This window comes from Mesoplodon mirus (genome assembly GCF_964341445.2).
Source record: "Mesoplodon mirus genome assembly, chromosome: 15".
In the NCBI taxonomy this organism is placed as follows: domain Eukaryota; kingdom Metazoa; phylum Chordata; class Mammalia; order Artiodactyla; family Ziphiidae; genus Mesoplodon; species Mesoplodon mirus.
This window is the reverse complement of record NC_138991.1, coordinates 47,796,572-47,920,292: the sequence shown is the minus strand read 5'-3', so window position 1 is coordinate 47,920,292 and position 123,721 is coordinate 47,796,572. Positions and strand designations below refer to the sequence as shown.

Genomic DNA, 123,721 nt, shown 5'->3' with positions numbered 1-123,721 from the left:
CCCTTTCTGTTGGCTGGCGTCCCTGTCCCGGAGGCTTGTGCCACACGCCTGCTTTTGGTCCCTTGAAGCAGGCGTCTCCGTCCCCATCCTGGCCGCGTGGGGCTGCTCTCTGAGGCCCTTCCTGCCGGGTCTCCTCACTTGCCCCACTCGTGCGGCTGCCCGTGCCACCTGACGCCCTTCCCTCCCGGCGACAGCGTGTGTCCCGTCCGTCTCCCTGCTCCCCGAGGGCCAAACCGCCTCTCGCTCAGGCTGGTGTCATCTCAAGACAGGACCAAAGCCTGTGTGAGCCTTTTTATTTTAAGTAAAATGGTGCTTTTTTCCTTACTTGGAGATATATAAATAATGTAAATGACATCTTTTCATATGGACCTGTCTTGAGTGTTGCTTTACAGAGCTCACTAAATCTGCTGGAACCATCTTGGGCTCTGGCTCCCGACTCCGTGGAGACCTTGCTGGAAGCCCCGGAGAGCCGAGGGGGCGGCACCAGGAGCCGCTGGGAGGAGTGTTGGGTGTAGAGCCGTGCCTGGGTCCCAGCAGTACTCACTAGCTTGTCACTCGGCCCCGTGAGTGGTCGCTTCATCATCATCTTACGGGCCAGAATGTACTGACTAAACCTGTGTTAGCAAACTGAGACTCTTTGCCCTTCAGTAGCCTCACGGTGTTCATTTTTCCCTCAGGATGCTTTCTGGGCAGAGCCCTGGCTGTGATCCCCTTGCCGCGGCCCGGGGCGTGCGTGCAGGGCAGCGTGGCCGCTGCTTTCTCTCAGGGGGGTCATGCCGGCGGTCCCCCTGCAGGGCTCGCTCGCAGGCAGCCTGCCTTTCCTTCCCTCCCTGAGGCGACTTGGCAGGATAGTGACAAGCTGGTCCCTGCGCGGCCTGGCCCCTCAGCTGTTCCAGTCAGTCCGGTCAGAAAATGTAGAAAGACAGTCCCGACACGTGCTGGAACTCTTTGGTATTAAGTATTTTCATTGATGACGGACCTTTAGCAAGTAGCATTAGTTCTTTTTAAATGAAGTTGAACTGAACTAAGGATGCACTTTCTCCAGAGTTGCTGCTTTAGATTACAAGGGCCAAGGAAACTCACTTTGCCACGTCTCTGAAAAGTTGCCGTATTTCAGCCGGAAGGGGCTGCCTTTCTTCTTACTCTCACTCTAACCACGTGCCTGGAGGAGCGGTCCTGGGCTCCGCACTTGGCCTGCCCTCTTTGCCGGGGGCAGGGAAGGGTGTGGGATGGACCCTGGGTGCCAAGGGCCACGCAAGGGCGGCTTGCTTTCCACCGCATCCTCTGAGGGACGCCTCTTTCTCTCCTTGCCTCTGCTCATGCCTGTTGTCTTGGGAAAAGATGGTCCCTTTGTCTTACAGCTTTGTGAAAAAGTCATCTCCAGTTAGGACTGGCCCCTGTTCCCTTCTTAGAGGGGCCTGGTGGCCTTTCTGAAGTTACAGGCGGTCAGGAGCCCTCCAAAGCGCGCAACATCTGGCAAATTTACCTGCCAGGCTGGGTGGTTCTACTGCTTTCTGAATTTCTAAGAATCTCTTTCTTTCTTAACCAGTTCTGCAGAATTATTTGACAATATATATAAGTACCATGTTTTCCTTGTGGTGTACGCTCTGTTCTGGTTTTTGTTTTTAATCAAATGCCTGTTTGGGAGGAGATGAACGTATTTAGTCTTATTAGATTTGCGCTGCTGGATTTTTTTTTTTTAAGTGTAACCTTGACTAGCTGTCTTATTGTTTATCCTGTAAGATTAGTCTATCAATTAAAGTTTGATAATTAATTGCGTCTCCTTTTCCTTCCAATTCTTCATGCGCCTAATCTGTACTGGGGATTGACCAACATTTGGAACTGAGCCCCGAGCCATTTTTGGCCAGCTGTGGTGTACCATGTAACCGTCTTACTTATTTGGCATATAAATATATCCAAGTTTGTTCCTGCTGAAAATAGTTGATAAAGGGGTTTGATTTGCTTTACGCTGTGTTAGTCAAACTACCACCTCGGCAGCCAGCCACGTCCCCGTTAGGGCTGTTCTCCTTGGCCCGGCCCCCAGGTGTTGGAGGGGAAGCTGCCTCCCAGCCCTTACACCTCCCGCCTAGCGCCTCGTGTGACTTCACTCTTCGAGGACGTGTTTGGTGAAACACTGAGATGGAGCTGCAGCTCTAGTCTCAAGCTACAAAGACCCAGGAGGAGGGAGGGAGATCTGTTACCAAAAATGGGACAAAAGCAGAATCCTTGGCACAAAGAGTGACTGTAGTTTGTCAGAACTGGTTTTGACCCAGCACCACTCCCGCTGGAACCCTCTCTTCTCCCTGCGTTGTAAATGTTCCTGAAGGCTCTGGTCTCACTGCCCCTTCCTGGCTCTTTTCCACTTTTCCAATACCTCATAATCCTGACACAACACTGTTAGATTCTTAAGCCTCTGACTGTTATATGGGAGGGAGGGACGGGTGGGGCTGTGCTATATTCGGTTCGTTGCCTGCTGCCCACCTAGGGAATCTTCGGTCTGCACAGAGGGTGCTTCTGGACTCTATCCCAGTTCTGAACTGTTACTGCAGGCACCTTAAAACGAATAGGATAAAAAAAAAAAAAAAAAAAGAATAGGATGATTGACCCTCCTAAGACGGAGAATGAGATAAACTCCAGTCTGAACTTCTTACCATATTTGGGGGGGCAGATCTCTTGGCATTTTCTCAACTGTGGGTAGCTAACAGAACACTTTCTACAACAGGACCCCACAGAACAGACTCACTAGGGCAGGAGGCAAGGACTTCTTCCTGCTTCTGCCCGAGCGGTCTGTCTAGCTCATGCCAGTTGTAGGAAGTTGACGTGCTTTCCACCCTGGAGGCCTGTGCCAACACCACCCGGCTGCTTCCAGCTGGGATTAACCTCTGGCTTTTCCAGTTCATCAAGGCTATTTTTGTTCTGAAGCCTTGTTAGCCTGTCTTATTCTACTGATAGAACCTTTCCTACTCTTCACCGCATTTTATAACTCCTAGCTTTCAAGTTTCTTCTGTTTTTATCACTTTCCTCCATATCTAATTTCAATCCCTTGCTGTCTTCCCTTTTTTGTTTTGGAAATTTTCAAACCTACAGAAAGTTGAAAAATGCTAGTGACCACCTCATGCTTTCACCTGGGTTCATCAGTTGTTAAAATATTAACTCCATTTGCTTTCTCTCACATACTTTATTTTGCTGAAGCATTTGACAGGCATGCAGACATCATGACACGTCACCTGTGGATATTTAAGCAGCATCTCTGAAGAATAAGGCCATTGTTATACCTAAGTATGACACGGTTACCTCACCTAAGAAAACTAACATCAATTCAGCAATATCATCTAATATACAGATGATATGATATGAGTAATATCATCTAATATATCTTCTAGAACTGTCCTTTCCAATCAGTAATCCTTATGTTTTTGAGTCCTTCTCCCAAGTCTTGTATTTTTTTTAAAATACCCTTTTAACTTTTCTGTTGTTGCTAGTCCTGGCTTTTCTCTCTCACTTTAAAGTAATCTCCTCCCATATGTCTTTAATCTTAATTTCACAGTGACCCCTACTCTCTTTCTCTTCCCGTCGTGAGTCTTGTACTGTTTGTTACTGCAGCTTCTGGAGCTGGGGTTCAGGAGGAGGTTGCCAGGGAACTCGCGCCCCCGCTGGGTAGAGTCCCCTCGTCCTCTGATCACTCTAGCTTCCCTCCCACATCTAAGTATGAGATGTAAGGACTCCAGGGGTCCGTGACTGAGGACTCTTGGTTATTGGTGACAAACCCAATTCACATGAATTACGCAAGAGGATTTGGCTCATGTAACCAGAAAATCCGGAGTGTCAGACCTAGGCCTATGCAGGCGCTTCAGTCTCATCAGGCGCCAGACCCTCCACCTCCTGGCTCTGCTTTGTTCTCTCTTGACTTAGCTTCTACCAGACTTGCAACCCCAGGGGAAGGAGAATTCCAGAGTAGAAATACCACACAGGGCTCTTATTGGCTTGTTACTCTGCCCTCCACAAACACACAAACATAATAACCTTAGTGTCCGAGACGTGTTAGTTGACTTCCATTCATTGAGTCTGGGGCTTTCCGGTGAACACTGCAGACTGTAGAAAACAGCAGCTGTGGCAGACCACCCAGCAGGGATTGGACCTCTTGCTATGTGCCAGGTAAATCACTTGGAAAGGACCTTCTTTAGGGCTCCAGCCTTGGTGAAGAGTGGGTTCCTCTTCTGTACCCTCTCTCCACAGGGGACTTGCTCTTAAATACTCTGCCTGCAAGTCCCGTAACATCAGCTCCTTCACTGAGTCTGTCCGTTGGCAGGCAGTGGGTCAGATTACGCACACGCGTTACATCATCACCACTCCACCACGTCCCTCTTGTCAGCCCCACTTCACCCATCGGAGGAAACTTAGGCTTAGAGAAGTGACTTAGCCAAGGTCATATGCCTGTCAGTGACCAGGGCTGTGATTCAGAACCCAGATTTACCTGGTGCCGGAGTCTGTGCAGATGCTCGTGGTATTGTTGAGAACTTAGGAAAGATCTTGGCTACTTGTTTTGCTTTCATAGTTTTTCTTCTTTTCTCTCCCCAGTTTAACGTCTTAAGGTCACTAACTTGTGTTTGTGATTTGTTTTTTAAACTTTGACCCTTGACATTTATTGCTTGGCTACCATTTAAAAAACTAAGTAAGTAATACATGCACCTGATAGAGAAATTTCAAGGGGTAGGTCTCACACAGTTCTAGCTTCTCCAGCCCAGCTCTTCTGAAGGAAGTAGAATTCACTTTAGGCTTAAGCACTAAGAGGCCGTCTCATGAGCAGAGGGTCAGTCTTTCCCACGTAAATCCCTTATCAGAGGGAGAGGGGATCCGCAGCGGGAACTTCGCAGTAGGAGGGAGCAGGCCCAGGCGAAGCATCTCACAAACACTCTGACTCCAGCCCGGAGTTTTTCTTGAGATCTGACTCATTGTCTGTCACCTGCTTGGGTATCCCACAAATAAATCCATCGTCCCAAACTGAAATTATATCCCTCTTTTTTTTTTTTTTCAACTTTTTGGCTGTGCCACGTGGCATGCAGGATCTTAGTTCCCCGACCAGGGAATCAAACCCACTCCCCTGCAGTTTTGAAAGCATGGAGTCTTAACCACTGGACCACCAGGGAAGTCCCTGTCTTCCTCTTCAATCTGACCCTCCTCTGTTCCCTGTTTCAGACAGCAACTCACCCAGCACCAGCAGCCCAAGCCACAAGCTTGAGAGATACCCTAGACTTAACTTCCTCCATCATCTGACCAAGTACTGCTATTTTTATCCCCAGAATATTTTTGCAGTCCATCTCTCTTTATCCCATCCTCCAAATCTGCGTCTTTCTCTTCGGTTCTTCTAGTAACCAGTAAACTCATCCCCTTCAGTCCACCCTTGGCAGCCAACCGCTGAGCTCAAGTATAGCTGACTGTGTCTTCCCTGCGGAAAATCCTGCACCCACTGCCAACAAGCTCCTTACCAGACAGTAGGGCCCTCCCTCGTGACCTGATCCCGGCCACAGCCTGAACCACAGGTCACCCCACCCATGAGTTCACGCTCCAGCCATATCCCTGCCTGAACAAATGACATCTGTGCACACGGGGCGCTTCCATGTCTCCTGCCCTTGCCACGGGGCTGACCCTGGCAGAGCCTTAGAAACTCTGCTCGGGCTTCACTGCCCAGGAACGCCTTTCCCAAGCCTCACTCCGCAGCTTCTGCTGAACTACTCTCAGTTTTCACAGATTTTTAATACTTCTGTTTTTTGTTTATTACACAAAACATGGTATTTATAATTTAGAAAATACTGATTAGTGAAAATAAGCCAATGTTATTTCTACCACGTGGTGGTAATCTTTAACATTTTGGTATGTGTTTTATGGAAATGGAATCATGCTGTTTATAGTCTCTTTTCACTTAAAACACCGATCTTTCATTGTGTAAAATTACTTCTATTTAACCAATCCCATATCATTGGATATCCAGCTGTATGTCATCAGTATACTCTGTTACGCGTATCATGTTGACTTTTCTCTTTCTTTTGACAGATTTCAAACAGGATAGTTGACAGTAGTACAGTGGACGCCCATATACATGCATATACCTGTCAGCTAGTCACCATTTGTTAACAGTTTTGCTCCTGGTTTTGTTTTTTCCTGAGCCATTTGAAAGTCAGCTGCAGACATCATGATGCTTCAAGATGTATTCAGTATGCATCTCCTGAGAATGAGGTTAGTTTACTACATAATACTGATTATATCTAAGAAATTTAACACTTGTCTTATATCACCTATGTAGAGTCCAAGTGTCCTCAAAATGTCTTGTAAGTTTTTTTTCCCCAAACCTTTCAAGCTTCACATTTCCCATGAAGTTGATGTGTCTCTGGTCTCCTTTAATTTAGTTACCCTGTCCTTTTTGTCCCATATCGTTTTTTTTTTTTTAAAGTCCCACCTTCTGGATTTGTTTCCTCATGATCAGTTTTATCAGCACCAGAGGTGACATGTCCTCAGTTCATCACGTCAGGTATTGGTGATGCTGAATGTGAAGCATCATGTGGATTTTAACTGTCTCCCTTATTAGATGGTGAGCTACCTGAGAGCAGAGACGGTCTTTATCCTTGTGTACCGAGGCCCTGCCTCGGGGAGTGCGCTGCACACGGTGAGCACATCGTTGTTTCACTGGGTACGTGAGTGCACTGGCTGCTTGGGAGACACAGAAGAGCGACAGGGCCACACACAGGTCATGACAGGCCTCCCAGCCGCCCTCTCAGAAAGGGCCCTGCATACAGCAGACACACTGATCCTCGACAATTAAAAACTGCACACAATCCCATTTATTCTAATTCACGCACTTTGGAATGCTACATTTGGCCAGTTTGCTGCCTATGTATAGTGGCACACAGGTCTCTCAGAGAACTTTGCAGCAAGTTTTCAGACCAGAAAGGCCTCTGCTGTGGTTTGAACACCCAGATCTTTAATAGCATCATCAACGAGTAATGTGTGTGATTCAGTGAGCTTTTTTTCCTCATTCTGGCTCCTTCGGGACTTAGATCAGCTACAGAATGATGTGAATGGGCCGTTTCACTGCACGTGTATGGTTAAGAGGTTAGCAAGCAGTCACTTCAGTGGCAGTACTGCTAGACTTCATGATCTTAGGCAGCAATAAACACAGATGCAATTTTTGGTAAAATGTGCAGCTGCCATGGAGGTTAAAAAAATAGCGAGAAGGACATTTACCCCAGATGTTAAATTATGGTACATTCCCAGCAAGAGAGTCTCTTGCAGCCTGTTTGGTTGCCTGTTGGACCTCTAGTGCCTAATAAGCACTCAAACTATTTGTTGAATAAATGCGGTTGTGAAAAAGAATGAGGCAGTGCCTTACGCTTCAATTTGGCGGTTTTCCAAGAATACCTTGTTACATATCAATATTTTTTAAAAATGCAGTGTAACAATGAATGCTCCCTATTACTGAAAAAGGCCGGAAATATGGCTGCCTGACCTTGTCTATAGTAATTCTAGAGTGACACAGAAGGAGCTGGCAACATTGGGTACCTCCAGGAAGGAGAAGGTGGAAGTGTGGCCTGAACCCCAGACCAGACTGCAGAATCTTGCCACGTCATCCCTCAGCCATGAAGCCTCTCTGCCGGCTGAGGGTCACTCAGCCAGTCCCTCCACCTCTGTAACGCTACTTCCCACTTAACTACAAGACCTCAGTCTCCTCCCTCCTACAAACTAGAAGTTTGGGGAAAAGTAGAGAAGTATTTTATGATAGGTCTCTCAAGTTAAATCTCATCAACAGGGGGCTCCCTGGTGGCACAGTGGTTAAGAATCTGCCTGCTAATGCAGGGGACATGGGTTCGAGCCCTGGTCCGGGAAGATCCCACATGCCGTGGAGCAACTAAGCCCATGAGCCACAGCTGAAGCCCGCGCGCCTACAGCCCATGCTTCGCCACCAGAGAAGCCACTGCAGTGAGAAGCCTGTGCACCTCAACAAAGAGTAGCCCCCGCTCACCGCAACTAGAGAAAGCCCGTGCGCAGCAACGAAGACCCAATGCAGCCAAAAATAAATAAGATAAAAAATTTTAAAAAAAAATCTCATCAACAGCTAGGCAATTGCCTACATTAATGCCAAAGACCTAATGCAGTGCTAGGAATAAAAGGAGCACAAGTTAATACTTACTGATATATGACAAACAGACACAATGTCAAAGTAATCTTCTAGGAGGAACGAGAACCTTTTATCCTCCAAAATTACTAAATTCCATTAATTCAGAAATGGATCCTTAGGACAAGGATGAAAAAAAATTAGTCCCACACGCTGGTGTCAGCTGATACATGGAATAATCAGTAAACTAATGGAGGCACAAATATATTTGAGGCATTTCTGAGGCAAAATGTTTTTTATCACTAATTCATTCCTCATGCTGAAGGTGATGGGAGAGCAACTTGTTTCAAGTACCCTGCTGGAAAAGTCATATTTTTGACATGCATGAATACCAATGACAAATCAGACAAATCTCTAAAAATGCTAAGCAATGTCAATATAAAGAAAGCACTTTAGAGACGTAATTAAAAAACAAGACAGAAAAATGTTGGTTTTATAGATTTATTTTCAACAGGCAAAAACACTTAAGACAATTTAAGTACAAGTCTAAACAGAATTACTCTGTCAAAGTCAGCAATGATGCAGAGATGCGTTCTCACTTCCAGACACTCGCCAGCATCTTCTGAGTCTTCTCTCAGTGAAGAAAAGGGGTCTGGCAAAAGACAAGTTCAGTGTTTCTCTCTGGTGCTACTGACTTTAAGTGATAATCTCTGAGGTGCTAATTCCAGGATAACTAAAGTTATAGACTCTAATAAAATGTTTTATTTTAAAAGTGTGATCACTTGATTATTCTACAGCCTAAAGAACAATAGCCAGTATTTATCACGAGGCTTCTTTACATCAAGCATTGTATTAAGTGATTTACACACACTATTCAATTTTACCTTCACAGAAGCCCCAGGTAGGTCCTATCATTATCCCCATTTTACATATGAGGAAACTGAGGGCTTACAGAGGCTACACAGCCTGCCCAAGACCACAGGCTTACAGAATGTTGCAGAGCTGAGAATAAACTCGGGTGTCTGACGCTAGAGTCCATCTTCTTACCCACGAGGCCTCTCCTGCCTAATTAAGAGCCAGGCCATCTCAGCTTCCTGGACAGTTACCCTTGGGTGGGTAACTGAGGGAGGCAGAGGTCTCTGCTTCTGGGTTGCCTTGCTCAGTTTTTTGTACAAGGCTGCTTTTACGAGGAGGGCTGACAATCAGAGAGTCCTGTCCAGGAGTGAACTGCTGTCAACACCTCTGGAGGAGAAACATGATAACTAGGGCTGGCCTCCTTGGAGTGGCAGGTAACCAGAAGGTGCCTGCATTTTATAACCAGTGAAAATCTGTCAAGCACTTCCATTTTTCCATTTCTTCCCAAGTCTGTCTTTATTGAAGAACCACAGAGAGATTAATTCTATGGGAGAACATAATTCCATAAATCAAATTATTTACCTGATATTTTATTCATATACATCCTTCTTATCTGCAATGTAATCTACAATTTCTTGTGGGCACATTAACTTCTCCGCATCTATATCAGGAATTTCAAACCCTGAAAGTAAAATGTGCAACAATGCATGAGTGTAGGAAATGCCAGTCCTTTAGAACTGAAAGTATCTAACACTTCAGCAATACCCAGAAGTACATCAAAAATTTCCAGCAACCCTGAATCCCATTTAAGTTGTGAGCCTGTTATGTCTCCAGGCAACATATTTTTTAGATATAATTCACATATTAGAAAATTCCCCCATTTAAAGTGCAAAATTCAATGGTTTTTAGTATATGCACAAGGTTGTGCACCATCACCATCATCTAATCCTAGAACATTTTCATTACCCCCAAAAGAAACCCTGTAGCCCTAATCGATGCCATCCCTCTAGTTAGCATACTCTCTGAGGAACTGTAATTAAGTTCTGCTCTGTAGGAAGGCACAGAAGTCCCTTGGCTTCCACTCAGGCAATTCACCCCCAAAATGAGCCATGGAACCTTGTAAAGGTCTCATATGCACAACTAACCGTCCCAGACAAGGGTAAGCTGGAGTGTGCGTGGGAGGCACTGCGGGAAACCAAAGCGTGCGTGCGTGTATGAGTCTGTGCACGCACACGCCCTATCCTTGGCACACCCAGCACTTCTCTAGACATTTAGGCCTAGCTCATCGGGGAGGTGGGGAGGAGGGAGATGGTGCACCGAGGTGTCAGCAGCTTCTCCGCAGGTGAGGCTATGCCCTCATCTTGGAGACCCACCTCAAGAATCTCCGTGCCACACTCCCCCAGGCCTCTTCCGGTCGCTCAGCCCTTGGTATTACACCGGGCACTCTGCAGACCTGCAGTAAGTGCTCTCCAAGTAAGTGCACTGTCCCCAATAATCACTTCCCCCGACAGTAAGCAGGAGTGGGGGAGGGGTGGGCACGACTGTTGCAAACCCCAATCAATCAGGCTCCCAGCATTCCTCTGCATTTAATCCACCAAAATCAAGAGCCATGACAGGCAGGTCCAAGACAGCCCGTGTGTGTTACCAAATTCGTCTTCCATGGCCATGATAATCTCCACTTGGTCCAAACTGTCTAAGCCCAGGTCTTTCATAAAATGGGAATTTACTGAGAGCTGCAAGAAAAGAAACACCAAATGCAAAATTCAGTCTGTGAGAGCGTTTGTTTCTCAAGATAACTGAATGGTGAAATATCAGTCATTATACAGAAGATTTTTTAATATAAAGAGGCCATATTTTAAACATAAAGAGCCATAACTAACATTATACATTTAACGTGTGCCAACCCACACTTGGTGTGCTTTATATGTTAACTTACTCTACCTTATTTTGAAATGGTTAGCAATATATATAAAGCTAATGATGAATCCACTTTATATATTTTATGATGATCTCTGATCACTGTTCTGAATGACATCTGAAGACTCTGATTTTTCTTGCCTTACTGACCACTAAGACCCCGCACCTTAGAAGTGACATTCTGCTCCCTCAGGAATAGCACACAGTGTCTATCAGCACCCTGTCTTTAATTTAGACCTCAAGATCACCAGGAAGAATTCTTCAAAAACCACATCAAAAACAAACTACCCTACCCACACCACAGATTCTGTTGTTAAAGAAGGAATGTTTTAAGGTAGCACTGTGAGAAAAACTCCAAGAAGAGTTAAGTTAAAAAAGCAAGGTGGGCCTCCCTGGTGGCGCAGTGGTTGAGAGTCCGCCTGCCGATGCAGGGGATACGGGTTCGTGCCCCGGTCTGGGAGGATCCCATATGCCGCGGAGCGGCTGGGCCCGTGAGCCATGGCCGCTGGGCCTGCGCATCCGGAGCCTGTGCTCCGCAACGGGGGAGGCCACAACAGTGAGAGGCCCGCATACCGCAAAAAAAAAAAAAAAAAAAAAAAAAAAAAAAAAAAAAAAAAGCAAGGTGCACAACAGTATTTACAGTGTTGTGTTTTTTTTAAAAGGTTGGGAGATATAGATCACACAGTACATATAATATACATACATGTATTTGTGTGTGTGTGTATGTGTGTGTGTATATATATATATATATATATATATATAATTATATATGCCCTTCCATATGCACTGAGAATCTCTGGAAAAATACTCAAGAAGTCAGGTCAACAGGAGAACTGGGTGCCTGGGGTGACTTTTCACTGAATGTCCTTTAAACCCTTTGGATTTTGTACCATGTGACTAAATACTCATTTAAAGAAAAAACATTTAAACCACATCAATTACCTTTTCTGGGTCAATCTTGTCATAGAGTTTCAAGACGTAAAGAACACGGTCCTTGATGCCCTCTAATGTCAAAGGGGGTGCGTCACTATACTGGCGGCACAGCGATGTAACTCCACTTGGAACCTAGACCAAGGGAGGAGGGAAGCACTGCTGTTGAGCCTGAAATGCCTCTAAGTAAAGGCACTGGCCTACAGATGTCTTTCACAAAGCTTTCATGGGGTTAGCAAACCCACCTCATCTGATTGTAACTGTGGCCATTAGGACACACGGAGGTCTCATGCTGGGTAGTGTCAGAAGCCCTAGCAGTTCAAGAGCATAAAAATGGATCTCCTTTCCCCTCAGAGCCAGGACTGGCCCCCTTTTTTCCTCTGTTCAGCCGTCAGGCTTTGGACATTGGTTCCGCTCAGTAACATTGCCACTAAAATCATCTAGGGCCCGCAGAAGAGGCTAAGGCTTCCCATGGCATCTCAAGCAGCGCACTGCCGCTGTAAGGCACTACCACCTTTAATACCCAAGTCAAAATAACTCACGCCAAGAGCTGTTAGGGTGAACTGAAAGGCAGCTCACACTGAGAACCATACACTGGAAGGGTCTAATTTGGCCCCAGCAGTAATTACACTGACTTTGGCCAAGACAAATGAAGCCAGTACCAACCCAAAGAAGAGGATGATGGAGCCTGACAGGCATACACTCCAATCTATTTTCCTTCCAAGTGGGCTTGCCTTGTTGCCACCAACTAAATAATGAGCCATTCTGATCTTTGCCATGATGCAGTAGTATCTCACATCTCTCTGATATTAGGCTACTTGGTATTCAACTAGGTGTTAGGGTCCTGACTGGATCCCTTCACCAAATGTGGAAGGGCTCCAAGTCACAGATCAGTGGACTTAAGGCCGTGGGAGGTACAGTGCACAAGAGGAGAAAATGAGACAGCCATCTGGCAGTTCTCACTGCAGAAGTCCCTAATCTGAACTGGTTTGTACTCCTTCTAAAGTTGATTTTAAGTCTGCAGTTTGGAGTTCTTAGGGCATAGAAACCCACAGAAAGTGGGTTTGCCTGTTGGGGTTAAGGTCCTCCAGAGTCACAAAGGTCTATGAAAAATCATAATAAAAAACACTGCCAGGGGCTTCCCTGGTGGCGCAGTGGTTGAGAGTCTGCCTGCCGATGCAGGAGACACGGGTTCGTGCCCCGGTCCGGGAAGATCCCACATGCTGCGGAGCGGCTGGGCCCGTGAGCCATGGTCGCTGAGCCTGCGCGTCCGGAGCCTGTGCTCCGCAACGGGAGAGACCACAACAGTGAGAGGCCCGTGTACTGAAGGAAAAAAAAAAAAAACAAACCAATGACTAGAAGAGGCTTTCAAGCCACAAATAAAAGAAGCAGAAAGGACTAAAGAGAAAGGGGGAGAAGACATGAGTTAATATTCGTAATGACAGAAAAGAAATCTGAGGTGGAAAGATCTAACAGAGGCCTCGTCTGTGTGCATAGCAAGAAGTGGTATGAGGTGAAATTATTGCTGGGAGAGGGTGAGAGGCAGGGGAGGCTGATGTGCACAGCACCCAAGGGAAAGGAAGAAGCTGGTGAGGGCGTGCTTGTACGCAGCTACCCAAGCCGCCCACTAGGTGTCAGCAAGGACCCCAGAAGCACTGGCAAGTGCCTACAGGGGCCAGGTGGGTACCTTGTGATTAAATGAGATCAAAGGGGACTCCACCTGGAGACCACATGCCAGTCTAAAAGGGTGGCTGCAGTGGGCTCAGCAGGAGGCAGGAAGGTGTAGCGGATGCGAACTCAGACTCCAGAATGACAAAAGTACCCTGGCACTAGCTCTTTGTTACTAGCTGTTTGGCCTTGGGCAAGTTATTTAACGTTTCTATGCCTGTTTCCTTATCTGTAAAATGGGCATAAACAACAGTACCCAAGTTCACAGGACTGTTGTGAGGCATCAATGAGATCATGCAACATAAAGGGCTTAGAACACTGCCTGGCACATACCTAGGAAGTGCTATTTAGGGCTATCTAGTAGGATCAGGATGACAACGACCTGCCAGTTTGAGAGTCTGGCAGTAGTGTAGCCCCGAAGTACTCGATCTGACTCCTTCCCTCTTGATGCCCACTGCCCCGCTCTGGGCTCTTTATTGATGTCCTATCATTATGTCAGGCCATAGTACCACCCTAAGCACTTTACATATGTCATCTCCTTTAGAGCTAATAATAACCCCATTTTACAGATGAGGAAACTGAGAAAGAAAGGTTAGGTATCTTGCCCCAGGTTTCCCCGAATGGCCTCCTGGAGGGTCTTATTGCCTCCCTTCTACTGGATCTCAGCCATTAAAAAAAAAACAAAAACAAAAAAAAGATATAGAATGGACAAGCACTTCTGAAAAATGTCCCCAACAGCCAACATTGCTTCTGGTGTTAATTATTCTTCCCCAAGATCTACACTTAACAATCACATGCGACAAAATCACCTCCCACAGACATCAGAGAAGGCACTGTCTGCAGGGAAGAATGACTACCCTGTGGACTAGCAGAAGTAAACCCGACTGTTAACGTCCATCTTACCTCCAACGGGGTCCATCTCTAAGGGAAACTCAGAGGAACCTAGATGGCTTTAAAGACCATCTCTGCAAACTACCCCCTGGACAGCTCTACCCAGATAGCACAGACATCTCAATCTCAGTTTGGAAATAAATTCCTTACCTGTTGCCAAAACACCTGCTCGCAGACCTCTATTCCTTCTCTACCACCTGGGGCTCTAGCCAGAAACCTCAGAGGCAACCTCCACTCTTCCCATTCCTTCACCATCATGTTTACTGGGTCACCCAGCCCAGCTGATTGGGGGGAAAGCTCTCAAACATTCCTTCAACAAATTGCATTTAATCTTTACCCCCTGTGACCTAGACAGAGAACATCCACATTCTTCAGTGCGGTATACAGCGCCCTTCAATATACCTGTCTTCCAGCCTCAACTCGGGTCTCTCCCTTCCACAGGCACCTGAGGGTCAACCCTAAGTAAGTGCCAGGCTCTTCCTGGCCTCTGCACATGCCATCACATCCTGCCCCAACTGCTTGAGAAACTGCTGCCTTCAAGACCATGCTGACTGGGGGTTTTAATTAAGCCCCTCTTCTTGCTTCTGCACTGTACACACACCTGTCCTCACATGTGGCAATGTCTTGCCTTTACCTACTACCTGCTTGTCTCAGCAGCCTTTGAGCTTTACCTTATGTGCCAAGCACTTTGTGGTGCGCTGGATGCACAAAGATAAATAAGACATAACCTCTATGCTCAGAGAAGCCTATGGTCTAATGGAGAAGACCAATACAAACAGAACATATCAACTGTAATAAAAATGTGGTAAGGGTATTTGTAGGCTGCTTCAGTAACAAAAGTTGTCAGTCAGTCCTTGAGAGGCCAGGAAGGTAGAGACACCAGACTTGCATAGCAAGGAAAAGGATGGGGACAGATTTTTCAAAGAGGGAAGGACAGGCCAAGAAAAGGAAACGAGGCATGAAAGTGTAATGTGTAGGAAGAAATCAGTTCATGTTGCTGGAGATTAAAGGACAAGGTGGGACACCGATATGGGCTCTGAGGCTGAAGAGGCAGGGCCTGGGGCTGCAGAGCCTTGAGTAAGACAAAATAGGTTTGTCTTACTGGGGAATGCATGATGTGGGGAAAACGAATGCATGATCGCAGCCCCAAGTCCAACACCATCATGCATGTCAGTCTGGTTCCAGTACCAGCAACAGTTGAGCTTTCCCTGCACAAGTGCTTCGTCTTCATCTGGGTGCTGGGCCCCACAGAACTCTCTGGAAATTCTCTGTGCTCTGGCTGCCAGACACTTTAGATTTGGGGTTCTGGGTCAAGTATAAGACTTCAAGGCCCCATTTTAGGCCACTATCCTTTTTTTCGTACCTTCTATTTTATACTGTTATATTTCTAGACCCAGGAAAGCTGCCTTAGCTCCTTTTTGGGGGGAATCAGTTAGTATATAAATGAATAACTAGTTGCTCTGGGGTGAGCATAATGGATGGATTTGAGGAGGGAAAACCTGACAGAACGGAATAGGTAGAACGAGTGAAGGTTCCGATGAGATGAATAAGGGCTGGAGAGGGGGGTCTGGGGTGACTGGCATACAGGCAGTAACAGAACATGAAGAGTCAGGCCAGGGAGTGTGTGGTAAGAGATCTCTGGACCTCACCAACATTTAAGGATTTGGTAGAAAATTCCCAACTAGGTACAAAAAGAGATGAACCAAGAGAAAATAGTGTCAGAACGGCCTAGGGAAGACAGCACAGCAGGGAATAAGCTGGCATGGTTAACATATAGCTGCCAAGTGTCCAATGAAGACATGAACTGATGTCTTTCTTTTGTATCCATCTCTGTATCCCTCAACAATGAACCAAGTATTTACTCTCCACGTCAAGCCGCAAAGGATATAAGGTGGCTAAATGGGAGCACTCAGTCAAAACCACTTTGTAGGGCCTCCCTGGTGGCGCAGTGGTTGAGAGTCCGCCTGCCGTTGCAGGGGATACGGGTTCGTGCCCCGGTCTGGGAGGATCCCATATGCCGCGGAGCGGCTGGGCCCGTGAGCCATGGCCGCTGAGCCTGCGCATCGGGAGCCTGTGCTCCGCAACGGGAGAGGCCACAACAGTGAGAGGCCCGCGTACCGCAAAAAAAAAAAAAAAAAAAACACTTTGTAAATATAAAGAAAATGGTTTCTCTGCTGTAAATGTAAACCAAGCAGAGGCAGTGGAACATGAACATCTCTGCACCCTGCTATTCAAGGCATGGTCCAAGGACCAGCAGCAGCAGGATCTTCTGGTAGCCCTGTGGAAATGAAGACTCTCAGGCCTCTTTCCAGAATCTGTATTTTAACACAGGTGATCAGTATGCACAGTCAAGTTTGAACAGCAGTGCTCTAAGAATAAGGAACATCACTTTGCCTCTTAGCCTAACACCGAAGTCGGTCTCAGGAACAAAACAGCAACTATACACACTGCTCTTTTAACTCAACTTCAAGGTGACACTTTTAACCTTTTGATTCATCGATAAGACGATGGCCCCTGAATGAATCCACTACACTGTCAGTAAATCTTGACACTGGCTGCATAAAAGAATCACTGGCAACTTTCAAAAACCGATGACCAAGCCCCACCTCTAGAGATTCTAACTGATTTGGCCAGGGCATCCTTAGTTTTTATTCTCTTATCTTAGTCAAGACTGAAACCACAATTACATGAAGTCTTGGAGTTTGAAAAGGGAATTCTCAACTTAACCGTGGGAGTCTATCCTACTTTAATACAACAGTTCTTAATCTTGAGGCGCTTCAGAATCACCTGGGGAACTTAAAAAACATGTCAGTGCCTCATCCCAGAGGAGTAAATCAGATGGGGAGGTGGGGAGCCCACAAGGGATTTATTTTTCTTTTTCTCTTTCAAGCTACCCAGGTGACTTGAATGTGCAGCCAGGGTTGAGAATCACTGACCTAAGGAGAGTTTCAGTCTCAAAAAGGTTTCACCAGATAAAAAAAAAAACAAAACTAGATACTATTTGTTTCCTATCCTTCCAAGAGACCCAGAAACAGGCAAAAGGTGCCACAGGGAGAAATCCAGGGAGAGAACTGCTGTGAAGAAGGCTGTAGGCCAGGGTGTCTTCCTCTCTGTACCCTGTCATTATTTTTTTCCTAGAAAGCTATCACGGTATTTATCATTATCACTACGATTAACGGCAACCAGTATTGTGAGAGCTTACCAAGCACCGCCCTCGGTACTTTACCTGTATGATCTCCTCTAAACCTCGCTGAAACACAAGGTAGAAACTAGTATCCCATTTTTACGGTTCAGACTGAGGCTTAGCGAGGTTACAAGGCTTTTCCAAAGTTCCGGGGTCAGCTTTCGAACCCAAGGGTGTTTGACTGGAAGGTCTGTGCTGTTGCCCGTAATCACTAGGTCACCCGGGTCCCGGCAGGGATCAACCAAGCACCGTTAGGCAGTGGGACGGAGAGCAAGCAGGGGTCCCCGGGTCACCCCCGCCAACAGCAGCCACAGTAGCTGCGGCCCCGCTGCCTGGCCCGTCCCCACCACCCCGAGCGGGCCCGACGCCTGACCCCAGCCAAGCCCCCCCAAAGTCACCGCGAATCACCTGCGTGAGCACCGAGGCCAGATGCGGAGCCCCAGGCCTCGCCCTGGCCCCCGCGGGGAACAGAGGAGTGCAGAGTGACCGGGCCGCCGCCAGCGTGGGGAGCCGGGGCAGCGGCGCGAAGGCGGCGGGCAGTCGACGGACACAGGCGCAAAGGACACGAGCCGCCATGCCTACGCCGACCCAGGAGGCACTGCGCGGCGCCCTCCGGTCCGGTATCCTCTTGAGCTCCGCACAGGCGACGCATAGAGAGGCACTGTTGCGAACCGCCCGCGGTAGCGGCCCCTGGCGGCTCCTGACTGCACTGCGCCCTCAGGGCGCGCGCTGTCCCGCCCTCCAGGCCCGGAGGCGAATGGCTGGCTGCTAGAGCCAGAGCTGAAAGGGCGAAGATGTTGTCTTTCCCTAAACACTAATCACTGACGCAAGAAAGGAACTTATTTTTGTTTATTCTCTGAAAGTTCTGAAATACATTTATTTAAAAGCTTTGATGCTGGGAATTCCCTGGTGGTCCAGTGGTTAGGGTTCCGCGCTCTCACTGCCGAGGGCCCGGGTTCGATCCCTGGTCGGTAAATTAAATCCCATAAGCCGCGGGACACGGCCAAAAGAAAGGAAAGTTTTGATGCCTCGATTCTTCCATAGAAGAATTAAAATTAATTTAAATTAAAATTATTAAAAATTAAATTTAATAGGTCAAAACTATTAAAATTATTTTTTAAATTATTTAATAGGTCAAAACTCAGTATAAAATAAGAATGTGAAAATATGAGTTGATGTAAATATATAACTAAGACTAATAAATGTGGGAATTACAATAAAAGCAATATACATATTTTAAAACTTGACAATATAAATAATATAGCTCATAAAAATGGGTAAGTGGGAGAAAGTTTAAGCATGCTAATTCATTCATATTTCTCGGCAGTGAAATCCAAACATATAGAACAATGGCTCCAAACTCTGAATACTGCCTGGATGAACAATTCAACAATGCCTTCAGTTTTACTTCAGTTTCTTTTTACTTTTGTTAAATTCAAGTAAAATAAAAGGTAGTGCCTTTAATTTAAAATAGAATGCATACTATGATCCTACTGTTGTAATTTCTATTTATGTATTCATTAAAATACCCAGAATCTGTTATGTACTAGTTGTTGAGGCTACAGCAGTGAGCAAGCCAGACTGGCAGTCTATTTTCAGATTTTACAGTCTAGTGGGAAAATGTACAATAAACAAACAAACAAAAATACAACCCCTTACCCCCCCACGAAAAAAAAACCCTCCAGGAAGTAGTGATAAGTACAATGATGGACAATAAAACAGGGAAGGGGATAATGAGAGCTATGGGAGGCATGTCATTTTAGCTAGGGTGGTCTCTGAAGGCCTCTCTTTGGAGATGATACTTGAGCCAAGACTTTCATCAATCAGGGGGATGGAAAAGAAACCCCCTGGAATCGCCCTGCTGTTGGTGATGCCAACCAGAGTCTCTGTGGCCGTGCTAGCAGTCCACCCCAGGCTTCTGCTGCAGCCTGATTTAATCACCACCACTTCACTGCTTATTAAGCAACTGGAAGAGCAATTTTATCACCTCTTTGGAATGGTCAGTGAATAAATGGCCAAGCTCCACTTCAAGTAGCAGCCTTCCATTTCTGCAGAAAACTGGTGCCAAAAATCTGACTGGAGTCCAAGGATTAGGGCCGATAAGATCTGCTTAAGTCACCAGTGACACAACAGCCTCTGATTACACCTTCCCGGCCATGCTCTGTGGCAGACCCATGGGCCAGATCTATGATGATCTCAGAAGGAGCACTCGGGAAGAGCTTGATAGCCTACCAAGTCCATGTTTGGGACCCTCTCTTCTCATAACGTCTCTGTATTTCTGGATAACATTGAATTCTTTTGGTCAAACATAATAAATCACCTCTTTTTTTTTTTTTTTTTTTTTTTTTTTTTTTTTGCGGTATGCGGGCCTCTCACTGTTGTGGCCTCCCCCGTTGCGGAGCACAGGCTCCGGATGCGCAGGCCCAGCGGCCATGGCTCACGGGCCCAGCCGCTCCGCGGCATATGGGATCCTCCCAGACCGGGGCACGAACCCGTATCCCCTGCATCGGCAGGCGGACTCTCAACCACTGCGCCACCAGGGAGGCCCAAATCACCTCTTTTAAAATGACATATTTTGGGAGAGCTACTTTTCCCTTCAGCAAACACACAAAGAGAAAATGTCAGCCTAGATGGTCTGTAGGGGAAAAGGTTCATTATTAAGATTGAGATCAAGTCCTTAGCAGCTGGGGAAGATTTAAGAGAGAGCACTGGTGCTTTTCAGTAGCACTCCCATCAAAGGATGTGTAAGCATAAACTATGTCAGCTTCTTGCACACATCACCCCACCAGCCCACCAGTCATCCCTCCCTCCTCCCAGCGCATTTGCACTCCTGTCACATCCCTTCCTGTTCCCCCTGGGACCTTGTACCACCAGTTCTCTCTTCTCCCCTACATCTTCAACCTCTCCTTTGTTTCTGGCTCTTTCCCTTGAGCCCATAAACATGCCAAAGTTTCTCCTAGTCTAAAAACAAGGCCAGAGACCTCCTCCATTAGCCTTTGATGTATCTTTAATATCACCATTCCTCCTTCCTTTCATAGTCAACCTTCTTGAAGGAATAATCTACTCTTTCGGTCTTTAATTCCTCACTTCCTATTCACTTGTTTAAAATTAATTTTTATTGGAGTATAGTTGGTTTACAATGTTGTATTAGTTTCTGCTGTACAGCAAAGTGAATCAGTTATACATATACATATATCCACTCTTTTTTAGATTCTTTTCCAAAATAGGTCATTACAAGGTATTGAGTAGAGTTCCCTGTGCTATACAGTAGGTCCCCATTAGTTATCTATTTTGTATATAGCAGTGTGTATAGGTCAATCCTAATCTCCCAATTGATCCCTCCCCACATCCTTTCCCCCTTGGTAACCGTAAGTTTGTTTTCTACATCTATGACTCTATTTCTGTTTTGTAAGTAAGTTAATTTGTCCTATTCACCCTTTAATCCACTGAAATCTAGATTTACTTGACCTCCCACCCCCAGCACTAAAACTTTTCATAAACCTCACCACTGCATCTTAATTTAAGTCCAATAGACACAACTTCCCTGGCCATTCCTTTCCTGCCTTCTTCATGGCTCTATTTCCTCTGTTCATCATTTAAACATTGATTCTGGGGGTCTGTCCTTGACCCATTCTTGACTTTAAACATACAAGTCTTCAGAATTGATTCACTCCAGAGGTTTTAATTGCCACCTGCCTCCAGCCTGGCCTCTTCTCTGAGCTTCACAGTCCTAGATCCAATTGCCTATTGCCAGATGATCTATAAGCACTCAGATCAGTTCTTTCCCCCTTGTGTGTTCCTTATTTCAATTGCTGACACCATCACCCCAGTAAGACAGAAACTGAAGACTCCTTCACCTGTTGCCTAATCATGCATTCACTTAGTCCTCCTGCTTGTTTCTTTTCCCCCCTAAATCTCTCTCTGATTCAGCTATTTCATTCCCACTGCCCCTGCCACAGGTCAGGCCCTTCTGGGCGTCTCCCTGCCTCTACTCTTGGCCTCCATAAATCCATTATTCACTGTGGCTACAGTGGGACCTTATCGCCTCACTGCTCAAACCCTTCAACAGCCCCTTCACCTGCAGCATACAGTCCAGGTTTGTTAACACGCCTCACAAGCTCCCTGGCTACCTTTCTAGCTTCCTGAGTCCATTCCCCATGGCATAATCATCTGGTAACACTGAGTTGTTTGTAGTTCACACCATACTGTCCTTGCTGCCTGGAATATCCTTCGCTTCTGCTCTGACCTACTCACCTTGCAAGACTCAGCTAAGTTGTCATTCTTCATGAAGCTTTTCTTAAACCCCCTGTGTTGTGTTTGCCCATTTGAGCTTCCATAGATGAACTCTGAACACACCCTTTCACTTTAAAACACAGTATTTAAATTAAATCACTAACCTGTGCACTTCTGAGGGGTGGGAGCCTCACAGCAATCATTTTCACACCTACTATGTCAAGTACATACTCAGTGTTTGTTCTAGTGTTACTAACTTAGATCTACTCAGTTTTCTTACCTCTTAAAATCAAGATAACATGTTACCCAGGGTTCCTGCGTAAATTAAATCTTTGTGAAAATCCATCTGTTATCTATGATGTGCTTGCAAAGTATTAACTCATTTGAGGTTAGAGACAGTGAGAAAAGAATTAGTATAGGAGAGAAAATTAAATCTTTCATTCAAATGTATTAAAGGGTAGTAATGAAGTTAGCAAAACCCACTACAGTAATAGCATAAAAAGGTATCTTTAAAAGAGAAGTAATGGTGCAAATAGTTACCTTATATGGATCATGAATACATACTCTTAATATACTCAAGAAAGTTAGGCAAACAAATACTTGTAGATTGGGATGAAGTTTCCAATGATACCACCAGATTAGGACTTTAAAAATTGCCGTCTCTCAAACCACTTAGGCAAAGGTGAAGATGATGTACTCAGTACAGCTGTGTTGTTGACTCTAAGTGACTCTTGGGAAAATGCAGGCACTGGTATCAAGGGTGCACGTGAGAATGAAAAAGCACAACAGCATTTCTAAATTAGCGTTTAAATAGGTAGATATGTGAAAATAAAGTATTGTACGTAGCATAAAAAGTAATTGCGTATTAGTATACTGAGTTAACTGAAATTTACTTTTACTATGCAAGCATCATTGACTAAATATTCTAGTTGTAAAATAATTAGTTCTTGTTTCTGAAAATGACCTTTATAGGATAGGAAAAAATATGCTAAACAGGATGTATCAAAATAAATATTTATTAACATTTGAAGCTTTATGTAGATACACCTTTAAAAGCAAATGTGCAAATGTGAGGAATTACAAAAATCAACCTAAAATCCGTTTCCCCAAATAAGTATAAATGAACATTCAAGATTAGTAGGGCCCCTACCAACAGAGTAAAAAGTCTGTCTGAATGAATACAGGTAATTATTTTAAATGACTTTCAAATAGTCTCCTTTATAGTAACAATTCCAAAAAGTACTAAGAGGCTAAAAATATCCAGAACACGGTGTTTCAACCTTACCCTAACTTAGTAGTAGCGGTATACAAATATATTTCCATCTTTTTGTCCAGCCAGCAAATGAGAATCTGCACCTGACCATTTAACAAAAGACCAGTTCTGGTCAGAGATAGGTGGAAGGAGAGCAGTGCAATGACCTAGGAGTAAGTCCCAAGTGGCAATGGTTCCAGAAGTTAATACTGCTGCTGCAAAATGATCTTTCACGTCACCTTCCAGGAACCTAACAGCAAACAGAGAAAAGACAATTCAGATCACATATCAAAAAAACAGACAAACAGAAAAAACCATGAAAAAAAACAGGCCCAAACCATGCTCTCAGGAAGAACAAAATTACCTGGAAATAGGAATGCCTGTGTTTGCAATCCAGGACTGCTGGCTATAATCACTAGAGACCCTGCCTGTCTCTCTGATGCACCTCTGTATCCCCTGCACACCAGCTCACAGGGGCCTGCCGCCCACTCCTCAAACCAGCTGAGCTTCGTCTCACCTAATTGTCTCCGCTCTTGCTCTTCCCTCTTCTTGGCAGCTCTAACCTCAGAGCTTAGCCTGGCTGGGTTTTGGTCATCATTCAGGCCTGTCACCTCCGTAGAAAGGTCATACCTACTCAGAGATCTGAGAGCGCACACACACATACACTCTGCTCCCTCTCTATCGCAGCACCTCTGTTTATCTTCACAGCACTCCTCACTATGGGAGATTCGCCTATTTCCGTGTTTGGTCCCACAAAAATGTAAACATCATAAAACAAGTCTGGTTGTCTTTTTAAGACAGGGCTCTGCAGTCAGCTACTGGGGTTTGAATTCTAACAAAGAGATGTGCAACCCTGGCAAGTCATTTAACTTCATCAGTAAAACAGAGATATGATGATATGAGTACCTACTTCATAGGACTGTTGTGAAGTTTAATGAAACAGTTGATATAAAAAGCTTAGCACAGTACCTAACACATAGGAAGTGCTTAATAAAAATTAATGATTATTCCTTACTGCCACATCACCAGCACCTTGCACAGAGCCTGGTACACAGTCAGCCCTCAGTGAATATTGTGAGTGAAATTAATGATGTATTTTATCTCTGGCTCGCACCCAACTTTGTATAGCTGATTCCTAGCCCTTCTTTTGAAAATCCATCAAGTTTTCCTTGACAGTCTCTCCCCAACCCTCCACTGCCAATTAAGGTGCCTTTCCATCCTTTGTGCTCCCCAAAAGTGCAAGCCTCATGGCACTGTGTGCCCTGAAGAGCAGTCACTAGTTGTTTCTTTTTTGAATGGAAAAAGGTTTATTGCAAAGGCCAAGCAAGGAGAACAGGTGGCTTGTGCTCAAAAACTCGAGCTCACTAGGTTTCTCTTCTAACTCCCATGAGATTAGAAATAGTAGTGCTTCCTACAGGATTGGCACCAAATAGGCTTTCAAGATTTACTAAACAAATGGGTTTGAAAAGTGACAAAGGAAATGCTTGACCAGGTAGTTATCTGTATCCTCAATTTCTAGGCCAATGACTATGGTTCTCTCTTTATAGCCAAGAAAACAAGTGTTATGCAAGCATATATTGAAGATGAGAGTTCTGAGGTTCTTGTTGAGCTAAGAGTGTATGCAGAAATGCCACAGCTGGCTAAGTACATAGGGAGAGAGACTTTTAGACATGCCATCATCTTGCAAGCTTTGCACAAGATCCAAAGAAACATAGAAATATACATTGTAACTATCAAGGTTCCTTACCCTTGTGAGTTACTAAAGCTAAACTTTGTGATCCTGATTTACCAGGTCTATTTTCAAACATTAATAAAGGCAGTCTTTATAAATGATACCTTCAGATGTTGCTTGGTTCGCCTAATATAAGCACTACTTCAGAGCTTCACATAGCTCAGAAAACTGTTGGGATGACAATAACTGTGGCATTGGTAAATAGATCTTCTCATCAGTCAACAGATAAATATTAATCAAAAGATAAATATCAACTGCCTCCATGATGGAGGTTCAGTCAAGATTTCAAAGTAAAGATATCTTTGTACATTTAAAACTTCCTTAATTTAGGTTTCATGAAAAGAACATAAATTATAGTAAGTTTTTTGTAGAGAATATTAATTACTTTGTATTTGAAATGTTTTGGGTATGGGAAAAAACAGGGCTTGAAAACACATAAAATACCTATCCAGTGCCATACTAGTGGGGATCATAGGATGTAGGGAATCTGAGGTTTGACTCAGATCTACTCAACTTCATACTTCATCCCACTTCTTTTTTTTTTTTTTTTCCTTTGCGGTACGCAGGCCTCTCACTGTTGTGGCCTCTCCCGTTGCGGAGCACAGGCTCCAGATGCGCAGGCTCAGCGGCCATGGCTCACGGGCCTAGCCGCGCGGCATGTGGGATCTTCCCGGACCGGGGCACGAACCTGTGTCCCCTGCATCGGCAGGCGGACTCTCAACCACTGCGCCACCAGGGAAGTCCCCCCCATCCCCCTTCTTAACATTCTTTACCATGATCTGTAGTATTTCATGTTTCCATTCATGTCAGTGACACAAAAATATCTGGTTTCTGTATTTGCACAAATGCTTCTTAAAATGTCATACTCATTAAATGGCAATAACACACTTGCCTTCCAGCCTGCCCTTGAGGAAGGCAGTAGAGCATCACACCCACACTCAGGGTCGTCTTTGGGTTAATCACAATCAGCTGAAACACAGGGCTTCCCAACAACTTGCTCTCTTTGGCACAAGGGTGACTCAGAACAACAAACAGGAGCCCCTGATTTAGGAGAAAAATTAATAACCAAGTAAATCATCAAGAGTATGTGGGGAAAAAAGCACTGGCAGAGACAAAACTAAAGAATTACAGGAACGGTCAACAGGCTCTTAAATTTCCAGGATTTAATCCCTGGCTCACTCTTTTCCAGGCAGAACTGTTGAGGGTATCACTGAGCTGGACTTCTGGCTCCTCCAGCAGAGGGCTCCCCATGACTTTACAGCCAGTCTTTGCAGGCATGACTAGCTGACTTACCAGCTTCCTCCACTTTACAGCCTACTAACATCTCATGCCATCTCTTTGGGAAAATGCTGGCATAAGAAAAAAGGGCATATAAACACATGGAGGGAGTCCTCAGACTAGAAATGTTCATCTGTAAGTTGGTTTTTGAAAATTCAGAATACATTTTCTCATAAAAACAATCTTTTAAGTGGTGACTGCATTTTCAGGCCAGTTTGCAATAGCCTATTTATTTATAGAGTAAAAATGACCAAAAAAAGACACCATCACCTATAGTTGTTTCTGTGGGAAAATGTGTTACAGACCTCTCCTGGCTTTAAAATTACATATTCTAATAATAACATTATCGTGTGTGAAAATATATGTCACACATACATGTATATATACATATATATGTATGTTGTATGTTGAAAGTAGTTATTTTGGGGGGTAAAATAGGGAAAATTAATTATAGGGCCATCTTAAGATTAATAACATTCATTTCTAATTCATCCATTTCTATCAATAGAATGACTGAATTCTTATAATGAGAATGAATTACCTTTATAATTAAAAAACAACCAAGAGTCAAAAAATGTTACATGCTATACACTTAACTAGGGGTTGGCAAACCGCGGCCTATAGGTCAAATCTGGCTCAATGCCTATCTTTGCATGGCTCATGAGCTAAGAATGGTTTCTGCATTTTGAAATGGTTGGAAAAAAGAGGAAGAACATTTTGTGCCACATGAAGATTATATGAAATCCAAGTCTCAAAGTTTTATTGTCCAAAAAGTTTTATTGGAACATAGCCACACGATTTGTTTACGTATTACCTCTGCTGACTTGGGGCTGCAGTGGCAGAGCAGAGTAGCTGCAACAGAGACCATGTGGCCTGCCAAGCTGAAAATATTTACCATCTGGGCACTTTACAGAAAACGTTTGCTGATTCCTGTACTGAACTATTAACTATTATTTCTGGAGGTTGGCTTCATGGAGAAATTTTACTTCCTATCTTATACATTTCTGTGTTAAATGTTTTAATATCAAATAGGCATTAATGTTGTAATAACAAAAATGTAAAATTATTTAAATGCCTAGTAGGTACATTTAATCATTCTAGAAATAAATTCAACCCTCTTATTTTAAGATGAAAAAAGTTAGCCTCTGGGCTTCCCCGGTGGCACAGTGGTTGAGAGTCCACCTGCCGATGCAGGGGACATGGGTTTGTGCCCTGGTCTGGGAAGATCCCACATGCCGCGGAGCAGCTAGGCCTGTGAGCCGTGGCCGCTGAGCCTGCGTGTCCGGAGCCTGTGCTCCGCAACGGGAGAGGACACAACAGTGAGAGGCCCGCATACCGCAAAGAAAAAAAAGTTAGCCCCAAGATAATGTGATAGATTATCTAAGATCACACAGCATTTTCTTTGTGGCATATGGGATCTTAGTTCCCTGACCAGGGACTGAACTCATGCCCCCTGCAGTGGAAGCGTGGGTTGGTTGGTTGTAAGTTGGGGGCCTCTAGGGAAGTCCCTAAGATCACACAACTTTTGAGTTCATTTCCACAGATGCTGCTAGGCTAGGGAAAGATGCATCCTTTGTGTTCAGAGCTTCTGGGTGCTGATGCTCACAGAGCTGCCACTGCGACTGGGCCGGTCAGTCTCCACACAGCGCTGAGCTGGCTGCTTCTGCCTCTGCTCGTGGCTCAACAGTGGATACTCAGGCAGTTATCCCTGACTCCTGGACAAATACCTTCACCCTGTTCAGATGTTAACACTGGACTGTAAGCCAAGTCCATTAACGCAATGGCTAAGAAGCTGTGTTGGGTTCTATATGAGAATCCTAAAGCCTCAGAGAAAAACATGTCTAGGACCATTTAATCATCCTTCCTAAGGACATTCATTCACATCATAAATCATTTATGGCAATGTGGTTGGGAGCCGAGTCTGATAATAGGCATACTATTTCTAGGTACAAATTCACAGCTGGAAATCAAGGTTTGCCCTTAAGTCATACAGCCAGAAATTTTACCCAGTCATAGTGTGCCATCACTTATTTTCACTGATAAATTTTAAGAAAGAACAAACACTGCTATCCAATTTTGAAAAAAAATAGGCACCAGGAAGGGTCAGGTAATTACTACTTACTAAGTTATTGCTCTCACTTAGGGAGGCCAACAGTAACACACAAAGTGGTCCCAGGAGATCATTACTTACCATTTCAGAATAAGCTTTGTGACAGACTGAAGCTTGGTAGGAATCACCAATGTGCATCTTTTTCAGGAGTTGACCAGTTTTTAAATTCCTTGGACACCAAAAATAAATAAGTTGTAATATTCTTCCAGCAAATTGGTTTTCACATAATGTTCTCTTATTTATCACAGAATCCTTTAGGAGGTGCCCAAGGGAAAAACTAAGGGACACAGCACCTTAGTTTTGTTTAGCCACCAATTTAGCTAAAAATAAAACTATAGTTTAACTTTGCCAACAGTATAATTTAATAGTTTAGCTTTAGATCGAATCTGCTATGCCACGAGGGATAAATCTTTTCACATTCCATGAGAAAAGTTTTTCATTATCTCATTTTACTTGTATTGAAATTAGGCACATGGCATAGCTCTATTATTATGATTTTATCACTCTTCTTGTTATGCCTGTATTTTCCATGGAAGACAATGGTCAGGAAACCAAATTTGGTTAAGGGAGAGACTACACCTAAAATAGACTTATAATTATGTCTCTATAATATACGTTTATACTAGAGCTAGACCAAGATAGTGGAGAGAAAAGATAATGTGGCTAGTCCAAGATAATGGAGAGAAAATGGACTGAGATGGGATAAAAAATGGAAAAAGGAAGACAAGAGAGGGTGAATACAAAGAAGAAAATAGAGTTTGTTGGAACCACTCCTTAGCTTTATTGAGGATTTGTGACACTGATTAACTGTTACCATGTTACTCTACTGGTGAGAAACTTTCAATTGGCTCCCCATTAGCCACAAGATAAAGTCCGAATTCTTTTTCATGGTACTGATAACCCTCGTGAATCCAGTGCTGCAATACTATATTACTCAATGCTCCCTTACTTGAAAGCTTCTCATTGTCTGGACAAAATATTGTGCATATTCCTGGCTCTATATCCTTGTTCAAGCTATCCCTTCCAACGCGCTCCCCATTACTGACTAATTCTCATCCCTGTTATTGACAATGTCCATCTATTCCTTAAGGCCTAGATTATGTCCCATCCCCTCCCAGCTATATGAGTTCAATTTAGACTCCATCACTCCTCCCGGTCTGCCCCAGTCCACAGAAATCTCCTCTCCTCCAATTCCCTATAGTACTATCCATAGGCCTCATTTTTTATTTAATATATACTGTAATAGGGTATAATATATTCATTCAACAAATACTTCTGAAGTTTCTATGCACGAGGTACTGTGTATAAAAACTGAAGAAAGAAAACTAAATTATCATGTACTTATGCAAGGTTTTCCTCATATGAAGAACACCAGAATGGTTTATCCCTTACTGAGGTTAGTACAAGTTCTGTATTTAGTAATTGCGCTTTCCCCAAATCCCAAAGCACTTTGTTTAAATCTCTATCACTTTGACCTTATGTAAATTGTAAAGGAATTATATACTTTGAATTGCAAAGCAATCTTATTTCCCTACTAGATTTTAGGGGCCTTGGGACCAAAATTCGTATCTGATTCATATCTGCATCTCTCACAGAGAATGGTACATAAGTAGAGACTCAAATACCTAGTAAATAATTGAAAGATGGGTGCTTTGTTAATATAGCTTGATCAAGATTAAATATTTAGACCTTCAGCAATAGTTTCAAAAAGGACCACTGAACCTTGATTGTAACATGAATCACTTTAGACATCTAACAAATCAGGAGGTCAATAGGGAAGGTGAACAACTACTATATGTAAATGTGAAGTTATACAGAGCCCAAAAGGTAAATGATAGCTTTTGGTAGACATCTATGAGTAACTACTCTAAGCAAGGAGCTAAGACAGACACTGAGAATAGATATAAGATACAGTACCTATCTTCAAGGACTTTCATAATACAAGGTAGTACATGCTAAGTTAAAAATAAGGGCAATATGAACTCAGAGAGGAAAACATCAATGAGGGTTGAGGTGCTACAACAGAACTTAAGGCAACTTAAGGCAAACTTAAACTGATACTTACAGGTTAAGTATAGAGGTCCCTTCCTAGCCTCAAATTCCATTGTGATCCCTTATCTATGAAATGCCAAAGGCTGTTATTATTAGAAGGGGGGAACTGAAGGATGGAATGAAAAAAGGGAGTGAAGGAATAGGGAACAGGTGGAGAGGAATTTTTGTGAAGCATAAGGGAAATGAAAGCTGCAAAAAGCAAAATGGGCCCCCACTGAAGGTTTTATTTTTGGTGGCGGGAGGTAGGAGGACTGGGAGGATGAGTATTTATAAAGTAATAGTATAAAAGATGATCTGGGGACTCCCCTGGTGGCGCAGTGGTTGAGAGTCCGCCTGCCGATGCAGGGGACACAGGTTCGTGCCCCGGTCCGGGAAGATCCCACATGCCACGGAGCGGCTGGGCCCGTGAGCCTTGGCTGCTGAGCCTGTGTGTCCGGAGCCTGTGCTCCGCAACCAGAGAGGCCACAGCAGTGAGAGGCCCACGTACCTCAAAAAAAAAAAAAAAAAAGATGATCTGGAGGTTGAATGTTGATTGATGGCAAGGAGACCAATTACTAGATTATATTAATAGTATAGGAGCCAAACAATGAAAGTCCAGACTACAGAAATAGCAAAAAGAATAGAAAAGACAAGTTTTATTAAGAACACTGTTCTCAAACAAGACCTATGTGTGGAAACCCTGAGGAAAGTGCCTAAAGTGGAAACCTGCTCCTCGAAGACAGCAGGACATCTGAAAACAAAGTCTTCTGGCAGATTAGGTCATGGTCAAATTCCAGAGGCTCCCTGGTGGGAAGGGGACAAAGTTTCTCTCAGGGGTCACACTTTCCTAGTTTATTCCTAGAGGGTTAGGACTGGAAAATGCAGAACAGCAGGTAGCAGTGACACTAACATCTTAACTTTCTTTCACCAAGACCCATTCTGGCCCTAAGGGAATAGTTAATGGAGAAGCCTTCTGAGAAAAAAAAAAAAATCAACCTATTCTCCTACTACAAATTAACCTTACAAGCACCTGTGGCGGGGTGTGGTTCTCTCCCATGGTCAGGAAAGAGAGGTGGCTGGGGACTCTTCGACTTCAGTTTCCCTACCACAAATGTGTTAATTTGAATCCTGAAATCATGTTTTATACATCTAGTAATTTTGGATAGTATTCTAGACATTATGAATGACACATCACATAAACTGCATTCTGTTAGGTTCCTCTGAAGAATATCGACTTTTTTCCCCCTAGTAAAGTGAAATTGGCTAAACTCAAATTCCAAATGCCGAAAACTCGGTTCAGTTCTTTTTGCTTTACCTGGGCTGCTTCAAGTCTGTCCTGCATACATGCAGTTTAAAGGTCAGCCAGATATTTAGGTAGAGAATATAGCCAGAGTTTAGGGCTCCTTCTCTGGCTCTCTACTTTTTGGGATTTTTCTTCCTTGCTTTCTAGCTGCTGTAGTTACCTTGATCTCTATCCTTCGGTCCTTTAAGCCAGCAGGACAGAACATTTTCTATCAGGCTCTTAATAACTGAGTGTGCAGACTGGGGCCTGCCCGTTGAACAGGAAACTCGCCCAGTGACATTTCCTTCTTCTAAGTATTGAACTTCCTCCAGCATATTTCTTATTTTCTTGCTCTTTAGTGCTTTCAGATAGTTGATTTTTATATTTTGTGCAGAGCTCATTGGTATTTTAAGTAGGAGAATTAGTCTGAGAAAGCTACTCAGACATTAGCTGGAAGCAATACTTTTTTTTTTTTTTTTTTGTATTTTGGCCGTGCGGCGAGGCATGTGGGATAACTCCCCGACCAGGGATCAAACCCGGGTCTCTGCAGTGAAAGCGCCAAATCCTAATCACTAGGCCGCCAGGGAACTCCCAGCAGTAGATTTTTGTCAACAAAAAGAAATTTCATTTATTTTAAAATTGTCTGCTTGGACTGTCTGAATTAATCTTGTTAAGACAAGTATATAGCATTTGATAGTAAACAAACAAAAACACAATCATATTTACAGAGTTTCTTATTTAATCTTAATAACCCTGTGAAATTAGAGGTAAATCCTTATATTACAGATGAGGAAACTGAGGCCCTCGAGGGAAAGCTTACCAAATAACAATGTTGTTCATTATAGTGGTACCAAGCAGAGCTTCCTGCATCCCTTGAACCTCAGCAAAAGTTAGTATAGTCTCTTCAGGGTGCATCAAAAACTGTTTTTCTTTGCTTCTGCATTAAAAACAGTATTAAAAATCAGCACTTTCTACCAAAGCAGTTTCTAAGCAGCCCTTCTACATATTATTGAACTATGCATAATAAACACTAACCTAATGCCAGAAAAAAATTTCAGCCAGAAAACACATGTATTCTAAACTTTCTACAATGAACATTTATTACTTTCATATTACCTACCTGGATATATTGCAAGCACCTCAAATTCATCATATCCAAAATGAAGCTCACCAGCTCTCTCTTTAAACCTTGTGTTTCTTTCTGCACTGCTATCTCGACTAGCCGTTCCACCACCCACCCAAGTGAGCAACCCAGAAACATGGACTTTATCCTTGTGTCCTTCCTCTCTATTTACTCAATCACCAAGTCCTAATGACTTTATCATCTCATCTCTCTCAAATCCATCTGTTTCTCCCCATCTCCACTAATGCTTTCCTAATTTAAGCAAACAATTATTTATCTCTTGCTTATTTTACTGCAACAGGTCATGGATTAAATGAAACAAACAAGGTCCATGCCCTCCGTTATTAGGAAAGACAGATAAATAATCACAATAGGGCTTCCCTGGTGGCGCAGTGGTTAAGAATCCGCCTGCCAATGAAGGGGACACGGGTTCGAGCTCTGGTCCGGGAAGATTCCACATGCCTCGGAGCAACTAAACCCGTGTGCCACAACTACTGAGCCTGCGCTCTAGAGATTGCGAGCCACAACTACTGAGCCTGTGAGCCAATTACTGAAGCCCGTGCGCCTAGAGCCCATGCTCTGCAACAAGAGAAGCCACCGCAATGAGAAGCCCGCGCAACCGCAACGAAGGGTAGCCCCCGCTCGCCGCCACTACAGAAAGCCCACGCACAGCAAAGAAGACCCAACACAGCTAAAAATAAATAAATAAAATAAATAAATTTTGAAAAAATCACAAAGTGTAACGAGTGTATAACAGACATAGAGGATGATGCTGTGAGTTGCATTTTCAGCATGTTGAATTTGAGGTATCCATGAGATGTCTAATAAGTAGGCATGCAGGTCTAGAGGCTGAGAAAGAGCTCAGAGTTAGAAATATATGTTTGCAAGTAGCCAGCATCCAGATGGTACCTGAAGCAATGGAAACCGAGTTTGTGAAACCAGAAAAGGGTATAGGATCTTGAGGTATTTGTAATACTTAAAGGACACACAGAGATGTCAAGGGAGACTGAAGAACAAACTACACTTGCTGAGCCTCTCTGCTCCACTGCCTTCTTCCCTGCCATGTCTGGCTCCACCCCCCTGAACTGCTTCTATGTTATAGCCCAGTATTGAGGCAGAACCTGCTATACTACACATACAGCAGAGAAAACAAGATGCTACTGATTCAGCTCTCTCTGAAACCCTATGATATAATCATTCTTGATCTAATAGTTAAAATCAACCAATGCTTTTCTTACCCTCCATCTTCTGCAAACGTCATGATTTCTACTTGTTGATCACAAAGGGTCCCACTGCTACTGACTAGCCTCCTCTTTGTCAGGCCAAGCACAGCTTTTATATTTCCAGAACTCAGGAGCACTTGCTTTTCACTTTTACCATCAGGAGAACAAAGTAGTGCCCTAAACCAAATATAAGGAAAAATGCGGAGATGTCAGGAGTAAGTCTTTAATATTAAAGAACTAGGTTCAAACTTTAAAAGGAAACTTCAGTTAGGGATGTCATTGATGGTTTTGTTTGTTTGTTTTTTAACAAATCTCTCTTTAGACTAAATTTAGATTCTTTCAAGACTCAAGACTAGGTTATAACTTGTGCTCAAAACAGGCTGAGAAAGATCAAGGGAAAGAAAAAAATACTCCTTGAGAATTACATACCTGATTTCTCTGATTTCCAAATTTCCCAAAGCCACACACACAAGATTACAAACATCAGGCACTAGAACTATCTGTAATACTGGGACCTAAATAAAACAAAGCAGCCAAAAATTATATTTGGTTGTTTCATCTTTAATTAATCTAAATTTTCCAAAATTTGTCACATTCCTTTCTAGTGTCATTATATCAGGATAGTTTCCAACATTTGAACAAATGTGAAAACGTTCAGCAAACACCCTTTTTATAAGCTTAAATCCAAATAAGCTATGTGCATAATAGTGTTTACTGTGGCATTTATTTAATACAATCTATGCTCTAGCAATGGGAGAATAATTAAATAAATTCTGGCATGTGGATGAATGGAACAATATGTAGCCATTTAAAGTAAGTTTATTCACTGAACAAATATTTATTGAGCAACACTCTGCAGAGTACAGTGCTAGAAGCTGGGGGTACACTGGAGAACAAGAATGAAATGTGCCAAGACAGTGGTAAATCTTAAGCATTCTCACCGAGAAAAAAAAAGGAAACTGTGAGGTGATAGGTGTGTCGATTAACTTGATTATGGGAATGCTTTCACAGTGTGTATGTATATCAAATCATCACATGTCTACATCACAAATCTACACTTTAAATATATTACAATTTTATTTGTCAACTATACCTCAATAAAGCTGGAGAAATAAAATTCAAAATAAACAAATAAGTAAGTATGAAGAATATGTAGAAACCAGGAAACATGTTTATACGGTAAGAAAAGGCAGGCTTAAAAATTTTAGGCACACTAAGATTGCAACCATGTAAGATATGTACAAAAGTAGACAAGGACAGAAGAAAGTATATACAGAAAAAAAGCAGAAATAACATTTTGGTGAGAGGTAAGGAACAGAGGTATCAGCAAGTTTAGAAGTCAGAACAGATATGAAATTCCATGCTCCTCCAGCAGGTGTAGTGTAAAAATCCATCTCTGGATAAACATATGATAAAGCAAATAAAGCACAGTGTTAATTGTAGAGACTAGATGCTGGGTATATGGGTGCCCCCTGCACCACTTTTCTGTATGCTTGAATATTTTCATAATAAAATGTTGGGTAAAAACTGCATCTCTCTGCTCTGTCTTGCATAGTCATAGATCCCATATTTTTGGTAAGCTGCACATCTATATTACCATGCAAATGATTGGAAAGATCTCTTTCAGCTATAATATTCTGACTTACCTCTGCGAAGTGCCAGGAATAAATTTTTTCCCACTGCCAAGTATCCAGAGGTTTCCAAAGAGAAACTACGTATTCACAAGCAGTTATGATACACCGCTCTTTGAAACCAGCTATTTCCCACCACATGGCACTCACATCCACAGAACAGGAACCTGAAGGATTCTGACACAGAATGGCAACAACAGTTATGTTAAAGGGATCCTTGGGGGCTGTTTAATAAAAAGAATAAATATGAAAAGTAATGGATTACAAGGATTAGATGAAATACCAACTAAATGTAATTAAAATTTTATGCAGGTCAAAAGAAAGAGCTTTGTGGGTCTTACGTAACTACAACAGTTGTCCATACACACTTACAATGATAGATTTAAAAACATGTAGCTCCAGACTGGAAAAGATTCAGATTTAACCACAAAAAAATAGACCATAAGAACTAACTGGAACATTAGTTCCATAAGAACCTTTGGAAATTAAACATTCTGATGAAGCACCCATGGGTTGAAGAGGGAATAAAACTGAAAGAACATATTATTTCTAAATGAACATGCAGAATGTGGTGGCCAAAGCAGTATGCCCCAACCCCCCGAAACAAAAAACCCCCCAAAAACCTATAATTATAAAGGTATTTATATATATATATTTTTTTTTAATAAAGTAAGCAAGCAACTCAAGAAGTTAGTAGAACAGTGAAATAAGCACAATGATAAACAGAAGGAAGGAATTACTAAGGATAAAAACAGAAAAAAATAAAATAGGAAATCAAAAAACTCAATTAACAATCAACACAACCAAAAACCAGCTTTTTTGGAAGACCTATAGAATGGACAAACCTCTTAAGTCTGATATAGGAAAAAAAATACTTTTATATAGAAATGGGGAGTGAGAAGAGAGAGGCTTAACTGCATATACACAGACCAAAAAGCTATATGAATAATAAATAACTTTTTACCTACAAATTTGAAAATATGAATGAAATGGTTGATTCCTTTAAGAAACTAAGTTATTAAAACTGATTCATGAATAGCTTTGAAACAACATAGGTATCATTATGTGTCTTTTATAGAAAAGGAATCTGGGGCTCAGAGGCTAAATGATTTGTCCGTCACACAGCCAGTGATCCGCAGAAATAGTTTATGTGGATTTAAAGCTCTTTCTTCTACACCAGTTGTTCTCCACTAGAGGCAATTTTGCAACCCTCCCCTGGGGGACAGTTAGTAATATCTGGAGACACTGTTGGTCATCAGTACTGGGAAGGGGGTATTACTGGTAGAGACCAGGGTTGTTGCTAAATACCATACAATGCACAGGCCAGTCCCCTACAAGAAAGAATTATACAGCCCCAAATGTCAACAGTACTGAGATTGAAAAACCCCGCTCTACACCATCCTATTTCAAGTATAAAAAGTTAACCAGGACAGGGGTCTAATCCACTTCTCAGGATTTACCAAAATATCATTAACAGAATATTATAATTTATATTTCTCAGAACCATATATAACACATAGCATATGAAAATTAACCATTCACTATGTCATAACCTAGAACTGCTATCCATTTTCTTACAAATCACCATAAGTGATTCTTCTAGAAATACTACATCATTTGGGTAGGAGAGTCATAAATGACCCCCCTCTCTCTGTCAAAATACCTGATTTAAAATTTAGATACGGAGAGTTAAGTTGTTCTTGGCAATAGCTTGACATATAAACTTCTTCTTCAGATCTCAAAATATATTCACAGGTAAATATTGCAGAAAACAAAGAATTTAAATGTTTTTCTGAATCTATTCTATCAAGTTTTTCTAATGATCAAATTCTTCTGCATTTTCCTATCAATTCATCACATTTTTCACATGTAAGACACAAGACATATTATAAGTTAACAGTCTTCCAACCTTTAACTTTGAAACCAATTGTAGGGTGCCTGGGTTTAAGCTATCACAAGAAGGAACGTCTGCTATTTCAGTCTGTGGAAACAAAAGTCACATAATTAATTTATACTTTATGTAGGATATCTGCCTGCATCACTCACTCATCAAACTATTTCCTATGTTTTATTTTCTATGGTAACAGCGGCAAAGTTCCAAATGCAACAGCTTCATTGATAACAAAGAGAATAGGATCCCTTATATTTAAAAATATATATATTTTTAATGAATCCTAATTTCCCCAGATGAACTTAATGTTGATAGTGAAGCCATATCACAGAAACATGTTAAAACATTCTTAAACACTGAGGAACTGATGTGTAAGGTGGTCACGCTGTCCATATTCACTAAGATACTTCATTTCTTCGGAGAAAATTTCACAAAGGAAGCAGTCTGTACCTGTTCAGTGGAATGTTTCCGTGATTCCTGGCACGTGTTTCCACGGAGCTGATTTTCTTTGTAGGTTGATGACTCGATGGGTAGTGTTGCTTGGGGACCAGCGTCACAGTCACGGGAAGGCTGTCCTTCCCTTCCTGCCACATGCAGGCTGCTATCTAATTTTGGTGGGCTGCTCCAAAATTGTTTATGGTCACTAGCAAGGCTGACTGTGGCTTTTAAGTGAGAAAGCTGGGCTGTAGAGCAAGCTTGTCCAACAACCTCTGCAGACACCTTTTCTCCATGGGCTTGGGAGCCAAAAGCTGGAGTAGAGCCTAAGACGGGGAAAGCGGGTGAGCACAGGTCTGCTGTCGGTCTGTCATCATCATGAGATGCAACAGTATTTACAGGAGTGAAAAGTAAAATGGATGAAGAAAGGCCCTTCACCTGAGGCTGGCTTTTTTGGCTTGGCATTTTAGGATGTGCCTTTCCTGGCAGGATGATCAGCTCCTCTTTCCCATCCTCCTTTTCTATAGTGATTTGTTTAGGGGTCGGTTCCTCCACAGCAACACAATTTCCCCCTTTAAGATGTCCCTCTCCATATATTTTTGATCCAAAAGGCTCCATCAGCTTTTCTGAGCAAGACTTCAGTTTTTCAAGCTTAAGAGGCCCAAAGTCTTCATCAGGTAACTGAAAGTCTGTGATTTTGAGAAAAGGCGACAGATGCTTTAAATTTAGCATTTCACTCTTACGAACTGGAGAACTGAAAGCATCATCATCCAAAGGTAAATACACGTAATTACTGTAAGAAAGGGAGTCGTCTTTGTGACAATGACCTTCCTTCTCTAAAACAGAAAGCAACAGAACAAATACCCAACAAGAGATATTAATTCCCAATGAAGAGTGAGATTCTAAACTCCAATATAGGGCAGAGTTCATTACTTTTCCCACCCATGACTCTGAAATCTCAGTGACCAGTTCAAAAATCAGCCATAGGTTAGTGGTTCCCTAGCAGCTCCTCCTGCAGGAGCAAAATCAATGTGGTGCTGACAGCACTAGCTAGAAGGGAGACGGGGGTGGAGTCCCAGCTCTGCCACTGACTTTCTGTGTTACCTTGGGCAAGTCAATTCACTGCATTTTCTTTGTCCCTTCTACGGGAACTGGACTAAGAATCTCTGAAGTCCTTTCTGATCCAGAACTATGATTCCAACAGGCTACCAGAGTACAGTCTACAAAATGCTGGCCCTTCTCACTGAAGAAAACTTAGTCCCCTTTTCAAGCAAAGAGTAATTGACTAGACTTAGAGCGACCGGAATTCTGTATCACTCAGTGTAGCTGCATCCAACACCTAATAAACAGATAAGAAAGCTGTGGTTCATGTATACAATTGGATATTATCCAGCCATAAACTGATGCAAGCTACAATGTGGGTATATCTCAAAAACTAGCTAAGTAAAAGCAGCCAGACACAAAACGTCACATATTGTATAATTTCATTAATATCAGATACCCCAAATAAGTAAGTCCATAGAGATAGAATAGACTGGTGGTTGCCAGGGACTGACAAGAGGAAATGGGAAGACACTTAATGGGTATGGGGTTTCCCTTTAGGGTGATGAAAGTGTTTTGGAACTAGATAGGGGTCATGGTGACACAACACTGAGAATGTACTAAACGTCACTGAATTGTTCACTTTATTTAAAAAGGTTATTAACTTTATGTTATGTGACGGTCACCACAAGAAAAAATTTTTAATGTACCTGCAGGTTACTGAAATCACAGCAGATTATTTCAAAGTATACAAAAGAACATTTCAAGTTTATTATCAGATTGCCCTACATTCCCATTCCTTTGTTTTCTTTTTGGCCTAAAAAATGATGATAAAAAAGTCATGATTATTATTTTTAAATTAATGAATTGTAGCTCATACACCAAAGCCTGCATCCAGTGGTATAGAGCAGCTGGCTGCCTGTTGTGTAAATAAAATTTTATTGAGACGATCACATTTACATATTGTCTATTGTTACTTTCACACTATACTCATGTAGCTGTGATGGAGCACAAAGACTGTACTTCATATCTGGCCCTTTACAGAAAGTTGCTGAGCTCTCACACAGAACTGGAGTGAATGATCTAGATTTTGTGCTCAGCTTATCAGATATAACTCCTGAGTAAATGAATAAAGAAGTTTAAATTATAACATGTCACTTGATATCCTTCAAAATCTGTGTCCTACAAAACTCAGAGAGACTGTATTAGATATTTTACTCCCAAAAGTGGCTCAGAACAATTGCATTTTGCTAGACAAACATCCCTAAGAGTTCGTCAGTGGACTCTTACTCTGACACAGATTTAATTTTATTTCAAAAACATTTCCTATATTAGTTACTTCTCCCCATGGATAAAAGATTGTATGGTACCTGAATAAACACTAATTTTAGGTAAATATCCAATATATTTTCTAAGTGTCAACTTTTTCAACCATATTTGTGAACTCTGGCACCATCCAGCTAGGGTTTAATTCTGACTCTGTCATTTTAAAGATAGATACTTTCATCTCCTTGCCTTAGTTTCCTCATCTGTAAAGTGAGGATAAAAATAGATTCTACCTCATGTACAGTTGGTGTGATGATTCAGTGAGTATAACATTTAGAAAGTGCCAGGCACATAGTGTTAGCTACCACCACCATCAACCACAACTCAATTTACCTTTACTTCTCTTCTTACCATGAATAATTGCTTTTTCATTCTGATCTTTGTGCAAGGCAACTTCTTCCTTGGACCTATTAACACCTGATGTGCCAGAAGTTGGCAAAAGTAGTTCATGGTGATCTAACAGAGGGGTGCAGACTGACTTTCTTCTTCCTTTGCGTTTTCTACCAGATGGCTGGGTAACCGCCTTCCTAGGAAAGTCATCTTTAGTGGGGCCAGCAGGAGAGTTGACTTCAGTTAACGAGAGAAGTTTCTGAGGACTTTTTGAACTTGGTTGTTCTGCGTACGTGTCCGACATCTTAATTTCACTTTGGTTAGTTTCTTCATTGGAAACGTTTAACTTTTTAGCAGATTCCTTATTTTTATTTTTAAACCCCTTTTTTCCAACACCCAAATGACTTTGTATTACAGCCTCCAGTGCTACTTTCCTTTGGCAATTTGACATGCGTCGTGTTGTTCTAACATAATATTCTGCAGGAAATAGAAGGCCTTCAAGCACTGTGCAAGAATGTGTTTGATTTTCCGTAGAAACAGGAGAAATTACTTCTAGGCTAAGGCTCTTAGACTGACTTAGAACTTCTTTTTCCAGAAGACTTTCATTTCTACCACTAAGAGCATCATTGGGAGATTTAAAAGACATCTCTGTGTGATTTTGTTCTTTTAAGTTTTGGTTTTCATTTGCCACTAAGTTATCGTAGGTGAGTTCATTTATAAAACATGAATTATTTACCTTCAAGTTAGGACTTCTAGGAGGCTGGCCACGTGCACTTATACTTTTGTTTACCCCTGGGTTATCTGTAAAGACAGTCATTTTTTCGTTTTGTGTCTCTAAGTTTACAGGCGAAGAAGGGCTAATGTTTTTTAAACTGTGAGTAGTAAGTTCACAGTTACTTTTAGGAGGCTCATGCCCGAGGTGCTGACCACTACTGCTGACTGATGGAGCATGTAAAGGAAGAGTAGTCACCCTGGGGAAATTATTTCCTCTTAAGAGTGCATCAACATCTCTCTGGGGTTTGGCGTTTGACAGAATTAATACACTCCCTACGTTAGTTCCTGTAACTGGGGCTGGAGAATCGGGAATGCCAGACTCAGGACTTGACAGGTAAGTTCTTATCTCAGTTACAGGTGTCTTAGGATTTTCTCTATTGATTTCTTCCTGTTCCTTTAGTCTTTTTCCAGAGAGTATGAGCGAATCAATGTCAAAGAAAGACTCTCTCTCCTGTGAAATAAATGTTCTCTCCTGTTTCTTTCTTCTCCCTAGCAGCTTACTCTGCCTTTTCTTACCATCAGGGCCACTGACACTGTAGGGAAAATGTTCTTGGATGTCATTTGATCTTTGTACGCGTGATCCTTCTGCTGGGACTTGTCCAGGGCTAAAGGACTCAGGCTCAAGGTCAAGTGTGATAGGTGTCTTTTCTCCAGTTTCTTTATCGATGTGGGTGTTGATTTGTAATGTGTCACAAGGAGATACTTTATTTTTAGGTTCTGAGGAGAAAAAATTATATAGTTAATATTTTCCTTTTAAAATGACATAAAAACTATCCCATATTTATTTTTAAATATTACATATAAATACTACCAAACATTTATTTAAAAGAGAGTCAATGGTATTTCGTTCAGACAGATCAAAGTTCAAGTTTTTCATGATCTGATGAACTATAATAATATTAAGTAAATGTAACAAAAACGGAATTGTGCTGGAAAAATGATTTTTAAACTAAAAGATTATCTATTTTTTTTTTTTTTTTTTTTGCGGTACGCGGGCCTCTCACTGTTGTGGCCTCTCCCATCACGGAGCACGGGCTCCAGACGTGCAGGCTCAGTGGCCATGGCTCATGGGCCCAGCCGCTCCACGGCATGTGGGATCTTCCCGGACCGGGGCACGAACACGTGTCCCCTGCATCGGCAGGCAGACTCTCAACCACTGCGCCACCAGGGAAGCCCGAAAAGATGATCTATTCTTTATTGCAATCATCTTTTCTCTTAGTTTTGTCTTCCAGCTTCATTGAAGTACAACTGACAAATAAATATTGTACATACTTAATGTGATGTTTTGGTATATGTATATATTGTGAAATGTTGCTACAATCAAGCTAACATATCCATCATTTCACATAGTTACAATTTTTTGTGTGTCATGAGAACACTTAAGGTCAGCTCTCTTAGCAAATTTCAAGTATACAATACAGTATTATTCCTTTTTTCTTTTTTTTGGGCCGCACAGCACGCAGGATCCTAGTTCCCCAACCAGTGATCAAACCTGTACCCGCTGCAGTGGAAGCGTGGAGTCTTAACCACTGGACTGCCAGGGGAGTCCCTACAATACAGTATTATTAACTATTGTCACCATGCTGTATGTTAGATCTCCAGAACTTATTTATTCTGTATAACTGCAACTCTGTACCCTTTGACCTACATCTCCCCATTTCCCCCATATCTCACCTAATTTTTTACTTCGTGTCTTTTTTTTGGCTCAAGTAATGTTCATACCACTTTTCTTATTTTTTTTTGGCCGCACCACGCGGCATCTGGGATCTCAGTTCCCTGACCAGGGATTGAACCTGTGCCCCCTGCAGTGGAAGCGTGGAGTCTTAACCACTGGACTGCCAGCGAAGTCCCTACAATACAGTATTATTAACTATTGTCACCATGCTGTACAGAGAAGTCCCTCATACCACTTTTCTACTTCATTAGCCTCCAATTTTATGATTATAAATTACCTGACTTCTAACATAAGAAATGATTATTGTTTTTTATTAAAATATTCCCAGCCAGACTTTTTTCTTTGTGCATATATAATTTTAAAAAATCATCTTTCCGGGCTTCCCTGGTGGCGCAGTGGTTGAGAGTCTGCCTGCCAATGCAGGGGACACGGGTTCGTGCCCCGATCTGGGAAGATCCCATGTGTCGCGGAGCGGCTGGGCCCGTGGGCCATGGCCTCTGAGCCTGCGTGTCCGGAGCCTGTGCTCCGCAACGGGAGAGGCCACGGCAGTGAGAGGCCCGCGTACCGCAAAAAAAAAAAAAAAAAAAAAAAAATCACCTTTCCAATATTTAAGCAATAAATATAATTGCTAAAAGTTAAGAGAGGAAAAGAGCAACTAAATATGCAATCTAACTGAAATAGTTTATTGCTCACAGAATGGGAGAAAATATTTACAAATAATGTATCTGATAAGGGTCTAATAGCTAGAATATATGAAGAACGCTTACAACTCACCAATAAAAAGACAAATACCTAATTAAAATATCGGCAAGGACTTGAATAGATATTTCTCTGAAGAAGATATACAAATGGTCAACAAGCACACAAAAAGATGTTCAACATCATTAGTCATTAGGAAATGCAAATCAAAACCACAATTAGATACCACTTCATATCTACCAGAATGGTTATAATTTTAAAAATAGAAAATTACAAGTATTAGCAAGGATGTGGAGAGACTGGAGCCCTTGTGCATTGCGGTGGGAATGTAAAATGGTACAGCCACTGTAGAAAACAGTTTGGCAATTCCTCAAAAAAGTTAAACATAGAATTATTGTATGACCTAGAAATTCCACGCCTAGGTACATACCTGAAAGAACTGAAAATATATGTCCACATAAACACTTGTACATGAATGTTCATAGCAGCATAATGGCCAAAATTCATAATAGCCAAAAAGTAGCAATAACCCACATGTCCATTAACTGACAAATGGATATACAAATTATGGTACATCTATACTATGGAATATTATTCAGCTGCAAAAAGGAATGAAGTACTGATGCATGCTTAGATGAATGTATAGATGGATGGATGACAGTTGAAAACTTTATGATAAGTGAAAGATAGTCACAAAACGCCACATATTGTATGGTTCCATTTATATGCAGTGTCCAGGATAGGAAAATCCACAGGGACAAAAAGCAGGTTAATAGTTGCCCAGGGGTTAAGGGTAGGATGGGCACAGGGTTTCTTCTAGGGGTGGTGAAAATGTTCTGTAATTAGATAGTGACTAGATTATACAATTTTTTGAATATACAAAGAACCACTGAATTGTAGACTTTAAAGAGTCTACTGCCACTCCTTATCTTCTGACTGTGAGAAAAAGAACCACAGGCAAATTTACCTGGGAAATGAAAAATAAAGCAAGTATAAGTCAATGGGCTAGCTTTACCTGTGTGGGTTAGCTGCGTTGAAACTTCCTGCTGGAGCAAGGAATCTTGTCCTTCTACTGTTCTCTTAATGGAATTCTTAAGCTTCTCAGCTCTCTGGGCACGCTAGAGAAAACAAAAGCAGCTCACGAAGCAATTTTACAAAAAAGAAATAGGGGGCTTCCCTGGTGGCACAGTGGTTGAGAGTCCGCCTGCCGATGCAGGGGACACGGGTTCGTGCCCCGGGCCGGGAAGATCCCACATGCCGCGGAGCGGCTGGGCCCTGTGAGCCATGGCCGCTGAGCCTGCGCGTCTGGAGCCTGTGCTCCACAACAGGAGAGGCCACAACAGTGAGAGGCCCGCGTACCGCAAAAAAAAAAAAAAAAAAGAAAGAAATTTTGGTTAAAAGCTTTATTAACCGAAGAGCTGTTTTTATATTCTTTGTACCACAACACCAATTTGAGAGAATAAGATTCACTTACCTGAAGGCGGGCCAGCGTCTTGCTGTATTCCCTTTTCAAGAATGCTAATTTTTCCTTCAACTGGAAGAAGAAAAACATCAAACAAAACTGAGCAGGTGGAAAGGAGGCATCAGAGAGAAGGGATGCGGTGCCTATCAAACACAAGCATGCAGCGCCCAGCAGGCCCCTCATCTAGAGGCAGTGGAGGAAACAGCACTGACTCATTCTACTTTCAGTTCTCACACAACATCAAGCTCTATAATATCTCAGCATCTCTGCATAAGTTGTTCCTATCACCTGGAGCATTTCCTCCCCAACTCACTTTCCTAATTCCTACTGATTCTTCAAGCCTCAGCTTAGATTTTTATTTCCCTGGGGTAAACTTCTAGGCCCTTCTCCAAATCCAAGTTAGGCATTCCACCTCTCCTCTGTGCTTGCTTTATCACAGTACTTATTACACATACTGTCTGTTTATTTCTCTGTTTCCTCCCATCTCACTGTGAGATCCTTGAAGGTAGCAGGGGCTGTCATCCTCAGACAGTCATTCGACTAATGAATCAGTCATTGGTCCAGGTAGCTCCAGCACCTAGAACAATAACTGATACCCACCGTGTGTCAGTTATAGTTCCAGGGGCTAGGTATACAGAGTGGTCAAGACCCCTGCTCCCAGACAGCTTACACATAGTGAGGGGTACAGATAATAAACAAGGAAACAAATAAACAGGTAAGATGATTTCACATGGTAATCAATACCTAGACAAACAGGGTGATGTGAGAGTGTCTGGGCTACAGGAGAATGGACTACTTTAGAGACAGTGGTGAGGAAGGCATTTCTGAGGACTACCATTTGAGCCCAGACCTGAAGGAGGAAAGAGCTAGCTTTGGGAAGATCACAGGGAAAGCAATTTGTCCAAGGTCACACAATTCATAAACGGCATGATTCACACCCATGCAGTCTGTGCTCTTAACCTCCATGCTAGACTGCTTCTCACAGCTTCCTACTTATCACCATTCTTATCAACGTCTGGGAATTAGCTTGTTGACTTGTAAATGACCTCTGTCACCCCCCACTGCAAGGCAGAATGGGATAAGAGGACTGATGAGTTATTGTGAATGAAGAGTTTCAGCACGATGCTTGGAAGAGCCAGCCCAAGATGCATTCAAGTTAACATTCGCCGGCCCACGTATAAGGTGTCATGTATAAGGATATTCAGAGCAGCACTGTTGTAGAAAGAAAAGCTGCAAACAACCTAAAAGGCTCTCAACAGAGTAATATGTAAAGAAAAGGCGGCACTTCCACGCTGCAGGATACTATAAAAAACTTTAAAAAATAAGGTAGGTAAACATGGACTAATGTGAATGTTAAACACGGAGAAGGAAAACGGAAGTTGCAGAACCATCCGGATCATACCATTTACGAACATTCACCTTTCCAAAAAAACGTATTGCTTTTTGGTGGTTAAAGAACACAACCGCACCCCTCCATACCCCCACCGCCCGTTCAACACGCGCACGCGCGCGCACACACACACAGGTGCACAAAAAGGTGTGAAATCCAGATTGTTAAGAGATTTACTTAAGGGGGTGGGGTGGGAGAAGCCAAGATTGAGAGTGTGCAAGGTGGGCTGGGGAGGGTGTCAAAGCGGACTTTAGCTTTATCTACAGTTTTACACTTTGTACTTTTGCATTTCTGCTGTAAAGAAATTTCGTTCTTCAAACGCCACCACAGGAGCACAGGGCTCTCCCACACTTTCACTTCCTGTGCCCCCTCAGTCCAGGGAAGTGGGTGAGAAGTCACTGCCGCCCTCTGATAGTGGCGTAAATAAAGACAGGCCTCAAATCCTGGGAAAGGGGATCAAAGTTCTGAGTCAACCCTTCCCGCATCCCCGGCACCTTTTCCTTCTCCTCACAGCTGAGGGGCTTCCCAGGAGGCTCTTCCATCTGGCCGGCGGCCAACAAAAAGAGCATCCGTCGCTGGCCCCGGGCCTGCGGATACGAGAAGCCCGGCTGGCCCTAGGCCCCGAGGCTCCCGGAGAAGGTACGGGGTGCCCGGGATCCAGTCGGCCCACGGTCAGCCGGCCCACGCGGGCTGGGCGCGCCAATCACCCCTACCAATTACATCCGCCACTCGGCCTGCGCACGCGCAGCCAGAGACCGCAGAGCAATGGAGCGAGGCTACCTAGCGGAGAGCCGAGCTATGGATGAGACCGCAGACCGCCCAGAGCGGAAGTGGAGGAGCAGCCGGAAGTAGTCGGAGTCTCAGGCGGAGAGACAGGCGGACAGGCTTTGACAGGAGTCGGAGTTGTGCAGAGGCGTTGGTGGTCATGGAGTTGGGCGAGCTTCTCTACAACAAGTCCGAGTACATCGAGACGGTGCGCGTGTCCAGACATCTGCCCTCCCCTCTCCAAGCCTGCATCCCCTGAGGCCGCCGTCTCCATCCTATCCCTGCCCCACCCCAGTTCCCTTTGGCGTTTAGTCCGAGATTACACAGTGAGAGTTCATGTATGGTCTAGCTTTCTTATGTATTCCTTGCATGGCCAGTTTAGGCTTTTAAAAATTTATTCCTGATTTCCTCGTAGAGATAAAACGCCTTCCAGAAAGCAGGACAAGTCTCATCCATCCTGATAATTACAGCTCTGGGCTTCAGGCCTTAAAAAAATTTTTTTTAAACTAATGTGTCATAATTTATTACTACGTGCTAAAGACTGTTAGGTTCTTTTTGTTGTTGTTGTTAGGTTCTTTATAGTCAGTACAAACTGTATGTAGATGTGTGTAAATTGCTCGAAACTGGGTTAGTGCTCAGTCAGCATTACTCTTTATTTTTTCATTGAATTCTCACAACTCTATGCTATTGGTAAAGCCATTATCCTGTTTTTAGGGCTGTAAAACCGAAGTATAGAAATGAGAGACGAATTTGTGTCTCTGCTGCCGCTAGGCTATAGACGTACCACATCCAATTTCTGGGTCTGTTCCTTGAATCCCTAAGTTCCTAATTCATCCTTGCTTTTTTGATATCCTGACTCATTCCATTGCAGACGACACCCCATTGCAAGTCCTTTTCTCTCCAGTATGAGCTTTCTTGGTGGAAACCTGTAGCCCAGAACCCACTCAGTTTGCTCACCTCTGTTTTCTGCTGTTTCCTTTCAGGCATCTGGGAACAAAGTTAGTCGCCAATCTGTACTGTGTGGAAGTCAGAACATCGTTCTCAACGGCAAGGTAAGGGACACAGCCAGCTCCGGGATGCATATTTCTGCTTTCTTTCCACTGATTATCACATTAGCAGGGCAGATGAAATATCTCCCATTTATTGCTATATATGCTAAAATTCTCTCTCTTTTTTAATTTTCCAAATTGGATTTATTGAATACAAAAAAGATGCCGTAAAAAGAGGCAACAGAAAGCCTTTTTCCTGTTATTCCAGGCACAAAATACAATGACACCAAGCACTGAAATTATTAGACAGTATTGTAGTGTGTCCTGTATTACTGGACACAAAACATAAATAGACAGCACAGTATTTTAGTGTAGAAACTAAAGTGATACTGATATAATTATCTGTTTACTAATTAATGATTCATTATTAACTGAAACTTAAAATTAATTTGAGAATTGGGAAAGTAACTGAAGTCTGAAATGCATTTGAAAAATGGAATGTGAAAGGCTCAGAATCTTGTAGTCTGAAAAAACTGAAATAGCACAGAGATGAGCATAAACCTGGGATAATATTAGAACACTTCAGAACCAGAGAAAATTTCAAGATATATTTGAGCTTGACAAACACTGAAGTCCATAGTTTCTTCCTGCCATTAGGAACACTCAATTTTCCTTGAAATATTAAATCTGCAACTTCTAGAGGTAAAATAATCTCACCGTAATCCAAAGATCACAGATATTTTCAGTAGAGACACAATTACTGTGTCTGTTAACCCATCATACCATGAGATTTAATGGAAAAGAAATATAGTTTGGTAGTTAGATGTAATTAGTAATTATAGATACACTGTTTCAGTACAAAATTAGAAAATTCAGTTAACTCCATCTGACTCATTAGCAAATATGTGGAGTTTTTTTTGAAATCCTTCAGCTAATTCCAAAACATTTTCTGTGATTTTGTAGGGAAGATTTGTGTGTGTGTGTGTGTGTGTGTGTGTGTGTGTGTGTGTATTTATGACAAAATTCGCCATTTTAAGCACTTCTAAGTATACAGTTCATTGACATTAATTATATTCACAGTGTTGTTCAATCATCACCACTATATCTATTTCTAAAACATTTTCATCACTCAAACGGAAACTCTGAACCCATTAAGGAATAACTCTCATCCCCTTTCCTCCCAGACCCTGGTAACCTCAATCTACTTTCTGTCTCTATGAATGTGCCTATTCTAGATATGTCAGTTAAGCACAATCATTCAAGATTTGTCCTTTGGGCTGGCTTATTGCACTTAGCATAATGTTTTCAAGGCTCATCCACACGTATCAGAATTTTATTCCTTTTCATGACTGAATAATATTCCATTGTATATATGTACATTTTGTTTATTTATTCATCTGTTGATGGACACTTGGATTGCTTCTACCTTTCCACTATTGTGAGTATTGCTGCAATGAACATTGGCATACAAGGATATATTTGAGCTCTGTTTTCAGTTATTTATTACATACCTAGGGGCGGGGGTGTCTGGGTCATATGGCAGTTCTATTTTTTAGCTTTGCGGAGAACTGCCAAATTGCACCATTTTACGTTCCCACCACAATGCAAGAGAGTACCAATTTCTCATGAACACTTGTTATTTTCTGTTTTTTTGTTTTTTGGATGTGTATATGAAAGGTATTCAGTATTTCATTGTGTGGTTTTTTCTTAATTAGTTACTTTATTTATTTTATTTTTGGCTCTGTTGGGTCTTTGTTGCTGTGCGCGGGCTTTCTCCAGTTGTGGCGAGCGGGGGCTACTCTTCATTGCAGTGCACGGGCTTCTCACTGTGGTGGCCTCTCGTTGTGGAGCATGGGCTGTAGGTGTGTGGGCTTCAGTAGTTGTGGCACGTGGGCTCAGTAGTTGTGGCTCATGGGCTCTAGAGCTCAGGTTCAGTAGTTGTGGTGCACTGGCTTAGTTCCTCCGCAGCATGTGGGATCTTCCCAGACCAGGGCTCAAATCTGTGTCCCCTGCATTGGCAGGCGGATTCTTAACCACTGTGCCACCAGGGAAGCCCCTCATTTTGTTTTTTTTTTTAATTAATATTTTATTGGAGTATCGTTGATCTACAACGTTGTGTTAGTTTCTGCTGTACAGCAAAGTGAATCAGCCATCCATATACATATGTCCACTCTCTGCTAGACTCCATTCCCATATAGGTCATCACAGAGCACTGAATAGAGTTCCCTGTGCTATACAGTAGGTTCTTATTAGTTATCTTTTATATATAGTAGTGTTATTTGCATTTCCCTAATGTCTAATGATGATGAACATCTTTTATCTTATTGGCCATTTGCATATCTTTGGAGAAATATCTATTCAGTCCTTTGACCATTTTAAAATCTTGTTGTCTCTTTGTTGTTGAATTTTAGGAGTTCTTTATATTCTGGGTATTAAATCCTTATCAGATTTATGATTGCAAATATTTTCTACCATTCTGTAGATTGTCTTTTTACTTTCTTGATAATGTTCTTTGATACACAAGAGTTTTTATTTTATTTATTTTTTTTTTTGCGGTACGGGGGCCTCTCACTGTCGTGGACTCTCCCATTGCAGAGCACAGGCTCTGGACGTGCAGGCTCAGCGGCCATGGCTCACGGGCCCAGCCGCTCCGTGGCATGTGGGATCTTCCTGGACCGGGGCACGAACCCGTGCCCCCTGCATTGGCAGGCAGACTCTCAACCACTGCGCCACCAGGGAAGCCCAAGAATTTTTAATTTTGATGAAGTCCAGTTTATCTATTTTTTCTTTTGTTGCTTAAATTTTTGATGTCGTATATCTAAGAATCCTTGCCAAACCCAAGATCATGAAGATGTACTCCTATGTTTTCTTCTAAGAGTTTTATGGTTTTAGCACTTGTATTTAAATGGTCGTTGATCCATTTTGAGTTAATTTTTGCATATGATGTGAGGTTGGGGTCCTAATTAATTAATTTTGGGAGGGGTGGAAATCTACTTGTACCAGCACCACTTGTTGAAGAGATTGTTCTTTCCCCATTGAATGGTCTTGTCATCCTTATAGAAAATAATCTGGCCACAGATGTATGGGTTACTTTCTGGACTCTCAGTTCTATTCCATAGTTGATACATCTGTCCTTATGCTAGTTCTACACTATTTTGCTTACTGTGTAGACTTGTAGTAAATTTTATAATCAGGAAATATGAGTCTTCCAACTTCTTCTTTCTCAAGGTTGATTTGGTTATTCGGGGCCCTCTGTTTCTGTTTCTTTTTTTTTTTTTTTGTGGTACGCGGGCCTCTCACTGCTGTGGACTCCCCCGTTGCGGAGCACAGGCTCCGGACGCACAGGCTCAGCAGCCATGGCTCATGGGCCCAGGCGCTCCGCGGTATGTGGGATCCTCCCAGTCCGGGGCACAAACCCGTGTCCCCTGCATCGACAGGTGGACTCTCAACCACTGCGCCACCAGGGAAGCCCTCTGTTTCTTTTTTGAAAGGCGTTTTATTTGGCAATATTTGGTGCACACAGAAGACTGATATGCGATATATATGTTATGAAGCATAAAAATTAAATCAACACCATGAACCCACCACCCAACTGAAGAACTGGAACATAATCAATGCATAATAATACAGTACAGCCTGAAGTTCCTCTCCCATTTCTTTCTTCTACCTCCTTCTAAGAGGATACCACTATTCTGAACTTTCTGTCATAAATTCTTTATTTTTCATAACAAAATTTTTACCACATACGTGTGTATTTCTAAATAATATATATTGTTTAGCTTTACTTGGTTTTCTGTGACTTACTATTTTTACCCTCAGTTATTGTAATAATGACAATAGAAAACATATATTACATTTAGTAAGTAACATTGTTCTCAGCTTAGTTTTTAATATTCATTGTGGTTTATGCATTTTCACTGCTGTGTACAATTCGGTTTATTCCCTCTCTTATGGGTGGATAGTTATTTTGTTTCCAGCTTTTTGTTATTATGAACAATCCATTTTTGTTTCCAGTCCCTGTCCCTTTCAGAACTTTGACATTTCTGTTTTCCTGAGCTCTTCCATCGGGTGTCACAGTGCCTGCAGGAAGAGACAGGGATCAGATGAGCAAAGAGGACTGGGTGTAAACCAGAATGGTGGGGCCTAGTGAATTGGAGAATACAGGACCTAGCTAAGCTCGGGCTGATTGTTGCCATGTGGGAGTGCAGACCTGTACTTGCAGAGCTTCTGTTCTTCTCAAAAGAAACTGGAAATCTGGATTTTTTAAAAATGTAAAGTGTCCTAGTATTCACATAATAGCATCTAATTTAAATGATAAAAATGGCTGCAGAGGCCAGAGAAAACCATTTCTAGGTACAGCCCTCAGACCCCCAACTTGCCACCTCTGCCTTGTCCTTGTTGAGTTCGGTGAAGTCTGCTTTAATACTGTTTTTCTCCCTGAAAGGTCTTTTTAGGCACCTCCTTTCATTTTAACACCCTGTTGTCTCTATTTTTAATCTGACTTCTCTTCTTTAGCTCCATTCTTTATGAGATAGGAAACCAGGGTTTGAATACCGCTTGCTAAATTTCTTTGACCATCTGTGATATCGTTTCCTTCTTATGTTTTTTGTGTGTTTGCTTCCTCAGTGGGAATGTAATTTAGGCTGACTGAGGGACTTATATGGATTTTCTTTATTTCTAGATTAAGATTGTTATCTTTACTTAAAACACAATAAAACAATAACAGCCATTACCAAATACTCAGCACTCTTGGTATTCTGTTTCCTTCCAAAAGAAAAATAAGTCATTTTCTCTGATTGTAGATGGAAACACAAGCTGAAAAACAATGATTGAAGTAAATTAAGGATCTCAGATGAAAGAATTATGTACTAGAAATAGACATCTCTCTAAGCTTGAAGAAGATAGCTTTTAAAAACCAAGAGAGGAATTCCCTGGCATTCCAGTAGTTAGGACTCGGCACTTTCACTGCCGGGGCCTGGGTTCAATCCCTGGTCAGGGATCTAAGATCCCGCAAGCTGAATGGCACAGCCAAAAAAACAAAAACAAAACAAAACAAACCAAGAGGACCTGTAATACTTTACAATCAGCAGCAGATGTGAAAATTTCTCTTTACCGATAGAGGTTTTATAGACTGAACATATGTGGGTCAGATTGGTAAACTCTTCCAGGTGTGAGCCCATTTCTTTTTTAGTATCTTCTCAGAGCCTCATGTTCTGGCTAGTGATTTATCTAAATTCACCTATATTTGAGGTGTTCCCATCTACTTCTCTAGACTGACATTCTGTCTTGGGCCCCAGACCTTTATTTACAACTGCCTGTTGGTCATCCCACAGATTCCACAAACTCAGAATTTCAAAACTGAATTTATCATCTAATCCCCAGAGTTGCTCACCCTGTCCTAGATTCTTTTTCTCTTACCCAACATCTAAACAATGACCGAGTCATATAAAATCTCTTCTTTTTTTTTTTCTTTTTAAATACTTTATAATGGAACATTAAAAAAAAATCACTTTTAGGACTTCCCTGGTGGCGCAGTGGTTAAGAATCCACCTACCAGTGCAGGGGACACGGGTTCGAGCCCTGGTCCGGGAAGATCCCACAGGCTGTGGAGCAACTAAGCCCGTGTGCCACAACTACTGAGCCTGCACTTCTAGAGCCCGCGAGCCACAACTACTGAAGCCCATGTGCCTAGAGCCGAGCCCGTGCTCCGCAACAGGAGAAGCCACCGCAATGAGAAGCCCACGCACTGCAACGAAGAGTAGCCCCCGCTCACCACAACTAGAGAAAAGCCCACACACAGCAACAAAGACCCAACGCAGCCAAAAACAAAATAAATAAATTTATTTTTTTTAAATCATTTTTATTTAGGTATATTACATACAATAAAGTGTACCCATTTTAAATATGCAGTTTGAAAAGGTTTGGCTGATGTGGACATCTATGCAACTAGTACCACAGTCAAGATATAAAATATTTCCATCACCCTAGTTTCCTTGTGTCCCTCTGCAGTCAAGCCTTCTTCTAGCTTTGCCCAGGTAACCTATATAAAACTAATAGAGGTTAGTTTTGCATTTTCTCAAGTTTCCTGTAATTGGAATCATGTACTTTTTGGGGGGGGGGTCAGCTTTCCCTCAGCATAATGTTTTTGGATTTATCCATGTTGTTGGATATATTCATGGATTAGTAGTTCATTACTTTTTATAGATGAGCAGTGTTGTTATGGAACTCTTAGGACACATTTAAGAGTAGAGAGAACAGGGCTTCTCTGGTGGCACAGTGGTTGAGAGTCCGCCTGCCAATGCAGGGGACACGGGTTCGTGCCCCGGTCCGGGAAGATCCCACATGCCACGGAGCGGCTAGGCCCGTGAGCCATGGCTGCTGAACCTGTGCGTCCGGAGCCTGTGCTCTGCAACAGGAGAAGCCACGACAGTGAGAGGCCCACATACCGCAAAAAAAAAAAAGTAGAGAGAACATATAATGAGTCCCTATATACTTATTCACCAGCTTCTACAATTAGCAATATTCTGGCATTCTTGCTTCATCTCTATACTCACCTGCCAAGTTCAAACCAATTTTGGAGTGGAATATTTTAAAGCAAATTGCAAGCATAATATTATTTCACCCATAAATATTTCAATGTATATCACTAATATTTAAAGGCTTTAAAAAATGTATAGCGGACCGTTATTATAATATATTTTTTAAAAAACCAGTTATTCCCTAATATCATCTAATCTAATCCTCAGTCCATGTTCAGTCTTTCCATTATCTTTTTTTTTTTGGCTGCATTGGGTCTTCATTGCTGTGCCTGGGCTTTCTCTAGTTGCGGCGAGTGGGGGCTACTCTTCATTGTGGTGCGTGGGCTTCTCTTTGCGGTGGCTTCTCTTGTTGCGGAGCACAGACTCTAAGCGTGTGGGCTTCAGTGGTTGCAACACGCAGGCTCAGTAGTTGCAGCACACGAGCCCTGGAGTGCGCGGGCTTCAGTAGTTGCAGCATGCAGGCTCTAGGGCGTGCGGGCTTCAGTAGTTGTGGCACATGGGCTCATTAGTTGTGGCACACAGGCTCTAGAGTGCAGGCTCAGTAGTTGTGATGCACGGGCTTAGTTGCTCCACGGCATGTGGAATGTTCCTGGACCAGGGATTGAACCATGTCCTCTGCATTGGCAGACGGATTCTTACCACTGCATCACAAGGGAAGTCCCTCCATTATCTTAAGATGTCTTTTTACAGTTGGCTTGTTCAAATCAGGATCCAAACAAGGTCAGGTACACATTACTGTTTGGTTGATGTGTCTCTTAAGTCTCTTTGAATCTGTAACAGTTCTCATTCCCTGCCTCATTTTTCTCCGCATGCCATTTATATGTTGGGGAAACTGGCTCACTGTCCTGCAGTATTTTCAAATTTCTGAATTTAGCTGATTCTGTTTACACAGTGTTGCTTAATGTGATCTCTGTCCCCCTCTCCTTCCTCTAACTTGGTAGCTGGATCTAAAGGATTGCTCAGATTCCTCTGCCTCTGATTTATTTCTCTTTTCCTGATGTACCGCTTTTGCCTTAGGTAAGGCCCACCATCTCATTTCACCTTGATCCATCTGAAGGGTCACTTCCCCTCCAGTCTTGCCTGCCTCCATTCAGGCTCCAGACTGCTTCCAGAGTAATATTTCTAAAATGAAGCTTCACTTGTGTTAATCCTCTGCTTAGAAACTTTCATTGATTCCTTATACCTGCTAGGGAAAAACATCTGAACTTCTGTACTCAGCACAGGTAATTCTTCATGATCTGGTCCCTTGCTTACTTTCCCAGCCGCAACCCCAGCCACGTGCACTTTTTTTTTTTAAACCTCATTTATTCAGCAGACATTTCAAGAATGCCTACTCTTTACCAAGTATGGGGCATTAGTTCCCCCCAGTTTCTGGGTTGTGTTATTCAGCCCCTCCTGGCAACCTCTGGGGAAGCCAGATATCACACCTTGCAGTGTAGCACATAATCTGGGTCCAGAAATTGCGAGAGGAAGCAGAACCTCTGTGGGTCCACCTCTGGAGCATGAAGTTGGAGATAGTAGTGTTAGGAGATTAGACAAAGGTGAGAACAGCCAGGACTCTCACTGAGCAAGCAGCCAAGGCTTGGGGGCAAGTGGAACCGAGCGCATCTGAGGAGATGGACAGACCAGGTCTACCACAGGTATTCTCAATAAATGTTTGTCCATCCATTGAGTCCTATTCATGGGATAATAAGGGCAAAGCTTGTGAGGTACTGGGAACATCTTGAACTGCAATCAGTATTATGAGGGCAGTTCTCTTTACCTTAAAAGTTATCCCTTTTGACAGAACAGGTGATTCAGTAGAGTATAGCATAACTCTCAAACTGTCTGGTTTCCCACTCTTTTTCATTATGTTTTAGGCTATGTTAGTAGCTTTTTAAAATATGCTTTGTTTTATAGACCATTGTGATGAATGACTGTATTATTCGAGGGGATCTGGCAAATGTAAGAGTTGGACGTCATTGTGTTGTGAAAAGTCGGAGTGTCATAAGGCCACCATTCAAGAAATTCAGCAAAGGGTATGTAATTTAATGACCTGATTCAGCCTTGGGCAAGATGCTGCTACTGGTGGTACTGTCCCTGCGTTGAGTTGTGGGGGAAGGAGCAGGTCTACGGTATCGTTTGGGACACTAAGTAAGAATTCACCATAATGAACACAACTCTGGTGTTGGTTGTCTTCGTCTAGTTGGTGGTCAGTTGCCAGAAACAATCCACTTAAGCCGGCAAAAGCAAAGGGGGTTCTGATTAAACAGCCATAGGCATATTTGATGGAATTTAAGGGTAGAAAAATGGGTCAGGCTTCACAAGGGACTAGAACCTGGAACTGGACAGCTAGCCAGAATCAAGACCACTATTCTATCTGGCTACTGCTCTGTTACCAAGGTTATATGTTTCTTAACTGTTCTTCTCTCTGCACTTCTGCTTCCCTCTTTTTTCTTTCAGCTATATCTTCCGGCTTTTCTCATGGAGCCAACCTTGCTGCCTCAGCCCGTTTTTTTACATCACTTCTCCATTTAGGCTTCCAGTGGATACCAACCAGAGATTTTAGGTCCTATTAACAAAATGTTGGGAGAGAGAATCTAATTGGCTCAGTTTGAGTTAAGTGCCCACCCTCAGTCTAAAAACAGCTTTGACCCAGAGAGCAGGGTCAAGTCAGGCCCACTGATCTCTCAGTGGGCATAAGGATTGTCTAAGAAAGGGCATGGGCAGGGCAGGAAAACCGACCGCTATGCTTGATATGATGGTATTCTCTTTGCCTCTCTCTCCCTTTGCCCTCCTGGTTCCTACCTATGGCACCGTCTGCTTTTCATCCAAGAATTCAACAAGCATTGATTGAGTGCTTTCCTTATGCCAGTCACTAGGTTATAAGCTGAGCATATAAAGATGGATCAAACAGGGTCTCAAAACCTAGTGTTAGAAGTAAAACAAACTAGTGAATGGAACAAAAAAGAAACAGACTCACAGATATACCGAACTAGTGGTTACCAGTGGGAAGGAGGAGGGGCAAGACAGGGGTAGGGGATTAAGAGGTACAAACTACTACATATAAAATAAATAAGCTACAAGGATATGTCTTACAGCACAGGGAATAATAGCTAATATTTTATAATAACTATAAGTGGAGTATAACATTTAAAAATTGTGAATCACTATGTTGTACACCTGAAACGTATATATTGGAAATCAACTATACCTCAATTAAAAAAGCAACAACAGGGCTTTCCTGGTGGCGCAGTGGTTGAGAGTCCGCCTGCCAATGCAGGGAACATGATGGGTTCATGCCCCAGTCTGGGAAGATCCCACATGCTGCAGAGTAGCTGGGCCCGTGAGCCATGACCGCTGAGCCTGCGTGTCCGGAGCCTGTGCTCCGCAACGGGAGAGGCCACAACAGTGAGAGGCCTGCGTACCGCAAAAAAATAAAAAACAAAGAACAAAAAACCCCCAACAACCTAGTGATAGAAATAATTACATAAACAGAAAGCTACTATAGAATGTGATGCTGTAACATGATAGCCACTATAGAATGGAATACTCCTGTCACTGGGGCATGAACATGGTTAGGGAGGAACAGAGAAGAGGGCAGCTAACTCAGACTACCATACCTGGGTGTATATCATGCAGGAATCGTCCTGCATTTCCCATAGTGATGTTGGGCTCCAGGCTTTCATTATGTACAGGAATTGGAGCAGGGAGTCATTGTAAATCATATGAAATTTAAATGAAAGCATTTGCTCATTAGCTCAGAAGGCTATTTTTTCCTTTTTTTTTTTTTTTTGGCTGTGCTGTGCGGCATGTGGGATCTTGTTTGTTTTTTTTTTTTTTTTTTGCGCGGTACGCGGGCCTCTCACTGTTGTGGCCTCTCCTGTTGCGGAGCACAGACTCTGGACGCGCAGACTCAGCAGCCATGGCCCACGGGCCCAGCCGCTCCGCGGCATGTAGGATCTTCCCAGACCGGGGCACAAACTCGCGTCCCCTGCATCGGCAGGCGGACTCTCAACCACTGCGCCACCAGGGAAGCCCGGCATGTGGGGTCTTAATTCCCTGACCAGGGATCAAACCTGGGCCCCCTTCAGTGGAAGCGCAGAGTCTTAACCACTGGACCACCAGGGAAGTCCCTCAGAAGACTGTTGAGGGGAGGGGACTTCCCTGGTGGTCCAGTGGGTTAAGATTCTGTGCTCCCAATGCAGGGGGCTCGGGTTCGATCCCTGGTCAGGGAACTAGATCCTGCATGCATGCTGCACCTGAGAAGTCCGCATGCTGCAACTAAGAAGTCCACATGCCGCAACTAATGATCTCATGTGCTGCAACTAAGACCCGGCGCAGCCAAAAAATTAATAAATATTTTTTAAAATTAAAGAAAAGGACTATTGAGTGGAAATCAGAAAACCCTGTGATGCCCTTTCATGGTTTCATACAGTGACTGATGCTCTGCTAGAGTTGTTGACTCCACCTCCTGATAAAGGCATTATTGGGCTGGATATGGTCCAGGAAGAGGACTGAGAATGAATAAGAAGTTGATTGGTGAATGGAGGGAAGTGTAAATTAGAATAGTCCATATGAGAAATATAGAAATACGAAAGTGTAAATAGCAACACATGAATAGAAGGTGAATGTCAATTTCCTCCCCTGTATATCTCAATACCAGGATCAGATAATAGTATAAAGTTTGGAGTTTTTAATTTAAAATTAAGGAGTTGATAGTACTGTTGTAGACTAAGATAAGATCAAGGAATCCATTGCCACACAAGGAGTCCAGACCAAAAATGCAAATGAATTAAGGAAGATTTAAATAAAATATAGGTCTGTGGAGGACAGGTATCATCTCTGACAAAATATTCCTGACAAAATAGAACACAGGACTGGAAAGAGCCAGTGAGCATCCAGCTGCTTTATATTAGTTCTAGTCCAAATATTTTACATCCCAAGGTACCGAAATTTCTTGTAAATATGATCACAGACCACTGTCAATGACATTTGAGGAGTCCTGGAGAATGGGAATGATGTCACAAGTCTGGAGATAGCCGACTGACTCCTTAAGTCCTGGCTTAAATGTCACTTTCAGTTAAGCTTTTACTTAACCTCCAGTCTGAGTAAAGTCTTTTAGTTATATGCTCTCATAATGTGGTGTTTTTCCTCTGTAGCACTTATCACAGTTGTAACTAATTATTTATTTAATCTCTCTTTTCTTCTCTTGTTTATAAGCTCCGTGGGCATGATTGCATCCCTTTTGCTCACCATTGTATTCCCCAGTTCCTAGCATAGAGTCTGGCATATAGTAGACTCTCAATAAAACCAGTCAATATATACAATTTTAGCATGTTGGGAATTATATCCCATGAACCTCACATCAGTCCCCTGAAAGATTATAGAGCAGATTAATGAAAATGTGATCTGTGGGCATTTTCAAAGGAGGCAGGAATGAGCAAAACATTCATTTGTTTTTATTTGGTGCCAGATTTTTCAGCTTTGAAGGTTTTGCTCTTACTGTTTTGCTATTTCCTTTCACATTTCCTTGGTCTGATATTTCTGATTTCAATTTAGTAGTCACATGCATTTTCTTCAACATTATAGAATTCCTTAGCCTGAGGATTCTTTCCTTGCTAGGAACAGTCTTACTAAGAAAAGACGATGGAGTTGGGATTACTATCTTTAGTTCTATAAACCTTGACCAAAAGTACATCAACTTGACCTTTCTTTGTTCATCTTCTTTTTCTTCTATAGCGTTGCATTTTTTCCTCTACATATTGGGGACCATGTGTTTATTGAGGAAGATTGTGTGGTCAACGCAGCTCAGATTGGCTCTTATGTTCACGTTGGCAAGAACTGTGTGATTGTGAGTATGGTGACTTGGCTGGCTGAGCAGCCTCACTCTCTCTCTAGCTCGCATCCCTCACATCAGTGGGCTTCCGCTGCTGTCATCAAGCAGGGTAGAAGTCCTTTCTGGTCTACTGGTCTGTCAGAACTATTACTGAATTTGGCGTTTTTCCTAGGCATTAATAATCATGGCTAACCTTTATGGAACCTCTTCCATATGACGTTAAATTCTTACCTTTGATTATTTCATTTAATCCTCACAACCATCCAAGGGTACTAGGTACTGTTATTATCCCTGTTTTCAGGTGAGGAGACTGAAGACCTTCGATATTAGGGGATTTGACAAGGCTAGTAAATTGTAGTGCCGGGATTTGAACCCTAGTGGTATGAATAGCCATGCCGCTATGTGGCCTACCTGTTGCTTCACCTCAAGAATCTTACAGTCTGGTGGGGGTGAGGGGATCTTGAAGGGGACATCAAAATTGGCTCCTAGACCAGAGGAGAATGAGTGTTTCAGGGAAGAGATTGGCATGTGTAAGGGTCAGAGTCACCAACGGGCATGACGTTAAGGGAGCTGCATGTAGTTCAGGGTGCTGGGTGTGCCAGGTGCGAGGGGGCCCCTCCCTCAGCAGAACCTGTAGGACCCTGGTCCACAGGTGCCTCGATATCAGTTTGTTTAACCCAACCAGGGCTTTCCAAGGCTGAATTTCTTGGTATTTCATAGATGAAGAGGTTGATTTCAGTTAGGATTTCTGAGACCATCCTGAGTAAGAATGTTAATGATCAGAGCCAAACTGCCTAAATTTTCAGGGAAAATGTTTCCTACATTTTATGTTTGTCCTTCAGATTCTGGGAAAAGCCAAGACCCCTTTCATGCATTTAAATGGCCACTCCCCTTAATTTAGAGTCAGTTCTCTGCTCTGGATAAGACCAGGACCCTAAAGTATCAGAAAACCTGCAGAAGCCATGCAGTCACATTCCAGGAGCCATGAGGGCACAGCAAAGGTGGACAGTGCAATGGAGAACCCCACTGCTGAGAAAAACATTCCAGTCTGACTTGTTACTCAGAGTTAAGGGAAGTCGTTGTTTTGCCAAATATTCTTCTCCAGGGGAGTTCCTTAGTATGTATTAGAGACAGAACATCTGTGGTTCGGGCTGACGTTGAGAAAAGGGAGAAGAAATCCCTCTCCCCTCACTCTGACTGTTTGACCAAAGCTGGCTTTCCAAGCCACAGCTGGGTTTTTCTGATATTCTCCTCAGCAATGTGAAGACATCATCATAGTAGCCTTGTCCTTTAGCCCCAGAGCCAAATGTCTGAACGGTTAAAACCCAAATGCTATTCCCACAGCTTAGGGAATTCTAGTCCTATTGTTAGGTGCTCTGCTTTTTGTATCACTTTTCAAAACATCAATTCATGGTATTGTCATTGTTCAGTATTGACAGTACTTATTTGCTGAGACTTTAAAAATTCCCAAGTAATCTCAGGAGAATGATCCTTTGAGAATCTCAGAGCTAGCAGGAACTCATTTAGAGTCCAACTGTCCTCATGACACACGGATCCTTCCTGTAGCATCTCATGTGGTAGTCTAACTTATGCTTGGATATGTGAAGGTGTGGGTGTTAATCAGAATTGCCCAAATGTCTGCAGGAAAAGCCTAACAGGCAATATTAATAGGCACTGTTACCATGCCATGAGTTTTACTTTTGTCTCTAGTCTTGACAGCATCCCTACGGGCTTGGTTTCATATCCTATTTCACAGGATTTAAGTAACTTGCTAAATAACTTGCATAAGGAGATATGGGTAGCTATAATACTAGCAACATGTAGTTCTTAACTCCTTCTTGGAAAGTTCTCCAGGAAAGAATAAAGAAGTAGTTTCAGCTTTTTATCTCCTCAGCTATTGCCAAGCCGTTCATGCCTAAGAAGTACCTGCATTTTTTATTCTGCTGCCATGTAATTGATCAGTTTACCCAGAATTCTCTGAAACCCAATTGAGCACAGTTCTCTGAGTGGGCAGAATGGCCAACTCTAGAAAGCAGGTGGCCTCAGGCTGTGTGGTGGCTGGTAGTATACGGTGAGAAGGTTCATTTCCACTGTCCCTCTCTTCCAGGGCCCTGTGTCTGCAGGTCCCTGTCTGTGAATGTGTCCTGCCATACGCAGCACATTGTCTCCTTTTACTCAGTGCCCCATGTGCTTAGTCTGAGTTATTAGGAGCTTAGGCGTCATAGGACATCTTTGAGTTAATTTGGGAGTCACCAGGGGAGCTGGCCATCTGCCAGATTTTTGATGTTGCCAATAATAGGTAATTCATGGAAGAAAACTTTCCAAGGAGAAATGAGCTGCAGTCATAACTTGCTTCTGACCTAAAGATGTTGCCCAACTTGGCTGTTATCCACCCAACTGGAGACAACTTAGTTAGCCACTGAAGAAATTCAGACCTTAGAGGTATAAGCTTTTTGAAAAATTCATTTGGCAATCTACCCAGGAGTTCCTGGACATACATAAGAGTTAGGTATTTAATACTGGGGGGAAATTTGAACACAACCAAATCAAAGTATCTTTCATATTCTTTGGTAAAATCTAAGGTCTAGATGGGTTAGCATTATCCTGGTATTTGTTAGGTGTTCCACATCCTCAGCCACCTGGGGATGTTTTATCAGATCATCTGACCAGAACACAAGTAAACTTATAGACCCGGATGATGTAAATTCAATCTTTCATTTACTCAGCAAGTTGTCTGAGACATAACTTTAATCGTATACAGAAGCCTCTCCTTTCCCTTAAGCCATGAAAGAGATGCAGCTCCCAGACCTTATTTCTTGCCCCCAAAATGCCATGGGTGATGGCAGAATTGAAAGTTGATGACAGTGGATAAAGTCAAACATTATGTCCAGCCTAAACCTTCTAATAAGTACCACTTACCCATGGGAGAACAAATGAACTAATAACTTCATATCCAGAAGAATCTGCCAAGACTTTTCCAGTTGGAATTGGCAAAAGAACAAACAGACCTTACATTGGTAGGTTCAAAACGAATGTACTGGCTAATATGAACCAAGGGTACAGAAGTAGATCCTAGTTTCATACATAAGTGACTCTGGGGGTTCAGTTGATGTCATGAGAATTAATCCCCTTCCCTTTTTTGTTTTCCTCTGGGAGGCTCTCAGTCAGGTCCTTTCCTCATGGAAACCAGTGGCTGGTCCAGGATTCTGTCCTGTCCTCTAGAATCCCCATTGTAAAGAGCTTCCTTTCCCAGTAGTTCCAGCAGAAGCCCTGACGTTGAGATTCATCATCGGCTCATACGCCAATTCCCTAAACCAGTGGCTGTGGCCAGGCTTGGGGTTCATAGTTTGGGATGGGAGGTGAAGCACATGGACTGAAATGGGGATGGGGCAGTATCCAAGGAAAATATAGCTTCTGTTACCAGCAGAAGGGGAAGTGGATGTTGGACAAGCAAAACAACAGATATCCACTAAATTATTTAAAAAAGGAAGAAAGAAAAGTAAACGGAATTCTTGAAGATTGAATTTCATGTAGTATGAAATGCCTAAGGTAACTTGAACTGTCCCTAGTGTATGACCCCCACCTCAAATTCGTACACACTCACATTTTTACCTCCTGCTTGTCACGTACCACCTGCAGTAGGGAATAGTAGCCAAGCCTCTTGTCACTGTCCATGACTATTGTATGATATCATGAATGGAGAAAATACAAATATATTCCACACAGCAGACAAGACAACTTTTACTCCCATTTCCTGGTCTATTTCCTATTAACAAGATTTTAATTTCAGGGGCGCCGGTGTGTGTTGAAAGACTGTTGCAAAATTCTCGACAACACAGTATTACCCCCAGAAACTGTGGTCCCACCATTCACCGTCTTCTCAGGCTGCCCAGGTAACCTTGGGTGTTGATTATTAAAACTCAAGTTTATTTTCTTTCACAAAAGTAATGCATGCGATTTCTATCTCTAACAGTATGTTGATCTAGCTAACTTAAACATTCTCCTGGTACAGAGTACTCAGAAATACTACCTAAAATATAACTAGATAAATCTGTCACCAGCACAGGAAAAGTATGAGGAAGCATGTCTCTCTTGGCCTGGGCTCTGGGTGGAAAAATAAAAAGTATGTCCAAAGAATTCTATGGCCTTACCTTCACATTGGTTGGTGTTTGAACTTGTACTTCCCACCCTGCCCAGGAATGCCCTAACTGAAAAGTTACCATAAAACATGCTCTAAGACCAGTGAGAGCTCTAGGACACCTGAGAGAAGCAAATACATTATCTCTTGACCTTTGCCCGTATGCAAAGCCCTCATGAGCTCAGAGTTCCAAATTATAAACATGTGACGAGACAAAAGCAATCCATGCTCATCCTAGAGAGCTTGGAAAACACCGAAAAGCAAGAAGAAGAAAACCTCACATTCCCCAACCCCCACCTCAAGACAGTCTCGTCTCTTCTACATGTTGTTTTACGCAATGGAAATCACGTAACGCATGCAAAGGCACATCACAGATTCACAGATGGAAGATGATATGAAGAGAGAGATTTGACAATATATGATCTCTAACCACTGGGTGGTTTATTTGTTATTCCAATTTTTAAAAATCTCATTACTTAGATCACTCAATACAAATTTCAAAGATGTACAGAATCATCCACTAGGATTCTTTGGGGAGGAAATGGACCATTCTGCTCTTTCATGCACCTCTGTTTGCAAAGGAGGAAGAGACTTTTATTTAGTAATTCTCCCCGTAATGAGTTCCCACTGTGAGAAAGTTTAATAGTTCTTAGCAAGTGCTAGATCAGCACAGTCTTGGCGATTGTTTTAGGAATTGTGAGACAAGCATCTGAGCTGAGATGAGAAGTGTATTGCTGACGAAATATCTTAATCTCTTTTAACTTATTCGAGGCCCTTAGAACCAATTTATGGTCTTTGAGCACTGATGGCATATGGCAGGGAAGCACTACTAGATATTTGAAATCCAGATAAACACTGTGTGTGGAGGTTCTGCCTGGGACCTTAGAGTTCATTGTATAGGTGAGGAAACTGAGGCCTAGAGAGGTTGAGTTGTACGACTTATCGGAGCTAGTTGGGGGGAAAGCTTTGACAAGCACTAAAGACTCCTTATTTATTTATTTATTTAAAATTTTTTCTTTTTTTTTTGGCCCCTCAGCTTTTGGGATCTCGGTTCCCCATCCAGGGATTGAACCCGGGCCACGGCAGTGAAAGCACTGAATCCTAACCACTAGACCACCAGGGAACTCCCAGAACTCCTTATTTAGAGTCCAGTACTTTTTGCACTGATAGGGTACTTCCCAGGTTTATTTTATGTGATTTCACAAACAAATGCTAACCATCTAGATACTGCCGTTGGCAATCTCCCCCTTTAATGAAGAGGCATAGGGTTGCAGGAAAACTAGCATATTTTTGGAAGGCTCCACAGCATGAAACTGAGTCAAAATGAAAGGCAAACTGTACAGAAAGGATCTAGGTTAGGGACCAAAAACTCACATGTCCACAGGAGCCCGGCAGATCATGTAAATGATTGAAGCAATAGCCTATCATAGCTGTTTAAGAATACAGACATGATATCATGAGAACTTCTGGTGTTTCATGAGGAGCTCAAAATCTGAATTTTTATGGTATTTCTGAATTTTTAATTGTTGAGTACTAATTTTTTTTAGGAGATTAAATACTGTACAGACTAAACATATATTTGGAAATCTAACATGGGCTGCTAGTTTGTAAAAGGTGCCTGTGAGAATTGTGTATCTTTTAAGACCATTTTTTCTATCCTATTTTCTCTTTGTATATATACAAGAGCATATGTGTGTGTTTTTATATGCATATGAGTGTATAGGTATGTGTGTTTATATATATATTTGTGTGTATAATGTGAAACTGTTTTTACATATATAAACAGAATCATACTCTGTGCTGTTAGGAAACTTGCTTCCTTAACAGTATATCTTGGGCATCTTTTCTTGTCAGTATGGTGAGATTCACCTCATGCCTTTTAATGGTTTCATGGTTTTCATTGCATAAATGTCCCACAGTATAACTAATCATCCTCTGGCATAATGGATCAAAAGAAGTTGCACCTGGTTTTTCATGATTAGAAACTTTGCTGCATTGGTGCTTTTGTACATATATTGTGCAATTGGGCAAGATTATCTGTAGAATAAATTCTTAAAAGTTGGATTATCAGGTCACAGAGCATGAACTTTTAAAAGTTTTGCTAGATATTCCTAAATTGCTCTTCAAACGGTTGTATGAGTTTACACGTCTACCCAGAGTGTGTGAGAGTGCCTCTTTCCTAGAAATTCTTGGATTAGGATTAGGATTCCCACATCTTTTGTCTTTCTATAGGGTGTTTTTGTTCTACTTCCATCTGTGATTTGAATATAACTAGCATGTTCAGGCCTTGGATTCAGTTTCATTGTATGAATAGCAGGGCAGTTTCTTCCCTCAAGAGCTCTCACCTCGGCTTGCCCAGCAGGCGTCACCCCAGAATCCAGGGGATGGACAAATCCTTGCCTGGAACAACGTCTGATGTAGTCAGATTTGCCTTAACTCTTCAGGTTATGCCATGATGTACTAACCTCTTTTACCTGGAATATATTTCTCTCTTTTTTTTTATTTATTTTTTTTTTTTTTACTTTTTTATTTTTGACTGCATTGGGTCTTCATGGCTGTGTGCGGGCTTTCTCTAGCTGTGGCGAGTGGTGGCCACTCTTCGTTGTGGTGCGCAGGCTTCTCATTGCGGTGGCTTCTCTTGTGGAGCACGGGCTCTAGGCATGTGGGCTTCAGCAGTTGTGGCTCGTGGGTTCAGTAGTTGTGGCTCGCGGGTTCAGTAGTTGTGGCTAGCGGGCTCTAGAGCACAGGCTCAGCAGTTGTGGTGCACGGGCTTAGTTGCTCCGTGGCATGTGGGATCTTCCCAGACCAGGGCTTGAACCCGTGTCCCTGCATTGGCAGGCGGATTCTTAACCACTGTGCCACCAGGGAAGTCCCTGGGATATATTTCTGCACTTTGGGAAAGTATTAGTTGTTTCTCTCACACACACACATATTCACATCATCTTGGAGATATGGTCAGTGGAAATATTCTGTTAGCACCAGATGGAAAACCTAGTATTTAGACATTCATGACTAAAGAAAGGAGACTTCTAGAGGTTTCAGCAGAAGTCAGGGCTGCATGTGGGCCTCCTCCGGCTCCTCGTGGTTGACCAGGTCTTTCTTTCCTCAGGACTCTTCTCAGGGGAGCTCCCAGAATGTACCCAGGAGCTGATGATTGACGTCACGAAGAGCTACTACCAGAAGTTTTTGCCCTTGACACAGGTCTAATGTCTCTGCCTTGTGTCTTGAATTCGCTTGAGCTCTAAGATGAACTTGGGGACAAAGTGAGCCAGTCAGCATCTACAAAGAGCTCTTGTGTCTTTGACACCTCCTACCCTCTTTCTTTCTTTCTTTCTTTTTTTTTTTTTTGGTTTAATTCTTTAGAGTTTCTCAATCCTCCCAGGCTCTAAGCTCTTAAGACTTAATAACAGAACATCTAGAGGAGTCTCCAAATGCTGTGCTTAAACCGTATCTATTAACAGTCACTCCGTACCATTATGTGTGGAACATGGACTCATCTGTTTCCAGCACTGCCACCCCTTGGTCCTGTGGGTGGCTGGATGGAGCAGGGCATTCTGTCCCAGTGGGGAGGTTGTGATGCTCTTGTGCTGCCCATGGCCATGAGCTACCACAGTGAGCTCTGCTCACAGGGATCACTCAGCTTCCCTGTTGCTCACACATTTGACCAGTTGCCACAGCTGCTCATAATCTGGAAAAAAAAGTGTTTTGCGACTTTTCAGAGCCCAGATTCCTATTGGCTACTAAAACTTGAAGAGAGGGTAGTTAGTATTTCTCTTCTTTCCAGAGTGACCTGAACTGTCATTTTAATTCAGGGTGACTAATAAAAGACTTTCAAGCATCTATTCTAGGGCCTTGGCTTTCACTAAAAGGGGGGCCCTTAGTGTCCAGATTTTATTTTTGCACAGTCCCAGGTTTGAGTCTCCCACGTGGGTGGACTAGTCTGGCAGCCACTCCTTGCCTCATCGTGTTTGGGGACAGCAGTATATGCCTTATTTCACTGGAGATGTAGCATTTGTGACACTTGCTCCCTGGCCTAAAACCATTCAACCCACCCTTTCTTTGCCTCACAGTTCAGACCAAAATATCTGTACTTGGGCCCAATCTCATATGTACATGGGGGTCTCTTAAAATCATTCTGGGGGCACAGAGCCCCAAGGAGTAAACGAAGTTGCCGGGGCCGTTCTTATCTTCTGGGTAATAGCACAACCCTTCCTGTTCTGCTCTGGCCTCTTGGTTTAGTAGGAAGATATAGGAGTGAAGACCTGAGAAGGCTGGCCTTGCTTGAAGCTCTGATGCTGCTGTGAATGGGGTAGGACAGTTTAGCCTTGAAGGTTAGGATCTAGCAGCAGCTGTCTTGACTTAATATCTGGTTATGGGGTTTGCAAAAAGAGCTGTATGTAGTCATCTCTGCTAGTTCAATGTAAAACTGCTTTCTGGTTTGTCATTTTTTATGTTTGTACATTAAAAGATTGACACATGAAACAAGTCATTTGAAGGTGATCACTATCCACCTCCAGCGATGGCACCCTCTCTTGGGCACTTCACTGTGTGCCTGGTGCCCTTCTGCGGGCTTTATATTCACTTGCCTACCTAGGGCTCACACCAACCCTGTAAGCTGGACGTTATCCCCACTTTACTGATGAGGAAAAAATTCAAAGATATTAGATAACTTGTTCCAATCTTCGTGGTGAAGAAGTGGCTGACCCAGAAGTCACATACATGTGTGCATGTCTGCCTGGCTCTGCAGCCCACACTCTTCAGGTCTGCCCTGGTACGATGGGACAGTCTGCTGTGTCCTGATACCAGCAGTCTGTGATGGTTGCAGCTTTTTGGGGAGCCATATCCCCCAGCTCCCTTCCCCTTCTGTGCCACCAAAAAGGTGTATCTTGTAGTTGGCAGAGTTTAGATGTGCCCTAGGCTAACCTCTTGCTTCCTAGAGAAATCTTCCAGGGCGTGTCTGACAGATTCCCTTCCAGCCTGTGTTTGAATACCTGCAAAAGGAAGCTTGCCACTTTATACGACTAACTGTTCGTTTTCTTTTTTAATTTATTTATTTATTGAGATATAACTGACATATAAGCTTTTGACTGTCCATTTTGTTGGTGAACAACCAAAATTAAGAGAAAGTGGGGTGTTTTTTTTCTGAGTCTTTTAAAAATCTTTAAGTAATTTGAGTACATGATTCGAAAAATCCAGTCCAGTTAGTAAAGAAGGGTCCTACAATGAAGTAGATTTTCCCAACCCAGAATCCAGTCCCATGTTCTACTTCCCAGGGGCAACTACTCAGAACAGTTTTCGATCTGTCCTACCAGTGGTTAGTCTGTGCTTGGCACGAGCAGATATACACATACACACCGACCTCTGTACTCATACAGATGCGAGCACATGCTAGACGTGCTGTCCTGCACCTCGCTGCTTTTACTTAACAGTACCTTAGAGATTGTTCCATTTTGACACAGACAGGTGATAAAAATAACAACTGTTAACATTTATGGTGTTTACCATGTACCAGGTACTCTTCTGAGTTCTTTACCTTTGTTAGTTCCTTTAATCCTCACAATAACCGTGAGGTAGGTCCAGTGTTCCTCCCCAAGGAACAGAGGTAAAGTAAATTGCCCACACTAATACAGCTAAGGTGATGGTGAATCCAGGCATTCTGGCCCTAGAGCCCATACTTTTAATCATTATGCAGGAATCCCTCCATGTTCTAATACCTTTCATTGCCCAAATTGGATCATTTGGCCAGCCCAAAGCATTTTCAGGCAGGCAAGGAAAAGAGGGTTGGGAATGGGTACTGTTGACCCATCCGGCAATGCCTGCCACAGGCAGGAAACCTAATGCTCCCTCTGAGAAGACTGTCTCCTTGCTATGGTCCCTGTTGTCTTGCAGCTACAATTGTGATCTGACTAGTTAAATGGGAGACAGTTTCTTGGGAGAATTATCCTTGGCTTGCAGCCATTAAATTGCATCGTACAGTTCTGTACCACGTGGTTGGCACTCTATAAAGGAACACAGAAACTAGATTAGACAAAAATCCAATTAGAATGCTTGTTGCAAGTGGCAGAAATCCAGCTTGAACCAATTTAAGCAAAAACAGGGGCTTTATTGGCTTACACAACAAATCACAGAAAAGACTAGCTTGAGAAGCAATGTAATGTGAACCCTGGGCAAGTTACTCAATCTGTCTGTGCCCTCCCATTGTGAGCTGTGCAGTAGGACTGACAGTAGCACCCCATGGAGTTGGAATGGATGAAATGAAGTGCTACATGTAAACATTGTGGGCAGTTCCTGGCACTTAGAAGCACCCCATAAGTGATAACTTAGCATTGCAGGGACAACTATATCCAAGGATTTAGACCCCATCAGGGCTCTTTGCTTTTATGTCTTTTTCACCTTCACATTAGTAGAGGTATAGATTGGGCTGCGAACCATCAAAATACAGAAGATTATTTGAATACGAAAGAGAAGGTTATTTGTCACTCACCTAACAGTGCAGCAATAGGCAGGTGGTCCAGGCAAGGTAGGAGGCTGGGCTCCACAATGTCATCAGGCACCCAGATTTCTACTGTCTTGTCATGTGGCCACATTTAGCTGCAAGAGAGGCTGTAAATTTAGTGTCTAGCTGAGCAGCCAAAACTCTGAGGAAAGAGGTTCTGGTAGTAGAAGGAGAAGGAGAGAGTGGACATGGGGAGACAGCAAGCCGACTCCCTCAGGCCTGTGTGTAGGCTTCCTTTTCTGCTGCTGCAAGTGGGCTTTCTCCATGCATCAGGGCACGTGGCAGCTGACAGCTCCAGATTTGCATCCTCCCAGCTTGGTGACCCTGAAAGAAAGGTTTCTTCCCTCCAGTTCTAATTTGGAAAATTCCAGAGAAAGGTTCTTACTGGTTTGTCGTGAGCTCACTGTGGCCAAGAGTATGTGGCCCTATGATTAACCTGATCTGGGTCATGACCTTTCTTCCATCCCTGCATTGTAGAAAAACAGCAGAGCCCATTTCCAAAACAAGGTGCTGGGAAGACAAAAACAATGGCTACTACGAATAGCCAAGGAGTCTATAATTATGGACTGATACTGTTTGAAAGTGTGTTGACAGTCGTGTGTATCCTAGGAAAAGCCAGCTGGACTCTGTCTCCATGGTGGCTCTCACCCCAGGGACAATCTGTCACCAGGCAATTACTTTATAACCCCAGAGAAGAGAGTCACTTTGTCCTCAGAATACTCCCAGAAGAGTGGGGATGGAAGAGACCTTGGTTGGGACTCTTTCCAGTTGGCTTAGGGCAGAGGGGATTATTGGCTCATGTAGCTGATAAGGCCAAGTCTAGAGCTGCCTTTGTGCTGGATCCCAGCGCTCACAATAGCGTCATCAGGGACCTGTCTCTTCAGCTCTTGACTCTGCTTTCCTCTGAGTTGGCTTCATTCTCAAGCCTTCACAATGTGATGCTGCAGCTCCAGTTATTGGTAGAAAGAGCTCCCCTTCTCTGACAGAACCCCTGGACCTGGCTCTCACTGGTCCAGATTGGAGGTATCCAGCCTCAAGTAACCACTGTGGCCAGGAAGATGGAATACACTCATCGGCTGGGCCTGGGGCACATACCCACATGGACTGAGAGTTGGTGCCTGGTGGCTGTGGTGGGGGTGATTTTACCAGAAGAGGAGATGAATGGGTGCCAGGCAGTAAAAATCATCAGGTGTCTAGTTCAGACCTTTTCCCCTTCTCCAGATGTCGTCTTTGCCCAACCTTATCCCCTGCCCAATCTCACTACTCTTGGTCTTAGGGAGTACCTCCTGAGGGGTACCTGGGCCTAGATTGGGGACACAGAGAGGGTGTTGCTTAGCCAAAGTGGAGTGTTCAATAAAGAGCCATTTGGAGGATGCTCCTCTGCCTGGAACTGCTTCCTCATGGGCCCCAAAGCACCTCATGGAAGGGCCCTTGTCAAGGTCTCGGTAGAATTCTAGTTACGTGCCTGTGCTCTTGTCTGAGCGCATGCTATCTGTGAGCTCCTGAGGAGGCAGGCGTGAGCCTGTGTGTATCTGGCACATACTTCATGGTTGATTACCTGGATGTGAGTCCCCCTACCCCGGTACCCACCCTGCCCCAGATAAGTCTCACATTGCAGGATCCTGGATGCAGGGAACAGGTTGAACAGTTGACTTGTGAGCCTCCTGTTGACCGATTCTGTTTCACGAGGCTGCACGGGGCCCTTGTGGTTGGTTGGGATCTGTGGTGGCTTCTGAATTAGTCACTTCTGCATGAGCCAGTTCACTTAGAGCCGAGGCCACAGCGCCTTTCTTAGTCACTCTGGCCCGTCTGGGTGATGACAGACTTGAAATGAATCAGACAAACATTGCTCCTATTAACACATCCTTGGAAGTTTCTCAGCTATAAAGCAGCGATCTTGGTGGCTAGGGAAGCCTCCCTTGGTGTCTTGGTCTGGCTGGTGTGAGCCCACAGTGTGTCCAGAACATGGAGCTCCAGGCACGTTCTGACCCACCCTCAGCCATTTGCCAGGACAGATTGCATCTAACAAAACTGGGTGGTCACATCTAGCTGGCTGATATCCTAGAGGTAGCTGCTGTGGAGCTGCAAGACCCTTGAAATGGCATTGGCAATATTGGAGCAATGTGTTCAGAGGCCTGGTTATTTCAGAACAGGTGTCAGCAAAATGTCCTGCCAGCTTGGACCGGTTCCCATAAGTCCATGATCACTGAAACACTTCTAGAGCCCCAGTGATGGGGCTGTGTTTTTGTAGAATGTGTACTTGCTGCCCCTTGGGGCTAGGAGGGGGGCGCCCTGACCACAGGGCTACATCACTCATTTATTCATTTAACAAATACTTACTGAGCCACTACTGAGTGTCAGGCACTGCCCTAGTGGAGAATGAGACGGAGCCAGTCCCTGCCCATAGGGATCTTACAGCTTAGCCCAGGAAACAAAACAGAGTTCTCCGGTGGAGGCCTGAGGGGCCCTTCTTGAGGGTCACCATAGTGGTGAAGAGTGTGGGTGCTGGGAGCAGCAGATCAAATCCCACCCTGCTTTGGGCAAGTTATCTCACCTCAGATTTCTCATCCTTCAAATGGGGAAGATGTGTAGGGGTCATTATGATGCTTAAATGCATTCGTACATGTGACACATGAGTACAGGCTCAGGGTAAGCACTCAATAAATGGTAGTTACAACTACTATTATTAGGAATGATACACCTTATAGTATACTGGGTGTACTATACTATTAGGTATACCTTATACTATTGATATTATTAGAAAGTGAAACTTTATTGTATAAGGTGCAGCATTCCTATATATATATATTTTTTTTTAATTAAAAGTGAAATTAAGACCATCTTTCCCTTTATAATCAGTTCACCAGAAAGAGGAGTTGGGGAACAGAATTGACCCTTCCTTGCTTTGCATCTATGGGGTGCCAGGCACTTATTAGAAAACATTTACTCCTCCCAACTGTCAAAAAAGTAGGGATTTTTACAACCCATTATACAGACAAGGGAGCTGATCTTCAGAGAGGTTAAGTAAATTTGCCCAATGTCACACAGCTAATAAATGGCTGAGCTGGAATCAAAGCCAAGTCTTTTTTTTTTTTTTTTTTTTTTTTTTGCGGTACGCGGGCCTCTCACTGTTGTGGCCTCTCCCATTGCGGAGCACAGGCTCCAGACGCACAGGCTCAGCGGCCATGGCTCACGGGCCTAGGCGCTCCGTGGCATGTGGGATCTTCCCGGACCAGGGCACGAACCCGTGTCCCCTGCATCGGTAGGCAGACTCTCAACCACTGCACCACCAGGGAAGCCCCAAAGCCAAGTCTTATCTGACTGCAAAGTCCATGCTTTATGCCGCAAAGCACTTGGCCCTGAGAACTGCACTTTCTGCTCTGTCGTGTTAGTCCTTTGCTTTCCTGAAGTTTTTGCTGGCGGGTTGGCCACACCTGCTTTCCTTATGCACTCTGACTTGGACCCTGAAGTGAGAAGAGCTAGCACAGGACATCCTGCGTCCCCGAGGAGACTAAATAGCTTGTTCTGTATCTCCAAGGCCATTGGGCATCAGGCACATGGTTCATGCATATGAAAATCATTCAAGAAAGAGACACAGGAATGGAGTCCACGCCTCTGGCTTTCAAACCTTAGGTCTGAAGCCCGTGGGTTTTCTTGGCCCTGCCAACTTGTCTCTTCAGCTTCATTCATCTCAGCCTTTGGTGTCTGCTGGGTGCACTGATTTTTGATGGAAGTAGCAGGAGCCTGAGGTAGCAGTATGGCCAGAGGAGAGGGGAGAACAAGGAAGTACGAGAGACCCAGGAACAGGAAGTCCTGTTGAAGACTCTTGAGCTCCCTGGGAATAGGTACAAGTTCTTTTTATTTCAGTAGTAATAACAGCAGCAGCAGCAGCCATGTGCTTGGTACTGTTTGAAGTGCTGTCCTCAGAGAACCTCTTCACAAAAACCCCAGGAGATAAGCATGTCGTCTCCTAGTTGGAATCCTAGGAGACGAGCACAGTGATTATCCCCATTGTATAGACCTGGACATGGAGGTGCAGAGAGGTTAAGTCACTTGCCTGAAGTCACACAGCCTTTGAACCCAGGGTTTCTTAAGTTCAGGAGTTTAACCAACACATCGTATTTGCTGTTTGGTAGGAGTGAGTGAGCAAGTGAGCGAGTGAACCAAATGAGTCTGGGATTTGGTTCTTGCCAGAACAAGCCCCTGTGAGGCAGTGTGCAGACAGGTGTGCTTTGGAGTCAGCAGAGTTGGGTTGTAATTCAAGCTCTGCTATCTCCTGGCTACATGACCCTGGGCAAGTAACCTAATGTAGAAGTGCTCATTTCCTCATCTTCAAATGGGAGTAGTAATCCTGTTCTTCCAGAGTCTTTGTATGGCTTAAATGAGATCATCTCTGTAAAGCTCTTAGCCCCCCCCACCCCCGTGCCTGGCATATAGTAAGTCCACAGGGCTCACTGTTAGTATTATTATTACTGGTGCCATGCAAATAGATTGTATGAACATGGCACACTTGCAGCTATATAAAATTGAAAGTCCATGTTGACAAAGACTAGAAGGGAATATGAAAACAGCTGTTAAAGGATGAAAGGGAATTAAAGTTTCTTCAATGCGTCATCATTTTTTTTAGTAAATGTTCCTAAATGGAATAAATAAAACATACATGCAGTGGGTACTCAACAGGCCTTTGAATATATGAATGAAAAACACTCTAACTTTAAAAATTTTTTTAATTTTGTTTGGCTGTGCTGCACGGCTTGCGGGACCCTAGATCCCTGACCAGGGAGCGAACCCGCATCCTCAGCAGTGAAAGTGCAGTCCCAACCACTGGACCACCAGGGAATTCCCTAACTTTTTTTTAATTGGTTGAATCCATTCCTTAAAAATCATACCTTATGATAGTGGATACCCTTGAGGGGTTGTAATTGAAAGGGGGCCTGTGCAGAAAAGAGTTAACACTGCAGGCCTGTAATGATAACCCTATAAATGCTGAATTTTCTGCTAGGGGTTTGTGTAAATTTGCAATGAGAGAAAAGGAAGTTTTTTAAAAATGGCTTTGTATTTTGTGGTTCTTGTATCTGGATATATGAATTGATTTAAAATGTTACATGCTTATAGTTTCATAAGTGCTAGAGGAACCATCTCAAACATGCAAAAATGAAGAAGGTATCGGTGGGGTACAGCTTCCTTGCTTTTACCATCAAGGGGTGGGTTGGAATTTAAATTCTTTGGGTATTAGAACTAGTCTCTGTACCTGATGATTTTTGCTATGATTTGTGTCTGTTGGAGCCTCTGGAAAGAGGGTGACAACATGAAAAGAGAGGCAGTCTATGGATGGAAATACACATTTGGATTTTGAAAAAGCAGTTAAATTGCTAATAAGCCATGTTGAAATCAAATATTTGACCCTTAGAGCCTGTTGGCTGTCCAGTTTGATGTGCATGTTTTTGAGTGGGTCAGTTTGGACTCTGAGACTGACAGGATAAAAAGGAAGCCTTGCTTGTCACTTGGACTTGGACCGTGGCTGTTCGGCACTGCAGCATGCCTTTGCTGCTCCTGAAGAAAAGCACCTGGCTTGATTGGAATCCCAAATTCACTGATCCTGATTGCTAGGACCTGACTCTAAGCTGAAACCTGACCCTGGCTGTCATGCACTGTTTCAGCCGCAGCAGGAGGTGTGCTGAACTGAAAGCAGACCCAGGCTCCGTGAACAGGACTCAGACCCTGGGACCACTGGAGATTTAGGACCCCTTCTGTGGAGCTCTAAATGATGAAAATATGCATTGTGGATGCTGGCTGCACCAACTGGGTCACATACAAATGCCCACAGGAAAGGGCCTGTTCTCTGATGGGACCATCTAAAATCAAGCTGCTGATCAGCTCTTTACGTCTAATGCAGAGGCTAATTGCATCCTAACTTGTGATCCCTACCAAAACCTGCAAGTTGGAGGAGGGCACGTCACAGGGACTTCGACCCCTCTGCCTGCTTTTGACAGATCAGACTCTGGGCCTTCTCTGGGGGGCAGCTCACTGCTGTTGATTTGTGTGTTTGGCGTTCTGGATTAGCTGCAACTTACTACAATGGGCTGATAGCCTTACTCTACCTCCTCACATTTCCCTCTGTACACACACCTTAGTAAGGTAGATTGATTATTCAGATGTATCTGTCTCTGGAAAGGGATTGATCTTTTCTAGGCTGTCTCTGGATAAAAGGGGTGGGAGGTTATATAAACCCACTTCGAAATTTTTTAAATTCAGGATTTCACCCTCTATTAGTTTGCTAGGGCTGCCATAACAAAGTAGCACACACTGGATGGCTTAAACAATAGAAATGTATTTTCTCTGAGTTCTAGAGGCTAGACGTCCAAGAGCAGGAGTTGGCACGTTTCTCCTAAGGCCTCTCTCCTTGGCTTGCAGCTGGCAGCCTTTTCACTGTCTTCACACGGTTGCCCCTCTGTGAGTGTCTGTGTCTTAATCTCTTCTTATAAGAACACCAGTCATATTGGATTAGGGCCCACCCAGATGACCTCATTTTACTTTAATCACCTCTTTAAAGGCCATATCTCCAAATACAGTCACATTCTATACTGGACGTTAGGGTTTCAACATATAAATTTGGGGAAAACACAATTCAGCCCATAACATATCCTGATCAATTCCTGAATATCTTTCTGGTTAAACTGTATTAAAATATTTATCTGCAAAAATATTCTGTACCTCTTGCATACAGCCCTCTGGATGAAAGGCCTGGATGAGAATAAGAGATGATTGAAAAAATGTAAAGTTAGGATTGCTGATCTGTGGGGCATGCTGATTTTGTAACAATGAGAAAAAACAGAAACCTGGCAGCTAGGGAGCTTTGGGGAAGTGGAGGGGGCGGGCATTTATGATCTTTGTTTCTCAGAAACAAAGGAAAATGAAAGCTCCCAGTGCTGCCTTTCCATGAACAAAAGGCATAACTGAGATCCATATTGCAGGTTGGTCTCACCCTTTTGTATGGGGTCCTACTGATAATAATTTTGCTCTAAAGTGGACTTGGCCCTTAAGGGCCAAGGAGGTGGACTGTGCAGAAGAGAGCTAATCAAGCAGGCCTGAGACGGCTCTCCTTACAAAGGCCTGCTCGCAAGGTCGGCCCTGGCTGGCATCTGGGTTCTTGGATTTCAGGAGGGTTCTCACCATTCCCTAAATGATAAGAGTTGCTCACAGGGCCTAAACTGTGCAAACAATGTGGTTGATGCTGCATACCTGCTTTCCTTCCAGGAATGTGGAATTTTGGTGCGTGCTAGGCAGAGGGTGCCTACGTGACCTAGAAAAGCCCTGGGCGTTGAGTCTCTAATGAGCTTCCCTGGTAGATAACCTTTCACACATGTTGTCACAGTCATTGCTGGAGGAATTAAGTGTGTCCTGTGTGACTCCATTGGAAAAAGACTTTGGGAAACTTGTGCCTGGTTTCCCCTGGATCTTGCCCTATACACATTTTCCCTTTGCTGATTTTGCTTCATAGCCTTTTGCTGTAATAAATCATAGCCATCTGTGAGTAGGACTATATGCTGAGTCCTGTGGATCTTCTAGTGAATCATCGAACTGGGGTGGGTAGTCTTGGGGTACCCCAACACAGGGCACAAGGGGGACTTCTGGCGTGTTGGTCGTGTTCTCTTTCTCAATCTGGGTGCTGTTTACATGGGGTGTGTTCAGTTTGTGAAAATTCACTGAGCTGTCCCATTAAGATATGTATAGGGACTTCCCTGGTGGTCCAGTGGTTAAGACTCCACACTTCCAATGCAGGGGGCCTGGGTTTGATCCCTGGCCAGGGAACTAGATCTCGCATGCCACAACTGAGAGCCGACATGCCGCAACTAAAGTCCCTGCATGCCACGACTAAAGATCCCTCTTGCCGCAACTAGAGATCCTGCATGCCTCAGTGAAGATCCCTCGTGCTGCAACTAAGACCTGGTGCAGCCAAATAAATAAATAAATAAATGTTTTTAAAAAAACATTAAAGAAAAGATAGTATACTTTTTTGGTACATAGATTCAACTTTATAAAAAGATAAAAGAGAATATTACACACCACAGGGTTAAAAAAATAATAATTTTATTTATTTATTTTTTTGGCAGCACTGCAGAGCATGCGCAACTTCCCCAACCAGGGATCAAACCCATATGCTCCCTGTAGTGGGAGCACAGGGTCTTAACCACTGGACCACAGGGAAGTCCAATAACTTAGTTTTAAAAAACAACTTGCTTTTATTTAGAAAACATTTTAATCACTCCTTTTTACCAGGCATTGTGCTGAGAGCTTAGGACATGGGGTAGGAAAGAGGTCTTCATTGCCTCTCAGTTTATTGGGAGTCAGATAAAGACATACTTGTAATATGGTTGACTTTTGCTGAGTCCTAGCAAAGATATCATTGGACGCTACAGGGCTGCTAACCTGGTTAGTTCTCAGGGTTACCATTCCAGTATCTATGGAAGCCAGACAGACAAATGGGCAAAGGGGGGTAATAGGGAACTGTGACAAACTGGGAAGGTAAGTAGGCATAGAGTTGCCACAGCTAATGGTTTTTCTTAAGGAAAAGCCACAAATCTGAATTTTTATGTGAGCTCTCTTGATTTTTAAGTCCTGTAAATGAATCCAAATTTTAAAAAGTGGGAGGCCAAACAAAACACCTCTGCAGGCCAAATTTGGCCTTGGCCTACCAGTTTGCCAGGGATTCTGCCAACCAACCATCCTTCCCCTCTTACCAAACAACTGAGGGTCCACTGTTGTAGGCACTGGGAAATAGAGCAGTGAGCCAGCCAGACAACTTTCTTGCAGAATGGCCTGGGGGCAGGGGTGGGGTAGGGTGGTGTCTGGTACTGTGCTCTTCAAACTTCAGTATGTGTGGGAATCACTGGGTAGATTCTGAATTGGGAGGTCTGCGTTGAGGCCTGAATCTTGGCCTTTCTAACAAGCTCCCAGGTGATGGTGATGCTAGTGGTCCCTGCTGTTATTTGAAGGAGGGGAGTAGGGAATTTGTCTTGAAGGTGCATTTGCCTGGCAAGCATCCTCTTTTTACTTAGGTTTTAGTTTATTGGGGTGACTTGGAAGAGAGTTGATGACCTCGGAGGTGGGTACTCGGGCTCTGCCAGCTATCTCTTGGCGCTGTCAGGTCTCTGTTCTCAGAGTTTATAATCTAGAAGGTGGCGTGAGGGGTGGAGGAAGGTGCTAGGAAAAGCTTCCTGGAGGAGGTGCTTGTGAACTGCAGGAGCTCCCCCGGCCGCCAGGAAAGGGAGAAACCTTGAACTCCCCCCGTCCTGGCGCTCGGTCTCGGCGTCCCCGCACCGGGTTTGGTTTCCCAGGCATCCCACGTGTCTTCGGTCCGCGAGTCCCTGTCAATCAAGCTTCTCCCCCAGGGGCTGGGTACGGGTTTAAAGGCGGCTGCAGTGCAGAGCGCTCCCAGAGTGCCGTGCGGCGGGCGGGTTTGGATTTTAAATCCCCGCGGCCAATCAGTAGCGCGTAGGGTTTTGTAACGTTCCCGGCGCCGCGTTTGAATTCGAGGAGGAGCAGAGCCCTGCCAAGCCTCTGCCCAGACCTTGCTAGGTCTGCTGAGCAACTCCGGGAACATGAGTGCGGCGGCAACTGCAGGGAAGCTGGCGCGGGCACCAGCCGATCCAGGGAAAGTCGGGGTCCCTGGAGCTGCAGCTCCCGGGGCCCCGGCGGCTGCCCCGGCGGCGAAAGAGATCCCGGAGGTCCTAGTGGACCCGCGCAGCCGGCGGCGCTATCTGCGGGGCCGCTTTCTGGGAAAGGGCGGCTTTGCCAAGTGCTTCGAGATCTCGGACGCGGACACTAAGGAGGTGTTTGCGGGCAAGATCGTGCCTAAGTCGCTGTTGCTCAAACCGCACCAGAAGGAGAAGATGTCCATGGAGATATCCATTCACCGCAGCCTCGCTCACCAGCACGTCGTCGGCTTCCACGGCTTTTTCGAGGACAACGACTTTGTGTTCGTGGTGTTGGAGCTCTGCCGCCGAAGGGTGAGTGTCGCTGCTGAGGGACTGGAGCTGCCTGGGGACCGGGGTTGGGGCGCCCGCACCCGGAGCTGCTGGGGAAGGAGCGCCCCGGGGCTCGGAGCTGCTGGGGAGGAGGTGCTGGGAACCTCGAGCTGCGGATGGAGAAGGTCTCGGGGAAAGAGGTGCTTGGCACTTGGGGCCTCTAGGAGAGGGGGTGCCGGTTAAGTGGAGCCTGGGTCAGGTTGCCTCTAGGGAAGGCGGCTCCCGGACGCTGGGAGTTGGGCTGAGTGGGGGAGGTGCGGGTCGCGGGAGAACCCTGCTAATGGACGCCAGGGCTTCCGGAGTTGCTAGGTAAGGGGTGCTGTGGACCCGGACCTTCCGGAGTGGGGCTGGGTCAGGCAGAAGGTAGTTGGAGCCAGACTTAATAGCTTCGGGGAGGAGAGGGGTCAGGAAAGGGATCTGCTGCGAAGAGGCCCGGGGCAGGGATACAGGGGACTCTGAGCTTCCGGAGTGGGCTGAGACAGGGGTCCCAGGTAAGGGACTTGGGAGGGAGCTGGTGGGAGAGGGGGTGCTAGGAACGGTTGTGGCCTGGCTTAGGGGAGAGTCTACATCGTAGTTGTCCTGGAGAAGGAATGGGCGGTAGGGTCCTGGGCTGCCTTCGCCTAATGACACCGCCTCCCTGCCTTGGGCCTGAGTACCCACTCCCCACTCCTCCTTCCCTCCTCTGCCCAGTCTCTCCTGGAGCTGCACAAGCGGAGGAAAGCACTCACCGAGCCCGAGGCCCGCTACTATCTGCGGCAGATCGTCCTCGGCTGCCAGTACCTGCATCGAAACCGCGTTATTCACAGAGATCTCAAGCTGGGCAACCTCTTCCTGAACGAGGATCTGGAGGTGAAAATAGGTGAGGAGCTGGGCATGCAGGGACACTTGACACTACGCTAAATGGGAATGAGGAGGAGCTGGGAGAGAGGGAGGGAAAGAGGAAGTCGGAAGGAGACAAGGGAGGGAGGAAGAGCATGGTAGGAAGTCTGGGCTGTTGATTGCCTCTAGAAGCCTCTCTTTAGTACAGAAACTTAGAACAAAGAGCCAAAAGCCAGTGTCTTGCCTGCAGATGCAGTTTTGGGTGTGTGTGCTCTCCTATACAGTATTATTTTAAAAAAAAAAAAGGATTTGAATTTGTTTTCACTTTTTTAAATCGGGAGGCTTGATTTTGAATTCGGGGCTCCTTTTAAACAGTTGGCTGCTCCAGCAGTACAGGGGCAGCTCTTTGCTGGACTGAAAAGCAGCTGTTCCTTTTACTGCCCTCTGCTTGGCCACAGTCCCCACCCCTTCCTATCACTTCCTCACAAACTTGCCAAGTAGCCATCTTGACATTTACCTGCTTAATCCCTGAAGGCATGTGACTTTTGCTATCCCTACCTATCCCTACCCTTTTAGAAGCAAAGCCCTCCTTTCTAAGGGAGGGGGTGAGGAGGGTCTCTGGGAGGCCCCTCCCTGGGGCCAGCATGGTAGGAGGATTCCTGGGCAAGCCTTGCTGCACACAAGAACTAGAGGCTTGAGGTATCAAACGACCCTGGTTCTTGATGGTTACACCTGAACCAGCTGTCCGCATTGACGGATGACAGAGGCTAGCATCTGAGTCCCCCCCTCTTCCTCCCTCTGTCCCAGGGGATTTTGGACTGGCAACCAAAGTCGAGTATGACGGGGAACGGAAGAAGACCCTGTGCGGGACTCCTAATTACATAGCTCCAGAGGTGCTGAGCAAGAAAGGGCACAGTTTCGAGGTGGACGTGTGGTCCATTGGGTGTATCATGTAAGTTGGGAGTTGTCTCAGGACCCACCCAGCCTCAGCAGAGGCCTTTTTGGATGTCTCACCTGGCAGACCTTATCCTGTAGACCTTCCTGCCTTTGGAAAGGCTGCTCCAGAGGACAGATTGATCCAGAAGGAAGCCTCCTTTCCATATCTTTTCTTCTCACTGGTGTATCCTTTAGGATTCCTGCAGCCTGGGCCATGGGTCTGGGGAATGGGGGAGGGAAGGTCTCCACAAACTTGCTCTAGTCCCTTGCTGTTCAAAGTATGGCAGACCAGCATCATCATCACCTAGGAACTTGTTAGAAACACAGAATCTCAGGACCCAGGCTGACTGGATCAGAATCTGGATTTTAAGACCCTTGAGCTTTTCCATGCACGATAAAGTATTAGCACCACTGATCTAGGAAGCAGCAGTGGGTGGGAGGAGTTAGGCCAGGAGTTATAGCTGGCAGGAGGAGGTCCTGTGGTCTGTCTGGATCAAGGCCATCAGAGGTGGGTGGGTGGTAGGCAGAGAGTTGGGCCTGTTCAGGTGTCACCCCTTTCATGGTCGCCCTGGGTACTGGAGAGTTAGAAATGAGTTGTCGCAATGGCTTTCCTACTTCTTTACAGTGGAACTTTTTCAAATGAAAACTTGGCAGCCTTAAGTACAGAGCTATTAACCGTGGAGCTGCCTCTGTAGGAGCAGGTAGCCCACTTGCTTTGACCTGTTTTGTGTTGGCTGGCAGTCTCTGGAGCCCTGCTGTAGTGCAGGCTATAGCAGAAGAGTCACTGGCCCATGAGAACCGTGTCTCATCACCTGTATTCTACTGAGGACTCCTCCCTGCCAGTGTCCTGCCTCCTGGGGCTGTTCAGTGAACTTGCGGACTGTCCTCCGGGACCCCAGAGTCATAGTGAATGTCCAGAAGGTGTCTGACTTCCTTTCTGGCCCTGAGAGGATTCCTCTGGCATCTGGGTTTTGGTTAGGAGCCTTGAGCCATATCCCTCCTTGTGCTTACAGGTACACCTTGTTAGTGGGCAAACCACCTTTTGAGACCTCTTGCCTAAAAGAGACCTACCTCCGAATCAAGAAGAATGAGTACAGTATTCCCAAGGTGACTAAAAACACTTTAAATCTACATTTATTTTATTTAATTTCCCCCCCCCAAAGCTATTTACTGAGCCCAGCCATATCCTGGGGACAGAGGTGGGTCAGTCCTACCCCTAGGGTAGCCATAAGAGCTTTAGAGGGTCCTTGTCTGAAATAGCATACAGAACCTGACGTATGTGCACAAAAGCATTTTTTCTTGGGGAAGAGAGTTTGTAGGTTCTCAAAGGTTGGGCAGATAAACCAAAAGATGTGTAAAAGAAAGAGAGCATAAAGGAAGTAGAAGGCAGACAGAGACGTGCTGCTTAAGCCTTGGAAGTGGACTGTCTTGATTCAGATGGGCTCTGCCACATAGCAGCCAGATCACAATAGACAAATGGCCTGAATCTTCTGAGCTGCAGTTTCCCATCTATAAAATGGAGTCCTTACCCCCAGAGCACTTTGCATACAGTAAGCACTCACAGAATTGCGAACCGCTGTGCTTCGCAACCACCAGCATGAGTGCATTGAGAGGGATAGCCTGCAGCAGCCTGGCATACGGCTGCTTTCCAGTTTGGTGTCTGTGCCTTGTGTGAAGCCATGAGCCCTGTCTCCATAAGGACAGATGGACTGAATCTGTCACAAAGGGTCACTTATTGGACAGAGCAGAGTGGTTCCGAGTGTGGATGTTGCAGCTGACTATGCCCCCGTGTGGGTGCTGGCTCTACCATTCACTAGGGGTGTGTTCTTAGGCACTTAACCTCTCTGTGCCTCAGTTTCCCCATCTGCAAAAGAGGGATGGTGATAGAGATCTTCACCCCCTGGGTGTTTCTGTGAGGGTTAACTGAGTTAATATATATGAAGTGCTTAGAATATTTTGCTGGCACATAGTAAGTGCATAGTTGATGCTAGAATATTAGTGTGCATTTGACCTGTACTGGGTTTGGATCTCCTCACCAGGGCAGCAAGCTTGGTGCTGTGTCCCCATTTTATAGATGAATTTACAAAGGCTCAGAAAGTTGGGTTAGTTGTCACAGCCAGTATTAAGGGACAGAACTGGGACTTAAACCAGGTCATTATGACTTGGAAGCCTGTGTTCTCAAGTGCTGCTCTAGTGGTGAGCAACTTGAATTATGCAAGAGCAAATTTTGGGAAAAAGTGACCCCAAGAGGAAGGAGAAATTGTCATTCTCACAACTTAGGTTGACACTTATCAACTCAGTAAAGCTGCTAGTGGAAACTTGGCATGTTTATAGCTGCTGAACATGGCATATTTGAGGCCGGGGCTGGGGCTGCAGCTTCTTTGCGGCAGTGCTGCATTCGGGTCCCCCACCACATCCTACTTACGTCTCTCCCTCTCTGCTCCAGCACATCAACCCCGTGGCCGCCTCCCTCATCCAGAAGATGCTTCAGACAGATCCCACTGCCCGTCCAACCATTCAGGAGCTGCTCGATGACGAGTTTTTCACTTCTGGCTATATCCCTGCCCGCCTCCCCATCACCTGCCTCACCATTCCGCCCAGGTTTTCAATTGCTCCCAGTAGCCTGGACCCCAGCAGCCGGAAGCCTCTCACCGTCCTCAATAAAGGTAAACCAGGGGCTTCCCTGGTGACGCAGTGGTTGAGAGTCCGCCTGCCGTTGCAGGGGACACAGGTTCGTGCCCCGGTCCGGGAAGATCCCACATGCCGCGGAGCTGCTGGGCTTGTGAGCCATGGCCGCTGAGCCTGCGTGTCCGGAGCCTGTGCTCCGCAACGGGAGAAGCCACAACAGTGAGGGGCCTGCGTACCACAAAAAAATAATAATAATAAAGGTAAACCGGGGTCTGGGTAGACAGCAGACCCCAAGAGATCCTAGGCCTCAGGTGTGTGAATGGATGGCCCCCATAGCTCAGGTGTGCGGTAGGACAGGCCCCAGTCCTTGAATACGTGGTCCCCATCCTCATGTGGCAAAATGCCCTTCCCCACAGCCCTGTCCAGAAAGACAGACCTTACCATGGCGGAATCAGACCCGTCATGCCCCAAAAGAAGAGAGTGGCTGAACGCCATGCCTGAAAAATTCGTATTTAAAAAAAAAATTGCTGGGCTTCCCTGGTGGCACAGTGGTTGAGAGTCTGCCTGCCGATGCAGGGGACACGGGTTCATGCCCCAGTCCGGGAAGATCCCACATGCTGTGGAGCGGCTGGGCTCGTGAGCCATGGCCGCTGAGCCTGCACGTCTGGAGCCTGTGCTCCGCAACGGGAGAGGCCACAACAGTGAGAGGCCTGCGTACCGCAAAAAAAAAAAAAAAAAATTGCTAATATCACCTTGCATGGTTCTTTGGGAAAAAATGTTGAAATTTTTCAGGTGTACACATAGAGCACAATGCAGTAGACCCCACATCCCCACCAGACTCAACATTTATCAAGATTTGTCATGTTTGCTCCATCACTCCTTTTTTGTTCCTTTGAAGTATTTTTGAAGTTAATCCCAGACATCTTGTCATTTTACCCCATAAACTTCAGTATGCATCTCTTTAAAAGGATGGACATTTTCTTACAAAACCACATCCCATTGTTTGGGTTCTCATTGTTTCTAGATCTCTTCAGAGAACAGAATTAGGAAATACATAATTGGGAAGGGGGCGGGGACCTTGAATTTATGCTGCTATTTCTGATTCACACTTTTTGAACATTTTATTTTGATATTGTTTCAAATTATGAGAAGTGAAAATAGACAAAAACTTCCTGTATCTTGTTCCCCCTTTTCTCCACCAATTAACATTTTTCTACATTTACTTTATCTCTCTCACTATATATATCTAAATTTCTTTCCCCAAACCATCTGATAGTAAGTTGTACACATTCTGGCCTTTACTACTTAATACTTCAGTGTATATTTTCTAAAAACAATTCTTTTACATAACCACAGCATAGGACACAGTTACCAAGTTCAGGAAATTTAACATTGATGAAACTTCTCTTACAGCAATCTTTTTCTTCACTGTGAAGTTACTACTTTAATTTTCTTTTGGTAATTTATAAGTATCTGATTTAAATATAACATCAGATTTTTACTTCTTTAATTTTATACTTGTATTTTTTTCCCTTACACTGAAAACCCTTTTTCTTTACATTATATACATGAATTTTCAACATCTATAAAGTATGTTATGAAATGATGTTTATTTTCTTGCAGTTCTATTTGTCTTTGGCATATGTTTCACTTAAAAAAAGGTGCCACTTGAAATACTTTATTTCTCTTTGTGGATATAGCACCAATTTAATATATGAGTTCATTTGTTTCAGTTATAATACTGCTATTTTAAGGATTACTTTTTTCTTTTGGCTTTAATTTTTGATATTTTCACTGGTTATATTGCTGTTTCCTTTGATTGGTGATCACTTGGTTAAGGTGGTACCTCCAGTGCAGAGTTACTGTTTTTCCTTTTGTGATTAATTAATACCTTGTGAGGAGTTACTTTGAAAGGATTCTATTTCTTCTCAAACTTTAGCCTACTGATTTTAGCATCCATGGTGGATCTTGCCTGCAGCAATTATTACTGTGGTATTCTAATGGTGACTTTTCTCCTTTTCTTGTTCCTTCTACATCCATTAATTGGAGTTCTCCTGTAAGGAAGAGCTGTCACTTCTCTCCCATTTATTTATTTGGTTATTTGTGTCGGTATGGACTCATGGATATTTAATCTTGGAGTTATAATGTAATATTGTTATTTTAAGGATTGCTTTTCTTTCGGTTTTAATTTTTGAACATAAAGCATTCTTCAAAACTTAGCCAAAATTAGGGTGAAATTTTTTTGGAATACATAAATCCCCATTTATTCATCATCTGTTTTCAGTAATTACCAACATTTGCCCATACTTGTTTTTATCTTTTCCACCTTCTTCCCCTTTTTTTGGCTAGAGGTTTCTTGTTTGTTTGTTTGTTGTGTATGTTTGTTTTTTTTGGCTGCGCCGTGTGGCTTGCAGGATCTTACTTCCCCAACCAGGGATTGAACCCGGGCCCCAGCAGTGAAAGCACCGAGTCCTAACCACTGGACCTCCAGGGAACTCCCTTGCTAGAGTTTTTAAATCAAGTCCCAAATATGTTATTGTTCCACACTTAAGTCCTTATCACAGCGTAGATTTTTTCAATTGAAAATTCATATCTTTAAATATCTTAAGAATTTCATATTACACAAGGAGAACTAGCACATGTTGGTGGGGAAAGAAACATTTAAGCCTAAAGACAATAAAAATCATCCATGCTTCTACCACCCAAATATAACTGATGTTAAAATTTCAGTGTGTATCTATCTTTTCAGATTTCAGTCACATGTAAGTACATAAAGCAAATTTTAGGGTGGAAAAAATCTCTTACGTTTCATTAAATGCCTGCTTAATCCATCTTGGTGATGGGTTGTGATTTACGGCACCCTTCCATTTTCCTGGATGCAAAAGATGCTTTTAATTCTTGGATTGAAGCCAGGCAGCTCCAAGCTGCTCGTGCCTTCTAGCTGTCTCCCTGAGTGACCAGAGGTGCCCTGCAGGGCCCAGCATTGGGTTAGAGGTCTGAGCATCTGAAGCTCTATAGCTGTGTGTGGGCATGAGCATTCCTACAGGGCTTGGCCTGGCCCTGGAGGTACCAATGAGTGAGTACCAGGTGCTGTCACATGAGCAGGGCAGCTGCTGCTCTAATAACCTGGCACCTACCTAAAGCAGTGGCAGTGCAAAGAGCTTTTCTCTGGGGGCAGTACCAGCTGTGGCCGGGGATCCCGGGCCCTCCCAACCTGCAGCCTTTGGGCCCAGCTAATGACTATGTTTCATCTCCTTCCAGGCATGGAGAACCCCATGCCCGAGCGTCCCCAGGAAAAAGAGGAGCCAGTGGTGCGGGAGGCCAGCGAGGCGGTCGACTGCCACCTCGGCGACATGCTGCAGCAGCTGCACAGCGTCAACGCCTCCAAGCCCTCAGAGCGGGGGCTGGTGAGGCAAGGTGGGCACTGCGGGCCGGGGCGTCTGGAGAGGGGAGGGAAGTCAGCCCCGGAGTGCCGGTGGTTTGTCCAGGCCCCCAGCTCCGTAATACCTTTACTTCCCCTATTTCCTGTACATTACAGTGCAAACAAGTTAGCCTACTGGCCCAGGCCCTCCATGGTCAGGCCCCTTCCTTTTTCTGACTCATCTGTTCTGTCTCCACAAGCGCCCCACCTTCCAGCACCTCCATGTGCCGCCCGTATACATTGGCACACACTGTCTCCTCTGCTCAGAGAATCCCTCTGTAGCCTTCAAGACAGTGGAAATAAGAGACCCAGATGTGCTCCAGCCTCGGGGCCTTTGCTCTCCTGGCACGCACTTCCTCCAGATCCCTGCAAGGCTCACGCTCCCTGCCTTCACGTGTCTGCGCCAGTCACCTCCATGATTATCTCCCTGCCCCCACTCCTCTAACTTGCCTTGTTTCTCCACAACACTTCTCATCTAACATATTCTAAAGTTTCCGTGTTTGTTTATTGTATTTAAAAGAAGGGATCGTGGGCTTCCCTGGTGGCGCAGTGGTTGGGGGTCCGCCTGCCGATGCAGGGGATGCGGGTTCGTGCCCCGGTCTGGGAGGATCCCACGTGCCGCGGAGCGCCTGGGCCCGTGAGCCGTGGCCGCTGGGCCTGCGCATCCGGAGCCTGTGCTCTGCGGCGGGAGAGGCCACAGCGGTGAGAGGCCTGCGTATCGCAAAAAAAAAAAAAAAAAAGAAGGGATCATCACATGCACAGAACATAACATTTTCACGTATCTGGGACTGTGTATCTTCTCACAATTTTTTAATCATTTAAAACTCACTGATTTGCGCCATGATAGAAGTAACTTACATATTCTGTGAACATTTATTTTGATTGGTCTCTATCCCTAGAGCCAGAATGCAAGCTCAGGGAGGGCTGGGTTTTGTCATTGCTCGCTGCCTGTAACGGTATCTGGCACACAGCGGGCCTTTGATAAATGGGTCAGCTGAATGCATGAGTGGACTCGGCGCTCTGCACTGTAACTTTCTGCTTCAGTGCTGCCTGTCTAAGCTTGTTGCTGGCAGAGGGCTCCAGGACTCTTGACCAAGCTCCCTGGTGTGGGCCGCCTGAGTGGACCAGAGAGGAAGAGGCTGGTGCTGATCGATCATCTTGTCTGTTTCTGTCCTAGAGGAGGCTGAGGATCCCGCCTGCATCCCCATCTTCTGGGTCAGCAAGTGGGTGGACTATTCGGACAAGTATGGCCTTGGTAGGTTTCTCCCAGCTGTGGCGGTGGCTCAGGTGCTGCCTAGCAACGCTTCGAGTTGTTACAGGCTCTTGCCTTTCTTGGCTCCCACATCCTCTTCTCTCGACACTGTCCCGTCTCCATCCCAGGCTTCCTAGTCCCAGCCCCTAACGGCCCCCTACCCCCCATCGCCCCTTTCTGAGGCCTCCCTCCACCTACCGCTAGGGTACCAGCTGTGTGACAACAGCGTGGGAGTGCTCTTCAACGACTCAACACGCCTCATCCTCTACAACGACGGCGACAGCCTGCAGTACATCGAGCGTGATGGCACGGAGTCCTACCTCACCGTGAGTTCGCATCCCAACTCCCTGATAAAGAAGGTGAGTGCTGGCTGGCCCGCGTGGGCCGCTGTTGGCCGGGAGTGAGGGCTTTGCCAGGGGGACAGGCTCTAACTCCGGACACCCTCCCTCACTTTCCAACCAGATCACCCTCCTCAAGTATTTCCGAAACTACATGAGCGAACACTTGCTGAAGGCGGGTGCCAACATCACGCCCCGGGAAGGCGACGAGCTAGCCCGGCTACCCTACCTGCGTACCTGGTTTCGCACCCGCAGCGCCATCATTCTGCACCTCAGTAATGGCTGCGTGCAGATCAACTTCTTCCAGGTGAGCCGCGGCCCTGGAGGGTTGGGGCCGGGTATCTGTGCCTCTCAGCGGCCCACGGTGTTGGGTGGGGAGTGGGAGGCACAGTACCTGTCCTTGGCAGCGTCAGCAGAAGGGAGTGAAATGCCCCCCACCCCTCCATCAGCTGGGATATCTTCCCTCTACTCCCACCAAGACACGCAGGCAGCTGGGAGCTTCAATCACCAGTAACCCCCTGTCTGTCCACCCGCTCCCCTCCTGCCCTCACAGGACCACACCAAACTCATCCTGTGCCCGCTAATGGCTGCCGTGACCTACATCGATGAGAAGCGGGACTTCCGCACGTACCGCCTGAGCCTCCTGGAGGAGTACGGCTGCTCCAAGGAGCTGGCCAGCCGGCTGCGCTATGCTCGCACCATGGTGGACAAGCTGCTGAGTTCACGCTCGGCCACCAACCGCCTCAAGGCCTCCTCGTAGCCCCCCCACCCCTCTGGACTGGCACCCTCCTACCCCCCACCAGCACCTCGGTCCGCGCTGGTTAGATCCCGTGGTGCTATTTTATGGGGTGTCCCCCAGCCCTGGGGGCTGGGGCAGAAGCTCCATCATCCCTGCAGGTGGGGCTGCTGTGTAAGTTATTTTTGTACATGTCCCGGTGTGGGTTCTGAGGCCACTTCCCCTTCCCTCTCAACCCCACCACATGAATTGTACAGAATATTGCTATTGAATTCGAGACTGTCTTTTCCTTGCCTTTATATTACATTAAACATATATGAATCTTCCTTTTTCTTCTTGTGTTCCCCGAGGGGTGCCTGGCACCCGGGTTCCAGCCACACTGTTGCTCTGGTGTCCCTGGCGGCCCAGCCTCTGCTGGTCTTTTCGACGCCAGGCCAGCTCAGCTCCCAGCGGTCCCCAGGCTCAGCGCCTGGACCCCTGAGGCTGGCGGATAGTAGGGCAGGAAGAGACTCTCAGAGGCGCAGCTCCTCAGGGCGTGGTACGTGTGGAGCAGCAGCCGTGGGAAGCGGTTTGTGAAGTACTGGACGAAGTTGTCAGGGACAGGGCCCAGCGCCTGCCGTACCTCGGCCGGGAGCTCCCTGTAGTGATGCTTCTGGAGGGGGCGGAGCAGAGACCCGGGCTTAGCTGGACCAGGCCTCCCCACCATCCAGGCCCCTCCCAAGCTCTGGAACACACCTTGTTTCTCACAGCACGGAGCAGGTCTCGCACCGACGTCCCCTTATACGACCGGAACCTCTTCAGATCTGTGGATGGGGAGGTCGTTGGCACAGCCGTCCCTGCTGGGCTCCCCTCGGCCTCCCGGGCCACCCGAGTCTGGCCTCTACCTGTGTGCAGCGGCACTGAGATGTGCTTGTGCCAGTCACTCCGGACCACCTCGGTGCCACCCGCCTCCAGCGCCATCACCAGCGGCCCCTGCTCAGGCTCCTTCTCCAGCCAGTCGCTGGCGTCCTAGGACCCACAGAGCTCCTGAGCCTCCTGAGCGGGCTCGGAGGCCACAGGCCAGGAGTGTCCTATGGCTGGGGCAGTGCCGCAGCAGAAGCTGCTCGGGTTAGGGTAAGTATTGCCTCCTATGGAGTGTGGCTTCTCTGTGCTGTGCGGGGTCTAATCCAACCAGCGACAGAGGTGCTGTCGTCCCCATTTTACAGATGAGCAAACAGGCTCAAGAGGCTCAAGGTCACACAAGTGGAATGGGCTGTCTGGGCACGGGTATAGCAGGAGAGACAACTAGGGCTGAAAGGAATGGGGTCTAGCCTCACACGAGGGGCAGCTGGGCTGGGGAAGCTGTGCTGAGGAGACCGTGCAGTGCCAAGATGGCAGCGTTCGGGAGTCTGGGCTCTGCCTTGATTGAGATAAGGATCTGGGCTGCCTGGAACAGGTAGATGAGTCTCTTTTCCCCCAGCCAATCTGGCTTCCCCTTTCTTGTTGCTTAGGACCCAAACTTGGGACTTTCTGGGGCTGCTCCCCAGATCTCCTCCTGACCTGGAAGAACTGGAGCTGCTTGGCTCTGCTCCAAAAGAAGGGGTGGGCCAGCACCTGGTGAGCAGAGGGACGAGCCTGGGGCAGGGGGCTCAGCATGGCCTCCACCAGGTTCCAGGCAACGACCTTGTCTGTAGGGGCAAGAGGGAGAGATGGCTTCAGGCCCACGCAGGTTCTGCCCTGCTTCCCTCCTCTGCCAGCCCAGGTCCCCCTCACCGTGGGCCTCTTCCTCCAGGTGAGCCAGGCAGGGAGAGCCTGCAAGGATGTTTGCCTGGCGATAAAGACTCTCTCCGAAGGGGTGGCTGCCACCGGAAAGCACGTAGTAGAACACGCAGCCTGCAGAGAAGATGTCCACTGCGCTGGTCTGGGGGCCAGAGGGACAAGCATGAGGAGGAAGTCTCTGCTCCAGGAAGTCTGCCGGGCTACGTTCTCCCCTGGGCTGATACGGCAGCTGGGGATCTGGCTCAGACTAGGACACAAGGATGCTTCCCAAGAGGCATCCTCTTGGCCCTAGATCCCCTCCCCTCTGCACTGTTGAAAGGGACCCACGGTTTTCATCCAGAATCTTTGCCTCTACTGAGTCTCTAGTTTAGGTGTCCAAGTGTCAGTCCTCCAGGTCTGGTGGGCAACACAACCAAGTGAAGCTGGGCACGCATGAGGCGATCAGGCAGCAGTGAGGACTGTATGATCTGGTGCTGGCCCTGTCCACACATGGCCACTGGCACTTAGCTCCAGCTGGTTGCCTCCAGGGGAGTTTCTCGGTGGCAGAGCTTTGATTTTCCAAGAGAATCCAGAAATCTAGGCTTTTATGTGGAATTTCCCAGAAGTTAAAATATTGGCTGCTAATTTAAAAAATCAAAACCTGTACAGGCTCCTAACAGTGCTTTAGCCCTTGGGCCTCCAGGTTGCCAATCCTAGCTTTCTCTAAACTTCAGGGGTGGGGTGGCTTTGCCTGGTGACTGTCCTTGCGTGTTACTCTCATCCATGCCTGTGACTTTCCCCTACACACCAACTCAAAAATCTATAATCCTGGGGTCTCCAACTCAAGAGTCTCTGGGGGTCAGACACTGCTCTGTGCTCCAGTTATATCAGCTCATGTGATGCTCCCCCAAACCCTCCACATCGGGGTGCCTCTCCACGCTGGCTACACGTTACAGTCACTGGGGGTCAGTTACTGGGTGTGGGGCCCGGGCACCTGAATTTTCTTCAAGTTCCCCAGTGATTCTGCAGCACAGTAGAGATGAAAACTATTTTCTAGTTCAGAGTTTCTCAACCTCAGTACTACTGACATTTTGGACCAGATAATTCTTCATCCTGGGGGACTGTCCTGTGCGTTGTAGCATGTTTCGCAAGCATCCCTGGCCTCTGCGCATTAGACGGCAGTAACAAGCCTCCCTTCCCCTGCCAAGTGTGACATCCAAAAATGTCTCCAGACATTGCCCAAAGGTGGCAAAAATCACCCCTGGTTGAGAACCACTGCCCTAGGTAAGAAGGGAGGAATTATCCCCACTTTACAGATGAAGAAACAGGCTTGGAGGAGTGACTGAAGGTCACACAGCGGGTGATCTGGAGGCCGGACAGGAGAGGCGCTGGGCAGGGAAGGATTCCTGCAGCCTGGGGCGGCGGGAGGACTCACGGGGCTGTCTGGGGGCAGGAGCTGCAGGAGCTCGGGCGCCATCCAGCCTTCTGTACCGGGGACGCCCGAACGGAGGCTGAAGCTGCAGCGGCCAGCGGGCAGCTTCTTGCAGAGGCCAAAGTCTGAGAGGACCACCCTGCCTCGGCCCTGGCTGTCGGGCCCCGTAATGAGGACGTTGCCAGGCTTCAGGTCCCGGTGCACTGTGAGAGCGGAGCAGAGTTGAGAGCTGAGGGGGGGAGTCGGGAGCTTGGATGGAGGGCGGGAGGGGCCGGTACCTATGTGTAAGGAATGCAGGTGGGCCAGGCCCGCCATCAGCTGCTGCAGCGCCATCCCGGGCTCCAGGCCCCAGCCGTCCGTCTCCAGGTGTTCCACGTACTGGGGAGCGGCGAGGGGCAGAGCGTCACCCCGCGGCCCAGGACCCCGCCCCCCGCCCATCCCTGAGCACAAGCCTCACCTCCCGTAGCGAGGCCCGGCAGAGCTCCAGGGCGATGTAGTGGAACTGCGGTCCCCGCTCGGTGCAGAAGTAGCGGAGCACGTTGGGGTGCCTGTCAGACTCCTGCAGCAGCTGCACCTCCCGCCGGACCAGGCCGAAGCACTCACGGAGGAGCCGCTTGACGGCCACGGCCCGCCCCTCGAACTGTCCCCTGGGAGGTGGCGAGCGGAGGCCCGGAGGGCAGACGAAGGCAAAGGTTAGGAACTGTGCCCACCTCGGGGGTTCTCGGAAAGAATGGCTCTCCAAGGGACAGTGGCCATCCCCAGCCTGGCTCCTCCTGGCTGCGGCTCACCGGAAAACGAAAGTCCCGCCTGCCCCGCGGCCCAGCACGTCCTTGGGATTGAAGGAAATCTTCCCCACCACGGTGAGCTGCTCGGCTGAGGGGAGGGGAGAGGGGGGTCTCAGGGAGCCTCTGCCCACGACCACCACCCTGCCCAGTCCCGGCTCCCCAACCTCGGCCCTTCTCCGGCCTCCCCCTTGCACGCCCCGCCTGGTGCCAGACTGCCTGGGTCCAGTGTCTCGTGCTGCCACTCAGTCCGTGTGAACTTGGGCGAGTGACTTAACCGCGGTGCCCTGGTCCTCTCATCTGTAAAGTGGGACCTATGTAAGGATCCTGCACAATATTATCGTGAGGATTAATGGAAGAAGGGGTGGGGGAGAGGTTCACTCTACTGTCCTCTTTTATCCTTCTCCCTGTTTTGGCATCTTCTGCCCAGGTTTCTTTCCTTTACCCACCTCCACCAGTTATAATAAACCCTTCCTTTTTTTTTTTTTTTTTTGCGGTATGCGGGCCTCTCACTGTTGCGGCCTCTCCCGTTGTGGAGCACAGGCTGCGGACGCGCAGGCTCAGCGGCCATGGCTCACGGGCCCAGCCGCTCCGCGGCATGTGGGATCTTCCCGGACCGGGGCACGAACCCGCGTCCCCTGCATCGGCAGGCGGACTCTCAACCACTGCACCACCAGGGAAGCCCAATAATAAACCCTTTTAACTGAGGAATTTGCTTCAAACAGGAAGGTGAGTTTTGGCAGCCGTAAGCATGAGGAGGGTGAATGCTGTTGCAGAAAAGACTGTCCTGGAAGAGGGCGAGGCGGGGTCAGTGGGCGTTTGGATGTTGAGCTGTCCCAGAGTTAGTTCTAGGGCAGCAGGGATTCCCAGAAGGCCTTGGTTTCCTGTTAAGAAGGATGGGGTTGGACTGTTACTGCTCTTCCTTTTGGGTTGCTTGCGAGAGACCCCTCACAATGCACCAGGCTGCACCTTGCTCAGATCCAAGGGGCCCCATGCTCGAAGCTAAGTGTTATCTGGCGCCCCTAGAGTTACATGCCCCTCCGTGGCCCTGAGAACACTCTCCTTAGGAAGAGCTGCCAGCTTCAGTCTCTCTAATCAGCTCTAGGAAAAGCAAATGAAAATCAGCATCAGGGATCAGTGAGAAAAGTATTAAGCTGTCCCTCAGCACTGCTCTGGATTATTTGCTTAAACAGTCACTCTCATCTCCTGACGAGATGCAAGCAGTAACCGAAATTTGTATACCCTGGACGCTCAGGTGTGTGAGCCCAGGGCCTTGCTGGAAGCACATCGCCCACAAGTAAGATGGGCCTGTCTCTCCGGCAGCTCAGGAAGCAGGGACAGAGCTGCGGGAAAGCCTGTTTGAACCAGCCGTGTTCAGCTGGCTCCAGGTGAGGGTCCCTGAGCACTTCCGACCCCTCTTCTGTACCACTTGCTTCGTTCTGCTGCGTTTCCTGTCTCTTACATGTCTGCCTTCCCTGCTCTGGATGCCCTTGGCATGAGGTGAAGACTTGCTACGTGCTTTCTGGGTTAGATTCAGAACTAACTCTAGATTCAGGAGCACCCTCAATGCTGGGATGGAGGCCAGACTTCTGGCCTTGAATGCAGAAATAATGAGCCGGGGGTTTTCCCTGGTGGCGCAGTGGTTAAGAATCCGCCTGCCAATGCAGGGGACACAGGTTCGAGCCCTGGTCTGGGAAGATCCCACATGCCGCGGAGCAACTAAGCCTGTGCGCCTCAACTACTGAAGCCCGCGCACCTAGAGCCCATGCTCCACAACAAGAGAGGCCACCGAAATAAGAAGCCCGAGAAGCCCGTGCACCGCAACGAAGAGTAGCCCCCACTCGCCGCAACTAGAGAAAGTACGGGCGCAGCAGCCAAAAATAAATAAATTTTAAAAAAAAAATAATAATGAGCCGGGAGGCTCAGTCTGCACAAACATATTCACCATTTTCTCAGCCTTCTATATCATGATAATGGAGAAGCAGCAAATGCAGGAGAGAAGTTCTAAAGTAATCAAATGTTGTCACATGATGGGGAAGCAGTGTACAGTCAGAATTCCCTCTGAAAACCTCAGGAACATGTGATGTATGGTGTTGCTTCTTTTACTCGGGTTGGGAAACCATTAAAGTGGTCACCTATTTTCATGCATATTGCCAAAATGCAAACAGAGGTAACATCCCAGAGTTGACCTGCTTTTGAGTTCCTGAGCTGCTACTTACTGGCTTTGTGAGTCTGGGGTGGGGTGCCATGAACCTTTCATTTTCTGTTCCATAAAATCAGCGTCATGATAGTATCCACCTCACAAAAATGTTGTGAATGTCATACGAGTTCATGCATGCACAGCATTTAGAAAAGTGCCCGGTACACAGTAAGCGCTATATAAATGTTAGCTCTCAGTGTTAACTCTGGTTCAGGCTTGATTGCGCCCACTTGCCGCTGAATGTACCATGTAGCTGGTGGTCCTGGAGGACACCCAACCAAGCACGTGTAGATGGATTTGTGGAGGTTAAATGAGAGTGGGACAGGACTCCACTGTAGATTTTGTGAACCATAAAAAGGTACCGAGGAACGTTCCTCTCCCCGCACCAAGAGGAGAAGCAAGATTTCCAAGGTCAGAGTTCCTGACATAGATGTCCTAAGAAGAAGAATAGGCTGCCACACAGTGCCAGTGTGGTGGGGGCTCTTTTGGAGAGTGGTTCTCGAAGCTTTTCTGCCATCTGCCACATTCGTTTATTTGACTCTCCCTGCACTAAAGATTTTTGATACACTGGACTCCATATTGTTGCCTATTGGATGGGCAAGTCCCAGCCTATTAACTCTGCCTGTTCCTCACACCTGCTCGGCACATATTCACTCCGTATATATTTATTCAGTTGAGAAGGGCTGTTTAAGAACCTGCAGTGGCCACTGTCAGTCACTGCCTCAACAGATATTCCCTGAGCCGTGCTCTGGGTCGAGATTGCAGCAGTGAGCAAGGCAGGCTGAGCCCAAGAACCTGTTCTCCAGTTTGCCACAGCCCCATCACGCCCTATTCTCTCTCCTATGTGGCTGCTTCACTTGTTTACTTTATCCACCTGCCCTACCCATGAGCATGAGATTGCGACCTTCCTTTCGGCTTCCGGAATGTGTACCCTGCCTCCTCTCATCTCTGAACCTTCCCCTGTGCTGCTGGTGCCACCTGGACTGCTGCTGCCCCCTCCTCCCTGTTCACCTGGGTAATTCCTTCTTATCCTTGGGATCACAGCTTAGACTTGCCTTTCAGGACAATTCCCATGTCCCCATGTCTGAGCTACATGCCCCTCCTTTGTGTTCCTCTAGCTCCCTGTATCCTCCCCAACCCCATCACGGCATTTATCACAGAGCCTAGTAACAGCCTGTCCTTTCCTGGCTTTGCCTAGAGGTCATGAAAACACCAAAGTAAAGTTTATGAAAACTTTAAACGAAGAAAGTGAAAGAAATAGAAAATTCCAGAGGGAATCCAGTATTATATATATAGAGAGATTGTTACCATTGAGTTTTGTAACAAAGGTACCAAGCTCTAGCTGGGATTCTTGTCCTGAAGCACTGATATCACTTTGATTATTTTCTTATAGTGAGTAAAGAAGTTTAAGTGTTTTATATATCAAGAATGAGCCAGGGCTGGGATTCAACATCCTTTCTTCTCCTCCTCTGAGGATTATTGGTATCTACGGACTCACAAGGGGACTGAGACGTCTGGGGAAAGAATTCCATCCTGTCAATGACTGGGACCGTGGACCGGGGTCATGAGGGACACCTGAAGGATGATGGCAGGAGGAACAGCAAGGTCATTTGACGAGAACCACCTGGGACAAGGTGGAGTCTGGGTCATCTGGGGAAAGACTTGGCTTGAGTCAGAAGGTCCAAGGAGATGAGTGTTTCAGGGTGCAGTGGGGTATTACTTGGACCCACCCAGAACCAGTGAAGTGACTGGAACTGCAACTCTCAGGGCTCAGGCAACTCGGCAGTGGGGGACTTTCTACAAGAGCTGAGCCCTGAGGAAGAGAGCTGCTTCCCTCTCAGCACAGGGAGGTGAACGCAAGGGGGAACTTTGGGAGCAGCACGGGAGCATCACGCCAAGCATGGGGCGGACTTCACGCTGAGTTAAGGGCACAGCAGAGTGGCTCCAAGGCTCCAAGGCAGTGGTTTGAGCAGTTCGACAGGAGGGTCCAGCAGCAGTTCACACAAAGGACCGAGGCCAGCCCAGCCCGGAACCAAAGAAACAAGAGAGAAGTAGCCTGGACTGACCACTAAAAGCATGTGGAAGTTCCCCTGGGACATCCCACAGATTCCAGAGGAAGCTTGAAAGGGCTTGTTTATAGGATGAAATTGAGAAAAGAGAAGAGAAATATTTAAAAAATTAAAAGCCCTAAAGAGAAAAGGAACCAAATGGTACCTAGGTGATTTATTGTTACCAAATATGATGTTATTTTAACACAAATATTAATAACATCACATAGTCTGATTTAATAGTAATGGTGATGTAACCTCTCATAATGAAGTGATGTCATGGGGTGGGTGTTATTATTCCCGTTTGACAGATGAGAGAACTGAAGCTCAGAGGAGTTAAGCAATTCATCAAAGTTAACAGTTCGTAGAGTTAGATCTATACCCAGTTCTATCTGCATCCAGGGTCCTTAAACATACCCAGTTCTATCTGCATCCAGGGTCCTTGAACATAAGGACAACAGTAAAAATGATGGCAAACATTTTTAGAAGGCTCAACTACATAGCAGGCACAATTTGAAGTTCTCTCCTATTAACTCATTTAAGCTTGGCTACCCCACTACAGTGGCTTCTAATATACCGACTTTGAAGCTAAACCTGCCCCTCCCTTTTCTGTCCCTGACTTTGTCCTTTCCTGTTCATGTCAGCTCACCTTCAGGGTCTTCGAGTGGCTGGTCTTGCTCTGGGGGGTTTTGAAACCTCTTCCGGCTCCGTGGGGTGGCCCCGGAGGGCTGGGACTGAGCATCCCGTGAGATGTGAGAAGGGCCTGCAGGTGCCAGGGGAGCCTGCTGCCACCGCTTCTCTGCCAGCTGCTGTTGCTGCTGCTGAAACATGGGGGCCTAAGAGGGCCCAGCCTTGGCCAGCCCCTGACCCATGATGGGCCCAGAAGCTGTGCCTGAGATGGCCTGTCCCTGGAGCATTGGCATAAACAGCACAGTGTCAAGGGCTCTGGGAGCTGCTAAGAGGACAGCAGGGGGCAGAACTGGATCTGGGTGAGGGAGAAAGTTGCCAAGTGGTCTTGGAGAGGAGGAGCTAGGAGTTCCCCCTAGGAAGACCGTAAGATGGACCTGAGGCCAGGGATGATGGGCTTACCTGCCTCATCAGGAAGAGAATCCATCCTCCCAGGAGGAGAGCAGTGAGGCTGGCTGCCAGCAGGTCTTGGGGTCCCAGTCCTAGATACAGGTCTGGGGTTTTCTCTTCAGGATGCAGCTCCAGGTTTGAAGGTTCCTCCCGGCTCAGGCTCAGGAGCTGGGGACAAAGAACCTTTCACTCTTAGCAGCCCCTCCCACTGTGGAACCCCTAACGCTTCTTCATGACCCAGTATAGAGCTGGGCTTAGCTGAAGGGGTGATGAGTGAGTGGTGGGAAACCTGGCCCTCTCCATGGTGCTGAAACACCATGGTGCCCCAGTAGACTGGACTTTCAGACCTAGCTGAGGACCAGCAATCTCCTGGGGTATCACTAAAAATTCAGATACTCTTGGGGCACCACCAAAAAATTCAGATATCCACCTCCAGAGATTCTGAATTCAGCGGGGGTTGGAATGGGCTCCTAGGTGATTCTGATAAGCAACCAGATTTGAGAATTATGTCTCCAGGTCATGCCTGTTCCTTCTAAACTTGAACTATTAGCAACTCTTGTCCAGTTCTCTCCCAGGAGGACATGCTTTTATAGGTTTTCCATTTTCATTTTCTCACTTGATAAATGTTTTGTAAACTTTAAACTGAAGAAGAATAAAGAGAACTGTGACCCATGTTTCACAATTTAGATAGCCAATATCTTTTTAACACTTCTAACACCCTTCTGGCAATAACGACAAATAAAAGTTTTCCTTCCGAGAAATTGTGAGGTCAGTCGACCCATCCCTGAATGTTATTCCTAGAAGCCTGAGGAAAAGGTCCAAGGGCTGCCCACCCCTGCCGCATCTCCCCCCATGCCCTCTGCCCCTCTAGCACTGACCTCCAAGAAGAGAGCTGGGGCCTGGATGCCCCCTGAGGGTCTGGTCCCAGAAGTCCCACTCCCTGGGGTGGGATGGAATCTCAGCATGGTGGTGTGCAGGACTGGGGGTGGCTCATGGTGTCCTAAGGGGCAGGGAAAATGTCAATGGGTTGGAGGTGATCTCCGCCTTCCAGCTCATAAACTGAGCTCACAGGTCCTTTATCTACTCTAAATTTGGGTAGAGGGGGTCTCACCAATGAGAAGCCACTGGCTAGGGAGGGCCGTACTGCCTGAGGGGTATCTGACAGCAGTGCTAGGTGAGCCCTCTCGCTCTCCTGAGACTTGGAGTGTCACCTCATCTGTGGTGGGGCCATCCGTGGGGGCCAGGGTCAGTCCACGAGGCTATGGCAGAAGATGGAGAGTCAGGAGTGGTGGGGGGAGACTTCTCTCCTGCTCCATCCCCTCTTTCCAGCCCCTCAGAGACCACTTCTCACCACTAGGGCCACCCCTGTGTGAACCAGTGCTTTAGACACATAGAAGCCAGCTTCATCCTTCCCCACATACAGCGTCATCCTAGTGGGGGAGAGGAAAAGGGGAGAAGAATGAGTGATGGTGGTGGGTAGTTTCAGTCACCATAGTACCCGTGTCCTTGTGTTATCCCCGCCCACACTGACTCTGGGCTGGGCCAAGTGACTTGCTTTGGCCAGTGAGATAATAGCAGATGTGACACAGTTGAGAAATGCTTGTGCACTGGAGTTTGCCCTCTCATGGGGTTCTTTGGAACCCCGGGACCACCAAGGAAGGCAACCCAGGCTAGTCTGCGGGGCACGCGAGACCTCATTTGACATCCCGTAGGCTAAATAGTCCACCAACTACGAGAGAGCTGAGTGAAGCTATTCTAGATTGTCCAGGCCCAGCCAAGCCACCATCTGGCTTCTCAGACCAGAAAACCACCCAGCTGGCCCACAGAGTCTTGAAAAATAATGAATGTCTGTTTTGAAGCTCTAACTTTTGGGGCTGATTTGTTATATAGCAAAAGCTAACTGATACAAACTCTATAGTCATTGTTTCTAAATCTATTTCTAGCCCAGACCTCTTCCATGAGCTCAATCTTCTAAATCTGAACTCATCTCCTCATTCATTAGCTGCTCCTCCCCCTTCTTCCCCCACTTCCTCCTCACCCCCACCACTTCCTCCTCCAGTGCTCCCTACCTTTGAAAATGACCGCACTCATGCGCCTCTAGAAACCTGAGCATAATGGTTGACTCCTTGCTCTAATCACCAAAATCGTACTGGATTTTCCTCTTAATATCTGTTACCCTCCACTTATTTCCATCTCTAGCGTTTCTGCCCTGGTCCAAATTGTCTTCATCTCTTGTCTGAACTAATGCAATATTCTGTGATCACTTCCTCCCCACAACTCTAAGATACTCTTCACACTGCAGCCAGTTATCTTTCTGAAATGAAAATATGATCAAATCACTTCTTTGCCTAAGACCCTCTAGTGGCTTCTCCTTAGCCTTGTCCCAAACCCTTTAAATGATCCTACAAGATCCCTGTATAACAGCCTCAGACCTTATTCTCTGCTCAGAGCCATGCTCCAGCCTTATTTATTTTGTTAATTTAATCTGTTCCCTGGGTCCCATGATCTCTCTCTCTCTCTCTCTCTCTCTTGTTTCCTCTTCATCCTTTAGGTTTCAACTTATAGGTCCCTTCCTCTAGGAAGCTTTCTATGATTGCCTTCTGCCCCCAGTCTTGATTTCGGTGCCCTTCCTATACATTCCCATGACACCCTATATTTCTCTTATCTCATCCTTTATCATATCATATTATGATTACGTCTTTACATATGTGTCTCCCCCACTAGACTCTGAGATTTCTGTAGGTAGGAACACTGGCTGTATTACTGTACTCCCAGAGCCTAGCAAGCAATTGCTACATAGCAAGTGCTCAATTAATATTCGTGGGATGAACTGAAAGAACGGATAATCCCCAATTTTCCCAGTCTGTCTCCCGGCTCTGCAAGATGGGGACACTAATGTATTTGGTGTTGCAAGGAAGGGTCACATTTAAAGTTTTTAACAATCAGTAAACACATAGTACCTACCAAGCAGAACAGGTGCCAGCTGTAGCACTGGGGTGGAGACATGGAGGCCCCTCCTAGGCCAGACTTTACCCTATCAGTTGCTGAACAGTGGGGCCATCCAGGGGGTCCTGGGAGCACATGGAGGGTGGTGCAGGGCACTGGCTATTTACCAAACTGCTTAAAATATTTTGACCCCTGGTTCAGCTGCACTGGCGTGTCATGGTCGGACATCACACCTGCCCATTGGACCTGGGCTACAATACTTGCAGAAGCTCCTCCCCAGTCCCCAGGCGTGGGCACTTACAGCAGCTGGGTGTCTAAGGCAGAGAAGTGAGTGGCGGTGTCCTGGGGGCCTGAGGCGGGCAGTTGGATGTGGCCCCAGCGGAGGGCAAGGTAGTGCAGGGTGTCCCGAGCCAGTGTGAGATGGGGCAGCTGGTGCAGGCTGTCCTGGTGCCATGTGTAGACGCCCACCACAGGTACGCCTAAGTCCTGGGTCCACAGCACCGCCCCGCTTCCTGGGTCCACCGTTAGCAGCAGGCCCATCCCACAGGATGCCAGGTAGCTCGTGTCTGCCAAGAAAGATGGCTGCGGAGATGTGGTCAGGGAGCCCTGACCTGAGGCACCTCGGAGCATCTTGAGGTGGGGAAGCTGCTCTGAGGGTGGGCCATCAGGAGGGCCACTCAGGTACGTGGAGGTCAGGTGAGATCACCTGGAGGGTAATCAGGACATAGGAAGTTCACTGGGTCACTTTGATCAGAGTCAACTGGCAGCTGTATAAGACGTAGGGGGTCAGTCATGGTCATCCAAAGGCGACTCAGGTGTGTGAATCAGTCCTTGTCGCTTAGGATGTGGGGTAATCAGTCACGGTCTGGCTGCTGGTCAATCAGGGTGGTCTGGAGACATGTGGGTAACGTGGAAGTCATTTAGAATGCGAAGCGTGTCAGCCAGGGGCCCTGTGGGTGTCACCTGTGATGTGTCAAGGTCACCTGCATGAGTTCTCATGTGGAATGGTGGAGTCAGGGTCTGAGGGGTGGCTTAGGGCACTTTTGGGGTCACTCAGGCATTTGGGAAGGAGAGTTATTTGTTTTTTGTTTTTGTTTTTTCTTTTTTGGGGTACGCAGGCCTCTCACTGTTGTGGCCTCTCCCGTTGTGGAGCACAGGCTCCGGATGCGCAGGCTCAGCGGCCATGGCTCACAGGCCCAGCTGCTCCGCGGCATGTGGGATCTTCCCGGACCGGGGCACGAACCCGTGTCCCCTGCATCGGCAGGCAGACTCTCAACCACTGCGCCACCAGGGAAGCCCGGGAAGGAGAGTTATTATTTTTTTAAAAACACAACATGATTATATTTTAATACACAACCAAAATACAAACCACCATAGTAAATTGATGGCAATAAAATATGGCGTTTCATTTGCATTGCATGACAAATGGTTAGCATCCTTAGTCATAAATGAGTTCTTAGAAGCCAGTAACAAAGACACTGATATACCAAGGGAAATGACACACACACACAAAAAAGAAGAAGATGAAATAACCCAAGTGACTAGAAGGGTTAAGCATATATGATGACTGAGCTGAACAATAACAGAAGAAAAGCAATTTCTTTGTAACATCATATTACCAAAGATTAAAAATCTAACATTTGTACAGTTTTAGGAAACACAGGGAAGGACAGTTATAATATCAAGGGGGTGGTGAGTCTGGGGGAGGTCACTTAGGGTCATCTGTCAGGGGTCGTTCAACATTGGAGGACTGCTCAGGGTGTGCAGGGGTTGTTTGAGGTCACTCAGGAGGTGGGGAGCACACAGGGTGACCTGGCTGGGCTCATTGGGAGTGCAGAGGAATTAGGATGTTAATAGCTGCTCAGGGTACAGGAGGGTCAGGCTGGGTGTCGAGAGGGGTCACTTAGGGCTGTCTGTCAAGGGTGTGTCATTCAGTATGTGGGGTCCCTCAGGAGTTCAGGTGGGTCAGAATGTGGTGGGGCTTGGTCGTGGATACCACTCAGGGTTCCCTGAGTTGGGGACCTTGCTCCAAGGTGGAGCCAGAGAAGGGAGGCACTCACATTTCCCAGGTGAGCCATCCACGGGGGCTGCTGAGTAGCGGCGGTAGGTGGTGTTCCAGCGCAGGGCTGGGGCCCTGGGGTCATGCATGGTGACCGTGTACTCTGGGGACACCCAGAAGCCGGGTTACCAGGAGCGCCCACGTGGTTCTCCTCCACTCCCACCCGGGGGACATCATCTCATGGGGGCGGGGGCTTCCCGAGCACCCAGCCTGGAGGCCAGAGTCTGCAAGCAGCATCAGGATAGCAGAAACCAGCTCTGTTTTGGTCACTGCTGTGTCCCCCGCTCCTTGTTCAGTGCTCAGGGAAGTGTTTGTTGACTGACAGAGTGATTGACTGGCCTGGACCCAGCCTGGATAGCAATTGCCAGGCCTGGGCAGAGCAAAATGGGGGCTGCCCAGAGCTCGGGGAGCAGCTGGGGCCCGACTCACGTGTCCGGCCGATGTAGAGGCGGGGGGTAGAGGGTCGCTCTGTGGTCAGGGTCATCTGTGTCTTCCCTGATTCAGGGTCCACCACAAACCAGGCATCCTGCTTCCGGCCTGTGGAGGTGGGAAATGTGCTCGCTCTCAAGATGGCCTGGAGAGGGTGTGCAGCCTCTCCGTGCTGTGCCTAGCTGGCCCGTCCTGACCTAGGTCCAGTCCCTGCTGGACCAGGACCCCAGGCTGGAGAGATGCTTACCTGTATAGAAGACGCCGTCAGAGCTGCGACAGGGGGAGGCATGAACCAGCTCGGGGATGGTGAACGGCAGTCTCTGGGGAGTGGAAAGAGCAGAGAAGCACATACAACTTATTCATTAGGTACAATTATTATCATATCCATTCCCAGAGGGGCTAAGTAATGTGGCTAATATCACACAGCTGGTAAGTAGCAGAGCCAGGCCTTGAGCGTAGCCAGTTAGTTTCCAGAAGCCTCACACTGAACCACTCTGCTACACAACCTCTTAAGGAGCTGCAGAAAATCCCACTCCAGTGCCAAGATGCCACCTGATCACATGATCCTGGCCTGACCACCACAAAAACACTTGATGAGACTTGAAAACTTCAGTGGCCATGACAACCTTGGAGAGGCTGGGGAACTGTTCCACCCAAGAGACATGAGGACCAAATGCAAGGGGTGATCTTGGTTTGGGTTCTGGACTGGAAACAATAAAGCACACCGTTAGGAACTTGAAAAAATTAATCTGGATTGTGGATTAGATAACACTATTGTATCAATGTTAAATCTTCTGATTTTGATAATTTACACTCAGGCTATGTAGAAGAAAATCCTTGTTTTAGGAATACACAATGACGCTTTAGGAGTAAAGGAGCATAATGTCTGCAACTCATTCTCAAATAGTTTGGAAAAAGAAATTTTATATACACATGTGTAATATTATCCATCTATTAAGAGAGAATGATAAAGTGAAAGTGATAAGATGTTAAAAACTGATGCATCTGGGTAAAGGGAATGAACAATTTCTCTGAATTATCTTTGCATTTTTTTCTTACATTTGAAATTATATCAAAGTGAAAAAAATCCCCAAACTCCACATACAGAGCTCTTGCCAGACAGCACCCCAGGCACAAGCCAGTACTGAGGGAAAGAGAGTCGGGGCTTCCCGGGGGCTCAGTCAGGACAGACAACAAAAGAAGTCCATACAACCTATAGTTGGTACGGTTAATGCATGACAGGGGAGCACATGAAGTTGAGGGTACCTGATGCAGATGTGGGGGACTGAAGATGGACTGATGGAAGAAGTTCAGTTGTTTCTTCATTCATTCAACAACCGTTTAATGAGCACCTATTACTAGCCAGGTGCTGGGAGTGTGTTGTAACCAAGACTGACCAAGTGCCCTTCTGCACAGAGTTACATTTCTGGTGTGTGTGTGTGTGATAATAAACAAACAAAAACACATAAACCCTAATACCATAATGCCAGGTAGTGGTAAATATTATTAAAACAAACTCAGAGAACCAGGATAGACACTGATTTGAGATGTTATTTCACATAGCCCAGCTAGGGAGTAAGAACCCAAGCCAAGGGAGGAGGGAGCCACAGGGTCATGTGGAGGGAGAGTGCTCTGGGCAGAGGGAGAGAATGCTGAGGCCAACGGCAGGGCCACCTGCCTACCAACGGGCATGTTTAAGGAACAGCAAGGAGTGAAAGTGAGGTCAGCTGGAGGCAAGACCACGGATTGGGAAGGAGTTTGGCTGTTAAGTTGGGCCTTGAGGGGTGAGTAGGAGACAGCCAGGGGAAGGGGAGCACTTCTCACAAATATTCTGCTGCTTCTTCTGGGCTCCTGGTGGATTATATTTCTTTTCCTGCTTAAAGTGGGCACAGCCATGAGACTTGCTCTAGCCAGAGGGAGGGAGCAGAAGAGACCAGGTCCACGTGGATACTCCAAGAGCCAGGGTGCGCTTCACCTCGTTCTCCTTTTCTGCTTTGGTGACTGAGAAGCCTCGGTTGAGATGGAGTGTCCAACCGCTTGGGTCTCCAGTAGACCACAGTGTACAGAGCCCCCGGGGGACCAACGCTGGTCATATGCTGTCAGCGGGAAGCAAGCTCTGTGGAGCCACGGAGATTTGTGTGCTGTCGTTGCAGCGTGCTGCGGCTCATCCTGACTGAGTTGGGGAAGTAGAGGCAGAGTGGAAGAGGGTTCCAGACTCCTGGGGACAAGCTGGGTGAAGCCCCAGAGCTGGCACATTCAATAAATTGATCGGTGTGTGTGCCGGTGTGTGCATGCATGGGTGCCTGTAGGTGAGCGAAGAGACTGCACAAGTGAGCTGGCCCTGATGTGCTTTGTCAGGGCGACTGGACTTTATCCCCGATGCAGGGAGAGTGATGTGACTCACAACCACACCTGTCCATAAGACCCAGTGAGGACCCCCAGAGCTGGATGGGACTGGAGGTCCACTCTCCACCCGGCCCTCCCCATGGGAGACATACTTGTTTAGATTCCATCAGCGGGCGCCCTGTGCTCTGGCTTCCAGTCGGGGGCTGGGATACGGGGAGGGGCAGAATCAGGGCGAGTGTTCCTGGGTCTCCTCTCCACAGAGTCGTCGAGGGCTGGCTGTGTCCCTCCCCCAAAGGCCTCAGCTCCTTCCAGGTGGCCCTCTCCTCCAGCCCCCTCTGGATCATTCCCCTCCTCTGAGCTTAGGGCTGATAAATGGCACCCCACGGTATGGGCCATAGGACACAGCACCCTGCCCTTCGGTTTCCTACCTCGGCCCACACCTTTGTAAGGAATCCCGTTAATAAAACCGCCTCAAACTCTCCCGTTGTAGTGTGCCACCTGTTTGCTGGGACCTTGCCTGCTTACATACTATTTCTTACCAATTTGGTTTCCTAAATCACATGCGTAAGAGCATCCTGGTAGGCATCCCATGGCACAGTCAGAATTCTGACACTGCCTGACTCTGCGCTTGGCCACGTGACCAACTTTGGCTGATGAGACTTTAGTGAATGCGATGCAGTCGGCCCTCCCTATCCGCTGGCTCTGAACCGACAGATTCAGTCAAATGCAGATTGAAAATATTTGGGAAAAAAAAGTTCCAGAAAGTTTCAAAGAGCAAAACTTGTATTTGCCGCACACTTGGCAACTACTTACATACCATTTGCATTGTATTAGATATTATAAGTAATCTAGAGATGGTTTAAAGTATTTGGGAGGGGGACTTCCCTGGCGGTCCAGTGGGTGAGACTCCGCGTTGCCAATGCAGGGGGCCTGGGTTCGATCTCTGGTCGGGGAACTAGATCCCGCATGCATGCCGCAGCTAAAAGATCCCACATGCTGCAACTAAATAAAGATCCCATATGCTACAACTAAGACCAGGCACAGCCAAAATAAATAAATAAATATTAAAAAAATAAAGTATATGGGAGGATGCATGTAGGTTATATGCAAATACTATGCCATTCTATATAAGGGACTTGAGCATCCTTGGATTTTGGTGGTGGGGAACGATTGACCTGTGGATACCAAGGGACGACTGTATAAGCAAAGCTTGAAAAATGTTTATGCACTGGCCTCACCCTCTCTTGCTGCTTCTGGTTCCTTTGTTGATACCATGTGAACAAGCCCAGGCTTGCCTGTTAAAAGATGAGAGACCCCTGGCCCAGTTGCCCCCATCAAAAGCCAGCCAACTACCAACAGTTTTCAGAAAGAGACCCAGCTGACCGGCAGCGGACCACAGATGCTTGGGCAAACTCAGTCAAGGCCACCCAGCTGAGTCCAGCCTAAATTGTCATCTCACAAAATTATGAGTTAAATAAATTGTATTTTAAGTTTGAGTTTTGGGGCAATTTGTTATTTAGCACAAGCTAACTGATACATAGGTTTCCCCTTAAAACCCTCAGAGTCCCCTGGAGAACCCCCCGTGACGCCCTCAGAGGCCTGACAGTCATCCAGTCAGCCTGCTCTGCAGACACAGCCAGAGTCACCCTACCACCCCCTTTCAACAGATCCCTCCAGACAGCCTTCCCCCAGTGCTCTCAGACTTAACCCTCTGCAGGACACTTGGATTCTGACCATACAGCCCCCCACCCTTTCAGTGCTCTGGCTAACAGAAGCCCTGACCCTCACCCATCCCAAGCACTGTAGGAAACACACCATTAATCCCTGTTGTTTCTGCGTCCCCAAGATGTACAGGCTGCCATCAGCTGGGTCTGAGAGAAAGGCTGTCCTGTGGGGCAGAGAGGAACGGGGGAAGGTTGGGTGCATGCCCCCTGGTTCCAAGAGGGCCCCCCCACAACTTCCCCGCCAGTAGGAGCCTACCCTCGAAGGAGGCACCACAGAGCTCCAGACCCAAATCTTTTCCCTTACTTCCAGCCCACCCACCCCTCCAGGCAACTATGGCCTCCCGAGCTCTCAGTTGCCCGCTCCTTGGGGTCCACTTACTCTGTGACGTACATTGGCCCCTGGATGATGGGATCTGTAGGGACAGGGACATGAGCATGAGTAGACTCCCCGTTGAAAGGCATACCTCACATCGGTGCTTACTATGTGTCAGACACCAAGCCAAGCATTTGTCACGAGTGTAATGTAATCCTCCCAAGAACTCTGTGAGGTAGGGTTGTTACCCTTGGCCCCATTTTACAGGTGAGGACGTTGAGGCTCAGAGAGGTGAAGTGACTTTCCCAAAGTCACACAGCTGGTAAGTGGTAAAGCTGCCTGCAGACACCTGCTTATTGGATTCTAGACCCCATGTTCTCATTGTCCACGCCAAGGTGACCTCCCCCCAATGAGAGATCCAAGGATGGAGGAGTGACTGCCCTTGCTTACCGTCTTTCAGTGTCCACTTCAAGTCCCCTGTCTGCTTGATCAGTGCGTGGAGACTTCCATCCAGGGTGGACACGAACAGGAGGTTCTCTGGCGTGAAGGTCTGAACCTGCAGTGGAAACAAAGTCACCTCTTCTGAGAGGCCTGGGACCGCCCTAGTGCTTGCTCCAGGCAGGGCTGGCTGGGACTCCCCTTCCCCTAGAGGGAAACAGAGAAGGAAGGAAGGAGGCTTGGGGAAGCTGCTGGCTCCACCCACTGACCTCCACGACCCTAGAGAGGGGTTACGGTGGGAGCCGGGGCGCCTGGCTCCTTTACAAAAGGACTTCAGTGACCCTTACAGCCTCCCTAAGAGATTGGTGCTATTATTCTCACCATTGCACAGGTGAAGGAGACTAAGGCTCAGGAAGGTTAGATAATTTAGCCTCCAGCCACACAGATAAATGGCAGAACCGGGACTTGAACCGCCATCTCTCTGGTTCCAGTGCCTGGTCCCTTTCTCCTTTGCCTCCCCCAACCCATTCTGTCTCCCCAAACCGGCCCAGCTGCTTTTGGTGCCAGGCTCCAGCGGGCCCCCTGGACCAAGTTGGGGGTGGCCAAGGGAGGGAGGGCTGGTGCTGCCCTGCGTCTGGCCCCTGCTGGGCTAACTCACCTGCTCCAGCCCTTCCTTGAGCAAACAGGGTGGGGCTGAGCTCCTAGCAGGAACCCTAACATCTGGGTGGCCTAGCCGCACCCCTGCAAAGGCCACATCCTGCTCCAGGACCCTCAGGCTTGGGGCCAAGCCAATGGTTTCGGAGTCAGGAAGCTGCCTTCTGGCCCTCTCTTCTCCCGGCCTGTTTTGTGATCTGCAGCGTGGCAGGAGGGAGAGCGACCTGGAGAAGAAGCTGCAGACTGATTGCCCACTGCTGAGTTTTGTTTGACCATCACCGGTTTTAAAATTTCGTTTATAATTAGCTACCAATTTTTTAAAAATTGGAAAGATTTCACTTAAAAAAATCAAGATTTCTCATTTTTCTCATTTCTAGTTTTTTTCTTATTTTTTCTGGAAACACCCGATCTGGCCACACTGTGCTCATATTCCTACTTGGCAACCATCGGGTGGGTCCTGAGCTGGAAGTGGGCACGGGGTGGCATGAGCAGTTGCTTCTATGATCCCAATAACTCTTCCGGGGGCTCCAGGCTGGACACGTGGATTCTAGTCCTGGCTTTGCCTTCTCACTGCCATTTCTATAAGATTGGACTTTTCCGCTCCCGGCAGGGCTGCACCAGATACCCATACCTCCGGCTTATTTATCCCAGAGGTTGTGAATCAGGGCTCCAGTCACGGGTAAGGTGGGGGAGCGTTGTGATCCGCCTGAATTTGTCTGTAGAGCTGGGTGTATGGGCGCATTTCTCGACAGAGGACCTTCAAGTGGATCCTAAGTTCCAAGGAAGCCGGGGTTCCAGAAGTTTTAGGAGGCCTGGCAGGAAAGCGAGGGTCCCCTCCCTCCACCCCCACCCCCATGCTGCAGGACGCGCGGGGTGTTGGGTCTACCTGCGCTCTTCCGCGCGGGCAAGTCTCTCCAGCTCGTGGGGCAACCGGCAACTCTCCAAAGCTAGGAATTTTTCTCAGGCCAGGGGCCGAGTTGGGGCGACCCGGACCCGGGGGAGGGAGAGGCGCCTGCTGTGGTCCCGCCGCGCCCCAGCCGTCTGCGCCCCCGGCCCCGACCTTGGAGGCTGCGCGTCCGCCCGCTTCTCACCTGTGGCCCGAGCGTCCCGAGCAGCGCCGCGAGCTGCAGCAGGAACGGGGACCAAGGGCCGGACTCCCGGGCCGCGCTCGCCATAGCCCGCATAGACGGCGTCCACACAGCTGGCCTGGTCCCCGGGGCCTCCAGGGGACCGCACAGCTCCCGCCCGGCAGGAAGAGACTCCGCCCCGGGCTGGGCCAGTTGGGCGCGCAGGGGCCGGGGCGCAACCTCAGCCCGTAATTCTGCTCTTTCCCCCGCCCTTCCCATCGCACTCACACCTGCACCCCTCGGTCACCCCGCAAGGGATGGCTCTGAGCTTTCCTGGAAAAGGGATTTTACCAACGGCGGCCCTTATGGAGAATGTACCACCTGCCAAGTATTGCACCAAGTGCTTTACATCCATCATTAACTCATTTAATCTTCACAGCATTTCCCATGTAACAGCTGGGGCTCAGAACTGGGATTCAGATTCAGATGTCTGACCTCAGAGCTTGTGCTCTTTGTTACTATACCAGTAGCCTCTACTGAGAAATGATAAATGACAGATTAATTGGTTGGGTCAGTTATACATTCAATAAATGTTTATCTATTATCCCAGACTGGGAAGCAGGAGAGATAAGGTCTCTGTTTTCATAGAACTTGCAGATTCCTAAGCGTTAGATATCAAATGCACACATGAAAGGCTGCCTGGCTATGGCAGTTACTGTCCTAGCTGCAGGCAGACTTGGTTCAGGGACGGCCTGCAGGGGTCCAGCTGGTTTTCAAGTTTTGACTCATTCATTTCTCCTTCATTGTGTAAAAATCCCTGCTGATTTGAGGGTCGTGCAGCCTGGCTCTGCCACCATCTCCCACTCCTCCTCTTTGTCATCCTTGACCCTCTGGTCACACCGCCCACAGTCAATGAAGACTTTGCTGGCTGGCCCAGAGCTTTCATCCCCACCCCCAATTCTGCTGTCATCACTGGTGTCTTCAGTGTCACCTGCTCCTGCACGCTGACCCTGACCCGCACTGTAATCAGCTCATGGTCACCCAGGCTTGCCCAAGTAACTCCAAGTAAATCTTGCCTGCTGGCATCTGCATTCCCCAGCTGCTGGGCAGGGGGGCGTGCTAGGGGCTCACGGGTGCCTGCTTCTCTACAGAATTGCCCTTGGCCACTGGAGCAGCCCAGTGCCCCCTGCCCATGACTGACGGACATGAGGTACAAAAGACTGGCCCTTTTGCCTCAAGGTGGAACCAACTCTGTGGTGCAGTTTGTGCTCGAGAGGTCCCCGTGAGATGAGGCTGAAGCCGGTCTCCAGCTGAGACCCCTCCTTCCTTGGCTCTTCCATCCTGCTTCCCTCACTCCTCTTCTCTTAAAGGGTTCTTTCCAACATGTCACTTGAGCAAGAATCCCTGTCTCAGGCTCTGTTTTCAAGAACCCGTCAAACCTAAGGCATCCTCTAACCACATTGTCATCAAATGTAGCCTTGGAAAGCCTGACTCCCTCATGGCACAGAAACCTCTTTTAGAAATATGTACATCATGAAGTCTTTGGTTCACTTGGTTACTCCTTCACGCTTAGCTCATCCAATACCCTCAAACCTAACTTCATAATAAAAGTGGTTGCTTGCCACTCTAGAAACCGACCCAAGCTACTGAACATGTGAATGAGCCCTTCTTTATGCTTTATATTTTGTGCACTGTACACTTGTTTCGGAATGTGCATTGTGTTTGTTAATTATGCTTGGATTCACAGGAATTTCTCATGTGATAAATTTGATTTGCATAGACTACAAACTACAAGTGAACTGGTTTAGATAATCTGTGTGTGTGTGATGATATAAATAATACCCGTTTTAGAAACTTTGCAAAATTCAAAAAATATATATAAAATATATATAAATAAGAAAAGAACACTCATTCATTGTTCCACCTCTTGGAAACACAGCATCTCTGTTAACATTCTGTTGTATTTCCCCCGGTGTTGGATTTTTCCTGCGCCTATACGTCTGGTGGGTACTGTGTTGAAATATTAGCAATATGTTCCCTTCCAGGGCTTCTTTTTCCCCTGACAGCCCTTCTCCTATTTGAGTGAGGCTGCTCTGAATTTATTGCCTCAGAGAAGGGATGAGGAAGCAGAGAGAAAAACAAGCATCTTCTACCTTTTGTGTATTTGTATAACTCTTGGCATGAACCTAGACTTAAGAGAATGAATAATGAGAGTAGAACAGATTCCCTAGACATGGAGAGGATAAGGAGTAGAAAGGAGAGAGAAGATGCAGCAGGTCTCTGAGAAAGGGGGACCACTCTGCAGTCCCCTCACCCAAGGACGGGACCCCATGTGAACATGCGGGATCCAAGGGCAAGGGGATCCGTGTCTCACTTCTGGGTGGAGATGCTGTGTGCTATGTCTGGGTAGAGAGGGGGTGCTAGGGAGGTTTCCACTGCTTAGTGTGATATGGGGGGGGGGTTTTCTACATGCCCGAGGGAGGGAGAGAGGGAGAGGGAGACAGAGAGACAGAGAGACAGAGAGAGAGAGAGAGAAAGGCTCTACAAAAAGAAAAAGGGACAATGCAGTAGAGACCAGTAAGGACAAGAGATAGGACACAATGAGACCATGGGCATCTCAGGGGATGGCGGCTTGGACAGATCATGACAAGGACTCGGTGCCCTCTTGCTTTCTGGCACTACGTAAACTCTATGGAATTTAAACCCACCCTGGAGAAAAGCTGGGAGAAGCCAGATGGGAATGGATTTCTTCCACCTGGCACAAGGGAGCTTAAAATAAGAAGTTAAATTGGGTTATAAAGATAAAAAGTTACATTTATTCACCACACCTCGGTTTGTGCTGTGCTTCTGGACACATACGTAAACCAATAACTTTTCTCCATTCTAGCAAAAGAATGGAAAAAAACAGAAATGGTAATGGGAAAAATATTCCAATCATGATAGATAGCAATAAAAAGAAAGTCCTTAGGAATAAATTTAACTAGAAAGACACAGGACCTATATGAAAACTATAAAGTCTTATGAAGGCTGTAAAACAAAATGTGAATAAATAAAAAGATATGACTGTGTGGGAACACTTAATGTGATTAAAATATTAGTTCTCTCTAAATTAAATTGTAAGTATAATGAAATTCTATTATTGCTATAATACTAAATCTACTCCATGGTCTTTAAAACTTGGTTAAAATTGGGACTTCCCTGGTGGTGCAGCTGTTAAGAATCTGTCTGCCAATGCAGGGGACACGGGTTCGAGCCCTGGTCCAGGAAGATCCCACATGCCGCGGAGCAAATAAGCCCGTGCGCCGCAACTACTGAGCCTACACTCTAGAGCCCACGTGCCACTACTACTGAAGCCCATGTGCCCTAGAGCCCGTGAGCTACAACTACTGAAGCCTGTGTGCTACAACTACTGAAGCCTGCGTGCCTAGAGCCCATGCTCTGCAGCAAGAGAAGCCACCGCAATGAGAAGCCCGTGCACCGCAACGAAAAGTAGCCCCCGATCGCCGCAACTAGAGAAAGCCCACGCGCAGCAACGAAGACCCAACGCAGCCATAAATAAATAAATGTATGGAAAAAAATACTTGGCTAAAATAAAGATCATATATAAGAATAATGCCTGACAATAGCCAAGAGAAGTGTGAAAATTAAGAATAATGAGAAGGGGGCTTGTCTTACAGGGTATCAGAACATACTGTAAAAACTACAATATCAATATAATTTCAGCACAGGAGTTGACAAATAGAAAAATATGTCAGTGGGATCAAATAGAGAATCCAGAAATAAATATCCACATATTTGAGAATTTAATAAATAATAAAGATAATATTTTAATTCATTGGAAAATTCAATAAATGCCATGGCATAATTATCCATCAAGAAGAAAGTAAATCTTTCTCACTCATTTTTTAAAAATAGATTTTATTTTTTAGAGCAGTTTTAGGTTCATAGAAAAATTGAATGGAAGGTCCAGAGATTTCCCATATACTTCTTGCCCTTAAAATTGCATAGCTGGCTCCATTATTTACATCCCCCACTAGAATGGTGACTTTGTTACAAGCGATGAACCTACGGTGACACATCATTATCACCCAAAGTCCACAGTTTAGGGTTCACGCTTGGGTTGTACATTCTCTTGGACAAATGTACAGTGACGGGTATACATCGTTATAGTGTAATACACCAGCGTATTTTTTTTAATTTTTATTTATTTATTATTTATGGCTGTGTTGGGTCTTCGTTTCTGTGCGAGGGCTTTCTCTAGTTGTGGCAAGCGGGGGCCACTCTTCATCGCGGTGCGCGGGCCTCTCACTATTGCGGCCTCTCTTGTTGCGGAGCACAGGCTCCAGATGCGCAGGCTCAGTAATTGTGGCTCATGGGCCCAGTTGCTCCGCAGCACGTGGGATCTTCCCAGACCAGGGCTCGAACCCGTGTCCCCTGCATTGGCAGGCAGACTCTCGACCACTGCACCACCAGGGAAGCCCCACCACACCGTATTTTCATTGCCCTAAAAATGCTCTGTGCTCTGCCTGTTCATCCCTCTCTCCCCCTCAATCTCTGGCAACCACTGAGCTTTTTACTGTTGCCATAGTTTTGCCTTTTCCAGAATGTCATGTAGTTGGAATCATACAGTATGTAACCTTTTCATAATGACTTTTTTCACTTAGTAATATGCGTTTAAGTTTCCTTAAGTCTTCTCATGGTTTGATAGGTCATTTCTTTTTAGTGCTGGATAACATTCCTTTGTCTACATGTACCACAGTTTATTTGTCCATTCACCCGGTGAAGGACAAGTTGCTTCCAAGTCTTGGCAATTATGAATAAAGCTGCTATAAACATCTGTTTGCAGGGGCTTCCCTGGTGGCACAGTGGTTGGGAGTCTGCCTGCCGATGCAGGGGACACGGGTTCGTGCCCTGGTCCAGGAGGATCCTGCATGCCGCGGAGAGGCTGGGCCCGTGGGCCATGGCCGCTCGGCCTGCACGTCCGGAGCCTGTGCTCCGCGGCGGGAGAGGCCACAACAGTGAGAGGCCTGCATACCGCAAAAAAAAAAAAAAAAAAAAAAAAAAATCTGTTTGCAGATTTTCAAGTGGATCTTGTCAACTTTCTATTGAAATATATCATAGAGAAAAGTGAACAAATCATGTCATACAGTGAACACATTTGTTTAACCTGTACATAGATCAAGAAACAGAATATGACCAGCAACCCCACAAGGTCCCTTATACCCCATTCTAAGAGCAAACTCTACCCTGACTTCTAACACCATAAATTAATTTTGCTTATTTCTGATATTTATATAAATAGACTCAGACCATATATTCTCTTCTGTGTCTGGTTTCTTTTTCAATAATATTTTTGTGAGATTGTCCATGTCATCAAGTGTAGTTGTAGTTCACTCTCATTGCTGTATTGCATTGTATGAATATACCACAATTTATCCATCCTAGTGTTGATGGGAATTAGGGTTTTTTTCCCCTACCAGTTTTTGGATATGATGGAGTGCTATGAATATTCTTGCACATGTCTTTTGGTGAACATATCTATGCATTTCTGTTGTGTATATACTTAGGAGCAGAACTTCTAGGTCATAGGATATGTATATGTTCATCTTCCGTAGATTTTTCCAAACAATTTTCCAGAGTGGTTGTACCAGCTTACATTTGGTGGTGGTGGTGGGTAGTTTCTTTTGTGATACAGAAAATATAGAAGCTGTAAAAGAAAAAAGAAAAAAATGTATACTTAAAATATATTAAAAAATTAAAAAACCTTAGAAGGGCAAAATATACCATAAACAAACATCAGAAGTATTGGCAACACAGAATATAAAGATTAACATCCATAATAACAAACTTCTCCTATAAACTGACAAGAAAAAGACAAACAACCAAAAAATATACAAAGCCTATGAATAGGCTCTTACATAAGATGAACTCCTAACGTGTGAAAATGTGCTCAAAAACACTACCAGTCAGAGAAAGGCAAAAATAAGATTTTTAAAAAGTAACAAGTATATTGCTTTATGTCCATAAATTTGCAAAAATTAAAAAGAAGGCTACGGTAATGACAGAATGTTGGTAATTGCTGAAGCTGAGTTGTGAGTATTTGGGGGCTCATTATACTATTCTGTTTGGTTTCAAGATGTTTGAAAATGTCCATGATAAAAAGAAAATCCTCAAACAAACAAAAATAAGAAGGCAAAGCCCACTGCTACCAGGGATTTGGGGAAGAGCATACTCTCATATGGGGTTGGCAGAAATGTAAACTGTTACAGACTTTTTTGGATGCAATCTGGAAACATTTGTTTAAAATAAAAATTGCATAATCCCTTTGACCTGAAAAACCCATTCTCAGGATCTTTCCCATAAAAATAAAAGGTCTTTATATAAAATTATTTTACAAATATATTTTAAAAGGTTTATACTGGTAGAGATGTAAGAGTGCTTATTGGAACATTGTTCTTAGTACAAACCAGTAGAAACAAAGCAAGTAGCCTTCAACTGAGGTATAGCTGACCTAGTTACAGAACATTTGTACTTTGGAGTATTATGCATCCACTAAAAATAATAGAGTGTATTTATTAACTCAGAAAGATTTTTAAGAATAGCAAGATGCAGAAAGATCATTATAGGAACCTATTTTTGTAAAACCGTGTGTATGTATTATATGTAAATTATTTTATATGAATATGGATAAAAATACAGAATGCAATATATTAGTTTGTTAACAAGGATTTGTGGTATGCTAGAGATGGTATGTTATACTAAGAAAGGGGTAAAACCAGCAAAAAAGAAAAAAATTAAAGCTGCTTGAAGAATATCACTATGTATCTACCCCATTTACGTAAAAGTAGATGTATATATGTGCAGTGTGTGTATGCATTAATGTGCATTTAAGTCCTTGCCCAAATGAAATAGCTGTTTATATATTATGCAGAGCAATTTTAATCCCCATGTTTCCACACTTTGTCAGTTTTGTGCATAACTCAGCACTAGAATGCCTTCACAAACAAAATAGGAGTCTCCTTTTCATCTTGATGATGAAAATACTACTTTTGAAAAAATATATGACCCTCTCCTTGCTTCACATATAGGATCTTACCTACTCTGTCAACTAACTAGCAAGGAAGGTTTTGTTCCCATTCTACAAATGAGCAAACTAAGTTTCAGAGAGGTTAAGTAAAATCTGCCCAAGTTCACAAAGCTACTGAGTGAAGAGGCAGTGATTCAAACCCAGCTTTGTCCCCGAGTCTCCGAACTTGAACTCTCTTATACTTCCTTTCCCCTGTTCTTCTCTCGACATGTTTTTCTATGGATTCATCTGGTCTAGATAAAGGAGCCACCAAGGCATATGGGCCTGTGATGACCCGGGCAGAAGCAATCCTCGTTGTTCATTTGCCCGCTGGGTCACTGGCAGACCCCATTAGTGTTTGAGGCTAAAGCCCCAGTTGGGACTCCTCTGCCAGAACTTGGTCCCTGCATCTCCCCCGGGAAACTTGTGGCTCCACAGCTCCTCCGGGGACTCACCCACACTCAGATTTAGCGCTCAGTTATTTCTCTACTTCCTCCCACCCTGGGTTGTGAGTAACCAACGGCCCCCTAGACGGAGAGAGGTGAGTAAGCGCCCAAGACTGGGTATGGGAGCAGCGTTCCAAGCCCTGTAGGAGGAGCGTTCTGTCTGTGCCTCACGAGAGGCCTCTAGTGGTAATACTTCAAACTGCAGGCTTACTATTCCATAGGTGTAATCTACTATGCAGGCAAACCGGTTCAGCTGTTGGAAGTCAGGGTGTAGGTTATCCACCGAGGGTTCTGAGGGAAGGAGGCCCGTGAGCGCGAGGACGCACGAGGGAGTCGTCAGGGGATCTGGTGATGTTGTGTTTTTCCTTCTTACGGGTGCTGGTTGCATACTTCTTTGTGTGTATTTCATTGATGTGCTGGAGTCAGTTCATGAAAGCCGACTGTTACATTTTCTGGAATTTTGAGAGCTGTCAGTTAATCACAACCATTGTAAAAAAAATTAAATTAGGGCTTCCCTGGTGGCGCAGTGGTTGAGAGTCCGCCTGCCGATGCAGGGGACGCAGGTTCGTGCCCCAGTCCGGGAGGATCCCACATACCGCGGAGCGGCTGGGCCCGTGACCCATGGCCGCTGAGCCTGCACGTCCGGAGCCTGCACGTCCGGAGCCTGTGCTCCACAACGGGAGAGGCCACAACAGTGAGAGGCCCGCGTACCGCAAAAAAAAAAAAAATTAAATTAAATTATATAAACTTACAGTTAAATATATTTTATTTAAGACAAACGTAATAAATACTCAAAACTCATCACTTCCTAATTGTTTTACTGTTCTCTCTGCCCTTGAGATCATCTACATCTACGGTATCTGTATGGTGGAACTACCACATATGGTTGCTACCAGCATCGAAGCATCCCAACTCCATGCTCAGCGACATCACTTTAGCAACTTGTAATCAGCCACATCAGGGGTATTTACACCACGGAAATAAGCAGATGCTATAAACCAGGCTTGATTTATTGTGGGGTTTTTTTTTTTTTTTTTTCCTGTACGCGGGCCTCTCACTGCTGTGGCCTCTCCCGTTGCGGAGCACAGGCTCCAGACGCGCAGGCTCAGCGGCCATGGCTCACGGGCCCAGCTGCTCCGCGGCACGTGGGATCCTCCCGGACCCATGTCCCCTGCATCGGCAGGCAGACTCTCAACCACTGCGCCACCAGGGAAGCCCTGATTTATTGTTTTGTTGATTGCCTAGACTTAAGAAAGTGAGAAAGAAAATGTTCATAAAGCACATTAAGTTTGAAAGCGTTCTGTGTCTGTGAATGGCATAAAAGAAATCAAGGAAATATTCTTCTTCCTATTTGGAATGTATTATCTGATTCAGCCAAGAAATCGCTCACATCACTGAAGAATAAGTGGAGTTTTGATTTCTCTTCTGGGACTTGTTTATAGTGCAGAATCTGGAAACGTGTTAGAATGACAAATTCTTGGCCTTGGCCCCAGACCTATTGTGTCAGAAATTCTGTGGGTGAAGCCCAGCAACTTGTGTTCTAGCAAACCCTCCAGATGATTCTGAGGCACACTAGGGTTCGAGAACCACTGGTCTAAGTGTGTAAGATGTCACTTGCTCAGAGAGCAGATACATCCCACAGATAGTAGACTTATCTCTCCACGTTACCCCCAGAATAAGAGGGGATTAACCACTTGATGAGGGATTTCTCCCAGGAATTTTAAGATCAGGGGTGTGGAAATTAGGACAATTGGCATCTTGGCAAAGCTAAGAAAACAAGAAAGCTTTTCCTCTCTCTTCTTTCTTCTATTTTCTTTGCCTACACACTTTCCCTTTGGTTGGTGATAGCAACATGAGTTGAGATGTTCGGATCAGGGATCTTGCTGTGGGGTTGGAAAATGCTACTTTAGGAAAGAGTCAATGATTTGATTTTAAGCTGCTGCTGTAGTCATTTCTGGTTCTAATATTTGCTTGTATTTTCTAAATTTTGGGGTGTAATGCTAGTCCTGAGATATCCTTCTGGATCCTATTGACTTCTAGAATTTTGGAAAAGTGAGACAGGTGAGACGCTGGTTGAAATAAATAACCTGATTGTGGAGGTGCTGATGGACCAGCATGATCCAAGCCAGCTCCTGAAGAGGAAAACAACTGATCCGAATGAGTCCTTCCAGCCCATCAAGACAGGGACTGGGAGGAATGAGAAGGAAAAGATAGAGAACAACAACAACAATGGTAAAGATACTGAGAGTCTGACGTGTGCCAGGCCACCATACAAGGATATTACATAGTTATTGACTATATTCCCCACACTGTACATTGCATACCCAGGACTCATTTATTTTGCAACTGGAATTTTGTATCTCTTAATCTCCCTCACCTATTTCTTCCCCCCTCACCCCGGTCCTCTCTTGCATCCACCTGTAAGAATGATTTTTATAGTTACCTTTTCTTGCCCCCTTGCCTGACAAGAGACTTGGTTTTAAGTTTTTGAGTTACCCTGAGAAAGGAGGAAGGTGGCTGGCCTCGAGTGGAGCCCAAGAACCCTCTCCACCCCTGTCCTCCCGGTGGAAGGGTTTTGAAGTTCGGACTTTGACCAGATTATTTCACTTTTGTTTCTTCTCATTCATGGCTTTGTATGGTTCCTCTTTTATCTCCCTTGAGCCTGGTGTGGTAGAGAGACCTGGAGCTGCTTCTTGCTGTGTGTGTGTGTGTGTGTGCATGTGTGTGTGTGTATGCATGGATATGTGTGTGGTGTGTATGTGTGTGTATGTGTGTATGTGTGTGTGTGTGTGTGTGGTTTAGAAAAGTTTGGCTCTAGATAGATTTTTTAAAAATTTTTTATTGGAGTATAGTTACTTTACAGTGTTGTTTCTGCTGTACAGCAAAGTGAATCAGCCATACGTATACATATAGCCACTGTTTTTTAGATTTCCTTCCCATTTAGATCACCATAGATCATTGAGTAGGGGTCCCTGTACTAAACAGTAGGTTCTCATTAGTTATCTATTTTATACTAGGTAGCTCTTTGATAAAAATCTTCTGCCCCTGGATTCATCTTTCCTCATCTTTAAAATCATGGGAACTAGTCTAGAGGAGGTTAAGGATGGCTACAAAACCTACGTACAGCAGGGGGCAGTAGAGTGTAGTGATTAAAAGTGTGGGCTTTGCTGAGGTAGTTGGGTTTGACTTTGGCTTCAGCCAGTCGTTCCCATGCACCTGTGATCATACACCTCTCTAAATGAGAAAACATTTTTTAACTTTTTATTTTATATTGCAGTATAGTTGATTAACAATGCTGTGTTAGTTTCAGGTGTACAGCAAAGTGATTCAGTTATACATATACATGTATCTATTCTTTTTCAAATTCTTCTCTCATTTAGGTTGTTACAAAATATTGAGCAGAGTTCCCTGTGCTATACAGCAGGTCCTTGTTGGTTATCCATTTTAAATACAGTGTGTACATGTCAATGAGAAAGTTTTTGAATATGAGCCCTCAAATAAGGGTAAAATTACTGATAAATTATATATGTAATTCCTGTCCTTATATTATAGACGTATGCACTATAAAATATAACAAAGTTGAA

General features: G+C 45.6%; 5 protein-coding genes across 16 annotated transcripts; 2 read left to right on the top strand and 3 right to left on the bottom strand.

Annotated features, from left to right (window-relative positions):
• Positions 1–8,594: 8,594 nt before the first annotated feature.
• On the bottom strand, positions 8,595–18,188 carry NDUFAB1 (NADH:ubiquinone oxidoreductase subunit AB1). The gene is made up of 5 exons (XM_082600667.1): positions 17,961–18,188; positions 11,822–11,944; positions 10,608–10,695; positions 9,545–9,644; positions 8,595–8,759 (listed from the first exon to the last, which is right to left on the bottom strand). Exons 1-4 carry the CDS (start codon positions 18,126–18,128, stop codon positions 9,553–9,555), a joined length of 471 nt encoding a protein of 156 aa, XP_082456793.1. The 5' UTR covers positions 18,129–18,188; the 3' UTR covers positions 8,595–8,759; positions 9,545–9,552.
• A 4,619-nt stretch (positions 18,189–22,807) lies between these two features.
• PALB2 (partner and localizer of BRCA2) lies at positions 22,808–47,174 on the bottom strand. Of its 5 annotated transcripts, none has more exons than XM_082644205.1 (13): positions 46,965–47,174; positions 45,093–45,152; positions 44,634–44,736; positions 40,492–41,961; positions 37,789–38,609; positions 37,357–37,428; positions 35,463–35,624; positions 34,246–34,331; positions 33,832–33,993; positions 32,291–32,407; positions 28,239–28,326; positions 25,662–25,810; positions 22,808–23,287 (listed from the first exon to the last, which is right to left on the bottom strand). In XM_082644205.1, exons 1-13 carry the CDS (start codon positions 47,037–47,039, stop codon positions 23,077–23,079), a joined length of 3,576 nt encoding a protein of 1,191 aa, XP_082500331.1. In that variant the 5' UTR covers positions 47,040–47,174; the 3' UTR covers positions 22,808–23,076. The 5 variants fall into 5 exon arrangements, with proteins under 5 accessions (XP_082500331.1, XP_082500332.1, XP_082500333.1 ...); XM_082644206.1 differs by having other exon boundaries at positions 37,789–38,462; XM_082644207.1 differs by having other exon boundaries at positions 41,761–41,961.
• A 101-nt stretch (positions 47,175–47,275) lies between these two features.
• On the top strand, positions 47,276–69,204 carry DCTN5 (dynactin subunit 5; the record flags this gene model as incomplete). Of its 2 annotated transcripts, XM_082644210.1 has the most annotated exons (6): positions 47,290–47,443; positions 48,219–48,287; positions 56,663–56,781; positions 60,485–60,596; positions 64,372–64,474; positions 67,829–69,204. In XM_082644210.1, exons 1-6 carry the CDS (start codon positions 47,396–47,398, stop codon positions 67,924–67,926), a joined length of 549 nt encoding a protein of 182 aa, XP_082500336.1. In that variant the 5' UTR covers positions 47,290–47,395. The 2 variants fall into 2 exon arrangements, with proteins under 2 accessions (XP_082500337.1, XP_082500336.1); XM_082644211.1 differs by lacking the exons at positions 56,663–56,781; positions 60,485–60,596; positions 64,372–64,474; positions 67,829–69,204 and adding an exon at positions 52,255–52,371 and having other exon boundaries at positions 47,276–47,443.
• An 11,512-nt stretch (positions 69,205–80,716) lies between these two features.
• PLK1 (polo like kinase 1) lies at positions 80,717–91,699 on the top strand. Its single transcript, XM_082600407.1, has 10 exons — positions 80,717–81,225; positions 81,934–82,102; positions 82,870–83,014; positions 84,012–84,105; positions 85,445–85,664; positions 88,888–89,043; positions 90,225–90,302; positions 90,504–90,658; positions 90,762–90,944; positions 91,191–91,699. The coding sequence occupies exons 1-10, from the start codon at positions 80,818–80,820 to the stop codon at positions 91,395–91,397; spliced, it is 1,815 nt and encodes a 604-aa protein (XP_082456533.1). The 5' UTR covers positions 80,717–80,817; the 3' UTR covers positions 91,398–91,699.
• Positions 91,700–91,792: 93 nt separating this feature from the next.
• ERN2 (endoplasmic reticulum to nucleus signaling 2) lies at positions 91,793–112,748 on the bottom strand (the record flags this gene model as incomplete). 7 transcript variants are annotated; one of them, XM_082600406.1, is made up of 22 exons in its annotated part: positions 91,793–92,025; positions 92,109–92,176; positions 92,258–92,381; positions 92,913–93,040; positions 93,126–93,273; positions 94,546–94,745; positions 94,821–94,920; positions 95,000–95,189; positions 95,331–95,415; positions 100,222–100,381; positions 100,662–100,817; positions 101,528–101,649; positions 101,761–101,908; positions 102,001–102,079; positions 103,897–104,161; positions 105,656–105,757; positions 106,084–106,191; positions 106,331–106,403; positions 110,245–110,317; positions 110,533–110,566; positions 110,917–111,022; positions 112,650–112,748. In XM_082600406.1, the coding sequence occupies 22 exons, from the start codon at positions 112,740–112,742 to the stop codon at positions 91,813–91,815; spliced, it is 2,775 nt and encodes a 924-aa protein (XP_082456532.1). In that variant the 3' UTR covers positions 91,793–91,812. The 7 variants fall into 7 exon arrangements, with proteins under 7 accessions (XP_082456532.1, XP_082456526.1, XP_082456527.1 ...); XM_082600400.1 differs by having other exon boundaries at positions 100,222–100,408; positions 112,650–112,733; XM_082600401.1 differs by having other exon boundaries at positions 100,222–100,396; positions 112,650–112,733.
• Positions 112,749–123,721: the final 10,973 nt, after the last annotated feature.

Coding starts and splice junctions, on each gene's coding strand:
- NDUFAB1 (XM_082600667.1), bottom strand. CDS start 18,128: ATGGCGGCTCGTGTCCTTTGCGCCTGTGTCCGTCGACTGCCCGCCGCC. Junction 10,696..11,821: donor ACAAGATTGACCCAGAAAAG/GTAATTGATGTG, acceptor CTTTTCTTGCAG/CTCTCAGTAAATTCCCATTT. Junction 9,645..10,607: donor GGCCATGGAAGACGAATTTG/GTAACACACACG, acceptor TTTTACTTTCAG/GGTTTGAAATTCCTGATATA.
- PALB2 (XM_082644204.1), bottom strand. CDS start 45,263: ATGAGGGGCCTGCTGGGCGCTGCATGCTTGTGTTTGATAGGCACCGCA. Junction 44,737..45,092: donor AGACGCTGGCCCGCCTTCAG/GTAAGTGAATCT, acceptor TGTTTTCTCTAG/CGTGCCCAGAGAGCTGAGAA. Junction 25,811..28,238: donor ACAAAGCTTATTCTGAAATG/GTAAGTAATGAT, acceptor CTCCTAAATCAG/GGGCTCCTGTTTGTTGTTCT.
- PLK1 (XM_082600407.1), top strand. CDS start 80,818: ATGAGTGCGGCGGCAACTGCAGGGAAGCTGGCGCGGGCACCAGCCGAT. Junction 81,226..81,933: donor TGGAGCTCTGCCGCCGAAGG/GTGAGTGTCGCT, acceptor TCCTCTGCCCAG/TCTCTCCTGGAGCTGCACAA. Junction 85,665..88,887: donor TCTCACCGTCCTCAATAAAG/GTAAACCAGGGG, acceptor ATCTCCTTCCAG/GCATGGAGAACCCCATGCCC.